At 43.5% G+C, this 144,179-nt stretch overlaps 3 protein-coding genes, 1 long non-coding RNA gene and 1 pseudogene across 5 annotated transcripts; 4 read left to right on the forward strand and 1 right to left on the reverse strand.

Annotated features, from left to right (window-relative positions):
• Nucleotides 1-15,513: 15,513 nt before the first annotated feature.
• LOC142790001 (uncharacterized) lies at nucleotides 15,514-76,212 on the reverse strand. The gene is made up of 3 exons (XR_012889350.1): nucleotides 76,109-76,212; nucleotides 75,508-75,619; nucleotides 15,514-15,766 (listed from the first exon to the last, which is right to left on the reverse strand). It is a non-coding gene; the product is annotated as an uncharacterized LOC142790001 (long non-coding RNA).
• On the forward strand, nucleotides 23,814-28,372 carry LOC142790000 (uncharacterized). Its single transcript, XM_075885029.1, has 4 exons — nucleotides 23,814-23,906; nucleotides 24,861-24,919; nucleotides 27,168-27,249; nucleotides 28,159-28,372. Exons 1-4 carry the CDS (start codon nucleotides 23,861-23,863, stop codon nucleotides 28,164-28,166), a joined length of 195 nt encoding a protein of 64 aa, XP_075741144.1. The 5' UTR covers nucleotides 23,814-23,860; the 3' UTR covers nucleotides 28,167-28,372.
• On the forward strand, nucleotides 38,384-38,511 carry LOC142790006 (U1 spliceosomal RNA; annotated as a pseudogene).
• LOC142790004 (uncharacterized) lies at nucleotides 53,460-60,027 on the forward strand. Its single transcript, XM_075885031.1, has 4 exons — nucleotides 53,460-53,624; nucleotides 54,526-54,611; nucleotides 56,919-56,976; nucleotides 59,752-60,027. The coding sequence occupies exons 1-4, from the start codon at nucleotides 53,465-53,467 to the stop codon at nucleotides 59,757-59,759; spliced, it is 312 nt and encodes a 103-aa protein (XP_075741146.1). The 5' UTR covers nucleotides 53,460-53,464; the 3' UTR covers nucleotides 59,760-60,027.
• Nucleotides 76,213-94,110: 17,898 nt separating the features above from the next.
• On the forward strand, nucleotides 94,111-100,606 carry LOC142790002 (uncharacterized). Of its 2 annotated transcripts, none has more exons than XR_012889351.1 (3): nucleotides 94,111-94,980; nucleotides 99,867-100,081; nucleotides 100,400-100,606. XR_012889351.1 is itself a non-coding variant. In XM_075885030.1 (3 exons), the coding sequence occupies exons 1-3, from the start codon at nucleotides 98,890-98,892 to the stop codon at nucleotides 100,568-100,570; spliced, it is 432 nt and encodes a 143-aa protein (XP_075741145.1). In that variant the 5' UTR covers nucleotides 98,831-98,889; the 3' UTR covers nucleotides 100,571-100,606. The 2 variants fall into 2 exon arrangements, 1 of the variants encoding a protein (XP_075741145.1); XM_075885030.1 differs by lacking the exon at nucleotides 94,111-94,980 and adding an exon at nucleotides 98,831-98,935.
• Nucleotides 100,607-144,179: the final 43,573 nt, after the last annotated feature.

Raw genomic sequence — 144,179 nt, forward strand, 5'->3', positions numbered from 1 at the left:
ACCACATTACAGCACTAAAACAAGTCATACGCAAGTAACAAGACAACGAAAAAGAAAAACAAACTAGGACACCAAATTGAATGGGATCACTACATATTAATATGCAGTTTTGCTACTACCCATAGGTCACGTCTAGCAACGATTATTAAAAGTGGTGAAGCAGTAACCTATAAGAATGTAATGTCACGTATCCGAAATGACTGGCGCATACAAGGTGGCACATTTCATTGACTTTGGCCCAAAACCATTCGTAAGTATCTCAGTACAAATCAACCTCAACTAACAATGCATACTGACCATTCGTTCGATTTACGATGCCACGTGCTTGACCACAATTAGCGGGGTGTTCTCAACAAACGACGCTCAGCAAGTGCATAATGTGTGTATTCTCGACAGCGTTCTGGAGCTACTTATTTTTGCCTTTCGAAGCTGACACGCTACTGTCCGTACGTGTAACGTAACAATGTGCCCCCGTAGTAACAAACAGATAACGATTACCAAGATGAGGCTACTTTGGTGTCATTTTCGGTAACCACAAGTCTCCATAACCCTGATAACATCCGTAACTTGTAAACAAGATGCCCAAGGGGAATAATTCTGCACTATGTACACAAGCATAATAATATAATCTGGTGTTTTATATTCAAAAACCGCGATATGATTATAAAGTACGTTGTTGTGGAGGGATCCGGAAGTTTTGACCATGTGGTGTTCTTTTGCGTGCATTAACGTAGCGTGTTACAAGGATTTCCATCAATTTGACAACTACAGGGATTGGGATCGAACCATCGATTTTCAGGTGAGCCCCATAACTACTGAACCACCGTGGTGGAGCATCCCACAAGCACGCCGGCGTCAATGTGGGGGATTGAAGTGAATCTCTATAGTGATTTTCAACATTACACATAAATAGATTCTTACTACGGAAACAGGACCTCAAGGTGAAACGAATGAGCACGAAGCAAAGGAAACACAAAACACAAGTGCCAAGTCTCAAGTGAACATTTATTGACATGTGCAGAACATCATATATGTACTTTTGCGTGGTTTGACACATATAACAAAAACCATACATAAACGTTTGACAACTGGTGTAAACATGCAATGAAAATACCCAAAAAAGAACAACAATATATCTGCCTATTCAAGTATAGGATTTCGTTATTGTGCAAGGCTACAGACGGGAAGCTGATGCATTATTGAGTTTCTTTTTGTGTATCCCAAGCCTCGATAGTCCCTCGAGTTGTCTGATTATAACGCTGCGACACCGTGCTGGTTTCACAGAACTGGGGTGTACATCCACACAGCCGATAAAACGAATGTCAGTGTGTATTTCCTATTCTTCGTGTGCATTCGTCTTACCATGAGGCGCTGTTTCAGGGGTATGAATTCATACAAACTTATCCAGTTGTCAATGCTTATAAACATAAATACATACTTTGAGGCATGACTATAGAGAGCGCTACGTAAAAACTAAAGGTACTTGAGCTAAATGTATAGGCGAAATGACCAATGCGCGTGCACGTTAGCGAGCTAAAACAAGGATTTTTGAAGTAGTAGTCCATGAAGGCTATTTCTGCATAGTGTTTTGTGCGTATGCGTGGCAAGTATCATAATACCGATAACGACTGTCAGTCTGCGTGTGTTCCATGTAACATCGCCAACGGGCGTACGGACTACGCACCTCGCGATTTAATTCCGGCTGACTACGCACGGGGGCCCGTCTTTGCCTTCCACTTATATGTGTAAGTGGGCAATCTTACCCATAAGTAGACGCACGCAGACTCACTCATAGACTGGCGCTATGAGTCTGAGTGAGTCCGAGGAGCTTGAGTCCGAGTCAGTCTAGGTATAACAAATTTAATTGAATATCTCCGTCTGAGAGCGTGCGGTTCAGTGCACTATCAGTGAGTTTGTCTCCGAGTGATCCCAAAAGACAAAATATGTTTCTTCACTGTAAGCAAAAACTATCCGAGTTTGGGGTTTTTGCGGCTCATGACCTCTGAAAACTCTCTCGCGTTTAAAATTACTACATCGTGTAGGAGTAAAAGATGGTACATGACATAGTTTTAACACCACCTCTCAGGCAAGTAGTAAAAGGATGTCAAAATCCAGTTTTACCACGTAGGGAGTTTTCTATCAAGTGATTTTTAACCTGCGTTTCAGAGTTTATTACCACGTGACTGCAAGGTGCAGCTGCTTCAGTGGCTTTTCTCCCATACCCCCCATTGTGACGCTCTCAGTGAATCCTGAAGGTACGCGAGGACCGCAGATCTTTTTTTTTTGGCATCGCCGTGCCTCATGACTGACCTCGAGTCAACGCACTTTCACTGGAACTGGGGGCAGCATAAGCACAACAAGCGAGAACAGCACTCTGTGAACGAAAAAAAAAAAACATACGGGGGGGGGGGGATCTCAAAAGAAAAAAAAAAGAAAAACTGCTGTGGAAAGTTGTCCTGCATATTTTCGCGAATTGTTGGCTTTTGCTCGGCGGTGGCCTTGGAGACAGACGGTGCAAGGAGCTCGGTATCTGTGTGTCTGGTTGGGCTGATAGATCTCACGTGTTTCCTACATCGTCGAGCGACCGTGTGCTTCCGAGTGCCTCCGAACCTGCACTTCGCGGATATCTCGCTTCCGAGCCGAATCGCGAAGATCTGCCACTGGTAACAAAATCAATCTAATGTCATCGTCCGTGCTTGCCTACTGGAGAAGCAATAAGCAAAATGTTTCACTCTGTCGTCGGCACCGAGCCGCGGCCGCCAGTGACCAGTGGGAGTGTGTCACCAAGGCAGGTGAAAGCAGCATCGCATATATTTTGTTCCACAGTAGGCGATGTCAGCATGAGTAAAGTGCTGCCCGAATTGCCCACCTCATGCTCCAACTGTTCTCAAACATGTAGCGCGAGGCCTATACGAGGCAGACGGAACCAACAAGCGGCTGCCGGTGAGCACGAAGAAGACCCAGACCGTGGTCTTTCGTTGGAAGTATGCATACACCGCCCCGTCCCCGTAAGATAGCGGCCACGTGTTCATTTGTGTCTGAAATGACGACGAAATTCGCACAGGATGTGTTCTGTGATCGCCAGCTGTGTTTCATCGCATAGCCTTGCTCCTCGAAAAGGCCTAGTACGCCGTCGGTAAGAAGCTTGTGTGCAGGCGTGCACCGCTCCTCTACGCCCGTTGTGATGAATACGTGCTGCTACTGTGTTTGTGCACCGTCGCTCAATGAAAATCATTGAGCTACCATGGTTTGTGCGAACTTAGGTATATTTTATGGACTTGTGCATCAGCAGTGCTAACACGCGTGGGGCCATGAGCCCGGTGTGCCAAGTAATTATTGGATTCACAAAAAGGTAAGGTCGGGTAGATTTATAATAAAAGCTCGGTGTGACATTTAGTGTCCTGCAGCCCATCTTAAGTTTACGCTTGCACCTTCAACCTTTGTTGTTATTCGATGCAAAAATTATCTCTCCTACCGGTACTACAGGGCCGGTCAAAAAGTCGTGCCTATATATACCAGATTGCCAAAGCGTAGTTGAGCAACGCGTGCAGTCTGTTCGAGTGGTGTATTGTTCTGCATTTGTTGTGTGTGCGTGTTTGTCTGTATATAAATCTATGTGTCACCAATTCTGCCGTTTAATAAATTCAATCAATTCTGCTATTTAATAAATTTGTTGACTCTAGACGAATGCACCCGTAAATTCTTATTTTTTTACCAGCGGAAATAACTCCCAGAAATCACCTCAAAAACCTTGTGAATGCAGTAAAAATTTACTCTCTCTATACTCGCTCAAAACCCCACTGGGGTAAATACTAAATTACTACTCTCCCTACGTTCAAAAACTCAGTTAGCACGAGAGTAAATTTTTACCTCGATAGTAGGTGATAGAAAAACCCCAGGAAAGGTAGTGCGCTAGAGGACAAATGGTTTACCCAGTTTTCGAGGTTATTTCAGGTCATTTTCGTTTAGTGTGTTGAGTGAGTCTGCGCTACACCTCCATCTTTTATTGCCGACCGATGGTCCTACCCACCTATTCATATTCAGCTTCACTATCAGCCTTCTATCGGCTTACGTTTATACTCAAGTCTATTCAGGCATACCTGAACTTACTAGCGTTCGTGCGCTGCCTGAATATTGATGAGAGGCCTAAGCTCGCACGAGGGGGAGGGCCATGAACGTTTCCCCGGAAGATCTTTCACTTAAATTTCTTTATAAATATATGTCGTGCCAGTGGCATGATTCACGAGAATGCCCTTGGTGGATTCAAACCACTGGTATGCAATCGCAAGGCGTATCGTAGAACACGCAATTTCGTAATACTGGCGTTAACTAGCGTTCACACTATGATCGAAAAAGCTCATTTTACGTTGAACACTCTGATTTAGGGAAGCCGTCAGTATAAGTGTAAGTGAGTCCATCTGAGTAACATGTCGGTGAGATTGAGTTCAGGTAAGTCCTATTTAGAAAAACGTTTCGTGAGTCTGAGTCCGAGTGAGCCCGGTTGAGGCCAATTTCGCCGAGTCTGTGTCCGAGTGAACCCTGAGCCTAAAGCATATTTTTGCAGTGAGCATGAGTGAGTCTTATCTTTTTTTCCGACCTATGCTCACATGACGCGGTATTTTCTTGTCTACCTATGCTCACATGACGCAATGGCTCGGCAGGCTGTCATATATCTGCTGCAGAGGTAAACAGTGCTGGCTGCTGGGAGTCAGGGTCATCCCACCCCTGCAGTCAGTTCTTAACCTGGTGGTTTTATCATATCCGCACTCACACTGGTCATTGGGAGCCCGGGTTCGGCTCGTGCCGACATTAGTAGCTGGCCCCCTTCATGGGACCAATCGTCCAACTTCACAGGGATGAGAGGCGCCCGAACAATAACGACCGGTTTATTTACATAGTAAGAAGGTCAGAAGTCGAGAAGCCGACAAGAAGTGAGCTAGTGAGTAAGTGACAAAAAATGATGACTGAGGCGAATGATCTGAGATAAAAAATACACGAAATTTTCAGCTTTACAGTCCCGGGCTGCCCACCTTGCGCGCATTTTTCCGCTTCTTCCCCCAATACAGTGTCCAGTGGCCTCGGTGCTCCAGCCGCGAAGAAGGGGAAAGACACCCCAAATACACATGGAGAGTGTACCGAAGAAGACGATGCTCAAATATGGTCACGAACGCATGACATCACGAATCCGCACACGGCAACAAGAATCTGCACATGGTACCAAGACTTCATTCACGGTCGAGGGACTTGGCGTGGCATCCTACTAAAATTTGGCCCGAATCTACATGTTAAAGTGTAAATGTCGTCGAAAGACGATAGTCTTGCGTCTGGACAGAGTGAATAAAACATTGATTTGATGTTCTGTGCAAGAAAATCGGTAAATGGTATTCTGAAGGCGCTGCGGTAGAGTGCCTCGAGCGTGTAGCGGAGGCGAACAAGCACATCTCGGCACGTTAGACACGAGCGCCATCTGACAGTTATCTTCGAAAACGAAGGCGTGCGCGACCGCGGAGAAATATGCGTGCCAGTCTCGAAGGTGATAGGGTGTAGAATGCGAAGCGACGGGCAGATGCCACCACCGTGTCGTCGTAGCAAAGCATTAGAAACACCTTTTTTAGCATCGCGTTGTACTGTCAGCGCACGCGATAAACGCTACAGTCCTTGTAGTTACTTGTGTGTGCGTCTTCTAGTATAAAGGCGGACATTAAAAACATCAACGAATTGTCATGGCGACTCAGATATGCGCAATATTTGCTTTTTTTAAAGACAATCGCATCGCTATGAACGCTAAAACTTGAGCAATATTGGTGGGCTTGGCGGATGGGGTTGGCCGTTTAGTACCGCTTGAGGTATCGTTAGGGCAAAGACACAGACAGATGTACAGACAGACAGACCGAAATTTTCCCGTCGTAGGTCCCCAAGAAAGACTATCGTCTTTAAAACCTTCCCAGTAAAAGGGCGAAAGCTAGAAAGAAAATGAAAGCTGGGTGAGATGTCATAAACCGAGGAAGGATGAGTGCCGAGATCACCTGGATGTTCCTACGGCTGCGCTCCAAAAGTGCAGCGGCAATCGAATTCGAGTCTCCGTCACCCTTTACCCAACAAATACCACTGCGTACCCGACGAGTAACCCATTCGATGCACGTATAACCTCTGTTTTTTCGGTTCTGCACAGAACCGGTCCGCTGACAGCTTTTTTAGAGCTTCTTGCGAGGCAATCGGCGTGTTTAAGATGCCTTCCCCACTTGGAATGCATCCACAAACAATCGCTTGTTTCGAATCTACCAGATAGTTTTCAAGGCCGGTGATGGTCATCATAACAACACAAGGAAGATTCCGCAGACGTTATTTGCTACTTATAATTGAATAAAATACCCCGAAGCGCTTCTGGATGATTAATGAATTCACGTACGTGACTGCAAAGTGTGTGCGGTCTGCACGCGTAATAAATAGAACTCGCACTGGCTTTGTCGCCAGAGGATAGCTCATAGCCACCAGCAGCGATAAACCATGAAGAGGTTGTGCGTCGTCCTTGCCGTTGTTCTGCTGTGCTCAGGTGAGTATGTGTTCACGCACAATAACGCAGAGCTTGCGTCCCCATGTCGATTTTCTCAATACACTAATATCGATTTTCTTATTTTTTTAATATGATTTTCTTTCTTATACTTAACAGCATGCGCTGTAGTACATCGCCTAGTGTTAAAACAGTCGTATTCATCATGCACGCCCTTACATGAAGTAGATTGCTTGAGCAGTGCGGAAGCTTCATACTACGGGAGCATCTTTTTACGTGCATAGATACGTCACAATTAATGACGATGCATCCACTTCTGGGCCGCCTGAGGTTTTCAACTTCATACATTAATCATGATGCGAATATATGACGCAACAATGCTCAGGACACAAGAAGGACGTCGTGTGTAAAACAGTCTCTTCAGCATAATTTTATCTGAGCATGCCACTGATAAAGGTTAAACGAGCCTCGACAATTGCGTTCAAAGGCTATGTGGTTTTGTAACTGCCATTTTATTTAGAAGAGTTTAGCTTATTTTCTGAAATGTACCCGAGGTGGTAGTTCCTACAAGAAAGAAATGAAGTGCTATTGACATTGCGTCGTTCCGAACAATACATTTCTGGCCTTGGCAGAGGTCTTGATCTAGCTTTCTGGTGATTGCACTGCAAAATTTGCACAACTCTTTATTATGAAACCTGCGCATTTGTTGCGAAATATACAAGCAGAACATATCAGAGCAAAGTTATTGTTTACGAAGGGACTTGCTTGGTATTCGAGCAGCTTTATTATACCAAAAATTAGTCTACCCACGTTATTGATTAGGCGGTACGTTAGGAGTTGTCAAGTACAGGTGAAATATACGCTTATTGGCTAGCACAGGCGTACGGCAATCTGGAGTCGCAAATAAGAATTACTTATACGACACTGTTATATACATATTTATTGTTATTACACTGTCAAAAGGAATTTCATGCATTTTCTATGCAGCTATGCTGGCGGATGCTCAGCGTGGAGGCGGAGGAGGCACTAAATGCGGTGTAAGTATATTTAGCGCATTCTGAAATTTATCAAAAATGTGAAGGTTTCATGTCGCAAGGCAGGACTTGGCTGCTAAAAATAAATACACGCGTCAGTCATGTCACGCTACACTAGCTAGCCATATTTTGTTTTGCGGTAGGGCTAGCTACCGCAAGACGATATATATATATATATATATATATATATATATATATATATATATATATATATATATATATATATATATATATATATATGTGACGCAGGAGACGTGATGGCTGTACGATGAACCATTTATTTGTCTTCGTCTTCCTCCTTCTCTACCATTCCACCACACCGTTCTCATGTGGTTCGTCACACGCTTCCCCCCTTCCCCGAGAGAGACGTAGATGCAGGAGCGGAGGATATCGTTTAAGTCTCCCGACAAGAACGATGTCAGTCTGGCGACCGAGTGGGGCCACGCTGCGGTCGATCTCGTAGTTAACTGCCGAAATCTTGCGTATGATCGTATAGGGTCCTTCCATGATTGCGCTGAGTTTGCCGCGGTTCGAGTGCCAGGGTGTTTCATATAGAACAAAGGCTCCCACTTGAAGCTCTAATGGAAGGAACTTCTTGTCATATATGATCTTTTTTTTTCTCGTGATATGCCACTGAATTAAGGACTGCGTTTGTAAGAGCTTCCTGCAGATGTCCGGTAACGCCTGAAAGAAGATAGGGATACGATGGTGTGCCATGCATAAGAAAGCAGGGTGGGTAGCCTGTGACTTCGTGAGGTGTTCTATTGTGCTCGTCGACAACGTCCAAGAGGAGACGCGGCCACGGTTTTCGGGGTTCGTCGTTGATCTTGCATCGGAGGAGAGTAACGATCGTCTGATTAGTGCGCTCGTTTAGGTCATTACACTGCGGGCGTTGTGAGCTTGTTAAAAGTTGATGAATATTGCTGTGCTTGAGGAACTGCTTAAATTTGCCGGCAGTGAATCCTGTGCCGTAGTCGGAAATGAACTTCCGCGGCTTTCCAGGAGCAAAGATACTCTTCAGGCAAGAGATGTACGCGTCGCAAGTCTCATTCTTGTGTGCGAAAGCCCAGACATAACGGGTGGCATGATCAACGGCTAAGTAAATGAATCTTTTGGATTGGCCGTAGTTGCCAAAACCTCCGATAGTGTCCATGGTCAGAAGATCAAACGGTTGTTCCGCTGGTGGAAAAGACTCCAAGGAACCAAATCGTTTGGTCTTCGGTTTCTTGCAGCGCTGGCAAGTATCGCAGTGGCGTATGTACTCGCTCACGTCGGTGATGATGTAGGTCAATAGCGTGCCACCTGGGCCTGCTCCGGCGCTTCGGCAATCTCCAGCAGGATATTGTGCACTCCCAGCTGGAGCAGGTGCTAGGTAAGCTGCGTAAACGGGGTTGCGAGGGTCCACTTGGTGATTTTTGTGAGCATGAATTCGAGCTTGTCGCGCTCGGCATGCTGTCAATTATGCATGACCGGAACATATGAAAAGGGGGCTGCGCAATAATTAGTTTCTGCACAATACCCCCTTTCTTCCTCTCGTTCATAAATATCCAATACCCAATAGGCACTGACAATACTGAGAAAAATGCGAAGATGAATTATGCAGCCACATAGTAATTTCTCGTGAGCTAGTTTTGTGAACTTAGCGCATTTAGGAGTTAATTCGCTTATTATTTGCATGCGATTATTTTTCCCCTTTCAAGTACAGAATATACAAGGACTTAAAAAATGAAATGTGCGTTGTATTTCGGTAGTGAATATCACTTTTGTTGTGAGCAGATGGCGACACCAATTTTATCTGCTTTTCAATTCGCAGGGAGAAGTCTGTGACAGTGATGAAGTGTGCGAGGAGAGATACGTTCAGTGCACCAAACCACCCTGCCGGAAGGCGCCACAATGTGAGTTCAAACTTCAGACATTTAACCAAAAATGCTTATTAGAGGAGGCCTTGCAGGGTTTCTCCTTTTTGTCACTCAGTGACGATTACACCGCGTAAAGTTCATGAGAGATTTATTGAAAATAAATTTGCCAGTGAGAAGTTAAGCTCGACAACGATGATATTAGGCACAGAAATAAATTCCAGACGACGTTACATCATGATGCATTTGTCCTCCCAAGGAATAATTCTTGTGCGAGAAATTTTCTGCATGGTAGTGTGGCTGGTATGTAAGGATCAAGTAGATTAAGAGAGAGCGGGAGGCTTTATTAGAATAAGTGAGATTTTTGCCGGCTTCTATATGCCGCTGGCATAAAATTTTTTATATGGATGGAGAAGGGGACTAAAATATATCTCATTAGGTGTGCTTTTAACGCTACAGCGTTAAAGAGCTCGTTTCACAGATACTCCGGCGTCGGTGTCGGCGCCAACGCCGTTGGTTGTGAGCGAAAAATCATCTATACGTGCATAACTGAAAAATTCAGAACGATGCTATTAATATTAATATAAGAAATCTTCGGTCATAGTGAGGATAAATTTCGGGACATCTGCGTGGCAAGCAGTAACGCTACACACAGCAACGTCGCTGTTTGTGAACGCAATGAAAATAACTTCTGCTTGAAAATGGATTGAAAGTAACTTTCATGCTTAACAAACGCATGCGCCCTGCGTACATGCTTCACGATACGCCATGATATATTGCAGTAATAATGCGTATTCAGAGCACGTGAACATCATAATGACTTCATGGCTTAAAGCCGGTCATACAAAGGCACACACGTTACAGCGCCTATTCCCTCAAGGACACGTATACAGTGGGTGCATAACAAGTTCGCAAAGATTTCGTGCAAAGAGTGTTTAAAGCACGTATACTAGGGCCAGCAAATTTTAAAGCCAAAGCTTAAGAGTCCAGCAATTTTTTTTCCGCTTACAGCTACTTTTCATGACTGATGGAAACTTGAACGATGTTTAAGTGGTGCAATTAGGTATAAAAATAAAGGTAAGCATATTTGGCAGAGACGTGGAAGGGTGTGTGAGAATATTAGAATAAAACCAACTCCAAAAGCACATTTAGTCCATGGTTTGTAATATTACAATAAAAACGAAACTGGTCCTACGTTTAGAAATGCACATGTGTTCTTATGACTGTATATAGCTGATTCTGAAGTGACTTTTCTATAGGGACAACCCCTAAGAAATGTTGCTAGCTTTGGAGCTGGCAGGACAATCACCGCTTAAGGAAGATACTCAATTAGTCTCAAAATGTACGGCCAGTTCTTGCTTTTCAAATTGAAAACTATTGATTAAAAGGGACTATGGCGTTTCAAAATATGACAGAAACTAGCTAAAACCTTTTTGAACAGAGATTTCGCAGGAGCAGACGTTTCAATAAGCCCTTTCGAAGTTGCTGCCTCGCAGAAAAGCAGACTACCTGCAGAAATAACTGGTCAAGCGATGCCACCTGTGCAAATTCATATACCTCGTTGAGCCCTCATTTTTCTCCTAAATTACTACCCTGTTTTGACACAAGGAACAAGATATTCCAGATTTTTACCCGTCCTCCCTAATCTCTGTCAAATTGGTTCGATAGATTTTCCCACATTAAGCATGTACAAAAATTAGCCCCCAAACAGCCTATTATAATGCGATTTTGAGCATTGTATTAGGCTTTATTTTGTGACGCTAGTTTTATGTATTGTTTTTTTATTCAACTTTCAGGTGTCTATAAAAGAAGAGGCTAACAAGCTGAACACATCCATTCATTCGAAACCCAGTGGTACAAGATTCCATTCGCTGGAAAGAAGAACGACCGATACGACCAGAAAGGCTTTCTTTTTACCGCACTAACCATTAAGACACAACCTTGTCCTTGTTCTGTATGTTTCTAATTAGGACGGGTCACCTGAGCTTTGGGGGCATGTATATAAAGAAAACTTGGTGATGTCAATAGACAATCAGGTAACGCTTGAGTATGAATGACCCAATAAAGCAAGGACGCCACGCTGTTTGCGCAAAATTTTACTCTCATCGGCACCAGCAGCCTTATATGATACGTTACATTCATGCTACGTGACATTAGGAGCGGAGTAAACAGCCGCGTGGACGTGCTATACGTATTGCACAAAGTTTTTTTTGGAATTATACGCACAACGACTTTTTGCATGAAGGTTCCTCACATAAAGGACGAAGTGCTGTGTTGTGTGATCTCGTGCATATGTTGTATTCTACTACTGCAATAATAATAATAATAATAATAATAATAATAATAATAATAATAATAATAATAATAATAATAATAATAATAATAATAATAATAATAATAATAATAATAATAATAATAATACAATATGTACGATTTTATGTCGAAAACCATATGATAATGACACATGCCGTAGCGGAGGGCTCCGAAGATTTGGACAATTTGGTGTTCTTTGACGTTCTTTCACATCAACCAGTATACGGGCCTCTACCATTTCAACTCCATCGAAATGCGACTTCCACAGCTGGGATCGAACCCGCGACCTTCTGGTAAGCAGCCGACACCTCTAGCCGCTGTTCCACCAAGGCGGACACTTCTGCTATAGTTGATCTAAAGAGCCTGCCACGCTACATTATAAAGTGTTCAGAATTATAGGAAAAGACGCACAAGCGTTAAAAGGTATAACAGAGGAAGCGCATGCATTCGTCTTTCGGGTAGATGATATAGGCCCCAACCATAAGTTTTTAAGAGACCCGACGTTTCGAAACCAACTTGGTTCCTTCTTCAGGGGTGACTGCGTAGGCTACGTAGCAGCAGCGTCTTCAAAGCACTCGAGGGTGGCTAATGACCCCTCTCTCTGCCTCTCTTTCTCTCTCGTTTTCGCCTTTCGTCTTTCGAACGAAAAATTGGCAGATCCCACGTATAGTGGGAATCGATAATATGCGAAGCACGAAGGAGGAAGATCAACATGTCACTTGAAAATCAGCGCAACGTTACGAGGCGGACGTAAATTATGCCGTACATGACTTGCACACTATGATTATCATGTTTGCGCATGGGATTTGTTTTCGTCCTCCATTCACGGCACGTAATGCCAATCTTGGTATATGTGAAGCCAGCAAAACGACCGTGAGCACGCTATGAGCGTAGCAAGTAGTTATGTTTTAGATGACAAGCAAGTCATGATTATGATGTTTTGACGTGTCATTCACTTTTGTCCTCTATTCACGTCACGTGATAGCAAATTTAGTATATGTGAAGCTGGTGAAACAGCCGTGACCGCGCTATGAGCATAGCATGTAGTCATGTTTTAAATGACAAGTATTTTATGATTATCATGTTTGGACGTGTCATTTACCTTTGTCGTCTATTCACGAGACGTGATACCTAATTTGGTACATGTGGAGCTAGCGAAACGGCCGCGACCCCGCTATGAGCGTAACATGTATAGCCGGGTACAACTTCAGAAGCAGCCAATTTTCTCCGCTATAAAGAAATACTTCCGCTCAAAAAATTGTGACTACATCTAAAACACGTATTTCTCGTTATAATTAAGGTTTGTGTATTGTGACGAGTGTTTTGTTAAAATTTTAATGATGGAAATGCTAAAGCACATGCCGGATCGTGAGAGAAAAATAACTCCGTGCCTTCTACAACGCTGTGTGTCGTGTGCTACGGAGCAAAATCGACAGCACCGGGCGTGTAATTGTAAAGAAGTCGCTGGTTTCATAGCATAAAATTCGTATCCACTTGTTGTGTGTTTGGACAAGCTTTTTTTTTTCAATGAGCCACGCATCTTTTTTTTTTCTGGTTGGGAACCTGCAATCTCGTGAGTTCGCGCACGTTGCCGCACGGCATTCCGTGCGAGAATTACTAAATTACACGAGTTGCGAAAATGCGTTCAAAATTTTGGGCACGCAGTTGGCCCATTTCTTGGGAATTAGCTGACGTTTGCGCCACCTGGGAGCGGCCGCACAAAACACAAATAATGTACTCACAAAACTGTTATGGTATGACATGACCGCATGGCGAACATGAGTGAAGGGTCCTCACGATGAAATCATGACATGCTTTTCATGTAAGAACATGACTACATGCCACGCTCATGATGCACTCACGGTTGTTTCGCTAGCTCCACATACAACAGCTTTGGTATTACAGGACGTCAATAAATGATGAAGGTATATGTTTGGTGAAACATATTAATCATGAAATGTGTGTCATGTCAGCACATGACAACATACTGCGCTCATAATGCACTCGACGCCATTTCGCAAGCTTCACATATACCAAATTTGTCATTACGTAATGTGAATGAACGACGAAAGTAAACGACACGTCCAAACATAATAACCATGATATGCGTGTCATGTAAAACATGACTACATGCTACGCTCATGATGTGCTCCCAGCCGTTTTGCTAGCTTCACATGTACCCAATTTAGTAATACGTGGCGTGAATGAATGACGAAGGCGAACGACAGTGCAATCATGATGATCGTGATATGCGTGTCATGTAAAACATGACTACATGCTACGCTCATAGCACACTCGCGGCCGCTTCGCTAGCTTCAAATATACCAAATTTGGTATTATGTAGCGTGAATAGACGACGATGGTAATTGAGACGCTCAAACAAGATATTTATGACGTGGCAGTCATGTACGAATACTTTATATCAACCTGTCAGCGTTGTGCTGATTTCAAAGTAAAATGTCTACCCTCCCGATTCGTGCTTCGCATATCATCTATTCTCACCGCTCGTGGGCTCTGCCAACATTTTTATGTTATGACTAGTCACTTATGCTCGTCGTACTGTCATGGTATGTCATACTAGTTTAGGTATAAGTACCATTATCGAAATGGCGAAGAGAGTTAAATGTCGTAGGCGGCTAGATAGAACAGTAGATAGACAGATACGGTCAACGTTACTGAAGTTCACTAACAAATGTTTCCAATTCAAAAGAAGCGATGCTCACATACATGTTTATCGCTTTCTGGTTAATTCTACTAACGGCGACAGCGTTAACGTGAGCACAGGTTTCATCTTTCCATCTTTCGCCGGCACAGACGCAGCCATCTAAAAAAACAATAAAATACTCTTTCCTCCTTGTTCAATGGTAGGCGAGAATGCCGAATAATATAAAACGAAAACTTCAAATGGGGACGAATCCTCAGCCATCATGAGGCTTCTGAAGAAGTTACCTTCTCCTGTGTGGGTGTCGACTGAGTTGTTTGCGTAAGGCGGCTACCAACGTGATGAATAATTATTTCGTGAAGATAGACGGTGTATGCCTGGAATTCTTTTGCAACGAAACGAATAGAAATTTCACGCCATCATAGCAAGGCTGTTAACTTCGTTGTATTCAGTAATCGGAGCACAGGCAAAGATTTCATGAGCTGCCCACGTCTAACGCGCCCTAAGAAAGTTATTTCTCGGTTGCGATATGTCACACGTGTGCTAAGTGGGTCATACTTTTCGTAAAGTTTCTTGCTCTCATGTTTTGCGATCTTATATACTCTAAAAAGGTAAAATACACATACACTCATTAGCCGCATCTACGCCATGTCTTTCTTACATTCCGCGTGTTTGACTCCTTATACAAGGAATGTACACAATCGCATCATTCGGTAAATTTGAGAATTTCTGCGTCAATATTCGTAGGGCCATCAAAAAGTAATCGAAAAACTTTGGAAGTAACTGAAAACTAAAGTGAATTCACTAACATTTTCATAAAAGACAATTACAGCAAGTGCTTCTTCAGGTCGCATCTACCCCGCCGTGGTGGTCTAGTGGCTAAGGTACTTGGCTGCTGACCCACAGGTCGCGGGATCAAATCCCGGCTGCGGCGGCTGCATTTTCGATGGAGGCGGAAATGTTGTAGGCCCGTGTGCCCAGATTTGGGTGCACGTTAAAGAACCCGAGGCGGTCAAAATTTCCGGAGCTTTCCACTATACGGTGTCCTTCATAATCAAATGGTGGTTTTGGGAGGTTAAACCCCACATATCAATCAATCTTCAGGTTGTATTCTCCGAACTAATAATAGCTTTCAAAAATTATTTTCGTCACGAAGACTATATTGCCTGTTAACATTGGAGGAAGTATGAAGACTATTTATGCGAAAAACATACAGAACCCCCTACGGCTTGCACAGTTCACAAAAGGCTCTAATTTCGCACCAAAGAAACTCATTCATCCAGTAATTTTTTGAAGGCGAATCCTCTTAGGGCCGAGCCTTGTCGTCCACGTCCATGATGCTTCGTGAAACAGGAAGCGGAACTGAACACACAGGAAAAAACGAGAGCATCTGTAAAAAAAAAACAGACTTTATATGTGTATATCAATCAAGCATATCACAGCACAATACACAATCAACTGCACCACCCATTCGTCCGTCCATGCATCCGTCTATCCTTTATACTTGTGGGATACTTCGTAGACATTATGGACCTTAGCTTCACCAACTCGTCATCATTCACTTAGTGAAGAGGAGTGTATTTACACAGCGAAAACGATATATGGCTAGGAGAAATGAAAAAAAAATGCCCTCGTGCACCTCCCCGAAGGAAATTGTGAAGAAATGCATTCGTGCGCCGAGAGTACACGGCTTAGTAATTTCAATAACGTAAATTATTGGCGATTCGAGTATTTGTATCGTAAACATTTATTCACACACTTATCAGCCAGTGAATGGTCGAGAAAGAGGCACGCACTTCACTCCATACGTACGAGCTAGCCGATGGGAAAGTGCGGCATAGAGAGGAGAGATTGCGAATGATGGGAGAGGGAGTGGCGAAGCAATCCCCCTACCCTCTCCTACACTGCCTCCACACACATTGGAGCTCCGCTTAGCTGCCGCGATGCGAGCACCCTCACTCGCCAGAGCGCGTTTCTCCTCTCTATGCACTCTCCGCTACTTCACCCGCACCACCTGCTTTGGTTGCTAGGGGCGAGGACAAGCGCATGCCCTCGATGCTGTTTCTATGGTAGAGGGAGTGAGAGTGGAGAGATAACACCTGCCGGTGCGTGGACGCCGCCGGACGCCTGACGTAGCTCGGCTAAGAAATGCATTTGCATATAAAAGCATTCGGCATTGGTGTCGCGAGTGGTCTTCATTGGCTGTGCTATCAGTTACGTCATTTTCAGCATCGTACTTAGGCACGAACGCCATTGGCTGCGTTGTGATAGACGACGTCCATCCCGTAGCTTCCATGGCGTCAAGCACAAGCGCATCACTTCCTACTGAAAACTTCCACATGGCCATTAAAATGGACCTCATCAAGTATGAGGTCCATGGGATGGCCATATGCTATTTCATAGTAGAGTACTAAGTACTCTAAATCGTTGACCACTTTTTTCTAAACACATGGTTAGGGCTCGGACAACTTGTGGACAACGGACAACTTGCGGACAACGGACAACGGAGTGCGGACAACGGAACCGTGAGAGAGCTCGCATGCACCGTGCAGATTGTGCAGTCCGGGCAAAAGAACAGGCCCGGGAGGCCGAGTGCTGGCAGGAGCTGCGTACCGATGATCCAGCAGCCTTCAAATCCGTGCTAAATCACGAACACGAATGCAAGCGCGGGTGGCGGGCGGATCGTGTGAACCACGCCGCCAAGACAGCTTGTAGTGTAAAATCTTGCATCATTGCCACGCTGAAGAAGCGGCGTTTCGGGCAGAACAGCATTAACACGATGTTTGTAGAAGCGCATTCACCGGAGCGAGCGCCTGCTTTCGGCGGCAATTTCTCCAGCGGCACTTTGGCTTTGGCTGCGACGTCTGTGACCGCCTGTGGTTCGAGAACAGCCACTGTGAATAACGCATTGCAAAACGCAATCAACCAGCCGTTACCCTCCTTCATGGCCGGAATCATGTGAGGCACAAAGCGCACTATGTGAAATGAGCACTGTGCTAAACCCAAGCAAAAAGTGTGTCTAATCTCTTTAAAAAGGGCGAACATGTGATCAATAATTGTGAAAGGCTTCAGTGCAGCGTTGGACTGATACCACTGCTAAACACCGGAGCCGTGCGTTTCATCTTTTGCTGGTTAAACATTTGTAAGGAGTGCTTAGGCTTTATTAATGTTGAAGATACTTTCATCCCACTGTGTGAGCTAGATATCGGCTAAGTGTGTCTGTGTTTTATGGAAACAGTGTTTGCACCTTATGATAACGATAGTATGACGTTGCGAAACATAAAACAGGGCCTGTTTCGCACGCTGTAGTATGCGGTAGATACATGAGAGCTTTATAATTGATTTCTCCAACATGACTTGCCGTGCTATACCACCTCGCTTCGCACACACCACCTTGTGACTCATCGGTACAACGATGCATGTCCTTGTTATTTAGAACCTTCGTACATGCTCTTCATCCTTACACATGTCTACGGGTTTTTTTCGTTTAGACAATGTGTGACAGGCACGCTAGAAAGGTCTCGTGGAAGAAGATGAATGAACGACGCTCACGAAGTGTGAAGAGTCGTGTTTACATTTCGAGCTCCCGAGGCTTCGCGCGAGTGACTTCCGAGACACGTAGAGGACGTGAGTTCCGGCTGTGTAGTGGTTCCGCATAAAAGGACCTTCTTCGGTGTCGGCGGATCGCTGTCTCAAACAGATGCAACCCAAACTATGAAGAACACTGCCGTCGTGCTTGCGGCGCTTCTGCTTTTTTCAGGTAAGCCCCCTGTAGACATGTCAGATTCTCTGATGACAAGAATTCAGTGATTTGTATGCAGTAGTGCACATGCAATGGCCACTGCACAAGCAGCAGCTGTCGTGAAAGATAAAAGAGCTCTCATGACAATTGTGCACGGTACATGCACTTGCGGGGTTAGCACCTTAACCCTGTAATATCTACGCAGACACAAAGAACCTGCACTTGTTGACAATTTGGTTAGACAGGAAGGACGAAGTTCCCAAAGTGGACACTCAAGGATAATATCAAGCCTAGCTTAATGGATAGATTAGCCATCTTGAAATACAGTGTGTATTTTGCACGCCACCCAACTGACTCTGTAGCGTTGGTAGTTAACTAGGAAGGTCGCGTTGATAACTGTTAATCCAACCTTTCCAAACCTAAACGTATAGCTTCACTTTCTCATGACCTGCCTCTATACCATTACCTGTGCACGTGATTAGCTAGGACCAACGTCACATAAGAAGTACCATTGTCCCCAGCAGTTGGCGCCTTTTTCAATTTCATATCAGGTCATTTCAAAATGTATGATGAAGCCCCGAGTTTGACTGTCACTCAGCTCGGATGTTCGGAGTTCCTTCAATGCCTTTTACGGGAAAACGGTTCTATTATGTGACGTTGCATATAGTGAGTGATAACCACGTTTGTTTTACTAGTTTATTGTTTCAGTACGTTTGAGTGCACAGAGCGCAAGCATATCGGTGTGATTGACAATGATGTAGAGAAATACGAAAATTCAGGGTTAAGTTGTGCACGTACTTTCACTTCACCCATTTTCAGCTTTACTCGAACCATTGATCAGAGTATATGTGATACGCAGCGGCTATATTCGTGGTGACATCAGACGGGTACCTCAAGACCTGATGTACTGCAGTCTTTGTGATACATAAAAGAAGATGCTAGTTTTAATCTGTTGGGACTGTACTGTTCTTTGTTAAAGATTCACAGAGTTTATTAGCAAATGCTCGGTAAAATGAGGGCAAAAATAAACTTGGTGGAAACCAACAGCGCATTCATATTTGCAAAGTGTGGATTGCTGCAAGTCCGAAAATTTGTTTTTATGGATGTTGTTACTTATCTTTCTGTAATATTATTATATCATGCAATATTTAGCAGGTGTGCTTAGTGTGTTTGTTTTCCGCTTGCAGCGATGGTGGTAAACTCCCAAAGGTTTCCGGGAGGTGGCATAGTTCACAGAGTTCGTCAACATATATGTAACGTAAGTAGTATTAACCATGCGTAAGGTGCCTTGAATAGTACAAAGTATTTCAATCTGCATGATCGCTGTGGGAAAACATGAATCTGTAATCATCCAAAAGCAGGGTGCCGTAACAGGGAAATTCTGACACCAACAAAATGATGTTTGTGTGAATTGTTACATTTAATTTCAAAGTGCATTCAGATCATATTGACGTTTTTCTTGTTTCACTTAACAGGGCCGATTTTGCCGTTATGGTGAGCGTTGCATCGAGACAAGATTTCCGTGCCGAAGGCCTCCATGCTTGAGGAGGTTTCGATGTGAGTGATCTCCGAATGTTTGTTGTGTAACTAGTTTGTAAGCATCTCAAGTCTGCTATTTTCCTATCGTGAACAGGCGTGTGTAGACAGCCCATGTGTATAAGTCGACCTAGATTACTCTTAGAAAAAAATGTTTTGATATTTATTACGTCGCCCTGACCATAGAATGTAGTTAATCGCTTTTTGTGTGATAGCAAGCGCAATATTTGAGCAGATTAAGATTTTGGATTCATAATAGAAATTCGGATGGAACAAAATCTGCATCTGCGAATAACGCATTAGCTTCACAATAATTAGGTTTTACATCATAGACTAAAACACACCATAAAGTGAGTTCTGGAGCTTCTTATTTTAAGAAGAGCTCGAATAGTTGCCCCATCGGTAAACGTTATCGCGTAAGGGATTTGTTACAATATTTTAATTAGGACTGCAATTGCTATAATTATGAGCAGTGCAGCAAGAAGGGCTCCAATATATTTTCAATGCATATACAGCACACGAAAGCAGGCTGGTTTGTTGGTTAGATCCTCAACAACTTGGCGCAACCCACCTAGGGGGAGATGGCCATGAATCGGGCGGTGCCTTGCTTTTTAAACTAATTCACTTCTTGAACGAAATGACTGAATTTATTAGGTATTACAGGTAATATTTTAAAGTTTTAGGATTTTAAAACGAAAAAAAACATTTGAAAAGGATGACATAATAAACACACAAGAAAGGTAAAAGATAAAAGAAACGTTGATGCACAAAATATTTAGACTCTCATAAAAAGCTTGTAACAGCGATGAAAACGCTCCTGTGGCTAAAATCAAATGCGATTGCGCCAAATGAAAGAATCACCGCAAGTGACAAGTTTAAGTCCAACTTTCATATGAGTTCTTCTAGTAGTCTTTTCCTGTGACTTTTGAATTTTGTCGGAGTGGCTTAATCACTATTTTTCTTGTATTACGACCAATTATTTGTAGCGTGCTTGCATATCGGAAACGTTTCTTGCTATATGATGTATTTTCCTATTCAATGTACACACACGAGTCATTGAAAGTTTACCTTTCATTATATGTGTCCTGCGGATTGAAGTGATCACGTCATTATTCAGTGTGACCTTTGTTTTTGTTTTTTAATTCTTGCAGGTATTTGAATCCAGACGGTGGCCTCTCCTGTAGTGAATGACGCTATGCCGCGCAGCCACGTCATAGAACACGGGTCGAATAAGTAAACTTCATGATGCAACGCCTCTACCATCAGCATGACCAATGTTTGAGGACGTGTGCACACGTAGCGCCATCGCTCTTCGGTGACAGCGGTAGCCGGCCGTAACTAAATGGCTAATATGCGCTAAAACTGATATCTGACCAAAAATGATAGATACAAAAGATGGTTCCCAGTTCTACAAAGGAGAGACTTGTCTGAACGGTCTAGTGAAACTACAGCTTTGCAGAAGGCAACGCATGGCTTGCCACGGCGTAGTGCTTTACAATGGGGTCCCAGGTGTTTTTAGGGATCTGTATTCAACTGTGCTGGGAAGTCACCTGTATAATTTTCAGTAGGATACATTTATATTAATAAAATGTTCCGGTGGGTTTCTTGTGTATAACCTGAAGTCGTTTTTGGAGACTAGCTTTTTTCATCAGATATGCATTTCTTTCGCCCACGGCCCATTCAGCAATGGCACGACAATGTTGCGGCCGTCGATAGATGGTGCCGCGTACAGATGTTCTTAAATATTTTAAATAAAAACGTTCTTTTCACATGAGGCAAGAATAAAGCACTATTAACACATCTACTCAGTCTGTGTCCTGACATTTCATCACTAACCCAGAAACAAAGGGGGAAATAAAGAACAAATGAAAAGAAGCAAGGGACGACAACTGAAACCAATTAAAATTTTGCGCGTGTGAACTTTTTGGCTCTCTCTCAGAAGTCTCATTTACAAATGACATTAAAAATAAATTGAAACAATCGCTTAAGTAAGTTGAATGACACGTCCAAGACAACGTACACATGTGGTAAACTTTCACCAGATTGGATGAGAGTGTCTGAATATAAATCGACATTAACTAATGATGCATAGTGATGATTTGGTTTGGTGCCGAGTCGGTTTGCTTCATCTCATTTATTTGCCTACACGGAATAAAATGTTCAGCAAACCCACTCGTTGACGAATCGATTACCTGACGTTCTTTTGATGTTGTTTGACTCCTCTCTCGCACAAGACAGGTTCTCGCACTTTAAACGCAACACTACCTGTGTGCCGACAAGGGTACGGCAGTTTTCTCATTAATTCAACTTTTTGTCATCGGTAACAGAAGTCCTGTGCGAACAATGAACATATTTTGTAAGTGGTTTCGGTGGTTAGAAAATAGAATCAGAAGGCTAACGTTTGCAAACCTGCTTCAAACGAGGGAATGGAAATTACACTTAGACAAACATTACGCATGATACAATTTTTCAGGCACAAGTTGCATCATCATTGGTATCGTATCTACAATAACCATCATTGTTTGGCCTCTTTTAGTTCATTGCATAACGGAGGTCTTCTTCCTGTGATATCACGTATAGCCTACCTTGAGCGAGCATTAATTTATTTTCAATATAAATATATATATTCGGGATAAAAATTAAGAAAAGGTAACAACAGTCTTCCCACGGGGAGAGCTCGAGTAAATGCGTCGCGGAGTTGTGGGGGTATCGTACGAATATTGCTTGATTTGGAAATGGTTTTGGAATGCTTCATCGTTATTTCGTCTTTCTCATTTTTTATTTATTGAATGAAGGAGAAGCGTTGCTTTCAACGAGTGACGTGACGCTTATGTGCGATCTAGTGCCTACATATACGGGTTGGTCTTGATTCTCAACGTCGTTTTAGTATTGCTTCATTTCGATCTCGAAGTTGACGCGTTAACGTACTCAAGTTGCACACAACATTATGCTTCTGAGAATACGAAAAGATGGCAAGTTGCCCAGTATTCCCCCTGCGTTGTCATATTTGGTCAAGTTTGGCACCAAAAAATTGAACATTACTTTTAAAACTAGCCATCAGATGTATGCAACTAACAGTAAAAACCAACTTATTTCGAGAGTACTTGTAACACTATACGGGAAGCAAGAAATGAAGTTTTTGAATCATTACACAAACATAATAATAAAACCTGGGATTTTACATCTGAAGACTCGATATGGTTATGAATTAAGCCACTGTGGAGGGCTCAGGAAGGCCCCGTCGCGGTGGTCTATTGGCTAAGGTACTCGGCTGCTGACCCGCAGGTCACGGGTTCGTATCCCGGCTTCGGCGGCAGCAATTCCGATGGAGGCGAAAATGTTGTAGGCCCGTGTGCTCAGATTTGAGTGCAAGTTAAAGAACCCCAGGTGGGCGCAATTTCCGGAGCCCTTCACCACGACGTCTCTCGTAATCATATAGTGGTTTTGGGACGTTAAGCCCCACATATCAATCAATCAGGGCTCAGGAAGTTTTGAGCATCTGTTGTGTTTTTACGAGCACTGACATCACACACTACATAGACCTTTCTAATTTCGACACTATCACAAATGACCGAGATCAAGCCCGCAATTTTCGGGTCAACAGCCTAGCACGACAACTATTACCATGTCGGACAGTTACATAAACATGCGGGTATCAATAGGTCATAATAATGGACACCTTGAGGCCTGACTACATGCGCTCTACGTAGAAATTGAAGACTATTCACGTAAATGTATCGGGGAATCGACCAATGCATGTACAAGGTAGAAAGTAAAAACAATGCATTTAGAAGAAGCCATCGGGGAAAGTTATTTGAGCATAGCAGTTTTTTAACACGTGTGGCAAGTACCGCAAAGCGCATAATGTCTTTCAGATTTTCCGCAGTGCATGCAACATCGCAACGGGCATACCACCTAAACACCTGACCATTTAACACCAGCACACCACTCACGCAAGCCTGTTCGTGCCCGTCGCCTATTTGAAGCGCGCTTTCTCGACAGATTGCCATAGCCTTGCTGCACCGGTAAACACGAGGAATACTTCCCGGACGCCATGCGTTAGGTGCATTCAATCAGAAGAGCTTCAGGACGTTCAACACTTCCGTGCACGTGACTGCATTATATCCGGCCACCACGCGGCATAAATATCACTCGCACTCGAGTCGTCCCTAGACAGTTCTTCAGATACACTAGCTGAGGTGAACCATGAAGAAGTTGTGCATCGTCCTTGCCATTGTTCTGCTGTCTTCAGGTGAGCTTTTAAAGCGCGGAGTAAAATAGAAATCACGTTTCCGCGTTTCACGGGTCAAATATTATGATATGCTAATATGGACTGCTTTAAAAGCCGATGTAATGTGCTTCGTAATTCACCGTATGATGCTAAACCAACGCTATTGATCACATAGGTGTGATCGCAATTTAATCGCTTGATTAGTGTGATTGCGTATGCTTCTTACATGGGAATCTCTCTACGTATTTGAATATGGCACTAGTGTACTAAAGACACCTTCACTTGTACAGCTGCCTGACGTTTCCCAAATTCTGTATTCACCCTATTAATTTATCAGCAAACCACAATAAACTCATCTTTATTTATTACACATGCTAATTAAATTTTCTTATACATCACTTTGTTTCAAAGCGTTGTTACGAAAGATTAAACGAGCCATGAAAGCGGTTTTCAATGGCGACATTGATTGTAAGTGACCTCTTCATTCTCGGAACCTCTTCATTCTCGGAACCTTATTCTCGGAACCTTTCGGAACAGGGTAATGTCTACAAGAAAGAACTAAAATGTCTTTGAAGCTGCATTGTGCTGGACAGTAGATTTCTGGTGATCGTCGAATAATATACTGCTCTCTGTCTTTGACAATTTCAATGTAAGATGGTGGTTGCAACGTCTAGAAGTACAACGTTTGAAAGTAATGCTACTGGTGTGGCTTTCCTTCGGGCCTAAGGACCTTAAAAAAAATCTAAGAGCCGTGTCATTGATTAGGTAGTACTTTACAAATAATGGGAAATTGAGGCAAAAGAAGTGGTTATTGCTAAGTAGAGAAGTATCATTATCTTGCAGCAGCCCCTATGACTGATTCATATACAATAATAACACTATTGCTTACACATTCACATACACAATTACACAAGCACTATTTTCTAGATATTTAGCTCTTTTATACAGCGAAGTCAAATTCAATGCCTCCTGCAGTTATGCTGTCTGATGCGCAGCGTTTTCCTGGAGGTGGCCTGGGTGGTCTTAGGTGTGGTGTGAGTATATCCCGAGCATTCAACTATTTATCATATATTTTAAGGGTTAATTCTGAAAAAGTGATACTTGGGGGCTAGAAAATGCTATACATTGGAGATGTCCCACTTCAATTGTGTCCAACAACACATTTTCAAATAAGGGTCTAATGCCTTCTTTCAGATAGTTTGTCGCTGCACTAAAGAACTATTGATATTTATATATCGCAGAATATTGAAGAATTCGTCAATAGAAGCTTACTTACAAGGATATGTCACATGGTGAAGATGTTGTCTTTCACCCTTCATACCAGTGAGTACGCAGTGAGGAAGTTGTAAAGAGGGCAAAAAGATGCACACCATCCATCGTCCGCGCACGTGGTGGACTTGAGCACATTTTTTTTTTCACTTTTTCTTCGAATACACGACTAACTTTCAATGTGGTCTCGAGCTCGTGCGCGCGAGCACGAGGCAACATACTGATAAGGAATGTAGATATGGTATGACCGCAAGAACGTTGCAGGGATACCGTATGACTGCTAGAAGGTTGCAGGGATGCTATACATTGCAAGAAGCTTGCAGGGATACCGTATCAACACAACATTTCACAAGACATCCGAAAGCTAGCCTAAAGCGTGGGTGTGTCTGCGTATTTTCTCGCCCCGAATAAACTGTCTCAATTATATGTCCGAAATAGACACGTCGGAAGACCCGTGAGCCATTGCAAAATCAGGCACCTTGAGAGGTTTGTTGAGTGTACAATGAGAGTCGTTTACTGTATACCGTTGTCTTTTGGACAAAGGTATGTTGGCCTGCTTGCGGGTGTCTTAACATGACGCTACAAGAACATTGTAAAAGTAAAAAAAAAACCGCCAGGCCTGCGCGTAAGGCGCAGCACAGTCACAGCGAAAGCTAGAAGAGCGGCCTTTCAGAGCCTTTTATAAACACTCACTGGGTAACTGCTGCAAGCCCACTTGCTTGATACCCACTACGGCTTTAATAATAAAAATTTTAGGGTAGTAGACCGGCATTTGCTAAGCTATCTTTCGTAATTTTTCTGAGAAGCGTGGGTTTTTCTAAACACTTGCAAGGAATTGTGTGCCATTTGCTCATGCAGTGACAGACGACGATGAGGAATGATGCCTGAAGTGGGTATGCGCCACAGTTATTAGCTGAACAAGAACAAGCTTTTGTAATTAATTGGGGCATTGGACGACCCACTCGTTATGTTATTCGCATTGTGCGACGACTGGTTGTTCTTTCTGTGTTTTAAAACGCTTTATATGTCGTATTAACGCGATCGCTTTTCCTACATGAAGCCTGCCTAAGGCAAGCTGGCCGACAAGTCCCAAGCACTGGCGCGGCTCAGCGGTAGAATACTAGGCTAGCATTCAGTGCACCCGGGTGGAAGCCCCACTGTGTCATTGGTGCAAGGCATTTTTTTTTCAAATTTCACGTGATGTGGTTACGGACACCGGCTGTGGCGGCAGCAGTGGCGGCGGCGGACAACAGTGCGTGACCCGAGTTGTGATCTCACTATAGCTTTCGCTGTGAAACATCAGGATGGATGTTTTTCTTTGCTTCCCATAGTACCAAATATGAATTCCAGTCCTTCATTGTTTGAACAAACGCGTTTTTGCTGCCCACCCTAATGAATGCACTGGATTCATCATCGGTACCGCTCAAAGAATTCGTGTAAATAAACCATCCAAATTTTGATCGGAAAAAGAACGGACCTATTTGGATTCTTCGGCGCGTGCACGTGGTATTTTAGGGTAGTTACTTCTGTTTTTTTGCGATTCCTTCTTCCGCTTCATTTGTTTGTTTGGTTCTCGGGTGAGCACGGGGTATTATTTTTTCTTTTGGTTATATAATTGTGTGCTTTTGTAAGAAAATTTTTGTGAAAGTTTGCGCTCGTCTTCGCCAATTCAATTTGTTTTTTTTTACTTTTTGCACTCAGTAGTTTAATAATTCAACCTGAATACACAATCCCTAGCTCTAATTCCCACTTAACAGGAGACAAATTGCTCCTAATTTTCTCATTAAACTTTGAAAAGAATAACTTTGAAATCCAGTAATGTGCTGTAAAAAAATTTTTGAAGGTAACACATTTTACAGTTATTTCACTTACTCTTGCAACTTATTGTACTTTTCTAAAGCAAAGGCCTTGCTAAGATATTCACAAGAATATATGTGTTATATCTCGCAAAATGATATCCCTTCTACTGATAGAAGAGGAGGACGCCCACTTTATCTGCTTTCTACTTTGCAGCGACAAGTCTGCCGACGTGGTCAACGCTGCATTGAAGTGCCAGTTAGATGCTTTAGAGCTCCTTGTCCCCGGTTGTTTCGATGTGAGTTCAATCTGATATACCTGTATATCTACAAAAGTTTAGCAGAGAAGGCCTTGCACATGTTAATCACAAAAGCTGAAAATTGTTAAAAGTTGTGCTTTTCGTAAAGCAGGGCTTATCGTCTTGTCGCACAATAAACTATTACACCACGTAAAGTGCCAAAAAGATTTTTACGAAAGTTAGGAAAAAAATCGCATTTTTCACGGTAATGAAACATACATTGCAGTCAAAGTTTTCTAAGTTTGTACAGATTACACAGTGAGTAGTGCACTACCACAATAACATGACTCACGAAAACAAATGAAGAACGATGCTACAGTACGATGTGTCTCTCTCGCCAAAACATATATCTTGGTCACGAAGGACCAATCCTATAAGGTGTTTAGGTATGCTATCATTCGAGCCACTAGTCCTAACGTCTTCAGGGACGTTCAGCTACAATAATGGGTGGAATTAAGCATAAAAACTTTACAGGAACAATAGGAAAAATTCTTGAAAAGAGGTGTAGCTGCAGTCAGCGTTTCAGAAAGTGCTGTTGTACTCCAAAAGGCCTTGCATTTTTGTTTGCTGCCTTGTAAAAGCCGCGGCTCCTTGCCGAAAGTCGTTTTAAGTGATATCTGATGTGGAAAGATATTAATTTCGACAAGACTGCATTTTATCCTGAACTTCTACCCCGTTTTGACAGAAGCAAGGGAAGGAAAATTTGAGATGCTCACCCATCCTGCTTCTTCCCTTGTATTTGTCAAACTATTTTACTAGATTCCCTGAACTAAATATGTTTGAAAGATTAGCCAAACATGGCTCAATAATTGAGCGATGTTGAGCCTTGTATCCAGTAGAGGCTATATATCCAACGCTTACCTTATTGACGTTGATTACATGCATTGTTCTTTCCAAATTATCTTTCAGGTGTCTGAAGAAGCGACTCACAAGCAGGTGGACCATTTGCGAGTTTTCATTTGAGCGATAGGAGAATGACAGATCCAACAAGAAATGTTCTTTTTGGGCGAAATGTCAAGTGAAGCTTAATGTACTACTGGTTCCGCAAGTTTGTACCTGAAAACGGGTCACCCGATTTTCGGCGGCATATATGCAAATAAAACATGCTGATGTCAAAATAAAATGAGTTACCAACGAGGTAGTAAGATACGTTGAGGTAGTAAGATGAACAATAAATGAAGGACGCAGCCCTACATGGAAGCACATGGTTTATCGGTTCTCGGCGTGGGTCGCTTTATATTCTTTGTAATTTCACGCTACACGACCCTGAGAACAGCGGCAATACTCGCGTGGGGATGCTAACAATATTGCACAATGTCCGCAGCGAATGTAAGAACAACGTCCTCAGCACGGAGGTCCTTGCAATGGTAGACAAAAAGTTTTGTTGAATAGCCGGACACGTATTGCAATGTGCCACTTCTGAAATATCGCTGACATAACTGTTTTTCATGCTAAATTTAACATGCCTTGATTCCTCAAAAAAGACGCAAATGTGTACAATGGTTTTCTTTAAACTTAAAGAGAGGTAGGGCATTTATATAAATTTCGAGAAATATCAAGCAATCTGCTCGTACGTTTAACATTTTCTCCGTAGAATAAACTATTCGTGACGTGAGCACATAAGCGCAGACGCCATTTTCCAACCAACCACAGACGCCCACATACGCGTATCAAACACATTTCAAATAGGGGTGTGAGAACAGTGATTCCTAGAGGCGAATGGAATGCTAATCGAATAGCCATGACACCGAATCAAGTACGAATACAGATAGAATACTGTTTGAATACTTTCTGATGATAAGATTACGATATTCGGAAGTTTAAAAGCAGCTTTTTTAATTTTCAGAACAGTTCGAAAGTTCGATGACATTTCACTTGAAACAAATGTCCGCAAGTTTTAACGAAAAAACATTTCGGTTACTTCTGACCGAGAGAAAAAAAACACACACACGATTATTCAAACTGAGAAAACATCTTATACAGCTGCCCTTAAGCCATCAAAATACTTTGTAACAGCAATATGAAGTGTTGCAGTAACTGCAGCATTCACAGTGATGCTTTGTTATCTTAAAACAAATCAATAAGCAAGCTTTGCACTAGCAATGCCAAGGTTGAAATACGTGTGAAATTGCCTGGGCTTCCTTGTTTCTCTATCTCTAACAATTTCTTCCCCCCTCTCTCTACCCTTACGTTTTCTTTTCCCTTTTGTCTTTTTATTTGCTGTTCTTTCTCCATGTATTTTTTTTCTTCTCGCTGTTCCTACCTTTCTCTCTCGTTCTTCCTTTCCTGTCATTTTCCTAGCTTCCTCCTTCGATCTCTTCCTCCCTCTTTCTGGTTCTTTCTCTTTCTTTATCGCCCTCTGTTTTTTCTATCTTTAGTATATGTTTGTTTCTTTTTCAGTCCTAGATTCATTGTAAGTTTACATTCATTGTTGAATATTTATTATGGCATTGGCCCACAAGCTCACATAATCACGGCGTCACTTTTCCTCTCACCCTATATCTTGGTCACCACTTTTTCAGCCCTTGGTCTGAATAACCTAAATGGTACAGTTCCATACTAACATCGCTAAAGGGTTTCTCTAATCCTACTGTCAAAGCGCGCTGTCGGTACAACGTTTAATCATGTGGGAATCACACAGATTTCTGAAATGCCCTCCTTAACCTTCGAGGAATTTTTCTTTTCGTTTGATTCGGCAACGAACAGACTAGGCATGCAATTCTATCTCCGTAGATATTATTACAATAGTATGGAAAGTTGGGCCGGTTGGTACGGATGCATTTTTAGTTACAGCGCTTTTCATTTCTGTCTTCATCATTATCTCGCTGTAACCTAAAATGACCTGTAGGCAAGACATTGAAATCATGGCTTCTATAGTATACTTAAAAGTGCGTGTTTGCCGCACGGCAGATTGTCAAGGGCACACTGTTGCTTGATTACCTAGTTAGGTAAAGGGAAAATAGAAGGCCATCCAAACATTCAGGGTTATTTAAGCGCTGGCCTTGTTCTGACATTTCTAAAAAAAAGGTGACAACAGCAGCCACTGTCACACGAGTGTGCGGCAGTGCGGGTGACAAAAACGCTGCACGATAGCTCAATACCCGGTTACATGAAAATGACATTCGCACAATAGAAAAACGACTTGACTGCAGCAAAAAGAACTAATTTTCACTCAACATTTACTCCACCACATATAATATTAGGCAACAAAATGAGAGAGGAAGGCAAAAAAACGTCCTAAGGACTTAACAAGCAAGGTTGGTTCTACGTTAATCAACGTAAAAGTATTTAATTGGGTGATCACGAGGATCTTATCACTTCCTCACGTACTACCCAGGATGCCACTTTGGTTGATGTCGCATTAAACAGCGGGAACTTATCATCAACTTTCAGGGGCAACAGTATCTGCTGATATTATTCTCGCCATCATATCTCGAAACTTTCCATACCAGCTAGCGCCTAAACGCACTATAACTATGCACAAGCTGAAGATATAAATATCATTATTCAGTGTGATAACGACAAACAAGATCATACAAGCATAGTTAAGGCAGCTTCGACAACATGGCAGACATTCATTGTCATCATCATTATCATCGTTCTCAGACTACGTGTGTCTACAACAGGTAAAATGGCTCTCCGAATGATATCCAGTTTACCTTAACTTGACCCAGATGATTCCAATTGATCCCTGCCAACGTATTAATTTTGTCAATCCATCTATCTATCCGCCTTCTTAGACTGCGTTTTCCAGCCCTTGGTAACCATTTGGTTGTTCTTAGTCTCCAATGGTTGTCCGTTCTACGCATGACATGGTAAACCCAGGTACGTGCCTTTCTCTTAATGTCAGCTAGCACAAGTGCTACGCCCGCTTGTTCCTTCAGTCATTCTGCCACCCTCGAGTCTCCTAATGCTACTCCCATGATTTTTATTGCATCATAGCAGGCCGCGTGGTCCTCAAGTTTTTCTACAGCTGCTGTGTTACCCTTCCAGTTTGATCCCCAAGCATGTGTTGAAACTAGCAGTATGCAGCGATCATTTACTTTTCCTTTTCATGACAGCGGCATATTTCCGGACATTCATTAGCGCTTTGCAATTTTCAGACATAATTACGATGTCGTCTAGCTTTGAGTTTTAAATCAGATTATTGGGAGAGTGTCGTATGAATATGCTTCAGTCCATCCTTATTATTACATAAATTTCCTCTTTGTGACACTATCACAACTCACGAACCTCGTCAAGAGGATCGCGAATCAACGAAACGAACTCAGAGGGTACGACACGCTACTTATAATGCAAGCTCTGTTCACCAGCCACATTACGTACGGCACGCCGTACCTGAATTTGAAAACAGCTGAAATAGAAAAAAAAAACTTAATACACTGATAAGAAAGGCCACTAAAGTAGACATGGGACTTCCGCCAATGGCCTATACCACACGCCTCCTAAAGATGGGCGTCCACAACACGTGGCAAGAGCTCGCCGCAGCGCAAAAGAACATCCAGCTGGAGAGGCTCAAGCTGACGCCCACCGGGAGGTCGGTGCTCCGGTACCTCAACTACAGCGACACGTTCATCGCCGATGCAGACCGGAAAAAAGCACATCCCGCTGTAAGTTAGAGAGTCGCTGTCCATTGCACCGATTCCACGCAACATGCATCCTACTTTCCACAAAAGTGGGCGCAAGGCTAAAGCTGACGCTCTTCAACGAAATTTCAAGCAAGACCCGGACGCCCGCTACACTGACGCGGCCAAGTATCCGCATGGAAACGCGTACGCTGTCAGCGTCGTCGATTCTCAAAACCGAGAATTAGCGTTTGCCACGGTCAACGCACTCAATTCAGACGCAGCAGAAGAATCGGCAAATGCTCTAGCAACCACCACAAGTACACACACCACGGTGATCTTCACCGACTCGCAAGCTGCTTGTAGGAATTTCGCTAAGGGCCGTATCTCAGTCAATGCAATCAATATTTTGAAACATCGAAGCACTCCACTCCCATACACTTGTATATTATGGGCGCCAGGACACGAGGCTCTGCAGGGAAATGAAGCGGCCCACGCCGCCTCCCGCGAGCACGTCAGCCTGGCTGCCCCCTGCCCACAGGACATCCGATCCCTCGTTGAAGAGACGGAAGTTGTTCAAAACACCTATTCGTCGTTACTCCAGCATTACAGGCTTGAGCGACGAGTATACCCTCCACCACACCCAAAACTGACAAAAGAGGAAAGCCTAATACTGAGACGCCTTCAAAGCAGCACATACACACATGAAGCCCTAATGCACCGTCTCTACCCAACGAGATATAGCTCTATGTGCCCGCTTTGCAACGTACCGGACACCCTGGCGCACTTGCTTCTTGCATGGCAGTGTATTGCCAGACGTAATCTGCAACAACACACGACTGATAACGAAGCAGGACGGACGAACGAAGACTTAACCGAAACGTGGGAGGCGAAGCTCACCCTCGAGGACCTGGAAGAGCAACAACAACTCGTCGCCAGGGCCAAGAGGGCAGTAAAAGCCAGAGGGTTCCTGGACTAAGGAGTCCTCCCACCTCAGGGTGACACCGGGCACTGCTCGGGCACTGTTTCGAAAATCAACGTTTACTTCTCCCTCTCCTTTTTATGATTTGGTGGTGGTGTTCGTAATCTTCCTAAGTATATTCGCTTCAGCGCCAGTTTGCTCCTTTTGTGTACGCAACTTTTTCATGGTAGTTGTTGCGAAATGAGAGAAAGATACAATTCTGATTCGAAGAACTGAAACTTCTCTATAGTAAGCATTTTGATTAGACACGAAACTTAATGTGCTGTGTATAGCTGTAACCGACCACTTTGGTGAAGGCTATGCCGTATTTGACAGTTCGTTGGATGCGCCACGTTTCAAAATCAATATTGGGAGCATAGCTTTTTTCTCTCAGGATGACTACAACAAAAATAACTAAATGTGCATACATTTGAAGGCCAAGATAACATTTTTTCAAATGTGACAGCAGAAAATAGCTGACAGTAGAATAAATATAAGATAATGACTGATAAAGACAATGGCAGAAAGTCCCATGAGAAAACACACTCCCTAATTTCCTTTTGCGGAATGTAATGAGTACCTTGCAATTACGCTGTGTAAATTTGACGCACTAGTAGGTAGCACATCATAATTCGCGCCTGAATACGATATGTATATATATATTTTCTTGTATGCACTCTGATGTATGGTTTAAAATTGTTAACTCTTTCTATTTCGCCAGCTTATTCAGCGTTATAATTGTCTTAATCATATACATGATTTCATCGTTGATAGCCTGCTATATTAAGCTTTTTTCGTGTCTAAAAGATGATTTGTCGTGAACCGTCCATTTGTGGATTGACTCTGCTAAGCGCGAAGGTTTTTCGTGCCCTTACAGACCCTTCCTTTAAAGTTTTTCTAATAATTCCTTGAACTGTCTCATCTCCTTCAGCAGAGAGTTGAGTTGTGCAAGCTAGGCTTTTTATAGACTCTTCCGGCACGTTTGGAGCCCGTCATAACATGTAATCACGAGCATCAGCACCTGAATGCTCATGATGTTTTTATGAGTGCTTTAAATTTACTCGGTTCTTATTATTCATTCCTAATCCGACGACAGTTCAATATTGTAGAAAATTAGTAACTATTGTCAGCAGCCTGCTTGATGTACCAACCGTAAAGCCGTATGTGAGTTCACCATTATATGAGCGTATAGACATTCCCTTGCCTGCCCGAGGACTCGTCGCTTGATGCGGAGCACAGCTCAGTGTCCTCACTCTCACTGGACGCGTTTCCTCGCTTCCTCGAAGCAGTCCCCGCGGTCGAACCGGACTCGGACGGTGCCCTGTGAGGTTGAACATCCATCACCACGATATATGTGGCGATAGACCCCACAACTGCGGCGAAAAATCCAGAAAAGCACAAAGACGAGCAAGGTGTGTTCCGTAAACGAATCACTTCGTCTTCCTCCCTCCAGGACGGGCTTCCAACTCGTCCTGTACCGCAAGGCTAAACGATGGATCGTCAATGCATCTTCGGCATCAAGCACGACCACCGTGAAAACTGCCCCTCAGCGATGGCCTCACTCTATCCTGTTTGTGCTGCTGAAGGCTACCGACAGTCTACGCGGGCTGAACAGGCAAGTGCTCTCTGTGTATCTTGAGAATATTACGCCAAATCAGATCAAAGAAGTACGTCTAAACGCAAGAAAGAACATCTTGGCAATCGATGTGCTGAACCCACGTGCGCTAAACGCGCTTCAGAAAGTAACGCAACTGAGCACCACTTCAACAGGAGTCATTTATGACATCGCCACTGAAATTCCAAACTCGGATTTCTCAGTGCTAATAAAACCGGCAGATGAGGATAACGTCATTGTGAATGTGAGCCGCCTTGGTAACACACATTGTGTAAGAATTACGTTCAAAGGGGACTGTCTCCCCTCCCATGTGAAGGTTGGCCACTTTCGTCACCAGGTCCGACCATTTATTCCAAAACCTATGCGATGCCATAAGTGCCAGAAGATCGGCCATGTGCAGGGAGCGTGCAGGAACTCCGAAGTGTGCCCCCAATGCTCAGAACCAGACACCGAAGAAAAATGCAGCGCAACCATACTAAAGTGCCCTAATTGTCAAGGTGCCCACAGTGCATCTTCCAAGACTGTCCACGCATAAAGAAGGAGTTTACTATTCTTAGACAAATGGTGCGAGACAGCTCTACCCACAAAGAAGCCGGGGAAAAGTCCGGCGAAGACGACGACGTCACCGTCGAAGATCTTCGCGAAAAGCACAGTCAACTACAAGAAGTAAGTCAACACATCTGGAAACGGCGCCCACTGCAGGGTACACCGCGGCGAACGCAGACGATGGAAGAGAGAAAACACGTAGATCGCTCTCTACTGAAGAGTGGCCGCCACTTACGCGCACGCAACTTGTGGAAGAACCGCATCAGAAGCCGCATTCATCAGAGCAAGCTGCGACAACAGAGGAGCAGCGGAACTTGGATAAGCAAGTGATTGCTCTTCTGCGACCCATAATTAATGCCATTCGCACGGTGTTAAACAACATGCGCACAACGTCAGCCAGAAGTGCACTTCAAGTACTGGACGCTCTGAGTCCAGTACTGGCGGCTCTTGAGTAGATAATGGCCCACCAGCCACTGTCTTTCAGGGAAGAGGTCAAAAAAGCAACAATTTTTCAGTGAAATGCACGGGGACTGAAATCACGCATTGCAGATTTCCGTCGGTTCGTTTCCACCAATATGTTTCCCATCATCGTCATCTGCGAGCCAAATTTATCGAGCGCTATCAGACTCTCCGAATACGAATCTTTTATGTCGGCTTGTTATAGTGGAAACAGCAAGGTCCTTCTGTTTATTCGACGTGACCTGACCTACATTCTTCGGCCTGTACCACCTGACAACGATAACCAATATATATGCTTAACAGAGAAGAAAAAGGGTCTTATTGTCACTGTTGTCGGAGCATACCTGTCGCCATCAAGTAGTTTTGACCACAGAAGACTAGGACACATCCTATCATCCGCTCCTGGCCCATGGGTGATCATCGGAGACTTCCATACGCTATGGGGGAGCCCAAAGATCAGCGCAAAAGGTAGAAGTCTGATAACGTTTGCTTCAGACAACGAGCTGTGTTTGTCAAATGATGGCAGCCCAACATTTTCACGTGGCCCTGGATACAGCAGTTGCCTTGACTTGGCTTTTGTTTCTCGAGGTCTCGTCAGATGTGCCGGATGGTATGCGGACATAGAAACACATGGGAGTTACCACATCCCCCCATATGTCAAGATCAGAGGATTATCACCTTGCAAGGTACGCGAAACTATCCAAAGAGTGGACTGGACCAAGTTTGAATCTCTCATGAAAGAACGCTGTCAAGAGAACACCTCACTTGACTTAGAAGAGGTGATCAAGTCCACAGTGCAAGACACAGTGTGCACCCTCACACGCTCTTCGAGAGTAACCGCATTTGATGTGGAATTAGAACGACTTCGGGCTCTCCGACGACGTGCGGAACGAAGGTACCGACGCAGGAAAGCAATCGACGATTTACGAATCGCTAGACGTCTTCAGAAGAAGATACAACGCCGCATAGACAAGCTAGAGTCACAACGTTGGGCAGCCTTCTGCGCTTCGTTAGATCCTCGCAAGCCTTTATCACATTTGTGGAGGACAATAAGAGGGCTCCGGACAGCTCCCATTCAGCGGTCTCCATTCAAGGCTCTAGCCCTCTCTCAACAGAGATCGGAGGTCAACGTGGCAGAAGAGTTCTGTGCCAACTTATCTGGTCAACTCGCAGATCCCTACATCTCCACGCTCTCACGTGGTGGCACGACATCACACGATCACCACATGGACCATTTTTTTTCTATTCATGAGCTTAAAGCAGCACTGGCTTTGTGTAGACGGACATCAGCGCCCGGGCCTGATGGAATATCATACAGAGCGCTGTGTCACCTTGGTAAGTGTGTGAGGACTGCCCTCCTCGAGATATACAACGATTCGTGACGAGAGGGCACCCTCCCAGTTAACTGGAAGACCAGCCATTTGGTTCCATTACTGAACCCTGGCAAGTCACCATTGCTGCTCACATCATACCGCCCGATTGCACTGGCTAGTTGCTTGGGCAAAGTGATGGAGAGGATGGTACTTGGACGGCTAGAATGGTTCTTTGAGCATCACAACACCTACCCGGACGCTATGACGGGATTTCGCCGTGGCCGGTCATCAATTGATAGCGTCATAGACCTGGTCAGCTACGTGCAACACGAAAAAGGCCATAAGCGTCTCTGCGCTTCTTTATTTCTTGATGTTAAAGGGGCGTACGATAACGTCACACATGAAGCTGTCCTCACCGCTCTCAAGGAGGTAGGAGTGGGTGGTCGTGAGAACCGAGGATGGTGACACTTCGCTACATTACAGCCACCGTGGTGTTCCCCAGGGTGGCATACTTAGCCCTGTACTATTCAATCTGACGCTAATAGCTCTCAATGAGCATCTGCCAAGTACTGTCAGATTGTCAATGTACGCGGACGACATCTGCGTTTGGACGTCTGCAGTAACACGTCTACAGCTGCGAGCGCGAATTCCGAGAGCTGCCACTCAAGTTGCTATTTACCTCCGTCAACGAGGTCTGGAAATTTCCTCTGAGAAATGTGCACTTGTGGCATTAACGCGCAAACCAATGCAGAACTACAGCGTTCTGATAAACAGCGAAAGGATACGTCACCTCCGATCATACAAGTTCCTAGGTGTTATAATTGACAGAGATCTTTCATGGAGCTCACATGTATCATACATGAAAAGGCGATTGACAAGCATCTGTCATTTGTTCAAGTTCTTCGCTGGAAAGAACTGGGAATGTCCACAACTGCTATGTTGCGACTATACAGGATTATTTTTCTTGAATTCCTTTGGCACAGCCTACCTGTGTTAACCAACGCAAGTAAAACAAGCATACGAATGCTTCAAAGTGTCCAGGCTCAAGCACTCCGGATATGTTTAGGCTTGCCCCAAAGTGCGTCAACAGCGGCAACTATCGCCATCACAAGGGACAAGCTCATCAAGACCCACATTAATGTGGAAGTGCTGAGGACACATATACGACACGTTGCTCGAACTCCTCGACATCACCTAGCCTCTCTCTACCAGTGGTCCGACCATGCACATCTTACTGCAAAACAGTGACCGCACATGGTGAGTCGATCCCAACTTCGTTCTCTTCTGCCGCTAGACCTGTGACTGCGCCATGGTGCCTCGCTCAACCAATGATTAATATTAACATACCTGGCATCCAGAAAAAGGCCAATTTGTCGTCACCGGCTCTTAAACAGCTCACACTACTTCTCTTGTATGAGAAATATCAAGAATCCACACATATATGCACTGACGGATCGGTTCAGCCGGACAGCTCTACAGGAGCAGTAGTGGCCACGACAATTAAATTCAAGACATCTCACGCAACAACATCCACGGCTGCAGAATTGGTAGCACTTCGTGCCGCGTTGCAGTTTGCAGTTGATCAACCCACACGCAAGTGGACTATTTTCTGCGACTCGAAGGCGGCACTGCAGTCTCTACAATCAGCCTTACGCCGTGGACCACACGAGCAGCTATACTTACCTGGTGTCGGGGTTACCGTGGTCAAGATGGCGGTGCCCCCAGGGAGAGGCGCGGGCATTGCACTGCGCTCGTGCTGACCCCTGCCACTACCCCAAACTGGGGCCCAGTCACTGCGGAATCATCGGCAATGAACGGGCCGATCAAGCTGCCCACTCAGCCCACACAGAAGATCATAAACTGCGACTACCACTTTCTAGGACAGATGCTGCACGAAAGCTCCGCAGGCTTGCTCGCCTGCAAACCACATCACAATGAAAATAGTCACACTTCAAGCATGTCCGACTGTACTCGCTTGACCCTACACTAAGTCTTCAAGTCCCGTCGAGGCTTTGCCGAGCAGACCAGACCCTGTTATGTAGGCTGTGGTTGGGCGTTGCTTTTACCAACGCCTACGCTTTCCGCATTGGGATGGCCGACACCGCAGCCTGTGGCCACTGTGGCAAAGAGGAAACAATTCAACATATTCTTTGTGAGTGCCCAGCGTATGGTAAACAACGACTATGCCTGCGCAAGGAACTCAACAAATTAGATGATCAACCTCTGTCGGAGCAGGGAATTCTGCAGTATCGTCAGGATGCGACTTCACAGAAGAGGGCCCTGAAAGCGCTACTAAACTTTTTGCGATCGACCGGCCTTACTGAACGGTTGTAGCTAGGACGCCCTTCCTGTGTGTGTTTGCGTTTTTTTTATGAGTGCGCGTGCGTTTTTTTTCTCTCTATCTACCCCCTCTTTCTTGCCCCTACTTCCCCGCCCCCAGCGCTGGGTAGCAAACTAGATGCTAATATATGGTTAACCTCCCGGCCTTTCCTTTCTCACACTCTCTCTCTCTCTCCCCTTGCCTGGACTCAGTTCAGTATGCCGTGTTATCAGTAAAGAGGTTGCCTGAACAGAGAACACGGTACAGTCGCCTTTTTTTCTCAATGTGATTGATTCTATGCATTTTGTTATGTTCACAGTGAGCATACGTCTATTTTTCGCTATTTATGAACTGCGTCGTTTTCTTAGCTGCAGGTTTATGAAACGGGGTATCTAGCCAGAAAGAACTGTCAGGATAACCGGCCGCTTCATAAATGATTAGTTTAATAGGGAACTCAAAGCTTGTTCTCACACGAAGAGTATATAATCGCCGAGTTAAAGACAAATCACTGTAAACAGACCCGGCGTTATTTTTCAGCTGTTACCGCAAGAAAACCCCCACTGCGTGCCTTTGAGAAGAATATAACTCTAAAACTGTAAGTAAATCTTTGAAAACTTTGGAAACAAGTCATGCAGAAGAAGTTTTCCGAGCTCTTTTTCAAAATTAAAAAGTGTCTTATAGTTAAAGTGTGAAACACTGAGCTCAATTGGTGACCTTCAAACAACGTGGGATCACCCACAGTCGTGTGCTTACCGGTAATATTCAGCCATTTTTGTCGGTAGTCTGCTCTCGACTTGATAATCTATATCAGATCGAGATAAAAATCACCGAAATAAATTTCAGTCATTTATTCCATCTATGCATAAGCCGTGGACTTTTCATCGTCGGAACATCACGCAATGGTGCTTGTGAGTAGTTTTTTTTGTGTGAATTCTTTTCCTCACAGTAACGAGACAAAAACAAAACCACATATGATGCGTTAATGTCTTTTGTCAGCGTGTCGGTCGGTGTTCCGTTCTCTAGCCATGCCACTGCAATTCTATGGTTCTGTCTTGCCAACGCAGCTGACGCATTGCCAGCGAAGGTGGCATTTGCAAGCAATGTGCGAAATAGAGTTCATGTAGCATTTATTTCAGTATCAAACTCTCGGTATAAAAGTCTGTATGAAAGCGCCTATATAATAATAATAATAATAATAATAATAATAATAATAATAATAATAATAATAATAATAATAATAATAATAATAATAATAATAATAATAATAATAATAATAATAATAATAATAATGACTGCAATCACGTTGTAGAACCACAACCTAATTATGAGGCACGCCCTTTAATATTGCGCTCCGTAACTCTCAACCATCCAGTGTTATTTATAGTGCACCGACATCGCCCAGCGCAGGGTCCTCTACTATTTCACCTCCGCAAAAGATGCGGCTGCTTCAGCTGGAATTGAATCCGCGACCTTGCGGTCAGAATTCAAGTACGCGGTAACCACCTCTGCGGTGAACCTCATGTCTCTGCTTTTTCTAGAAACAAAAGATTGGGCCGGTGAGATTTCTTTCGCTCCCCGGCTTTCGTTTGCAATTTCACTTCGCTACATCACTAAAGACGCCGTCGAATCCGTCACCTTTGCTAATCGAAACATAAACATGGCCTCCCATGTTCTTCAAGCCCGTTGTTCGGTAAATACCCTTGCATCAGTTAGCTATACCTCGTTTCTGTGATTTCAAACCGGAAAGTATGTTTCCTGGAGATTAGGGTTACCATTTCCTTATACGTCCGGGTTAGTGAAGGTGCTCGACCGAACACCGGATGCCTTGGTCGAACATCCGGTGACCGATATAAGGAGTCCTCGCCTGGTGTCTATAGTTTACCTGCATATACAGAGTGCGACGATGAAGAACTCGGCCATCCTTGTCGCCATGATGTTGCTGTCGTCTGGTAAGTTCTATTTAATTGTGTCTGAAAAAGACGTTAGCAGAGAAGAGCTAATAATTTCGAGCTAACTTTGACATTTACATGTAAGTTTGAATTAATGGTTCGCAAGATCACGAGAAGATCTCGACTGGGCAGCTTTAAAAAAAATGTTGCATGCTCGGCCAACTGCGGAAGCCAAACCTGCCTTCCAGAAATGGTGGAGTCCCAAACGCATAATCACGTCAAATGATATGTGATGTTTATTTTCCACTATAATATTTAGCTAATAGGTGTTGCGGGTGGTTCTTTTTTTCGGTTTGTTTGAAACACATACAAAAAAAACGCAGCTTTCTGAGTGGATCAACGTATTCATTGAATTGGTTAAGGTGATGGATCGTTAACGTATTATTGGAATTAATGTGCTTATTTGCTCTTAACAGGAAGTCCCAATACAATCTTTGACTTTGGAACCTCCTTTTGTATACTAAACACATGTAACATTTTTGTATAAGTATTAATAAAAAATCTGAAAGTCATAAAAGTTCTCCGTAACATGTTCTCGAATCATGTGCTTGTTGTGTAATAAATTTCAATTCAATTCAAAAGCAAACTCACACGTTTTGGGCCACCGCGATAGTAATGTAATTATGGCACACGTATACTGACCCGAAAGTCTCGGATTAGCCTGGCTGCAGCGATCAAATTTTTTGTGGAAACGAATGTGCTACAGGCAACAGAAAGAAAAATTGGGCTAAATAGTTGAGATGTATGATATAACTGTGGTTTTGGCGAACGAAGGGACACAAAGGAACACAAGACAGGCGCTTATTTGCAACTGAATTATTGGAAAGAGGAGAATATAATTGCGCTGTAGGCCCGTGTGCTCACATTTGGGTGCAAGTTAAAAAACCCCAGGTGGTCGAAATTCCTGGAGTCCTCCACTACGCCGCCTGTCATAATGATATGGTGGTTTTCAGACGTTAAGCCCCACATATCAGTCAAGAATATAAATGCACAAAATGAAATATGAATGCCCGCATGTGAATAAAAACAAAAATAACAATCGTGACAACACGGAGAACAGCCAGACAACCAAATCACAAATATTATCCCGAAACATTATAGAAAGCCAAACTCCTTATTGCGTAGTGGCATCGAAGGTTGACTAACGCACTGATCCGCCCTTTTTTTTGTACGAATTGCTTCCGTCACCTGTTAGAAGCCCATGTATACTGAGATTGAGGTGTACTTTAAAGAAATGCAGGTGGTCGAAATTTCTGCGCGCTTCCAACACGAAGCGCCTTATTATTACATTTTGGTTTAGGCTCACACGTTTGAAACATTTTTTTTAAAATTGAGTAATGCGAACATTCCATCACAAAAAAAGGTGCTTGACCAAGTGGTTAAGACACTCGTTGATGCTTGGGTCTAAATTCAGCTTCACCAAGAAAAGTAATTTTTTTATTTATTAACGTAATTGTGTGAACAAGAATCTCTCAGAAAGTCTGGTGTCAACGTCGGCATCGTTGTTCGGGAGGGATTGATTTGATTGATTTATGGGGTTTAACTCGCAAAACCACCATATGACGATGAGAGACGCCGTAGTGGAGGGCTCCGGAAATTCAGACCACCTGGGGTTCTTTAACGTGCACCCAAATGTGAGCACACGGGCTTACTACATTCCCGCCTCCATCGTAAATGCAGCCGCCGCTGCCGGGATTTGATCACGCAACCTGCAGGTGAGCAGCCGAGTACCTTAGTCACTAGGCCACCGCGGCAGGGCTGCTTGGGAGCGAATAGTTGGTGTCATCCGTGAGCGAAAATTCGAGACAGACGCCACAGAATAACAAAATCTCCGGTTTGAGTGAGAATCGAAGTCGAATCTCCTGCGTTATACTTGTTAGATGTCGGGTCTGTTGAGCGCCTGGCAAAGTCGTTTTGTCACCTCAGTTGATTAGTTCCATGGTAGCACAGTTTTTCTGATGATAGCTTCGCCTTGTCTGTGGCTCCCTTGACTGATCTCTGGAACTACAATACGACTAGAGCACGTTACAAAGTGGCCTTTTTTTAAATTCATGCTTTTTTGTGTACAATGTAGTTATAGGCAGAAGGAGAATAGTAGCACGGTCACGAAGTTTCAAGCGAAAAAACGCTCGAGCGTCACCGCAAGGCTCCTTCAGGGTGCCGCTATTCCGTAATAGGAAAGTTTCGGACAGTTTCGCCATCTAGGGAGTTCTCACGCAGTTGCCTAGAGAGCCCACATGACCGCCTGTAAAGTGGTCATGTAGGCTTCCTACAGCTGCCGATAGGAAGGCGCCATGAGGCGGAGGGTCTTTTCAGCATGCTTTCCAGCAATAGACGCCGCTGAGAAGTCTCGTCGGGAACGGCAATGTGATGGACAGTGGATCCAACAGCCAGAGATAAGCGAACAGGGTAACATAAGTAAAGGAATTCGCCCTTCTTGGTAAGACATTAGGTAATATTTAACGCAACGCAACATAAGGACGAGAGCGGAGGGCACAACACGTGAGCAGAGGAAGAACGACTACGTAGATTGCTCAACTATATATATACGTTAGAAAAATGGAATGCAGTAGGCAAATGTCAACAACACAAAAAAATTCAAGGTGACAGACAGGGAAACCCTAGTAAAACGCCGTTTTTGAGCCGACCTCAAGGTGTGTGCGTGCGCAGGAATGCCGAGAAAATAGAAACACACGGACAGGATGTGCATTGAACATCTCTTGCGTTCACTGAGAGTGGAGCTACACAGATTTTTTTTTGTAGCATCACGCTGCGTATATTGTAAAGACTAATTTCATTGTAATACAATTTGATGAATTTCTCGCAGTGTTTTTAGCGGAAGCTAAGGTGTTGCCAGGTGGGGGAGGACTTGTGCGACCAGGCGGAGACCGTTTGTGTGGCGTGAGTTGATTGTATTTACTGTTCTTTGTAACGTTTACGAAGTCTTCAAAGACGAAATACGTATTTACTGGTATAAACAGCACCTTGATTGCATTATCTTTGATTTATACGCTCAGATAACGCCATAAAACGGCACTGAATCTGTGTGTTTACTCATTGACTGGGCAGATATAATCAAAAAATGTATTCCGGAATACATGAATGAAAATGCACTTGCTGGAAGCCTAATATACAGCTATTGAGATACATTTGTCTTGTACATGAAGGGATGTTCCGGAAATACGGCATTTGCAAAAAAAATGTCGTCGAAAGACGATAGCCTTGTGTCTGGAGAGAGCAAACAAAACGTTTATTTGATGCTGTGCACAAGAAAGTTGGTGAATGGTATTCTAGAGGCGCCGCGTTAGAGTGCCTCGAGTCTCCAGCGCAGACAAACAGGCGCATCAAGTCCCGTCACACGTGAGACATGAGCGCTCTCTGGCAGTTATCCTGGAAAACGAAGTGCGAGGCGTACGCGCTCGTCTCTCGGGTGATAAGGTGTAGGACGCAAGGCGACGGGTAGGTGCCACCACCGTGTAGTCTTAGCAAAGCGTTAGAAACACTTGCCTTTTCATGCAAACGTTGCATGATCAGCGCAGCATGATGAACGCTATGGTCCTTAGAATGACTTATGTATGCCTTTTCTAGTAAAAAAAAACACACACACACAGAGATAATATTGACGTGTTGTTATGGTGCCTCAGACATGCGCAATATTTACTTTTTAATTGACCCTCGCACATGTATGAACGCTGAATTTTGAGCATTATTGCTGGGCTCTGTGGATGGGGTCAGCCGTTTGGGCTATCGTCTGGTGCCGTTTAGAATATTCGGTACCGTTAAGTGTGGAAAAACAGACAAATGTACATACAGACCGACAGACCAACATTTTTGCATTGAAAGTCCCCAAGAAAGATTATTGTCTTTAAAACAAAAAAATATTCTGGAAAGAATTTTCGAGAATGCCAATGCTGGAATTCTTCATTTCGAAGATGTTGTTCCGCAATGATATTTATTAGGTGTAGCATATTTTTGTGAATAATGTTGCAGCGTTGATATCAACTGGTTCACCAACGTCCGCCATTGTACTAAGTTATACGCAAAATGTGTTTTGAGGAGAAGGTAGCTGCGTTACTTGCTCCAGCAGACTCTTATATAGTATACTTGATAGATAGATTTGTGGGGTTTAACGTCCCAAAACCACCATATGATTACGAGAGACGCCGTAGTGGAGGGCTCTGGAAATTTCGACCACCTGAGGTTCTTTAACGTGCACCCAAATCTGAGTACACGGGCCTGCAACATTTCCGCCTCCATCGGAAATGCAGCCGCCGCAGCTGGGATTTGAACCCACGACCTGCGGGTCAGCAGCCGAGTACCTTAGCCACTAGACCACCGCGGCGGGGCTATATAGTATACTTGCTTCTTAACAGCGTTGATTTGAATTTAACACAAGGCTCACAAAAGAGAAAAGTGTGTCTTCCGTTGGAGATGAGCCCAATTTCACGTTGTAATGAATAAACACCAAATGCCGGGAAGCCGTGCAACCTTTCTTCTAAGTTCAGGCTGGTGCGAAAAACAAACAAACAAACATAGATGCTGCCCTGTCCCTGAAGAACAGCGACTATCATCGGCAAGGGCCGACAACACGCCCTCCTTGATAGCTGTCAACTACGTCGGTGGCTTACCACATGTGTGCCATTCTGTGCATCTGGGGAACCCTTTGCTGCCATTCTCGTTTCGTCAACTGGTGGGCCGCCTTTGCTTGGCTTACTACAAGAAATGCCACCTTCATTCAAACCACGTGAACTGATTTGCACGAAAGAAAAAAACATAACGAGATACCCACATCCTGCAAAGTATCACGATTCAATCGATACATCGTAAAGGTATGTTAAAAACGTTGTTCAAACGTATCCCAGCACAAAAATACACATACAAAAAAGTATCGCCTAAATGTTATGGCGATACTCTTTTATCGCGATTCCTACCAGTTCTGGTGCTTATTTAGATGTCTTCAACAATATCCTTCTTCTGTAAATACGTGGTCACTTATATTTACTATCACAAGGAAAATTGCGGTCTAAGCAGAATATACAGTGCTTCGATGCAGCTCTTATACGATGTTCAACAGATATTAATTGCGGGGGATGCATGGGCTCTAAACTGTCAAAAACTGACAAATGTACAAAAGGCGAATATCTGAAAGGTTGGCAACCAAAGCTTTCTTTCTAAGGGGTGTAAAATGTTCGACTAAAACAAACGTTCAGTTTAATCAGAGCAGATGGTGTCTTGTCCCATGATGTAGCTTAGCTGTATATATCTGTCAGAACTTGCTTTGTATAGAGTAGCTGATGACAATGCTCAAACAAACGAGTAGAATAACTGATTCCCTTTTCCACACATACGCTTCCCAGATGAACATACCGTGCAGCAATAATTGAAGTGTACTAGTGCATTCATTCACCGGTATTACATGTTTGCAGGGGCAGAGGAATAAATAAGTAATCTCAATACCAAACTTGTAAGTAGATGCGAACCATTTCGAGTTGTGAAGTAAGCACATTAATCATGTTTTTTGTCTTGCAGATTCCTTACAGTTACGCATAGCACTCGAATTCTGGTTATAATATACAGCCGAAACCGCTTATAACAATACTCAAGTGCCACAAAGTATTTATTGCTAAAACCAATAATTGCTGTAAATGGGCCGCACACAAAAAAAGCAATATTGTACGAGAAACTCTCTTGTGAAAACTATAAAATTGAATCGGATGTGCCAACATACCTCAGTGATAAGAATAACAATGCTGCCGATTTTTCGGACATGCTTGAAGATTCCGACGGATTGACGGGACCGCCACAAGCCTTATAGAACCAATGTATGACATCTAATATTTTGGATGCTGACAATCTTCCAAGTTTCAACTTTTTTACTTTTCTAATTCTGAACTTTTTATTCAAATTGCATGTCCGAAAGTGCATTAACAGCAGCCGCTACCCCCACGCCATAGCACATTTTGAAAGTTAGCTTTGCTGCAATAAATAACGTTGTGCAGTGAAGTTTCCGCAAGTTGGAAGGGGCAGTGGGCCTAGTTCAGGTTGTGGGTGAGGGTTCAGTACGTTGAATTTCTCTTTTTATTCTTCCTTTTCATAGACGTGTTCAATTACCTGTCGGCATGAACACTGAACGACTAAAATTAATTGTTGTAATCTAATATGTGGTTCGTGGGCATTACTGTAAGAGGGCTCTTCAACCATAGAAAACATGCAAAAGTTCATGGCGCAGCAGCTTCTCATTGTTATAACGAGATACTGTTAAAAGCGAAGTCGTTATAAGTTGGTTGGACTGCATATTTAGAATGCCCATCAGTAACAACAATGTGATGGAAACCCTTGTCTGTGCATGAACATGTAAAGAGTTGGAAAAAAGTTCCCTTCCCTGATTGAAAGTGACAGTAATTAGATAGCCTTTCCAAAGCTTCGCCCTTTGTCAATAACCCTTGTCAATAACTGCATTTCGCTCTCAAAAAAGATGGAATTGGCGTGTTGATCAACCGGGCCACTCTGGTTTTCACGTATATTCAAGGTCTCTCACGCACTCGGGAGGTAAAATTACCATGTACACTGTGAGAAATGTGTCACTTTAACTATTGCTATAACCATCATTTGCACGACTATGATTAGTTATAACACAACAAAATACTTGTTTCAATTTCAGACGCAAATCTGCCGCTTTGGACAACGCTGTGTTGACCTAGTTGTGTGCGTCAGAGCTCCCTGCCCAAGGATGTCTCAATGTGAGTGTACTAATAAGACTTGTAAAAAATTACGCACGCCGCTGGAGATTCTATAATCCCTGCAACCGTTAAAACAGTGCTGTAGATAGTCAATTTATGCCCGAAAAGTGCAATAAACGTTCAAAATATGTGAAACTGCCGAATTCTTGGTGAGGTTGGCATCGAATGACAAAGAGTTGGGTATTTAAAAAAGCAACAAAAATATTCACTTCTGGTATGTGGTTGTGGTATCTCTGTTCACACCATTTGTATGGCACGGATGCGTTCGAAAGAGAAGGAAGGAAGCGACAAAAGGGAGAGGGCAGGGAGGTTAACCAGAGATACATCTGTTTGGCTACCCTACACTGGGGAATTAGGGAAGGGGACAAGAAAGATGAAAAAGAGGGAAGAAAAAGAAAAAAAGGGGAAAAGAGAAACTAACAGTAATTTCACTGCGGCGTTTAGACATTCATCGCTAGTCAGAAGCGTTCCCGCAAACCCTACAAAAACCCTACAGAAATACCGCAGGTGGTGGGGTAAGTGGCATGCACACAAAATTCCCTTTTATTGCTTATCTCACGCCTCTGAGAACATGACAAAACACGTCAGAAACCGCTCTAAAGTATAGTTTGCTAGTAAACTGAGAAATAGAGGTATTGCTGCTGGAGTGTCGTAGAAGAGTCTATAAAGACTGGAGAACCGTATATACTCTGAATTGATCACCGGAACGAGACACGAACAAAAGAGAACTATGAAAGTGTGTTTGTTTGAGTAGGAATAATAGGAATGCCCCGAAGTTTGTCAACGCTTACGAACTCTTTGGAAGTAAAGAACACTAAATAGATTGCGTATAGCTGTATAGTTTTGTCCTTTAAGTATACTAAAGTCTGAAAAATTGTGGTACACAAACTAAATAATGTAACAAATGTACCACTTTTGAACAAGCCACTCCTTAGATCTCACTGTGTCAATATGTCGAAGCAAGCAATTTTAACCAGCTCTTTATTTAAACATTAGACAAACTATGGTTGAATATGTTTTTGAATGGTTGTTTACGCAGCCATATTTGATTTACTTCAGGCGTATGACGCGACATCGACATCAAGAAAACCCTCCTTTATAATGATTCCATTCACACACAGGCTTTTGGTTTTTAGCTTAATAAAAAAAGGAACTCAGCCATTGTCTGATGTCTTCATGTAGGAGTGAGAAATCTTGTGATCTTGAATTCGTGCAATGTTTACCCTGTACCTTTTTTATTTTTTGTCTATGAGTGCCTAATTGCACAGTGGAGTGTATTTTAAATGCGCCTTTTCTCCGAAAAACGGCATGCCCATAAAACTTGCATGATGATTCCTAGAAATAGATGTATTAATTTCTTGCTGAAAGACCAGGTTCCGAAATTCATCTTCCGGGAGAAAATATCATGCTTACTTGCCGTGTACCATGAGAGGAACAATCCGATTCTTCTTTTTCTCAGCCATAACTAGTACAGTTTTCCAGTCTCAGTTGCGGACTTCTGGGGAGAAATGTAGATATTATCTATGAATGTCCCACTGCAATCAGTAGGATAGTTCTTTAGGAAACGTATGCAAAGTTTAAAGCTTTCAAAAAATGTTATGGACCATCTCCCCGAAGAAAAACCTAATGGAATGCGAACTAGCAGCGGTATGCATGCTGTTGTACGGTTGAAACAGGCATCCACGTGGGTGCTGGAAGAACTGTTTGAAGTGAAACTCGGTGTAGCGTTTACTCGAGTGAATGTTTATTTGAAACGCAAAGACACAGGAGGCAGGTTGGCTTTCCTGCAAGTTTCAAGGCAGAAAGACTGTTAGATCGATGTGTGCTCGAACGTTGGGAGTGGTTGAGAGGGTGAAGCAACAGAGATAACACATAGCGAGTGGCAACAGGGAAGGGAGAGAGTGACGTCAACGCACGCGCACTGCGAGAGAAAGTGTGACCTACTTTGCACCGCCCCATAACTTGCGGCCAGGAGAGCGTGGTGCGGATAGAGGGACAGCATTACACAAGCTATTGAGAGCTGTTGCGCATCTAAACTAGAGAAGAGAAAAGTGCGCTTTTATGCTTGAAAACATGCGTGAAAAGTGCTCCTAACATCAACCATTGACTGCTGTACAAAAAGCAACACTAGATAGAAATCTTGCAATCAAAACTTATGAAAACAGCAGCTATAAAATAGCTGAACAGATCTAGCCATATTTATTTTAAATATGCAAAAAACAATGATGGAAACCGTATGTCCACAAACTCTCATGCGTCGGAAGGTGAATTCTCAACGTCATTCCTATATGGCTTCGAGTACTCATACACTCGCCAGAGCACAGTCTTGCTCCTCGGTGCTTGTTTTATATACTTGTAACAAAATTGTAACACAAAAGTGCTTTAGGTTAGGGGCCACGAAGTCTTCATTGAAGCATATCCATCACAGAATTGAAGTTGTAAATGTATACCAGCAGGTGACGAAGAAACCGAAACTAGGAGAAAGAGTTTTAAGATCGAACCACCGAACCCTCGCTCCTCAAAGCGAGGCGACTCTGCCACAAAATGTACGTCCTTTGGCATACTAAAGGTGAGCTATTTATCTACAATATATATTTTTGGTGGCACATTGCTCATCTGGAAGGCACTTGTTTTTGTAATGATTAGACAGCTGGTGCTAAAAGCATGAACGGCGTAGAGTTACTGTATATGCTATCTTCAGGTAGCATATAGGGTATCTTAAAGGTATCATGTACAGTAACTCTAGAAGGGCGCGCTTTAAAGGTCGTCACCCCACTCGTTGCTATGCGCGCGTGTGCTGAGCTGCACTTTGCCCTACAGACCTCGCCCGTGTGCGCCCGCTTATCTTGTGTTCGGAGCGCATTGGACGTCTCTGCGTTCATTGTTAGTTTACACTGAAGTCACAGAGTGCACAAGGGTCATTTCGCTCATTGTAGCGGTTGCGTTTGCCCTAAAGCCCTAAACGCATGCATGCAATTTTCTAGTGACCGCGACAAGTGGCAGCGACATACTTGCTCCATGGCAGCGTCACGTCGCGACAGCTGCAACCGCATGTCGGCGATAAAGCCTCATTGTCGCTTGAATCAAAACTATTGGATGCATAACCATAAATTGCAAATAGAAGTTTGAAAGTTGGTCGATGACAACATACCAAATTTGTTACTTACTGTCTTGTGTGTCATAGAGAAGCCATAAAAGCATTTCACGACCTTCTTTTTTTTGCAATTTTTCGGTTTACCTGCGACAGGCTGTCCAGAAGCGTTCGCTACGACGGCTACGACGCACTTCGCATGACAATTTTGCATGAAAATTGGGTCGCAGCAAGCTACCGAATTGTCACAGGCCACCGTCGAGACATCAAAACAAACCTCCGATAACAAGATTTACGAAAGAATATGGCCGCTGTCTCACTCTCCCCGTAAGTTGAGGATGTAATAAAAGGTAGTCTCTACCTTCCATCCCTTGAAGTACGCGCGCATAAGAAGCATCTAGAGCAAATTGCAACCGAAGCGAGAACCATGGGCGCAGCCATGTGGCCGGAAATCGCCACGCTGGCGGCTGGGCGACAGGCGATCTTCTCTTGTGTTCCAGAAATGCGTGACGCGACAAGCGGCGGTGACGACGGATGGTTCTCCGCGATGCAAATCTTGTCGCTCGTCGCTGCCGCTTGCCGCTGTCGCGAGGTAAAGGCGAGCATGCGGTAAGAGCTTAAAGAAGCACTGTTCAAACACAAAGAAGTCACAACGGGGACAGTTGTTAGTTCACGCTCGTCCTGTGTGTCCTTTCCGTGCGTCTTCTGTTCCGGAGAAGCACGCTCCGCGGTTCGGGCTGCTTGTCTTTCTTCACGTGACATTCCAATCTGAGGGCATCGCACTTAAGACGAAACATTTCACAATAAACGCCCAGCTAGCTCTGTGAAGACATTGATTGATTGATTGATATGTGGGGTTGAACGTCCCAAAACCACTATATGATTATGAGAGACGCCGTAGTGGAGGGCTCCGGAAATTTAGACTACCTGGGGTTCTTGAAGACATGGTTCAACTTATACCGATTCTATGAAAGAGGAATCACCAGTATGTTCTTGAGTAAGTAGTGAGCGAGTAATGGGGCAAACCAAACGCTTTTGATACAGCCGCGAGTGTTCTAAGTCATTTGGTACATACGTGCTGGCTTTTCTGTTCAGACACGGACAGAAACTCACACCAGTCAGGATGCTTAGGTCTTTATCATGCACAAGAAAAATTTGCACTGCTGTGATAGATGCACAACGAAAAGGAAGAAAAAAAACGACCTCTTAAGGGAAAAATAATAAGCAACGAATGTAATGACCTTATGCCGTCTAACCGAAAATTCTGAATATTGACTAAATGGTAATTACTTGAACAATACACAGGAATGACATGTTTCTTGTTGTTTCGAAGCCAGCGTTGTCGCGGAAATATTTGCATTAACAAAAAACTAGAACACCTCTGCGCCGCACTAGACATCATGCGCTTAAAATTGCCTTCAAATTATATACTTCGCGTTTTCTCTCTTACTCAACCAGCAAAGGAAGCCTAGAAAGTACCCATTTAACTAGCGTACCACACACCTTGGCAAACGTCCAAACCAGCCAAGGCGGAAAAACCTGCGCTACATGCGCAATCTGGTCAATGCACTCGTCGTCACACTTAAATGCTTGTTTCTACACATAAAGAGATGCAAAAGAAAAAAAAAATCTTGGCGCAAGAAGGATAGAAAGGGAGAAAAGCCTACATGAAAAGTTCAGCAACGCCCAGGACAAGGTCTACGTAGATGCAGCATAATACGAGAATGGCCGAAACATGGTAATCTACGAATATTCAAAAGTATTCCAAAGTCAGTGGCAGTGTGCGTACAGATAGGGCAGAAGTGGCTGAGGAGGCGGCTATAGCACTATCACTAGCCTCCACAAAAGCCGAAGTCGTGATCAGTGATTTCAAAACTGCGGTTAAAAATTATGCCAAGGGAAGCATCTCACCGGAAGCGCTAAGAATTCTGGCTAACTTTTGCCACGAGCGGGTAGTTCATATTATATGGGCACCTGCTCACTCCTCCCTCCACGGGAACGGAATCGTGCATGACTTGGTTCGAGAACTGGCCGGCCGAACAGGCGGAGCACAAACTCCGGGAACGGAGAGAGACCGCATGATTAGTTATGAAGAGATTACAAAACACTACAGGCTAGGAAGGGTCCGATTCCCCCCGGCGCATACCTCAATCAACAAGCAGCAGGCGACGGCATGGCGCCTCTTACAAACCAACACTTTCCCGAAACCGGTAACTTTTCACTACATCTACCCATAGATATACTCAGATTTGTGTAAGTTCTGTAATCAAAGGGTGGATCTCAGTCGTATAGTGTGGGCTTGCCCCTCAGTGACAGGGCAGTATAAAACATATACAGCAATGGAGAACAATGGGAGATCGCACTGCTAAGCGCCGACCCAGAAGTGCAACTCGAAGTCTTTCGACAAGCCGAGGATGCCACCACAGCGCAAGGACTCATGGCTGCCACCTATGGGAAGGAGACAATTCTTTCACATCTTGCCGTTTATTTGTTTTTCTTTAATAAAGTTTTTCCTCCTTGGCCCGAGAAGAGCTGATCAAGCACGTACCTCACTTTCATACGCAAGGTCAAATGAAGGCATGTTTTTATAAACGTGCTTGTTGGTACAGAGTCGGGAAGGATGCTAGAGGTATGCCGGGATGTTTTTTTTATCCCCATGCCTGCCGTGGTGCCGGTAATAAATACGCGTTTACCGAGTAGAGACAACGACAGAAGCGTCTGTGTACTCTTGGATCACCACTCGTCTGCGAGCACCGATCACGCAATGATGAAGAAAGTGGCTCTCGCCTTGGTCGTCGTTCTTCTCTGCACCGAAGGTAAGCTCCGAGGCTTCGACGTCTGCGGCGGCTGCCTCTAGGGTGGCGTTGTTACGTGTTTAGTTACGTGCAGTCAGTCTGAGAAAACAGTACTTCGCACGAAAAAGCATGCTTTTAATATCATTAAATATTACCAAAAACAAGGACACGTACGAAAAAGAGGAACAAAACATAGTCCATCTATTGGTTCATTCAAGAATATTTAAATAATCAGCCTTCAAAACCAGTCGCAAGAAATTTATGGTCATGAGGGTCTATATTTTTTTTTGTTTTAGCGGCTTCTTGTGGCTCAGTTCGCGAAGTTGATCGTATGGGTGATGATTATATCAGTACACACCCTAACCATACATGTTGTTCGAAGTGCCTATTTGTGAAAGCTGGACGCCTAAATATCTGGTTGACAGTAACAAAACCTAGATATGGCAGCGCAGAGAAATATTTGAGTGAAACGGAAGTGCTTAGCCCCGAAGTCGAAGCGCCTCGCTCGCATCTCGCCATGCGAGCGGCATGCACACAGAGCAACAGACTTGCGTTTGAAAATGAGGCAACGTTAAAAACCTTTACATGTCAATTCTGTTATTGCCAAATTTGAAGCTACTTAGTGAAACTCAAGATAATTAAAAAAAGTTGTGTTTAGAGTGCCTATCAAAAGGTTATAAGTGTCTGACATAATGGAGACACAGCGAAACTAAGTAAACATGAGAACGAGAGACCGCCCACGAAGCTCACGTGTGATTCTTCTAATTTTTTTAGGAAGATGCTCTTATTTTTCTGGCAAGGTATGCTTGCATCTTATACGAGCATGTTATAAAGGTTTGTTGGGTAGTTAAAGCAAATATTCACTCTCGCCCTACTGAGCAGCTGTACCCCGTTTGAGATCATCGTCAAACTTTTTTCGCAGTGATGCTGACAGAGGCGCAAATTCGTCCTCCCGGAAAGGGCACCAACCCAGCCAATCGCCGCAAACCGAAACCCGTTAAATGTGGCGTAAGTACAGTCCTACAATAAAGGCTTCGGTCGAAATTACTCAGCCTTATGGTGGCTTAAATCACTCAGCCGTCCACAGCGAATGCGTTCATTAACAAGATCGAGGGAAATCTTCGGTATGACTTTTCATCCTGTGGCGACCTCCGCTTGCACATGTGAACAGACATGCATGTACCGAGGAACGGTGGTGTAAGGTGATCACCAAGTTGACCCGATCATCAAGATGACAAAATACTCAACTTGCTTGAGATAGAGAAAGCGGACGCCAAAAACTATCCTCGTCCAAATAGTAAGCAGGAAATATCTTCGCCATATGCAATGAATGAGCTAAAACAATACCAGTGCTTCACTCAGACGAGGACCACAATGTCTTCCGACGACTATCTTCCCGTTTGGCCATACGGCAGCTTCCTTACTGAAGTTATCCACTTCTCTCGCAATTAATTTATCCCTAAAAATGTAATCATAAAACTTGCCACATCTGAAGTGATATCCATGTTCTTACAATTGAAGTCTAAAGCTAATTTTTATTTGGAGCACCCTGTGGTGTCAAGTGCGTCTCAGCGTGTCGCAAATCACGTCTGAAAACTAATTCTTTGAGCGCAGCAGACGACACAAACGAGTCCACCCAGCTCACGTCATCGATCCATCGTTCGCTTTGATTCGCTATTAGCTCACGCTAGCTGGAATGTCCGAATAGGCCTCGGTGTTACTGCAATTACGGCATCCGGCTGCTAACCAGCAAGTCCCGCCACGAATCCCGGCCATGGTGGTCGCATTTTCATAGAGGTGAAGTGTTTGATTCCCGTGTGTTGTGTGATGTCAGTACACGATAGAGAACGCAAATGGTCAAAATTTCCGCAGCTCTCCTCTACGGTATGCCTTTTATTATTATCCTAATTGTGGCTCGTAAAACAGATAGTAGAGCATATACATTTTATTAATATTATTTAATTGATCATTGAAATAATAATTTATTCATTCTGCCCAGGAACAACCACACGGTCTTTGTGCAGGTGCATGCAAAAAAAGAGCCTAAACCCAAAGACAGAAGAAAATCAGTGCAGAACAAAAATAAGAAAAGACAAGATGAGAATCATAGATTGTCAGTGAAAAATAAAGGAGAATATACACAACTATATGAAGGGCTTCCTGAAGAACAAAAAAAGGAATTATTTGTACACTTTGAGAAACTGTCTCAAGAAAGCGCAAAGCTGAAATAAAAACGTTGACAGTGGACTGTGGAAGCGGCAAGAACATTGAAGTTAACTATATATAGACTTTGTATTCTATGAGCTGTAGAGTGTTGAAAGGAGTTGGCGGCTACATGGAATGGTCGATTCTCTCTGGCTAACTTACGCAGAATCCGAAAACTTACAAAACTGAGAAGCAAAGGGCAGGATATTATACCGGGAACTAATTTGTAAAAAATAACAGGTCAGTGCGGTTTAGTTGGCAGTGAAGTGATGGCTATTTTAATAATGCGGCAGTGCTGGAACGAGATCCACAGTCATTTCTTGCAAAACCATGATTTAAATGTTCATGATTTTTTTAAACTCGCTCAGTGGCGTCACTGCCAGCTTTAGCGATGTCATTCCAAATCACAGATGCATAATCAAGTTGAGGAAGACGTAATGCGGTGTAAAATATCTGGAAGACTGTAGGAGAACTGAATTCTCGAGAGATTCTGCAAACACAGCAGACAGAATGAAGGCCTCATGCGCACAGTACGTTTGGTGTGAGAAGAAAAATTGAGCATGCTTTGAAAAACAACACCAGTATCACTGTATTCGTGAACGTTACATAACGACACGGTATTGACCGAGTATGGAAAAGACAGGATGAATTTTTTGCGAGATATACTAATGAACTTGGTCCTTGAGGTATTCAGGGAAAGGCTATTGTTGTCGCACCACTCATAGAAAGAAAACAAACCTGATTGCAGCAAGCCACAGTCGTTAACTAAATGAATTTTCTTTATTCAATTGATGTCATTGGCATAGAGCAGAAGAATCATGAATTGCAAAAGAAACGTTGTTAAAGTACATTAAAAATAAGAGTGGGCCTAACACCGACCTTTGAGGGTCCCCTCTAGTCTCTTTGTACAAGAAAGACATTTGGCTATTAACAGCAACCTAGCGTGATCTATTCTGCAGTTAGCTGTGCAGGAGATTCACAACAGACCAGTCAAGATCAAAGTTTGCAAGCTTAAACAAAAACAGTGAATGGATGATTACGTCAGAAACCTTGCTCAGGTCACAGTAGACTTCGTCAATCTGTTCTGTCTGTCATCTCTGTTGCTTGCAGGATAAGTTTTGCCAGCCACACCAGCGCTGCGAGAGCGGTTTAATACCGGTACCTACATGTGAGTACTCCGCTATTTCCTGTCGATTTGTCCTTTCACACTAGGGCCATCAGTATTACGTAACATACACAGCGCTAATCCACAATACGGCAATATTTTTTTCGTTAAGTGATCATATTAGTTACTCAAACAAGTGTGGGCACCATTGCTAGAAGGTCATTCTAAGTTGCTTGACAAGCAGTGTCAGCGCTCTGCACAAACCGCAGACAAAAAAAAAGAGGTACGAATATATTTTTTACTCGGATTTTGAAGTTTTCTTTAAGCAAACCATGCACTGCAATGAACGTTATCACAACTATCGTACACAGTTGACTAAGTTTGCCATCTATGCACCATGCACGCAGCCTAAATAACAGAAACCGCTGTCGTTGTCACTGGAGGGCAATTCGTTCAGCGTTGTTTATGTGCACCACGTGTCACTGATAGGGCTGCTGCTAGTACGCTGTTGTCAGTCTCTGTCACCCCGTGACATCAGGCTGTGCTTACAGGTCAGGACGCAACCAGAACCTCGGTATCAAAATCGAAAATTGCTTTCTAACAGTGGTACTGAATAAATGCAACGCATTCCCATGCACCACGATACTCTTTTTATCGTTCTTGGCACCAGCGTTTGTATGAAGCGCAATAATGCTAAAACGCTTCGAATACCGGTCAGCACTCTTTGTGCTGACAGGTATTCGCCTTTATTACAAAATGTGAGGTGTATTTTACTGCTTCTTGATCGATTGTACAAACGCCGCACCTCAGTTTCATTTATCGCAAAGAGGGGCTTCAACGTTTCGAACTTGTTCCTATGCAGCATATTGCTGGGATGCTTTCCTGTACTGCTGGACGATTTTTTTGTTCGCTGCATACACTAAATGTACACAACAAAGCAAATTCTTGAACGTGTTTACTGCTTTCGAAATTCATTCAAGCGCTTCGATTATTAGTTGTCAGCACCGCGTTCCCGTATGCATTACATATTCGCTAATTATTAGTTCGGCGTATCCAGATAAGAGCAAACACGTGGTTCTGGTCACTATTCTTGATTTTCATGATAGTTACTCTAAGCGCAGATTTTTAGGACCAGTACCTTGATTTTCAAGGTTGTAAGGGCCAAATAGATTTTTTCACCTAAGAAATGTCGAATTTTCGGTCGCAAAACCACTGCCCGGCAAAGACCGCGATTTCTGAAGTTCGAATGGACCGATAGCAGAAGAGCAGCGTGCATCCTAGTCGCCATACTTGTTCCCGCCAGAGAACAAGGATAATGCATTGGTATGAGCATTCTATTGTTTTAGCTGTCAAAAGACTTTTGAAGTGGGGGAAACAAACAGTGTAAATAGCACTCAATGCCTATATTTCATGAATTCCCAGCAGGAGAAATTCCATACTGATGATAATAATATCTTCAAGAACATGGGAAAAAATTTGAAGAGTAGAATGCGATAGCGTGATTGGCTCACGTGCGCAATGCCTTGAACCAAGTGGCAAGGAAAGGAATTTGTGAGCATATAACGCTGCTAGCTTCAAACTATTCTATACTGTCCCCTGTAAGTTCTGTTGCTAAGCATAAGCCCTATTTTTTTCTTTTACGAATTTGTGAGCTACCCATCGCGCATCCATAAGTTGCTACGCGCACCTGAGCAGCTGGATACTTGTAACAGGTCGGCAGTTTTAGGCCACCCACTCGTTGCGCCATTCTCACGTTTTGACGTCTGTATAATTAGACTGACTGTGGTTTAATGCCCCAAAACCACGACACGATTGTGAGAGACGCCGTAGTGGAAGACTCCGAAAACTTCGGGCACCTATATTTCTTTAACGTACTCCTAAATCTATGTAATGAACCCCGAATATTTTCTACCATCGAAAATGCGGCTGCCATGGCTCGGATTCGCTACCATAAACTGCAGGTGATCCGTCGAGTATACCATAACCTCAATACCCCGTGACGGGCTGTTTTGAGGCCTGGATCGACTGTTAAGATTTTTTACAGGCATAATTACATGCGTTAAGATGATCCCTTCAAGTACGTGACACATTTTATAAGCGTTTTGTAGAGTAAGCTACCCTGGCAGACGTTGAGCACTTTCGCATGGCATATCGAGAGCCGTGCGGCGCATGCCCAAGGAGCACTGACATCACATAGTGAATCATCTAACAGACAGACAGACAGACAGACAGACAGACAGACAGACAGACAGACAGACAGACAGACAGACAGACAGACAGACAGACAGACAGACAGACAGACAGACAGACAGACAGATTTTTTAATTCAAGTATTGAAAGAAAAAATATTGTCTTTAAAATTATCCGGCATGGAACGAGGTTTGAACGTGGGTCCTCTTCGTGGGTGCCCTTTATTTTACCACAGAGGAATTGGGGTGCTCGATGTTCCATTACTAATATTCAATTCCTGTGGTTAAGAAACCACGTCGGCATATGTAACATAACGTAGTAGAAGAAGCGGAGAACATGCAGGCGACAAACAATGCGAATTGCCTTACGAGAGGGTCGTTGAACGCTTCCAATCCTTAAAGAAATGCTGCTATAGCTCTTCATCTTCATAAGCCAAAACCAACATGACAATGAACAGGCTTTCATTGGCAGCCCTAGTTGTAACTGCACGCGGGAAACGATAACACACCACAACCAACATGCTTTTGACACCATGTACACCATATTTTTGGCGCCACCCATTCCATAACTTATGTTATGTTGGCCGTAAGCATTACGGTATTATGTACAATTGGGTAAATGTGAACTGCCTTCTGCCTTACTTTGCAGGTTACTGAAACGAGCTTTTCAGCAAGAAAGGACTCACGGGACAACCACGAACTTGATATCTTTAGCTTAATTGTGAATTGAACGTTTTTTGACGCAAGGAAAATTTATTATTCTACCGTTAAGTGAGGCTTGGTACAGAAACCACGTGAACACAAGCCTCGAGGCTCCGCTCCAGACTATCAAACGCACTCAAGAAGAGGCGACCAGGCATGGCCTGACACCCGTCTGTTCTTGTAAAACGGTTGGTGTTTCGAATAAAGTTGTTTACTACCAAGAGTTCGTACAAATGTTTATAAAAAATCATATGACAGCTTCAATAAAGTGGTGCCTGAACGAAGACTGGCACGGGGTGGCCTTGCTTGTTTGTCATCATCTTTAGTGTGAAAGCTGTATACGGTAAAGAAGAAACGAACAGCTGTTCTCCATTAGTGTTGCGAGCAGTCTCCATTGGCTGTGCTATCAGTTAAGTTCTCAGCGTCATTCCCAAACACCGTGCCATAGGCAGCGTTGTGAGCGACGTAGTCCACCCTGCCGCAGCCATGACGCCGAGCACGTGCGCATCAGTTTCAACTGAGAGCATCCACAAGGGTTAGCCACGGGCAACTCTAGAAGAGCGTTGACCATGGAAACGTGAGAGAGCTCGCATTCGCCTGCCCGATCGTGCGGTGTCCGAGCACAGAAACAGGCTCGGGAGGCCGAGTGCCGGCAGCAACTGCGTACCGATGATCCGGCAGATTTTCAAGCCGTGCTAAAGCGCGAACAGGAATGGAAGCACCGGTGGCTAGTGTAGGCTTTTCTTTGTTTGTTTGTTGCCTGTATGTACTGGCACATACTCACTCAGGGGGATTGTCCATGAAATCTTGTAGTAGCCCTTATGTGATATACCGATTGAGAGCCCATATAGCAAAATAATTGAAATAATAAAAAATAATAAAATGACAATATAATAAACTAAAAATATAAATAAAGTTGAATCATTAAGAGAAAAGCAAAGCTAAAACTATATAAGAAGGCTGAACTTTCAAGTAGACCAGACAGTTCAGTTTATCTCACCCGGTCAAAATCGAATGAATGTGCGACTTTCCTTCACATTATCACAATTATTCGTCACAAATATATTTAAGCAGGCATTATAATAACATGCGCTTAGATTATTGAAAGAAATTGCACACGGCATCGAATACGTTTCTGTGGCAATGTGCCAAGCCAGAGGCACTGAAACTAAGAACATTATCTGCAGTTAAATTTAAGCCTACTATGGAAAATGAAACAACTACAAGTCTTTTCCAAATTATGAATAGTCTCTACATACTATAAAGTAACGCTCGATTGTTTCTGTTCACTATGCCATGTTTGGTCCTTCTTCAGAGAAGCGATGTACCCACTACACACAAGAAATTTCGGGCATTTTTTTATTGCTGTGATTGACGACGCTGAAGAATTGTGCCTTGAAGGTTTTGTAATTGGTTGGAGAATTCGACGACACACTGGTCGCATTGTGTGAATTCACATTGTGTGACGTCCAGTTATTGATTCATGGTTTTAAAATGCTTTATTACTCATATTAACCCAATTCGTTTTCCGACAAGAAGCCTGCTTAGAGACAGTTTGCAGTACAGTTCCAATCACCTGCGTGGCTCAGTGGTAAAATACTAGCCTGGCAACGCATTGGATGTGTGTTGGAATCCTATTATGTTTTTGGAGTTTTTAATTTGCTGAGTTGTTTTTATTATTTCGCGCGACCATTATTAAGAACATTGGTGGTGGCGACGGACAACTATATGGCTCCAAAAATGGCCATTGTTGTGGTGTTATAACAACTTTTGCTGTAAAAGACTGTGTAGTGGAGCATACGCACTGACGCGTATGCGCCTTCCAAAGAGAACGAAAAACCCCCGGGCTCTGATTGCACGAGAACCTGGGCTGCCTTTGCCAGACTTGTTGTACGGCCATTTTTCATTGCGACCTCGTTGCGACTTCTCTGGTTGAATAAACGTCATCACAACTGTTTAAAGCAGGCGCTACAAATTAGCCAATGCAGATGCATAAAAAATAAACGTATTTTGTTGTACTTTTACATCAACATCAATATCAGATAAAATTGAAAGAAAATAATAAAATCATCAGCAGATAAGCCGGACTCAGTGGAAAACATGTACACAAATTTTATCAATGCTGGTTTCTACACAATTTAACAACTGCGAATGGTGGAATAAATAGTATTCACTAATTAGCTGAATTCACTAACTCGAGAATATGTTTGTTTTGCCAGTTTCTTGAGCACCTAATTTTGTAACAAATGCAAGATATGCATGCAAAACACGCAAAAGAGATAAATTTGATCATTTCAAACCGTTGGTTCGGGAGATATGTACGCGGTCACAAGGGCAGCGGTGGTGGCGGATTCGTTCAGCTGTGCAAAAGCGACATAGGTCAGTGCAAGCCAACTCACAGTGGCTGAACCTTCTTCTACTGATCGGCCGCTGTAATTCGAACCAGGCTCCCGAGGAATGCGTCCTTGTCGAGGCTGTCGATTTCGTCATGCCGCACGCGTGAAGTGTTATTGTGCCTATGCGAACCATTTCCCACAATATCTTGGCCGCCATGTTGATATTGTGGCCGGTTGTTTAAATGACGTAGTGTATCAGATAGAGCACCCAAACTACAACTTACCGTGAAGTGCTAAAAAGTTCGCCGCTAACATGTGCAAAACATTTGTTCTCGGACCACTTTTTATTCTTTTGTAGGGCACGTGGCCTGGTTTTTATGTCGCTTAAGCGGTGAAGCGATAGAATTTCCTCTGAGGTTTGTCATTTCCGCCTTCTTTAAAGCCAAGTGCGAAGGCACCTCAAGTTTAAGCGAAGGTGCCGAGAGGATCCAGCTGTTTGCACCGCTGAAGTAGAAACTCATCGCCTCGACAGAGACTCATATGCATGCATGTCTCTCAGAATATTTGCCTCATACATTGCAAACAGAATACTGCGTATTTGGTTTTGATACAGTGTAGAAATTATCCGTAAGCGTTGGTGAGGGTGTTGGAGAAATAGTAGAGAGAGAGAGAGAGAGAGAGAGATAAAAATGCAAGGAAAGGCAGGGAGGTTAACGAGAAATAGCGGAGAGAACGCGAAAATCTTGCGGGAATGCTGAAAATTAGTTCTCAGTGCGGAATTACTTGATAAAAAAAAGCCACTTATCGAACTTTTCGGTGGGTGGTGTTATTTTCAACATTTTCGGTAGTGTGTGCCAAGCCACTCGGCAAACGTGAGTTGGACACCATGTCGACCGGCCTTCACATTTGGGAGCACGCACGCTGTAACATAGCTGCACGTTATCCATTCATGCTGTGGTCCCACTACCAGCAAGAAGCTCACCTCTGATGACGGATACCATTCCGAGTTGGTGAGAAATAATTGTTACAATTAACAAGCTTCCTTTGCTGAGCGATGGAGATGATCATATGGCCGCTGGCTTGCCAGTCAGGCATTCCTGGCCTGAACAAAGTGCACCACGCAGTTGCAGCACTAGATAAATTATATTTATGGAGAATGTGAAATACATTGTTTGATCAACTTCGTTGAGGTAGGAAGACAGTTATTACGCTTGAATCAAAGCAACGTCTTTAATCACTTTGTGTTTACCTAAGCGATAGGCGTTCAACCGCATCGATGGGTCACTACACGCGTGGAATTTCTTAGCCTTTTTATAGCTCTGTGCATGCGGCTGCTACTACCACATCGACGCAACGGCAAAATATTTACACGTTCTAAACTTGTCTGGATTGCAATGAAACTTACTGTTCCTTAGCGCACATGTCTTGGCAATGCTCCGCGTTACTTGATGGTCCTCCATCCAGTGAAGCCGACTGGGAAGATGCCTTCCGAAGGTCATCGCTTTATACGCAACTTGAGGCAATTCAGAGCGTACAAGAAAAGGCGGAACATACCGGTATCCCAGCGCCACCTTGGATACGGCCAGTGGTTTCTGCGGGTCCTCAATAAGGGTTTATGCGAAAGCTCCTCAGGCTCTAATTAGGTTCTTTGTATGTCTGCCTCTTTCACATAGTACCATATTTGGTATTACGTGACGCGAACGGACGACGAAGGTAAATGACACGTCCAAACATGATAATCACGACATGCGTTTCATGTAAGAACATGACAAAATACTATGCTTATAATGCACTCGCGGCCGTGTCGCTAGCTTCACATATACCAAATTCGGTATTACCTCACGTGAATGGATGATGAAGGTATGTGGCCGGTGCGAGCATAATAGTAACGATATGCATTTAATGTAAAGCATGATTACAGGATACGCTCATAGCGTGCTCGGGGCCGTTTCACTAGCTTGACGTATACCAAGTTGGTATTACACGACGCGAACGGATGACGAAGGTAAATGACACGTCCAAGCATGAGAATCGTGACATACGTGTCATGTAACAACTTGACTACATGTCACACTCATGATGCGCTCGCGACCGTTTTGCTAGCTTGATATACACCGAATTTGGTATTACAGGACATGAATGGATGACGAAGATATGTGACTGGTGCAAACATATTAATCATGAGATGCGTGTCATGACTACATGCCACGCTCATGATGTGTCGCGGTCGTTACGCTAGCTTCAAGTGTATCAATTTTGGTGTCACGTGACGTCAATGAATGACGAAGGTATATGGCTGGTGCGAACATGATAATTATACAATGCGTGTCAAGTAAAACATGACTACATGCAACGCTAATAGCACGCTCGTGCCCGTGGTTGTTTTACTAGTTCCCCATATACCAAATTTGGTATCACGTGACGCGAATAGACAACGAAAGTAAGTGACACGCACAAACATAATCATAGAATGCGTGTTATGTAAAACATGAATACATGTCACTCTCATAACGTACTGACCGTCATTTTGCTAGTTCTAAATATACCAAGTTTGGTATTACGTGACGTGAATGAACAACGAAGGTAAATGACACGTTCAAACATAATAATACAGAGTTTGAAGTCATGTACGGCAGAGTTCACGTCCACCACCTAGGGTTGTGCTGAATTTAAGTGACATACAAATGCTCCTCATTCGTGCTTCGCATATCATCGATTCTCCCTGTACGTGGGAAGTGCCAACGTTTCCTTTCACATCACTGCGCACCACACCCATAGAAAATGTACATGTAAGGATGATCACAGGTTCAGCAAGCATAAAAAACATGCAGTGCTGCGCGAAATGCACGTCAAAAAGGTTAAGCAATTGTTCACAAAAAATTAAGCGCTGAAGGGCACGTCATAAAGCCATGTTGCGCAGTAGTTCGGTACAACAGTTTTGAATTTACAAAGATAACTTCAAGAATTCTAAGCACATACTTCTTTTCTTTTCTGAAACACAAGCATCTTACATTGTAATAAGTCCAGCGATTAAAACAACTGATGGCTGAACAATCCTAGATATGTACGCCGAAAAGAAATCTCGGCTAGCATCACAAACCATTGACCCTAGTGCATTTTCCTTGTGTTATACTTTCTCCCGCACATTAAATGGAGCCTTGAAAGCAGTAAGTTCGTCAGCTCACCATGCGGCACTCCGCACAGCTTTCCATCCAGGTTAAGTGACCTCCTGTGAATGAGCATTCTCTTAAATACCGTAGACTTTCGCCTTTTAGACTGAATCGAGAATGTTGTGGATGCGAAACGTCTTATGGCTGATTCCAATCTGGCGTGACCACCATTAGTGCGCATGCGTAACAGCTGGCCCAAGCACTGCTAGAATGCGCTCCCATGCTAGCGCGTTCGGGCCTGTGTAAGGGGAAGGGTAAGACATTGTGGCCTCTCCCCCTTACACTTTCTCAGATGTCACGTAATGGTGTAAGGGAACGACATTCTGCAGGCGCGCGATCAATCAACGCGTGTTCCCTCGTGGAGGGGCGATGAAACCCACGTGGCGTGGTTCAACATGAGTTCGGGACGAGTAACAGCAACAGAAACGACAGTGAATTGATGGTCGGCTCGACTTGCAAGGAGGCGTTAACATCGGGTAAGGCCCCCGTGATGAACGAAAGTTTAAGTCGACCTGTGCCCTGCTTCGCACGCTACTCACGCTTCCCTTGAGTGGGAGATTGTGTACTTTTTTGTTAATGTATTTTTTTGTCAAAGTACGTTCCCACGCTAACTGGGAAAAACAGTAGCACGATTTCGCTCTGAGAAGAGACGCTCAAGCAGATACCTGCACGTTCGTACGTAAGGTTATCGAGCAGATCTTTTATAAGCATGCTTCTTGACGCACATTTGGCAAAAATGCCAAAATCTTTAATGCTTTGTTTTTGAAAGCGTTTCTGCGTATACAGGTAGCCGTAATAAAAGCACCCTGACAAAGCACAGACCACAGCAGAAGCGCCTGTGCAGACTGGGATCACTAATGGTGTGCGAGCACTGATAACATTACGATGAAGAAAGTTGCACTCGTACTGGTCGTTGTTCTTCTATGTACCGAAGGTAAGTGCTAACATACAAGTATTTTCGGAGGTAATTTGGTGAGCGCTAGCATTTTATTTTCAGTTACAACCTGTTGTTCGGAAAAAATCCTTGCTTCACGTGAACAAGTTACGATTAACAAAGGTTACCAAAGATGGCATCAACTGAAACAAATGTTTCTTCTCTCGGTCCTATGAATGAGGCTTCAAACAAGTAATCCCCAAAACCTACGCACGGGCCGAAATTGAGAGAGAGACATTTGGCAAATGCGTCCCGCAAAGTGGAAAATGGATCTCCGCAGCCCATGTTTTCCGGGCGGTTTAGCGGCTGATTGCGTACCATTATATTCACCATCTAGGTCTTTTCCGAAACCACGGCTGTACGCAACACTCATCCGTATTGTTCGAGGTTTCCGTGAAAGCAGGAAACTTCAACATGTTCTCATCGACAGAAATCTTGCAAAGCAAATTCAATTGATATGTGGGGTTTAACGTCCCAAAACCACCATATGATTATGAGAGCCGCCGTAGTGGAGGGCTCCAGAAATTTCAACCACCTGGTGTTATTTAACGTGCACCCAAATCTGAGTACATGGGCCTACAAAATTGCCGCCTCCATCGGAAATGTAGCCACCGCATCCGGGATTCGAGCCCGCGACCTGCGGGCCAGCAGCCGAGTACCTTAGCCACTAGACCACTGCGGCGGGGCTTGCAAAGTAAATTCAGGGTGAAGACGAACTCCTGAGTGAAACGGAACTGGAAATAACACAAGTCTGCAGACTGTGCCTTGCTCAAGCTTATGCGTGACAGCTCCATCGCGCATCTGGTTCGTGTATGAGAATGATGCAACGTTATGAAAAGCTTAGGTGAATAAGTTCTTTTGTGCCAAATAAAAGCCCTCAGTGGTACTGAACTGCAAGTTAGCAGTTTTCGTTAGGTGCGTCTTATGCTAGAATATGAGTTGATGAGGTATTAGTAACACTTCTCAGCCTAATTGCATGTAATAAACAGGACACGTTCTGAAAACTTTTATGCCAATTCTGCCTTCTTCCGAAGCTTAGGTTTCTTTCTTCAAAGTTGTGTCTGGTATGAAATAATTTTTATAAAAAATATGTCATAAAAGCATGTTCGTGATTTAAAGGGCACATGCAGGGACTCGTTCTGGCGCTTTTGATACACTTGTAAGTTGATTATTATTACACACGCATCTTATACAAAGTACGCACAGACTGCCCGGCCCCATAGCCGAGCGCTATTAGAGGTCCCATTTTGAAGTATACACAACAGAAATTGTAGTAGTTCTGCAAAAATGAAAGAGAAATAAAAATAAATAATTTGTGATTGCATTACGCAAAATATTATCTTCGGCTACTAACCACAGACACTTGAATTCGAATAAATAAAACTTGCACAGTAACAAACTTTTGCGCAGTGAGGCTGACGGAAGCGAAATGGTGTCCTCCCGTGAGATCGAGTAACCCAGCCAGTCGTCGCCCAAAGCCGAAACCTAGGAAGTGTGGTGTAAGTACGCTCTTGTAGCGTGAAAATTTAGTTCGGATGAACAATTGTAGCAAGAAGCGTTACTCGATTGGGTAATGCAAGAGAAAGGACCATGTTCAGCTGGTTTTAGCGTGAGTCAATCGCGAAGTTAACTGGGCACGGTGTGAGAAATTTATGGTTGAGTTTTTGGACAGACAATTTTCAGATCTCAGCATGGGTGAGTGAAGTGGCTTTAGTACTGAACCGCCCCGCTGCGGTGGTCTAGTGGCTAAGGCACTCGGCTGCTGACCCGCAGGGCGCGGGTTCGAATCCCGGCTGCGGCGGCTGCATTTCCGATGGAGGCGGAAATGTTGTAGGCCCGTGTGCTCAGATTTGGGTGCACGTTAAAGAACCCCAGGTGGTCTAAATTTCCGGAGCCCTCTACTACGGCGTCTCTCATAATCATATAGTGGTTTTGGGACGTTAAACCCCACATATCAATCAATTAGTACTGAACTATTAACTATAGAGAGAGCGACGAAGCAGGCACAATATACAGTAAGCACCGACACCGCAGAAGTACAAAGGTTTACCGTATGAAAATGCCGCTGCTCTTTACGGCGTGTATTGATGGCTGATAATTTGTAAGCGTCATTGTCAGCGAAGAGTGCTGAAAAGCATGAGCAATTATCCGTACACGTAAGCACATCTCATAAACGTAAAAAAAACCTGAAAATAGACAAAGAAGAAACATGGCTGATCTAGCTATCACATAGGAATCAGTATAACACGAAAGTGAAACGCTTCTTCATAGAAATAGTGCTTATTGTGGAGTGATATATCATAGATATACGAGTGCCTATTGGTACTTGGAGCTATAGCACCGCTTACGTAAACAGCCACGTTGACGTACATAGTGACACGTCTTTATCGCATTTATAGTACCACTCATGGTCAAAATTTGACTGTTGTGGTAACTGAAGTGTTAAGGCGTGCACCCTTTACACCAAATTCGAACACTTGAGATGATTGTTTTGTTTGATAGTCCTGCACGCGGGGCTACCACGGACCAATTATTAGTGGTGAGCTTTGCCTAGAACATATCTTAATTTAGTTTTAAAGTAAACGCGCATGCTCCTCCAAGTATTTATGTACTTGGAGGAGCACAGATGTTTTCTGTGCCTTCACGTAGACAGGGGAACCCTTTATGACGTTGCAGAAGTCAAGAGTATTTGCGGAGCGGGCACAATACCCCGACTGGCACCCGGTGCAGACTGTAGTTCATCACCGCTCTCGCTCTGTTGTCGGGCTTCTCTCAAGGTGGTTTTGGCGGCTTACGCCAGGAATGCTTTTCTTTTTTTCTGAGGAGGACATGTTCAAAGCCCCCACATCATTTCATTTTTCACTAATCGCAGGTCCCTCTATTTGAAAAGAGCATGTTTTAGCGTCCCCGAAGCTTGACAGCACGTATAGTTTCAGGGGCTGTTCCGGTGTAGGGCGCTATTGTCTAAAGATATTTAGGCGGGCGTTTCAAACTGACGCAAAATCATTCTGAATTAACAATACAAGGATTAATTGTATGATGCGTTTGAGCATTTACGAGATAATTGCGGCAATACGAGAAGCAAAGCTACAAATTACTGCAGAAAAACCCACAGAGAAAACATTCGCTATCAGAGGTTCTTTAACATATATCTGAACTTAGCGCATCGTTAATGGCGCATGACATCAGCAAGCACGCATTAAACATTTCTACTCAATATGCGCGTCTTCTAAGATTGTAAGTTATAGAAAGAAACAGCCTGGTGTGTGCTCCTGAGATCTGAGGCAGCGCTCACACATACTGCGTTTCAGCAACGCGGCACGCACAGGTTCGTGGCTTGTGCCACCATCACGTGCCAGCCTTCCACGTCCTGCTGGCCTCGGTTTCGTTACACCGAGGCACGACATTCGCCCGTTGGCATCGTTGCCTTGCTGCAGTGCTTACTTCAGTAGTTTAATCCATTTCGCTGGTGCTACCACACTGGACGTAGCCGGCACTGAAACTTCGTTGTAAGCAACGACTTACGCAATGCTTGCCTATTCACAGCATGGCCGAGGGATCGCACGCTATTCTGTCACAGTATGGATCCTGAAACGTTGCAAGTCATTGGAAAAGTGAAGAATCATGTTTTTTTCCTTCTTCGAAGTAGGCTGTTATACAACGCGCATTCTCACCGTAAGTGTGCGCACTACAGATTCAGCAACTAGCGCAATGTAGAAGCACCTATATGGGCCAGTTCGAGAATAACGCCTCTTGGGTGTTACTGAACAAAAGTTTATAAAATATATACATGGCAATTTAAGGGTTTCACGCGAGCACGGGCACAAATTATTGACGACATAGAAGCAGACACTGAGCGCTTTAGTGTAGCAAACGGCACTGGTGAATCTTTCAGCTTACATCATTGGTGTGTTAATAGCTATCGTTCGAGCTGTACCAGACCTAGTTGTGACGTTCCACTCAACCAATATGATTATTAATCAAACAAATGAATAAACACTGCGGTTATTTTCTCCCCACAGGACTCGTACTGTGAGCGATATGAGCGCTGCGCACGACAGCTAGTACGTGTACCAACATGTAAGTACCATTGACTTCCTATAGATCATCTGTTAGTTCAACTTTGTAGCTTTAATAATACTTAATAACCACAGTGTTTGAAGTCGTGTTCCTGTCGTTTTTCGAGTGCTGACAATCCTAACCGCTTTACTTCTCTTCACTCTTAATTTTCACAAGTTTTCCTCTCCGCGAAGCTTCTAACAGCTTTTTCAGCAGTTCGTCCTCCTTCAGCTGCACTTTCACGTGCAAGCCATACCACCTGAAGTAAGGCTACGGCTATATTTTGTATCTATAGTGAAGAGATGATTAAGAGATGAAGACGAAAGGCACAGACGTTAACGTGCTACTTTACAGTAATCGATTCGCCAAGGAGCCACGCTTGTAAAACTGATACTGTCTTTCTGTGTAGTTAAACCTTACTTCGGACAAGTGTGTATTGTATTGTGACTGTTTAATAATGTGAGAGCTGGTGGTAAACGTTGGCACCATTTCCAATTCACGACAATGAGGCCATCTATTATTCTACACGTATAATGAACATAGGTTGTGTATGTGATGAAATTACAACCATGTTTCCACTTTCTGTGCAGGTGTCTCAATTTAAACTCGCAGCAACGAAAAGCATAGCCTACTGGCTGAACATAAACGACATAGACCTGCTGTTAGACTCAATAAATTTACTTGTACTAAGAAACCACCAGACCGGAACTGAAATTTCTTACGTCAGTAATCTTGGCTTGGACCAAGTTGTCCGTCGAATCTCGTGTACTTTTTTGCTTGTTGTTTTTATCGAATTGCTGCCACATTCATGAAATTGGTCTTTGTGTTTCATATTGCTTGTATTTGCATCAGTGTTATTGTTAATATCCTTATCATTGGTGAGCGGGACAGGCGAGAAAGAAGCTAAATGAGAGAAAAAGTCAGCTTCTCTTCCGCATTTTTGCGGTATTTATTTAGAGTATGGCCCAGAATATTGTTACTAATGCGAATTGCTACTGTATTCACTAGATTTTTTTACATTTATATATATATGCATATAAATAACTATTACTTTATTACTTAGCTTTTTATGTTATATCATTCTTGAATTTTACTCCCCATGTAGTGCACGTATCTCACGGATATTAGAAAGAAGTGAATAAGCAGATCTGAGGCGTCCTTTTGAGCATACTTTACAGTTTTATGCGTACTTATTTCACAGGATGACTCACCATAATCATTTGCACTCCATGGCCATCCAAAACCTCACAGTGCAGGTTTAGAGTGTTGCCAAATAGAGCACAGAACTCTAACACATGCCTGACTTTCAAGGCGTATTATAGAGAGTTTTGCACACGTCAGGTGGTTAAATATGTAACTTTAACCCTATAGCATCCAAAAAAGGTATACGTACAACTTTCAACAGCCTGGTGTGGACCAAAACCTCTTGCTCGAGATTGTCGCAGCGATGCTGCTGCTCACGTTTATCAATACTGCACAGTTATTCAATTGCCTGTCGAAGCTGCCATCCTTTAAGCCCCTCAACTAGGTTCGAACTTGCTGTCCACACACACACACACACAATTACCAGAGGAAAATTTTGTTTCTAAAAATCACAAAAATGTTACGAAACAAGCAAAATTAACTTGATGTTTCCGTAAGCACTTTAAAAAGGTTTAGTACGTGCGAGAAAACATCGTCTTCCAGATCATGCTCGCGATCCGTGGAAAATGTTAACATAGAAGGATGCTCGCACGTTGAAAATGAAAAGGAAAACATGCAGTGTTGCGCAGAATTAACGGCCAGAGTTAAAAAAAAGCTTTTCGCAATTAATAAACAATTAATTTTGCGGGCTGGCACGACTTTACTCAATATTCCAGTACAAAAATTTTCACTCAGTAACAATCTGCTGAATAATTCCAGGCGAATACCTTTTCCCTTGCTTTAAGCACAAGCATCTTACATTATATAAAATTAGCCAAGTGACAATAAGCAACTGATAGCTGCGCAGTCATAGATCTGCGCCCGCCTTCCTCCTACTCTCCCCCCCCCCAAAAAAAAGAAAAGGACTGTGTTGGCGTCGCAAATGACTGCATAAATTGCGCTTTCCGCGCGTTCTCACTTTTCTCAACCAGTGATTTAGGTCTACAGCGTACCACGCATCCCCTTGTGCAACTTGCCACGCTGGTTAAGACAGGGTACCCTGTCAAGCCGGTGTAGCACATGCATCGGTTGCGAAAGCGTTGATTCGGTAGACGGAGCTAGAGAGTTCGCCTTTAATATGTGGACATCGAAATATCGGACTGTGAAACTACGTTGAGAGGTGGCCGCGCGATCGGGCTAACCCTGAAGTTAGTGTAGAAATGTTGGCTTGCGCATTAGCAGCTTACGTAACTTCGAAGGCCCGCAGATAAAGCACTCAAGCTATCATGTGCTGTTGATTAAAATTCAGAATTACGCCTCAAACATCCGAAGATACTTCACCACTCTAAAACCTTTGAAATGTTTTCGGTGCCTTAGGTATATTACACTGCCCTATGCATATTTAGTTGATATTTCTGCGGACAAATGAATCGGCAATCAACGCACTTCTGATTGCACTTCTTGGCAAAACGAAAACACAATACATGGATATGAACTAATTGGAGAATTACGTTTGTTAGATTTAAGGCAAATAATAATAACAATGGAAAAATACTGACGGCCTTAGAAGCCCACCATGCAAGCGCGCTACCACAACGTGATCTTACGATTGAAAACATAGATGCATGTATTGCCCTAATGAATGTAGTAGAAAACACAGGCGATTCATCCTAGCTGACGTTACTGATTTGTCATTCGTTATGCATGACTAGCTGACACGCAGCCAATGATAACTGTTGAGGCAAGGGATCTGTATTTCCAATTTTGCGGGTATACAGATCTAGGCAACGGAATAGGTGAATTTGCATCCACCCTAATTTCTTTGAATTTGGGAAAAAACAATTCTAGTAAAAATAAGGAAGCAATGTATCCTCGTCTTTGTGTAAATATTTGTCTGTTTCTTTCGCCAGTTATATTTAACAAGAAGCTGTTGAACTTGTTGTGCCAATTTACGAGCTTTGAAGGTCTGAAGTGCACGTCACATGTAATATTGAAAAGGTGATTCGAGTTCGTTCGTTTGACATGCATATCGATATAATTGAGGACCACCCATTGTCCACGAAGTCACATTACCGAACATACGCGAAGCAAGTGCGATCGCAAAGCCATCGCGATCTCTTTTCGTTTGATACCCATGTCAGCATAGTTGACAATTACTCATGGTGGTTGAAAAACTTGCACATAGTCACGTTACGCGCGTTTCGTTCATGAATGACGTGTGCGACTCACATACTATCGAATAGGTGCTTCGAAGACCGTCCATTTGATATCCATGTCGATATGGTTGGGGACCATCCACGGATTGATGTTAAATGCAAGAAATCACGTGACTTAATCACATGACCCGACATTCGCTAAACACGTGCCATCTCAAAGAAATGGCGATTTCTTTCGTTTGATACTCATGTCGGCATGGTTGGGTATAACTCATTCAGGTGGAGAAAGACGCGCGTATCACTTGATAGCAGCATTTATAATAGCAATCTATATTGCTCACCTTCCATAAACTAACCTAAACCACCATTCACTCTTTAATCCACCCTATCCTTACCTGTATTTAGTACTCCAAACGTTAATACACGTCGAGCCCCTCTGACTCTAAATAATATTGATGTTAGCATCGCACCTCTCTGGGAGGATGTTGAACCAAGAGCTACCACAGTGTGGCTTCACCGCATGCTCTTTACGAGAGATCGCTTTAACTCAAAAACGAACAAACGAACGCAGTCAGTTTCTGCGCATGTTATTCATGGAAAACCCTCTAAATTTGAGGTTACTTGAGACTTCCTGAAACTCGGCTGTAATATTGAGATATAGTAATTTTAAAACACCTCCCTTCATGACGATAGTTATGCGCTAGAACTGAACGACGACATAAAGACAAGAAGGACACGACACAAGGTCAGGCTTTTGTGTCTGTGTCGTCACGCTGTTCTCGCGCTATAACTATCGTCATGTCATACCAACTAGCCCAAGCTGCTACACTTCTAACCTTCCTTCAGTTAAGCTGGTGTACTGCGGTCAAGCTCTAAAAAAGCCGAAGGGGCATGTTCAAGGTTTCTGAGTATGAAACGAACAAAATTAAAAAAAGAGAAATCGGCAGATACCACGTACCTTGCGAATCGATGTTTTTCGAAACATGTGGAGAGAAGGACACCATGATGTATATTTCTGATTGAGGGACACGTCATGAAATCACGCTAAAGCTATGTATAAATACTGCATGCATAGAGATATGTTGAACAGTTACAGATATTTATATAAAACTTCGTTCACACTTGTGCTACGATGCCAACAGCAACATGAAATTAGAAACGCCAGAAGCGATAAGGTGATATAAATTGCTGGTGCTCGCGAGGGTGGTAGCCCTGGACATACATCAAATTCAGCCCATGGCACCTAACTAGAATTGACGTTAACAAGACGTGACGGCTATATCATAGGAGTACATATGTAATGTTTACAATAGTCAGCACTGCTATCACAATTGACGTTTCACAAACATTAGGGTCTCTTCCGAGAACTGGTGTGGCGCTGTAGTAGAATGCGTGAATACCACGCCGATTGTTTGGGTTTGATTCCTGTTCGGGCCCTGACATAAATTATTTGTATTCACCGGCTCAATGCTGCCGATGTGAAGTTTTTTAAATTTTCATGCGGTAAAACTGCCAGTGTGTGTTCTCGTCGTTACTGGATAGGTACGAAGTGCCAAACATACCCGCCTACCAGTGACACATACCCGCCCGTAGGTATGTGCTATGGTTTGGTGGGAAGTGTTTGACAACGTACGTGATTGCACTTCACGCATGCAGATCGGCCGCTGATACCATTGTGGTGCCTACACCCACTCAAAGCCCTTATTACAACTCCTGGCATACAAAATAAGAAAAAATCGTCGCATCTACCCCTGAAACAGGCCAAATTACCCTTCCTGCCAGAGAAGCACAATGGATGCCTTCTCATTTACACGGATGGCTCGGTGTCTTCAGTAAGCTCTGCAGGGGGGTGGTTATTCCCGCGAGGCACATCACAATTAAATTCGTGACATCGCATTTGACGTCGTCGACAACTACAGAACTCACCGCCATACGTGCAGCTCTGGAGTTTATAGTTGAAGAACCTTCGCGAACTTGATCTATCTTCTCGGACTGGAAGGCAGCTCTTCAATGTCTTATGTCCCCATTCGCCATGGACCTAATGAACAGTTAGTAGCTGAAATAAGGCTTCTTAATCACCAAGTAATCGAGAAACAGCACAGCATAGTGTATCAGTGGATACCAGGTCATTGCGGTATATATGACAATGACCACGCAGATGAGGCCGCTAGATCTGCACACAATGGTACAAATACACAGCCATCCCGTTCTCAAAAACCGACGCAGCTACAAGACTTCGTTCGCTTGCACGTGACCTCACACTGGTACAGTGGAACTCAACAGACTTCACAAACGCACGCCTAAATAACTTGGATCCCGATCTGCAGCTTCGTCTTCCCCCAAGGATATCTCGCGCTGAGGAGACTATTCTATGCCACCTGTGGCTTGGAGTGGCCTTCACGAACGCATACTCTTATCTCATTGGAATGGCCAGCTCTTCTACATGCACTTACTGCAGCTGCGAAGAAACGATCGCGCACTTTCTGTGTGAGTGCACCCATTTCAACGCGCAAAGACAAGAACTCACTGCAGCTCTGGATAGACTGGACGATCGGCCTTTGTCGAACAAAGAATTCTGGGTCACTGGTTGAGCCCATCCTCAGCCCAGAAGGCTTTGAACGCTTTGCTGCGCTTTTTACGGACAACTGGCCTCAGAGACAGACCTCAGTGTCTTATACTCTTTGATGTTGCTTTCCTATGTCGCAATTGTATTTGTAATTTCTCCCTTCGCAACATTTCTTTTTTATCATCTTTTTTCCCCTCACCCCTTTCCCCAGCACGGTGTAGCCAGCTGGTCTAAGAACTGGCTAACCTCCCTGTCTTTCCGCTTAAACTTTCTTCCTCCTCTTCCTAGATTGTGACATTGTTGATGTCTCGACCGGGTGATATTCGTCAAACCACCTTAACCTCTCATACTAATTTTGGTATGTTAAGGGGTTGATCACGGAAGCACCTAAACGTAAGCGGCTTGATAGATAGATACGCAGCTAGAAGCCAAAAGTGCTTGCGCAATGCAAAAAAATGCTTCGAATTTAAAATACTGGATTGGAATAAATTTAAAACAGGCATTAAAACGCACTTCGCTCACTCACATGCATTCCGTCGTTCGCTCGGCTCGGCACACTCTTATCGCACATCTCGTTCTCAGAGCCAACTTTCTCTCGTCCTTTCTTCGTTGTCGCGCTCTCTCTCTGCCTCCCACCCACCCCAACATCCGAAGCACATCACAGCGCATCAGTGAAGGCTGTGTGCGGTGTAGGCTAGTGTGGTGTAGGCTATAGTGTGGTGTAGCCTACACGGCAACAACTGAATTTCGTAGGCCCATCTTCGCACAGCGGTCACATTGGTTAAGGCGCTCTTGTACTCCGACGAAGATCGTTAGGCACTTATATGCTCCGAGTGCAACCCATCAGTTAGGGCGCTGATTACTCCCCTATGCGTTCAGCGGCGCGACACGATTTTGCTTTACTGCGCATGTGCAACTCAAGCTCACATCGGAACCACTTTCACAATGCGGCACCCCGACTTGGGCATGACACAGCATCCCCGACTTTTTGACACGTCACGTAACTGTCGGACCACGTCGAGAACGTCATTGTATGACAACAGGGCCTCCAGAGAGGGTTGGTGCGTAATGTCGAGCAATCCAAAAGGGCTGACTGTTGAGCGAGTAGGTGCTTTGACGTAGAAACCATCGTGAGCGCGCACATAAACGCAACACACGAGAAGAAACAGACGAGGACAGGCGCGAACTGCAAACCGCTTGGTAGTTTGCGCCTGTCCTCGTTAGTTTCTTTTTGCGTGTTGTGTTTAGTTGCACCCTCATTATGGTTTTGGTGTTTGAGCAATCCACTCAGCTACGTTCGCAAGATACAATAAAAAAAGCAGAGGGAATAGTGCGAATGCTGGCACACGAATATCTGCGCAAAAATACATGTCACGTAGACACTCTTTTCCTTTTAGGTAACATTGAGCCGAAGATATTGCGTAGATGTAGACGTGCTCATCAAGATGCCGATATGCTTTAAATGCAAGAAAACGTCTACCTTTATACGCAGTAGTCGCAGCGAGAAACACGAAAGTTTCGCAATGACCGTCTGACGCTATCTCATAGATCCCCGTATGCATACTTTTAAGTCATTCCCAATTATTGGCAAAACAAGTAACTAAACGTTTAGACTGACTTTCATAGCTTACAACTTAACACCATCAAAAAGCGAAAAGAAAGGCGCATGTTTTATGGGAGTATAGAATTACCCAACAGACTGCTGCTCACCACACAATCTATTTATATAATTGCCCTTTCCTGGTTGTTGCCCTTCTATGACAATCAGACACTCGTATTACATCTTTGTTGGCATCGCCCTGGGCTCACATTAACTAGCTTTCCCTCAGGGGTAATCGATTCCACTCTCGTGATAATTACATTAGTAGACGCTACATTTGTCGTTCAAGGAAGTTATCGTATCAAGCTTGCGTGTTTACAACCTCACAAGAAGCAGAAAAAAAATTTATCTCGCAACGCACGTGGGCGCAGAACGCGCAGTTGACTTTGGCACAGAAGCTTAGACGAGCTCATTTCTAGTTATTATGGCATAATAATTCGCCTTTCAAGTCACGAAGAGTTACGCAAGGTATTTGTTGTTACCTAAGGTGTACAACACGTACAACCTACAGCTCTCACAACGGGCCCCTATAAATACGGCTGCACAGAGCCCAAATTCTACAGACGTGAGTCCGTTCGCCTGGATAGCCTCTCACCTGCAATCGCCGACAAAACCATGATGAAAATGCTCGCGCTCGTTCTGGTCGTGCTCTTTCTCTGCGAAGGTAAGTTCTAGAGAGCGAAGACTGTTGTGGATACTGTCGTAAAGCGGTGACAGGTTTTCAGTTACCTTTCGTCAGCCTAAAAGGGGAAAGAATCATAGCTGCCATGTGCAAACACTATGAAATATCATTCAGGACTTCACTCAATATAGGAAAATAACACGGTAATAAAAAACAGAGAAGAAATTAGGTTCCTCAAATGACTTATGGAGATTTGTTATGCGGCAGTCATGACATGCGCAGTCGAGTTAGCCCACTCGAACCTGGATGGTGAATCCTAAAAGCAATACAGGCGCTCTCGCACCTGTTTGGCTAGAATATTGTTATTATATATCACAAAAATTATTCCATTAGCACCACAAGGTATCTGTGCACCATGTATAGAGATTACCCGAGAATAAACCCAGTAACGAAAAGAACATAATGCTTACATTGCTACGATAAGGCCACGTGATATCAATACGGAATAATAAAAAAAGTAGCAGCTACGTAAACATATGAGAAGTACACTCACGAACAAGAAGGTAAGAATGCACGAACACCTTAGCAATCAGTGTAGCTGGTCGCTTATATAGTGACACGTCATTGGGATATCAAACGAGTGAAGATAGAGAACTAAAGTCGTGGGCGACCTCCATCCTTGTGGCTGGATGTTTCCGGCATATACCTAAATGGAGACACGGTGGTGTACCAGCAGACAATGAGCTGAAGTACTGAAGGCTACACAAAATTACACTCCTGATACGGATATTAAACATGGTTACTACAATATCACTGTGACGACTCGTAATTGGGAGCAAATCAAAGGGCAGATTGGAAGCTTAGATAAATAGGAACCTAGTAAGACTGCATGGAAGCATGGACAATTTAGATGGATAAAATAGTCCCATAAATTTAAAACAAATTGACAGGTAAACGTTTTAAGAACGTCTAAAACATCAATATCTGAATCAACAGTGCCTTCGCAATCAAGAGAGTTCAATGTAAGGCACGACTGACAACAACTGTAGATTAGTACAATATGCAAGCTGCATGACGTAGTAGGGGACCTGAGGACAATAAATGACAAGTATTCATACTTTGAATCACTATTCCAGTGCATGACGAGATGTAATAAAAGGAAACTAGTGCATTTTGTGCTGTTTTTAAAGAAAAAGAAACAATCCCTTTTGTTATGGTGTATAGTGACCGTTTTTGAAGGGCTATAACCAGTTGAATAATTTCCTGTGCCGCATCATCAGCTGCCGCGCAGTAATCAAATTGGTGTCGCGGTACTGTTTCGCCATAGGTACGTTTTCGGAGGTAGTATGTTTGAAATTTTGAAATGTTGAAGTACGAAGGTATGCGAACAATCACAACTACTTCAAGTGCTTTCAAACGGCTCATTCCCTGGCTTTCATTGGCATAAATCAAACAATACCAAGCGACACGAGGTTTCTGGAATCCAGGTTCAGATATTCATACTGATATATTGTTTGCTATCAGTATTTGTTTATCAGGTGACCCTTTTGATGTCCCGTTGTGCTTCGTAGACCAAGGCAGAACTAAAACTTGTCATGCCGGCCACAAACGTACATTCTGAGTTCAGGCACTCACGAATACTTCAATACATGCACATCCGCCTGGTTGAAAGGAACAAGTTATAGACGAAAAAAAACACGGAAAATAAAAATAATTTACTTGCTTTGCAGTATCGCACATGCATACGCAATATTTCAATATTTTGAAATAACCCAAATGCTCAGCAATGCTGTCCGAACCAGGAATTCATGGCGTTGAAGCTACGCTCACTGCGTCTACCCACTTCTAGCAGTGTTGACCTTCTTCCACCATTGGTCTGTTCATGTGGCTTTTCTGCTTGACTGGCTGAGTGACTCCACCTTCGACTGGAGTCGCTTCTATCAGTGTCATCGGTGGTTCGAAAGCTTTCAACGTGTCCCCCTCTTCCCGGTCACAAGGGAAGCCAGACATGAATGTAGAACCTTTTAGCATCTTCACAAAATGTGGGTTGTATAATTGCCCCTGGAGTGCTGGTAGTAGTGTAGCTTCTAGAATATACTCATGTGAACGCAGTCAGTGACCCTTTCTCACCCCAACATATGATCATCCTCATCTGCGTCTACTTCGCGCCCCCATCGCTTATGAAGAACGGCTTTACTCAGCCCCGCTCAAGACATTACACACTGATAATGCTATGTGAAGGTAACACAGATTAGCCGACTACGCTCATGCTCCGTATTTTTTCATCCTCGTGTTGTAAAAAGAAAATCTGTCTAAGTCTATGGTGATACTTCGCGACCGACATAAGTGAATGGGCACTTCTTCGCTGAAGCGTTGGTGTGAAATTTGATTAACGGGACTTCCTTGACACTGGGCTACCGATCGTACTGTACTAAAACAGCTCATTCTTTGTGAATTATCAGAGCATAGCAGTGATTTTCAGATAAGAGTAGAGTATATCATCGGCTCCGTCATGTGATCAGGCGGGGGCGCGCTTTATCGCGTTTTGCAGGACAACTGAACGAAATGAACGTTTACTCACTCACTCGCTCACTCACTCGCTCGCTCACTCACTCACTCACTCACTCACTCACTCGCTCACTCATTCACTCACTCAATCACATGTCGTTGACACCCAATTTTTGTATTTTTAACGCTGTGTTCGCATTTCATGCGGGTTTCTTTTGCGGTAGAGCTGTTCTTATAACAATGCGTCAGAAAAGCGTGCTTGGAGGAAAACTATATACGCCCACCTTTACTATACGATATATAGTGAGAGTAAATTCAGTGCAAACTTTTCTAACGACGATAGTCTTCCTTGGGGACCTTCGGAACAAAAATTTTGGTCAGTCAGTCTGTCTCTACATTTGTCTGTTTGTCAACTCTTAACGCACCGGATACTTGAAACGGTCGACCCCATCCGCAGCGCCCATCAATGTTGCTCAAGCTTCAGCGTTCATACTTGTGATATTGTCAATTAAAAAGCAATTATTGCGCATGTCTAGAGCACCATTACAACACGTATATACTATGCATGTGCGTCTTTTACTATAGAAGGCATACATAAGTAATTTTCAGGACCATAGAGCTTATCACGCTGCCCTGATCATGCAGCGCTTGCACGAAAAGGCGAGTGTTTTTAACGCTTTGCTAAGACAAGACGGTGGTGCCACTTTCCCGTCGCCTTACGTTCTACACCTTATCCCCTCTGAGATGGGCGCGCCCACCCGTCTCAGAGCCACGCGCTTCGTTTTCCAAAAAAGCTGTCAGATGGCGCTCATGTCTCACGTGTGACGTGACCTGGTGCGCTCGTTCGCCTCCGCTGCACGCTCGAAGCACTCTAACGCAGCACCTCCTGAATACAATTCACCAATTTTCTTGCACAGAACTTCAAATAAATATTTAGTTATCTCTCTCAACACGCAAGACTATCGCCTTTCGACGACATTTGCAGATTAACATGCAGATACGGGGCCATTTTTTTTTCGCAGTGATGTCCACGGAAGCAGCACGTGGTAAACCAGCAGGAGCTCGCAATCAAAAGCGAGTGAGGTGTGGTGTAAGTATATGTTTTCGCAACAGTATCACTCAGAATAATGCGAAACGGAACCTCGAATTATTATGGCTTCTAAAAAGCTTCTGTAATGTATAAATACCGATGAGGTTTTGTTTTTATATATATATATATATATATATATATAGTCTAGTAGATCCTCCGTGAGCGGTCACAACGTGGTTTATTTCGACGTTTCGGCCTAGAGTCTGGCCTTCATCAGGAAATATATATATATATATATATATATATATATATATATATATATATATATATATATATATATATATATATATATATATATATATATATATATATATATATATATATATATATATATAGATAGATAGATAGATAGATAGATAGATAGATGAAAATGCTCAAAGTACCTGCAGTACGCTAAGAAAAACTTGCGATTTAAAAATCCCTTAAAAACCACAAGATAATCGGGACAGCTTCGAATAAAGTGTACTGGGGAAAGTGCTTATAAGTTGTGCTTGTACGAGTTACAAAAGCGTGCGCACTTCATTCAGTTATGAGGAAGTACGATTCGAGCCCATCTCACAAACTGTGCTAGGTAAAAGAGGCTCTCAGCAGGTCGCTTATGTTGAGAAACCCAATTTTTCTACAGGTTGTCGGCATTGCTTAACACTGAATAATGCTGGCTAGCGACAAACAAATGAGTGGTATAGGAGACTGTGGGCGGCGAAACCATGAAAAAGGTGTTTATTCTAGGTCATTAAGCCTTGCTCTCGAGCTGCGGATATGAATTTGTTCTTTTCTTGTTTACTCCGCACAAATATGCGCTGCGATGACAGCACTAGAGTGTGCGTCCACATGTACTCGCGAGGTTCGTCACAGCTTTAAAGCGCATTCGTATCTGTACGTTCTATGCCCAGTCAATATGTAAAGTGGCTGAGAATTACCCACGAGAAGGTGATAAACATTTTAAAGTTTATAAACCTATAGCATTTCGTTCTTCACCTCGTGCAGGGAAAGCTGTGTGCACCGGGTGAGTTCTGTGGTGACTTCATCGACCCTCCTCAGTGTGAGTACCTTGCGTCTGTACAGTCAGTCTAGACTTTTCTAGTCTGGTAGCAATGATGAAATGTGGTGCGTTCACCCTGATCGTCCTCATCATCGTCACCATGTTCGTGTCTCCACTGAAGGACAAGAACCTTTAGCCATCATTTTTTACCAATCCTGTTTCGCCCCGTATTGTCTCATTATACGCCTTCAAATAACTTGTTTTTCTCAACTCACAGGTATTTCCATATTAGAACGTGCTCTACACACCTTTTTGCTCGTTTTCTCACTTTGAGCAGCAATAATGACATACATTGCATTGTTCCAGCAGCCAGTGCAAACTGTCAGCACAAGGGTGAGCTTGTGGGTACTGGCGCACGCACTATGTCATCAAAATCAATAGGCGGCTCGTATATGCATTAACAAAATCCACAAATTCAAATGCACCACATCATTTTTTTAGTCCGACGACACATGGGCGTCGACAGGTGGGTTAAAAAGGGGCACTTGCCCTCACCCAAGCTACAACCACTGATATCAGTGTCAACACCTGGGCACTACCCATCTCCCAGCCACAATGAAACTGGTTCGCACCCCCCCAATGACGACCATTCGACGACACCTATACACAGAGGATGCAGTTAATTATGACATTTCGCGACTATTCTGGTCTCTTAAACATAATGATAGATTTGATCTTCGCGTTTGAATTGAAACTATACAAATATAATTTCAAATGACGACATTTAAAACAAGACAACATAGGTTTCTAAGCCCTAAATTGTCCCATTAGAATACGTGATGAATATACGTGCTGTGCGCTTCTCTTTTGCATTGATTTAGAACAGCACGAAAACCGCTTAGTTCACTGGAGCGGCCGTATAGGATAGTATGAGAAATTCAAGTTACCTATTTGCTGATCAGGTTTTGAATAAAATCTTATTTTCTTTTTTAGGTGCTCGGACTGACCCGGAACTTGTTGGATAAAAAATAAATTTCCTGCCCCTCAAGAAAAGTCGGGCGCGACAGATATCTGCACCGGAAAAAATCACACTGGAGGAAGATGGACGGCACTGACCTGTTGACCGACTGAATAAAGTTGTACTTGCAAACAACTGAAAACCAATTGCCACTTCTTACCTCAATAAACACCGTGTTCAAATTGAGGTATAATCCGAACAAAGTGTTGACTTACCGCTTTAAAAATATTCAACAATGGACCCTTTCGTTCAACAGCTCGCTGTTCCAACTGTGGTTAAAGCTGTTCAAGCTGTGGTTCCAACCCTTGAGAAATTTCGGAGGTGGGTATTCTTTTTTCTTTCTCTCTCTCGTTGTTTCTTCCACTGCTTATTTGTTTTTGCCGTTCCAAGTTTCTTTCTTTTTATCCCTATTTCTTTCTTTTTTTGCCCGAGTTTTTCCCCTTTTTCTTTGTCTCTGTTACTATATTTCAGTTTTTATATGTAGTTCTGCATGTGTTCTGCCAAGCCACGAAAGCCTAAGAGAGCCTGCTACAATCCGGCCGCACTTGAAAGACAGCAGGAGAGACATGTGAAGCAATCACAGACTGACGATGATTGCTGATGAGGGTGAATAGCCGTGAGCTTCTCAAAAGCTATTCACTGCTCAAGAATCTGCTCTAATTCAAATTAGGCATGGTGGGCGCGATGCTTGGATAGTGTTCAATAGCTTCTCCCGCAACATAGCCGAACTCTATAGCAATAGCACATGAACACGTCTGTAGAAATAGCACTAACAAACACCAATTTTTAGGTGTAATGGCTCCAAAACACGATAAGATTATGAGAATGTCACAGTAGAGGGCTCGGAAAGTTTTCACCAGCTCGGATTTTGTAATGTACATGTGATACTAAGTGCACGAGCATCGAGCATTTTCGCCACCATTAAAAGTGCAGCCGCGTGGCAGGGAATCTATCCCATGACGTTCAGCAGCCGAGCTCCATATCTACTAGACCAACGCGGTGTAATTTATCAGTGTGCGTTGTGTGACACGTGTGTCACCAATGAAACATGAGTCTCTGGAAGGACACCGAATAAATAACCGCGCCACATCGTCTATGGAACGGCTTATATAGCATGTGATTATCTGGAGGACTGCGTACAGAGCTCTTATTCTGGAAATGTTGCTGAACAGTCATTTCACTGGTGCTGCTGACCAAACTGAATCCATTAGCCAGTAAACCTAGAAAAGGTGGGGTAACGACTTTTGGTTTATCAAAAGAATTGCACCCTTAGAGGGAAATGTTTTCTTCACATCTGTACAGGGTGGGTTCAAATAAGATCGAGCCTGAAGTACTGGCCACTGTTCCAGACCTTTTTTTTATGAAACTCACCGTGAACCAAGACAAAAAGATGGTTTCAAACATTGCTTTGAAAAATAAAAAAAATGGTCCCTGAAAAAATATAACTTGAAAGAAAGTTTTTCTGGCAAGTCCGTCATTTTTTAAAATTTTAACGCCCCTAAGTAATGAACGCTGCGCCTCTGAATAACAGTATTTATTCCCTTTAAATAATAAAATAATAATATATACCATTTTGCGTCCTACAACCATGATATGACTATGAGAGACACCATAGTTCCAGACCATCTGGTGTTCTTTAACACGCACTTAATCTAGCATTTCGCCTCTGTCGAAGACCACCGGGATTGAACCCGTGACCATAGGGTCAGACGCTAAGCCTCCTAACCACTACATCATCGCGACGGACTACCACCGTAAATAAAGAGTGATGTTATGAGACCATTCTCTTTTTATTACTTGCTCCAAAAATCGAGACGAAAATATACACAAACATGGCTAACCGCACATAATACCCGATTTCAGTATTTTATAGCTACAAACAGCTTAAAGAGAGGGTAATAAAACTCGGTACATAAGGTATCACTGCAATACTCTGCTTGATAGGCTATTTGCACCGAGAACAGCAATCTCTTGCCTTACAATTAGTTTATGCGTTCGTCAAAGTCTACTATAAAACCTTGTTTCTTGCGTCTTGCATATGTTTGGGTCATAACAACAGTGCTATACCGTGTCCACGACAGAAGACAAGGCTAAGCCTTAAAGAGCTTTGTCCCTGAAAAGTGAAACTGGAACAGGGTTACCACGTTAGTGGTACTATGATTCGTTGTCTGCTACGTTTCGCTGTTTAGGAGTTGCGCGTGGCTACGCCAATGTGGTGCGGAGGTAGAATATCGCTTTCCCACTTAGAAGGTAGGGCTTCGAGTCGCAGCTGTATATCGACGGTGTGTTTATTTTTAATTGTAGAGTCACTACTTATAACTGTACATTGGTTTTCTTTGCTTTTTGAAAACTAGCTTAAAACTAGTATTGCCACAAAACATGGAATGTGAAGTGAAATAGAAGAAATATTATTCTGAGCTACTTAACCTGCAACGCCACCAGACAGCATTTTATGTAAGGTGCGGCCTTCGGTATTTTCTTCAAAAGGAGACTCGAAACGAGACTTGACGTTTTGCGTTGCTTTTTTTTTTAATATTTAGCATTCCAAGATTTTTTAAGAAAAAAAAAGAAAACCTCTGTTGGACCTTGTTCTTCGCACAATATCTGGATTAGTTCGCAGGATATTATTTTTTATGTGAGATGAAATTGACCATATACAACCTTCATTAGGACAGTACTAGAATATTCATTCGTTGTTTGGTGTCCTCTTCAATTACTTTTACGAAGAAGCTAGAAAGAATACAGAGACTAGCAGCGTGCTTTATTTGTTCAACGAACTGAAGGAAAGAATCAGTCACACTGATGTTACGGAGATGCAACCTAGATATTATTGAGCTACGTAGAAATAAATGTAGGCTGAAAGTATTGTTCCAAATAATGCACAATTAAGTGAAGATAAATAAGCTCAAATAGTTACATTGTCAGGGCAAAAAAAAAAAACCCGAACTAACGACAATTGCGTCATGAAGCTATACCGTACAAATACTGACACGTTTCGATATTCTTTTTTTTCAAGATGTCATGAAAATCTGGAAAAAATTGCCTAAATTGTTGTTTTAAAATATGTCACTGCCTTCGAAAATGCTATAGAAGCGCATTTACGTGATTGCTAAATTATTTTTTTTTTCAGTATTGCTAAATTATTTTTTTTTCAGTACCAAGTGATGTAAGCGACTTCATGTTCATAGCAACTATTTTGAAAAATGACTGTGAATTTTGAATTATTCTTGAATTGTTCTGAGAATGTTGAGTTGTTAATTAAGAGAATGCCAGTTTTCATTGTGAGTTGTCAAGGTATTTAGAAACTTTATGAGCATTGTACATTCTTTATGTATGTCCTCTCTCTTAGGACCCCCCCCACCCACACGAGGGTTATCAGTATTACCAAATAAATAAATAAATAATGAATGAATGCATGCACGTACGCTCATAACATTGCCAATTTATTCAGCAAGCCGGAAAACGTGTCCAGTATGACGCGGAATACAGAGGAATGAAAAAAGTTTTCTCAAAAACTTCATTTTAACGCCATTGTCTGGTGTTATCTTATCCAAGTGGATATTTATCAATGAGAAATAATCAATAAATCCAAAGGAACCAATACGCGTATGGACCACTACGGCAAGCGACATAAACAACGCATGGGTGTGCAATCTGACATGGGCTGAACAAAATGAGTCACAGATGGTTGCAAGGATTGCGTTTTCTTCGTATGATCACTTTTCCTTTAAAACAAAAAAGCAAAACATTGATACAACTGGCTTGAATGAGTCACAGATGATTGCAAGGATTGTGTTTTCTTCGTATGACCACTTTTACTTTAAAACAGCCAAGCAAAACATAGATACAACTGGCTTGAAGCCATGGTGGGTCACCTCAGATAACTTCTCGACAAGGATCAGCGAAATAGGCTCCTCAACGTGGATATACATTGATATCTTGAAGGACACACTTTTAGTGAGATAACGAGGTTTTCATCTTGAAAGGGGGTCTTTATTACACATACTATTGGAAGCAATATCAAGGTTACGTTGGCACTAGACCAAGATGCCGAAGAAATAGCTAGATTTGGCTCGCAAGGTTCACTCAGGTCATATCTTCCTGAAAACGTACTTTCAAACATTACGAAATGCCCTACGAGTGACGCAAAGGTTTTGTTGTTCTTTAATATATATCGACATCCACGAGGTAGCGGCCGCAATAAACAAACAGTGAGATAATAAAGACTACGGCAGACGTGTTTCTGTAGTCCTGGAACACTGCCCTCCTGCAAGCGTCGAGAAATGCATGATCAAGGAACTGGTGCTCGTACGGGTCACACACAGGGTAGCACCAGAGTGATAATGTCTTCTTCAAATTTCTATAGGTAAGCGACAACGCCGTTTGTCAATCTTTGGTTTCGTCAAATATAAAAAAAAATTGCAATACATTGCACACATCAATATTATTAGACATCATAGTAACGGAATGGAACACATTCCCTTAATCGGTGGCATCTTATAAAAACACTGGAACATGGCCACGCTGGTATTAGTACAAGGCATGAAGACCGCTAATAAACCACAGAGACAAACGAAAGATGAATGATGACATGATCAAAGTTGTCCGTCAAGTTTCCTGAATCTACTATGATAGTAACAATAATATATGGGGTTTAACGTTGCAAAACCAGCATACAAGTATGATTATAAAACACGCTATATTGGAGGGCTCCGGAAATTTCGAACACCTGGAAATAATTAACACGCATAAAAATCGAAGAACACGGGCCTCAAACATTTCAGCATCCATCGAAAATGCGGGTGCACCGGCCGGGGTTCAATCCCGCGACCTCCGTGAATGCACTCCTGAGCATGTGCACTAGAAAAGGAGAGGGGAAGTTAATCGTCTATGATTCGAAGAGCTTCAGTGCAAGGGGGTTGAAAAGACCGGGGGAGGGGGAATTCGCCCTCCCTCCACCGGCCCCTATTGACCTATTCAATAACACCGCGCACACACACAATTGCACTCACAACAACAACAACAACAACAACAACAACAACAACAACAACAACAACAACAACAACAACAACAACAACAACAACAACAACAACAACAACAACAACAACAACAACAACTGCAATATTTTTGTTGGGGCTATATAACGTGGAACCTCGGTGATACAAATCTCGCGGGGTCACTAAAAACATTCGTATCATATCAGATTCGCATCGCCAGAAAGTAAGGCTACTTAGCATCCGATAAAATAAAGCTCACGTACGTATTCATTTATTGTTTCTTAGGCTAGCAGCGGAGTCACGAACAGCTCTGGGTGATTGCCAGGGACTGTTTAAGACGTGAACAACATTTGCTCTGGTAAAATTAAAAGCCGGTCCGTGTGTGCGTAATTGATGAATTAGATTGGCTGTGGCCGACGACAGCTGGCAGCCCCTTTCAAATTATTGTATGCTTTTTTGCTCGATATAGGGGCTTAACGTCCCAAAACCACCATATGATTATTAGAGATGCCGTAGTGGAGAGGTCCGGAAATTTCGACCTCGCGGGGTTCTTTAACGTGCACTCAAATCTGAGCACATGGGCCTACAACATTTCCGCCTCCATTGTGAATGCAGCTGCCGCAGCCAGGATTCGATCCCGTGACCTGCGAGTCAGCAGCCGTGTACCTTAGCCCCTATAACACCGCGGCGGGACTGTATGCTTTTTTGCATTTAATTTTTGTACTGCGGAGACCTTTATTTCACCGCTATTTTTTGTAACGTCGCAGTATTACGGTGAAAGACATTTAGCCCTCTGATGCCCGAAATTTTCTTTAATTGAACAACACCAACAAATCTGCGGTACGCATAAAGAAATTATAAAATATGCGAAGCACATTTTCATTAAAACAAAGTATAAGTGATGAGTTGCTGCTGAGCAACACTGAGCCTCTATGGTTTTACTCCACATGGAATGCCTCCCAGCAGTGGCGGCCTGGAATAAGGTGTAGATGCACATTTCACCATATGAGATTGAGATTTAAATGTATACGTCTTAATATTTTAGTATACACCTACCCTGTGCACTGGGTTTGAGTCTGGTAGTCTCGCGTAGCCTTGAAGAAGCATTTCACAGCTAGAAAAGAGAAAATATATTTTGGGTTTAAAAAATGAAAACGATATTTTTAGATTTTTATCATGTAAATAAAAATGGGCACTGTACACGATGCGGACAATTTAAAATAACGTTTCTTCCTTTTCCTTTGCTGGACTGATCGGTGCGCTTGTTCTGGGAGTGACGCAGACGACGATGTGAGGATTATCATCATGATCATCATCATCATCATCATCATCATCATCATCATCATCATCATCATCATCATCGGTTCTCTAAGATGATAGTTTTGTTTCTCTCCCACACTAAAGACATCAAATTTAACTGCTCTTCACACTGTAAATTATTACAATCGCAACTTCCCCTTTCTGCTTGTATTCCCATTAGGGTCCAATGTTGCTCCAGAGCAACTCACTTGGTATCAAGATTTCTGTAATGCAACTTGCGGCCAGACTAATAAGCGTGCCCATAAATGTTTTACAACGCCTTCTAAGTCATTTTTGGTATAACAGAGGTCGCAGTAGCATCCTGTTCCGCTGTAGTCGAATAAATTTCCTTCCATGTGTGGAGCTTTTTTTGCCACCTGTAAGGCGTTGGAACAAAACATTACGAGAACGTGATGCACTTATATTTACGCATTTTTTAAAGCTCAATACGCTCGGTAGTGTTTGTCTCTTACCATATATAGCGCCAGAAGGGTAACCTAGCCGGGTGTGTTTGCTAAATAAATATTTATGGTGTTGTTGCCCCAGAGCAACAGCCGACATCAATGGTTAAGGAGTACTTTGACGCAATAAATGAAGGCAAAAAAAATTCAGAGCCGTGGTTCTACGTTATTTTCTTATCGCGGTGTTGTTGGAGATGTTTTTGGGGAGATAGACAGCCGTGCACGCACAAGTGCGAGCCCCACAGTCGAGTGTGGCGTTCCGAGACCTTCTTGGCCAAGACCACCGTCGTCTTTTATTAGTCTTCGTCCACCTTTCGAAAGAAGTATGATCCACAACTACATGGCCTGCCCTAATCTGGCAGGTACGTGTAAATACAGTGCAGCGACAACAGCATGCGTGACAAAGGTTGATCCCACGTACAGTGTGAATTGATGATATGCGAAGCACGATGATGATAGATATGTCGGGTTTAACGTCCCAGAACCAGCATATGAGTATGAGAGATGCTGTAGTGGAGGGCTCCGGAAATGTCATTCACCTGGGGCTCTTTAACGTGCGCCCAAATCGGAGCGCACGGGCCTACAACATTTCCGTCTCCATCGATAATGCAGCCGCCGAAGCCGGGATTGAATCCCGCAGCCTGCGGGTCAGGACGCGAAGCACGAATGAAGAAGGTTCAATTGTCTCATTAAAATCAGCAGAATAGTACGAGGCGGGCGTAAATTGTGCCGTACATGACTTCCATGTAATGATTATCATGTTTGCACCAGTGATGTACCTTGATCATCCACTCACGTCACGTAACGCCAAATTTGGTATATAAGAAGCTAGCGAAAGGACCGCGAGCGCACTATGAGCGTAGTATGTAGTCATCTTTTGCGTGACACGCATGTCATGATTATCATGTTTGGACGTTTCATTTACTTTAGTCGCGCATTCGCGTCACGTGATACCGAACTTGGTATATTTGAAGCTAGCCAAGCAACCACGAGCGCATCATGAGCGTGGCATGCAGTCATGTCCTTAAATGACACGCATGTATGTCATGATTATCATGTTCGCACCAGCCATATACCTTTATCATCTATTCGCGTCCCGTAATACTAAGTTTCGCCTATGTGAAGCTAGCGAAACCACCGTGAGTGCATCATGCGCGTGACACGTAGTCGTGAGCATGACATGTTGTCCTGTTCATAGGTCACACACATAGCATGATTTCCACGTGAGGGCCTGTCACTTAAGTTCACTATGTCGTACCATATCATGTCATACCATATCAGTTCTGAGATATGTCATGTGAACGAAACCACCACAGGAGCAGCAAGACCTTCACATGTAAATCATGACATTCATGACATGCATATCATGATTTTTTATTACGACTAGTTACTGATGCTCTTTGTACCGTCATATTATGCCATACCCATTTTGGTATAGATCACATCAACAGGATCACAACGACCAGGAGTGCTAAATGTCGTAGGTGGCTATGTAGATAGATAGACAGATACGGTCAAACTCGCTGAAGTTTGCTAATATTTCGCATTAAAAGCAAGAAAAACAAAGAAGCTCTACGCCAGCGCCATCTATAATCTTAACACAAAGACACATGGATGCACACTAGGGCCTCCAAGATTTGTGCACACAATCTCGGATGCCACGAAGCTTATTTGAAGATTTATCGTGGCCACTGTGTAAAAAGCGTATTGGATTACACTGTGATTCTGACGAACTTGTGACGTGGTGCAGGTGCCCGCACTTGCGTTCCCGCGTGCGCTCGTGTTCAGCGACACAGCGCAAAGGACCTGTTCGTACGTGAGCGGTAGCATACCTTCGTGTCAAACGTAAATGTTGGCTCGAATCATTATACTGCCGGCGAATAGGTTTTGGTTGAGAGCAAGGTAAATTCTTGTCACCCGAAAATTCGTATGAGCCTTGGTCGTAGCCCCGAGGTTTCACTGTACTGCAAGTCTAGTTTAAGAAAGAAAAATTGTGCAGGCATCAATACACATATACTACGATGCTTCTGAGTAAGTAATTTCCAAGGCAGGAGCCTCCTAGTTAAGTGCAAATGTTTTTTTATTTTTGTTGTCAATGATCGACTTGCAATGTATTTGACTTTGGTCATGTGTCTGCTTAGCCTGTGGCCATATGGCATCGGCATACCGTGTTTTACTGAGGCGTTTTACGCATAAGTGAAGTTCTACGAATATAGCAGAATCCATCTACAGATACAAAGATGATATAACAGTTAGCATGTTTGCATGTGCACTTTTCTATTTATTGAACATATATACCTATTTTAGTTCTGCGTGTAAACTTCACTAGAGGTTAGTTTTTATGCATCGAAAGTGAATATATTGAACTCAGAAAAGGTGGGAATGAGTTTTATTGGTTGCACTTTTAAAATCAGTAAACTTTCCTCACTGATTTTGGTGCGCAAGGTTGCTTCACAGTACAGCCCCGTGACAACTTATGGAAGACAACTTCAAGGCACTTTGGCCGCTTTTTATTGTTTTTATGTTTTATTTCCTTCTTTTCAGTAATTTGTAGTTAACAATTCAGGGTCATCTTTAGATACAGGTAATATATGAGAAAAAAAAAAACTTATACCACCTCTCCGAAGTGATGTGACGGGATGCGTAGCATTGACGTTGCGCACGGGTGGCGTCTCGGTTTGAACGGCGCTAACGTGGGTGCTGTGGTGAGCGCTGGAAGATTCAATCGATGTGATGGCTGGCGTAGGTCTTTTAGGTGACACCTACATACATGTTCCAGCACACTCGGTTTTGCAAATGCATGCAAGAGAGGCTATTTCTTTGAGGAAAAGCTAGATGTTTACGAGAGAAAGTCATCTTCTTCGGGCATTTCGCAATGACCGATATTCGCTATATCTTGTATTCCGGCTATCTTATGACCAATTTAACCGTAGTTTCCTGTAAAGCATTGATGTAATAAAAATACTTTCACGTAAGAATGGTTCAGTTTACCCTAATTTGATATACTCGAGTTCGACTGCAAAATAGCGTTACATAATTGAGAAAATTGTGTTGGCAACTTAGCGCCTACCAACGGTGCTTCAGCGCCTTACATCAACGCCTTACAGTGCTGCTTCTTGCACCTGCGCGTTCTTCTGCCAGTTTCGCAGATTATTGCTGTTTTACAGAGGTGACAGTGTGTGTGGTCGACCCTCGAGCGATGTAGTTCAAAATGATGAAGGTTGTACAGTGTGCAGACGCTTTCAAACAAGATTGGCACACCTTTGAGTAAGTAGACTATCGTGAAGGCATGACTCATGATTTCTAAAAAAAGCTTTTACAGAATACCAAATAGTATATAAAAGTACAATTTAGATCAAAAAGAGCACTCATGGAGCGCACGCAATATCCCACGGCACCATCTTGGTCTCCATGTCTGTATATTTGCTGGGGCCCTGTTCATCGCATACAAATCTGTATCTGATCACAAGCTCCACCTTTCAAACAATCGCTGCCCGTCAGGACAGAACTATACTCGCGAACAATGTTTCTTAATAGTGAAAGGAAGAATAAGGGGCCAAACTGGGAGTGCATGTTTTTCGCATGAAACTCATGGAAAACAACAACGCTAATTTCAACCAAATGCTGTTTATGAAGAGACTCAGTGTGCAGAAATGTTGTATTCCTATTTGTTTCAATTTATGGAGTCTCATTTCACGTTTTTGCTCTTGTGAAAAGGTCGCACGTTTCACCTGCTCACCTCACAACCAAAATTGCGTTTTCGCCTTCAGGTGAGCGCTCAGTGCCCGCCATCTATTTCGACAACTCGTTGAAGAAACTTGTGAGGAATTTCACTCATTAATGGCTGCCAAACAAAACGAATAAAAAAGAATGCAGTCTTAATATTCGAATGCGCCTGCCATTCATTCGAAGCGCGAGCCGAACCAGACTACTTCGCGGAGGAGTACATGTGTCTTCCATTACATGTGTAGTGGCTCCGCCCATTTAGCTTTCCCTTCATTTTCATACGTGACTACAGCATTCACCGCTGTAGGATACATGTGTCTGACATAAAATAGCGCCACTCGTGCATTTTTGTATACGTATATGTGTGACAAAAGTAATTTTCTGATCGCTGCCCGCTTTTCTCTGGCGCGCTGCCACTTCTCCTCTAGCGTGAAGACCATGGACTTCCTGCGCCGCTGTGTGGAGAAGCAGACAGTCACGCCTTGTTCTGGCTACGCAACCTCGGCGCGATTATAACAGCTGGAGCCAGGGTGAGCTTAGAATCACAGAGGCCGGGGCGTCCACTGCCTTGTACCAATGCTTCTCGAAAGATGGCGTGACACACCGTAATTGTGTAGGGAGCGTTCATGTGCGCACCGCCTTCCACACACACAAAGGCTTCCTATATTTGTGCTTTTTGCTCCAATTTAAAATAATGTTAGGAAGCACAGATTCCCACTTATTTCTGACCGACATAGCGAACAGTAATCCTTTAAATAAACGTGAAACTGAAAACTGTATTGTGTATCTAAGAACTGATGCCATTCTGCTTTGGTCTCATATGAGACTGGCAGTATCGAAATTAAAATAAATCAGTCATTCGGTACTTTTACAATGCAATTCATACCTACCACACGCTCTTGGTGATTTACTTTCTCAAAACCGAAACGCTACATTCCCTATGAAGGTGATAGAGGCCTATAGGCGCCTACATCGCGCCATTATAACCATTTGGTAGAATAGGACACTTCTATAAAATCATAGAGTCAGCCATTATTAGAGTAAATACACAGTATACCATTCTGACGGGCCACTTCAAAGCCAAAGTAGGCAAGAAGCAGGCCGGAGACCATGCAGTGGGGGAACGTGGCAACGGCTATAGAAATGCTAGCGGGGAGTTATTAGTAGAGTACGCAGAACGTAATATTTATGGATCTCGAATACCTTCTTCATAAAACGGGCTAATCATACGTAGACGGGGGGAAGCCTATTGAAGTATGTCTGTCTATGAAGCTTATTTCATTTTAAGTTTCGCGAATAATGGCGAAACTAAAAGTGAAATAGACTTCATTCTGCCTGCACACTGCACACCCAGGTGTCGTACAGGATGTAGAAGTAGTTGGCAAGATCAGATGTAGTGACCTTAGAATGGTAAGAGCTCGTTTTCACCACGATATAAAATTCAAACCCAAAAAATGATACCCAAAAAGCAAATTGATGAACTGGCGGTGAGAGAGAAAGTACAGAAATTCAGAGATTCGATTCAGAATAGATTTGAGGCACTAAACAATATAAGCAACCTTAGCGTTGACACAATAAACGACATTCTTACTAGTATCATTGAGGAGTGTGCAAAGGAAGTTGGTGGTACAGGCACAAGACAGGTCCCTGGGAAACTATTTCAGGAGACAAAAATCTTATTAAGAGACGACAAACCATCAAAGCCTCAAATGTAACCGACAAAATAGAGGAAGTGGAGCTTTCAAAGTTAATAAATAGGCGTAAGGTAACCTACATCGAGAAGTATACCATGGAAAGAATTGAACAGCCTGTAAAGAGTGGCAGACGCCTAAAAGATGCAAAGACAGACTTGAGCATAGGCGAAAGTTGGACGTATGCGTTGAAAAACAAGGAAAGCAATGTCATCATAACCGATATGGATAGGATAGTCGAGGTGGTGGATGAGATCTGCAGAGAGCTGCTGTACAGACACCAAAACAATCAGGATGATATCGTGAGAAACAATAATAGTCTAGAGGAATTCGCCATCCTGCCAGTAACGACAGGGGAAGTACGGAAAGCCCTAGAACGATTGCAAAGAGGCAAAACCACTGGTGAGGATAAGGTAATAGCGGAACTCCTTAAAGATGGCGGATAAATTGTATTTAAAAAGTTAGCCGTTATATACGAAGCGTCTCTTGACAGTAAGTGTACAAAAATCTTGCAAGAACACCCACATCATCTTAATCCATAAGAAAGGAGACGTCAAGGACTTGAAAAATTACAGACTGATCAGCTCACTGTCCGTTCTCAACAAATATTGAAAAATATATAGCTAATAGAATATAGGTGACATTGAAATTCAATCAACCAAAGGACCATGCAATATGTTATATTGGCAACTCCACAATAGACCATATTTATGGTATCATTGGAAATGCGCGGAATACAACCATCCCTATAAAAATCTTTCATAGATTACGAGAAGGCGTTTGACTCACTTGATACATCAGCAGTAATGCATGCACTACGGAGTCAAGGCATCGAGGAAGCCTACATAGCCATACTGAAAAAAAATATTCAGTGGACCCACAGTCATCATGGTCCTCCATAACAAAAGCGTCAGAATCCCAATAAAAAGGGCTGCAAGGCAGGGAGACACGATTCCTCCACTGCTATTCACCGCGCGTTTTAAGGACCCTAGATTGGGAAGAGTTAGCGTCAAGAGTTAATGGAGAGTATCAAAGTAATATGCGATTCGCTGATGACATTGACTTGATGAGTAACTCAGGGGTCGAATGAGTCGAATTACAGCTCATGATTACTGAACTAAACACAGGAATCAGAAAAGTAGGCCTGAAATCAATATGCACAAAACTAAAGTTATGTGCAACAGTCTTGGCAGAAAACAGCTTTTTGCGATGATGGAGGGATGCTAGAAGTTGTAAAAAAATATGTCTATTTAGGACAGGTGGTAATCGCGGAGATGAGCCAAGAGAGTGAAATAACTAGAAGAATACGGATGGGGTGGATCCCACCCAGAAAGCATTCTCAAATTATTATTGGTAATCTGCCTATAAAAGTCACGAGGATGGTAATAACAGCTGCATCTTGCGAGTACTTAACAACGGAGCAGAAACCTGGAGTTTACAAGTTTACAAAAATGATTCAGCTTAAATTGAGGACGACGCATTGAGCGATGGAAAGTAAAGTGATAGGGGTAACCTGAAGAGAAAAGAAAAGAGCAGAGTAGATCAGGGAACAAACCGGGGTTTAGGATATCATAGTTGAAATCAAGAAGAAGAAATGGACATGGCCCGGGTACGTAGCATGTAGGCAAGACGACCGCTGGTCATTATACGGTTAACAGACTGGATTTACAGAGAAGGCAAACGCACGAAGGGGACACAAAGTGAGGTGGGCCGATAAGATTGAAAAGTTCGCTGGTATAACGTGGCAACGAAAAGCACAACCCCGCAGGTTGATTTGCGGTTTATGCGAGAAGGCGTTGCCCTCTAGTGGGCGTATCAGGCTGTTGATGATGATGAAGATGATGATGATTACATTTCCAATGCATTAGGCCATAACATTTTATTAATTTCACACAAAGCATCCAACTTACTTTTTTCTTCAAGGACTGCCCTTGCCACATAGTGTTAGCTTCATGGCTATAACATTCAAGATCTAGCCCATCATGGTCTACTCTGTGTCGATTACAGTGCCATACCCTATGCCTACTCCTAGCATACATCATGGCCTTCAGGCCCTGGTTATTGCCCGGACAGACTGCCACTCCCACCCCTGACAGAAGTTGGAAAGCGCCAAGAGGCCCTGACATAGGAAATAGCTTCTCTCCAAAAGAGCCTCCCTGCAGTTCTGTGCACTGTTGATTTCTGGCCGGGTATACCTCGCTGATGCGACTTCGCGGCGATAATACAAACATATACCCCAACACTAAGACTTAAGGTCGCTGACTTACCCTTGCCCTGACATTGAACTAGATATTACTATTGAGTAATATCAATCGAGCAGACTAATCACTAGAGCATTTCGTGTCCTCCTGTTTAGCATTTGCGCATCAGCAGCTCCAGTGGCCGAATGCAGGCCAAGGCTGTGTATACGTTTTTAGTCCACACGCACCACGATATACGCTGGTTGCATCGTAAATGAATGGTTCAATGTCGCTCCATTCGTTCGTGCATGCATCGTGTCTCCGAAAATATTCGTTTAGGCAGCACACGGTGCTCACGATAGCGTAGATCCGTACAAGGTTAATTATGCGACGAACTGATCTCGAGATGCCACTTATCGTACATTCGAGAGAGCACCCCGGAGTGGGGCGAGCCATCGTACAACTTCCGGCGGCCGTGATAAAAGCGTCTTGGCCGTAGAATCAACCAACACACGTTTGCCGTTCAGTCGTCGATCGCCACTGGCCAGCAAACATCGAGAACGCAACTATGAGGATAATTACGTTCACACTGGCCGGATTTCTTCTTTCGGCAGGTATGTCTCGCAGCTGAAGGCGCGTTGCGTGTCCCCCGTTATTTCTAAACCAGATGTGAATGACTAAGAAACAGCAGTAACGTAACGTTCGCCAACCAATCGTGATTGCTCTAAAATATTGAACAGACCATCATTGCTCTAGATTGCTATTCTTGTTTCTAACATGCCATTTGATGAACGCCCAGTGAAAAATACCCTGCGATGCAGGTCGTGTTTTAGCTAGAGGTCCCCATAAGACCAGACACTACAAAAATTCAAGCTTCAACAATGAATATTTTCACACGAGAAACTACGGAACGGAAATGAACGCGTACTTGCCAATAACTAAAAGATGGCGTTCACTAAACATAAAGTGACCTTAGTGAGTAAGCTTTGTAAGAAATTTTCTCAATGCTACGCTTTCTTGTGTCGGCAGCTCCGACTGGCAGCAACTATATATGTTCCAGTGTGTCTTAAAGTACACGAATTACAAAGGAATTGCAGCTCCCTAAATAGCAGCTGTAAAATAGACTGGAACCGATAGTGCCATTGTAAAATACACGAAAGAAAACTTTACAGACTAGTTGGCGTCGACGCGTACATTATGCATCCTCGAAAGGAGCACGGTTGAAAACAGAAAAAAAAGCTTCCTAGCTGCGGTTCCAGTGCCTGTATCTTCATCGTCTCTACATATTTTCTTGTCCTGCTTGTCCAGCTTATAGTGTATAACAACTAGTCTCCCATGACAAATTGTATTACTGAGGTGTTCGTTTGTCCACAGATTTCACCCGTAAGGTAATCGAATAGACATACTGTGGTGCCAACTATCACAACACTTAAGCAGATGGCAATTTTAGTGACCCTAAATGGACAATTGTTTTGCAGATTTGACATCATATATTGGTATCTTCTAATAATAACGAGTGCAGTGACTATCGACACACCTCTTCAGTGACTCTGACGGAAGCCCAGCGTCGTCCCTTTGGACCAGTACCTCCTCAGCCTAGAAGACCACCGAAACCTTCTCCTCCTGGTAGGCCAAGTACGATTCCGCAGTTTCCTGTCCCGAGTAGACCGGGTGAACAAGACTTTCCTGTTGAGCCGGGCCCCCGATCTGAAGGAGGCGGCAGATTTCCGCGCCCTGGTGGTGGCGGCCATAACTGTGGTGTAAGTGCCCATGTCTGTCTAAATGAATAAGTAAATATGTAACACTAAGCTACCTCTACGCATTCTAGCGTTAACTTTCACCGAAAATATTCCACGAATGCTTTTAGTTTGTAGAATAGTACAAAAAGTTACTTGAGTTATATACTTGTTTCATGTTCCCCGCATAGTTTCCGAACATAGCGTCATAACATTGCAGTATTATTAACGTCGCAGTTCAGAACAACCCTTGTTGATGAATGCACGTCTGAATGCACAAGTTTGTATCACGATACACAATCCGTTTTTATTACTGAGTTTTTCTTCTTCTCTTTCACGCAGGGTCGCGTCTGCCGTGTTGGGCAGCGTTGCGTTCCCCAAGAAGTACATTGTGTCAGAGCTCCGTGCCCGCCGATCTATCGATGCGAGCACAAAAAGAAGCCAAGTCCCCAGCCGTTTTTGTCTTTTTTAGAGGCGACCTTCCTTAAGCCGCGGGACATGCGTCTTCGATAAATGTAGTAAGCAGCCATCTCTCAATTAGTTCTTGAAATGTCCACTAGATGACTGTACCTGTTTATAGTAAATATATTATGAAAAAAAATGTGAGATGGTGGTACTTGAAGTGTTCACTAGATGGACGGATGGACAGATGGACAGATGAATGGACATACATACATACATACATACATACATACATACATACATACATACATACATACATACATACATACATACATACATACATACATACATACATACATACATACATACATACATACATACATACATACACTACATACATACATACAGACATACATACATACATATATACATACATACATACATACATACAGATGCTTGGTAGGGCAGACGAACATATGGACACAGGAATATACGGACGGACGAATGGACGAATGGACAGACAGACAGACAGACAGACAGACGATTCACGGTTTAACAATAAAACCCTCCGAAGCTTCACCCCACTCATGATCATTCACTACGCAGATATGCTGTCACTTTTTTATTCTAACAGGAAATTCTTAATTCTTTCCATGCGTACTGATAGTCACCATGCTAATTTACGAAACTAAGCTCCTGCTAAAAGGGCTAAAATGTGCGCCGCTCTAAAATTTCTGATCCCGTAGAAGATTATTTGCATTTACCACAAATGGAAGCTTAATTCTTGTGCTATCATGGTGAGATGCAAAATACATCAACACTTTCTCCCTCACTCACCCTCTCACTCACTCACTCACTCACTCACTCACTCACTCACTTACTCAGGCTTACGCCCACGACTAAGCCACATACGCCGGTTGTCTCATGCCTATGACCATAGGCATGTGCAGGAGGTGCCCACCACCTCCCCCATGTTATCTAAAGGGCGGGGGGTGCAAGGACAGTCCCATCCAATCACATAATAAGGAGGGGTCGCTGCAACGAACCTTCGCCCCCACCCCCGCTTCAGGCCTTAAAATGATTGTGTCATACAGACAGATTAGAGGTTCCACCTACAAAAAACACCATGGTTCACAATTTGTTTAAGAAATATATTTGCCTAGTGTGCAGGAAACGTTTCAGGAAGAGGACAAATAAGACAGAGGATTTTCATTTCGAGGTTGAAATACGATGGTCTGGTGCATGCGCCATCGTTTGTTCCTTTTTTCTGTGTGTCATCTCTTTGTCCTCTTCACTGTGTATATATATTCCGCTATATGTGCAACAAAATAGGTTGTAAGTGTGCGCTCAGTCCTATCCGTATTTTTTTCTATCTGTCCTGCCTGTCCTATCAGAAGTGTCAACTACAATTCGAAAGCATTGATTCGTTTGCACGCAAAACACAAGCTTGAGATACTGCAAAGATTTTTCTTTGAAAATGAAGAACGCCGCCGCATTGAACGACTTCGTGAGCATAAAGGTTGAAGTAAGTGTGGCGGCTACAACAAATGTGTAATTACTGCTTCCCCATTTTAGTGATTTCATACAAACAAAACTTTTCAAGCGCGCTTTAGCGTAAACATTAGAAGGCGCATCTATCTATCTATCTATTGTCACGTACCAAGAGCCGTAGAGAAGGGACAGGAACAGCGGGGCAGAAAGACACGAGCGTGTATCTTCGAAACGAGGCGCTAACCACACTTCTTCTTCGTTTTCCTTGCCCTTTTCGGCTCGCTAGGGCTTGCCGGCTCACAACTCTAGGTGGCATTATTCCCCCTCCCATTAGAGCATCGACCCGATGCTCATACACAAGGGGGCAGCAGGGTCGGTAAGGGGAAAAAAAAGAGAAATGGTAGCTATAGTGCACAGGGCATATGCAGGTGCAAAAAAAATTGTCTGAGGTTGGTCATAAGAGAAAAAAAAAACCATTAACAGAGTTCACAGTTCGTTCGAGACCCAACGGGCAATGTAAAAAAAAACGAAAATGTTTGCTGCCCGGGCATAATAAGACGAGTATCACCGCGTAATATAAGGTTTTAGGCGGACGACATGCACAATCTCTGTTCGTGGTGAGTGGCGCTGTGTCGTTGCCGAGCCTCCGTCTGGAATAACTTCATAGTTGACCTCGTTCAACCGCCGTAATACTTTGTAGGGTCCAAAGTATTTGCTCAGGAGTTTTTCGCTCAGACCTCGCCGTCTAACAGGAGTCCAAACCCACACTTGGTCGCCAGGTTGGTAGGAGACTTGTCGGTGGTGGATATTGTACCTTCGGGCGTCTTTACATTGCTGCGATCTTATGCGCACGCGAGCTAATTGACGTGCTTCCTCTGCACGCTGAATGTAATCGTCGACATCGGGAGTTAGTAGCTCGTGCTGGTCGATGTCACAAGGAATCATAGCGTCTAGTATGGTTTGCACGTCTCTACCGTAAACGAGGCGGAAGGGTGCGAACCTTGTCGTTTCCTGGGTTGCGGTGTTGTACGCAAACGTTACGTATGGCAGGATTTCGCCCCACGTTTTATGCTGCACATCCACGTACATAGAAATCATGTCCGCCAGCGTTTTGTTCAACCTTTCTGTTAAGCCGTTACTCTGGGGGTGGTATGCGGTTGTCTTGCGGTGGTTCGTGTAACTGAGCTTGAAGATGTCGTCCAACAGTTTTGCCGTAAACGCTGTCCCTCGGTCAGTGATGATGAATGACGGGGCACCGTGACGAAGCACAATGTGGTGCATGAAAAACTGGGCGACTTCAGATGCTGTACCGCGTGGCAATGGCTTCGTTTCAGCATAACGCGTCAAGTAATCAGTGGCGACGATGATCCACTTGTTTCCGGAGTGAGACATAGGAAACGGTCCAAGAAGGTCCATCCCAACTTGGTCAAAAGGCGTACGCGGTGGATCGATGGGTTGTAAGAGGCCTGCAGGCTTCACATTTGGTGACTTGCGACGCTGACATTCGCGGCATCCTTTCACGTAGCGTTTGACACAAGCTGCGAGTTTTGGCCAGAAATATAGCTTTCGAACCCGGTCGAGTGTCCGTGAGTATCCTAAGTGGCCGGATGTCGGCTCATCGTGGCAGGCTAATAGGATGTCATCACGAAGGTCATGAGGGACGACTAGAAGATAAGATCTGCTGCCAACACCAGTGTTTTTCTTGCATAATATGTCGTGTCGTAAGCAAAATGACGGCAACGTACGGGAAAGGGGACGAGGAACAGACGCGGTGCTGCCTTCTAAATGATCGATGATGGGTCTTAACTCGCGGTCCGCTCGTTGCTTACTGAGGAGGTCCGCCCCACTGAGAGTCCCCAGGAAGGTGCTGTCGTCTTCTACAGCTGTATGGTCGGACTCCAGAGGTGCTCGTGATAGCGTGTCGGCATCTTCATGCTTTCTACCCGACTTGTATACAATGGTGATATCGAACTCCTGAAGTCGCAGACTCCATCGTGCTAATCGCCCAGAGGGGTCTCGGAGGTTAGCCAACCAACATAAAGCGTGGTGATCACTCACAACTTTGAATGGGCGCCCATATAGATAAGGCCTGAACTTTGTAATCACCCATATTACCGCGAGACATTCCTTCTCTGACGTTGAATAGTTGGTTTCGGCACGTGATAGAGTGCGGCTACCACGAGGCGCTAACGAGGCGCTAACCGAGGCGCTAATAACTCACCACCACCGAACCTGGGTGGTGGTGAGTTCGTCGAAAGTCCGCGTAGTCCAAGTTGCCGGTAAGAACAGTGTCGGTAAAGATGCCCAGCTTCGCCACAGTAAAAGCAGAGAGGACGTCGATCAGGCGCACGCCAGACGTCTGATTTTCGTGGGATCGGGCGAGGTGCGCTGTAATATGGCGCCGCTTGGACCGTCTGCAGCATGGCTGGGGCCACGGTGGGATGCGGGATTGCGGGTGTTACAGGTTGCTGCAAAGCTTGAGCATACAACATGCGGGGGAAGTCACCGGGTGGTTGATAATGCCGCATGCAAGATGGTTCTCTTAAAGCTTGCGGAACTTCGTCTCGGACAACGCTGGAGAACGAAGAGGTAGGGGGCTGCGAGGGCACTGACAGCTTCTGGAGTTCTTCGCGGATGACTGAACGTATGAGCTCTCGGAAAAAATCCATTTGGCCACCGAAAGCTCCAAAGTAGTCCGTAGTTGAAGCATTGACGTGCCGCTCGTATGACGGGGCCCGGTGCCTAAGGGTGCTTTCGATGGTGACAGCTTCCGTGAGACTGACACAGTCTTGGGTGGACTGCGTACAAGCCCACCGAAAAGTTGCTCTTTCACCCCGCGCATGAGGTACCGTACCTTCTTTTCTTCTGGCATGCCGGGGTCAGCTCGGTAGAAGAGGCACGTCATTTCCTCGACATACATCGCAACCCCTTCATTTGGTAGTTGTATGCGGGACTGCAGATCGCGCTCAGCTCTCTCCCGACGGTCAGGGCTTGCATATCTCGCAAGAAGTCGGCGTTTGAAGTCTTCCCATGATGTAAGAATACCTGCCCGGTTCTCGTACCAGACACGTGCGCCGTCCAAAAGACTGAAATAGACGTACCGCAGTTTGTCTGCGTCGTCCCACTGGTTGTGCACGGCAACGAACTCGTAATGAACAAGCCAATCTTCCACATCCTCAAGTGCAGTGCCATGAAAAGGATTTGGCGTTCGCGGTGTGAGTAATGCTATGTTCACACTACGGTCGTAACGTGCGTAACAGCTCGTTCGGCGTATCGAACGCAACGGCTATAAAAAAGCGTTACCGCAGTTATGCCGATACCTTTGTTCACATTTACAGCTACGTACATTACGATTTTTACGATAGGCCAATCATATTTGTCGCTGTAGAATCGACGTCACTAGCGGTCCAATATGGCTCCCATCAACACGCGAGCGCTGGCCGAGTTGGAAGAAATTCACGCTCAAAATGAGCATATAGTCGTGTATGCAATCACGCGAAGACGGCGAAGGCGACAGAGAAGAGTTTGGGTGCGCCAAGTATTCCTCGACAGGGCCGTGGATGGCGACTTTCACAACCTTCTCGTCAAGCTCCGACTTGGAGACGCTGCGATGTTTCATAATTTCATGTGCATGTCGCCCCAGCAGTTCGAATTCCTTGAGAAATTAGTGAGACCACTCATCGAACAACTTTTTACACACGTTGCGAGCAAACAAAGCCAACCCAATCGTCACCGCGGAATGGCGAAGTAGCACTTCCCGCGCCGGCAGCTACCGCCATCGCCTCCGCGATGCTGCTGCAGCCGGGAGGACGGAAGTCCCGTCAGGTCTCGTGACCGGTTGTTGAAAACCGAAAGCTGATTGGTCATTGGCTGTGTCGTAACGGTCGTAGTATCGCAGTCGTAAAAGTTGCCTAGCCTTTAACACTCTCACCCACGATTTATGCGTTCGTTGCGAACGTTGGTACCTTTACGTTCACAGTCTGAACTAGACGCATACGCTTGTTGTGCTTCCGCTTACGCGTGTTATGAAAAATCGACGCCTTACGACCGTAGTGTGAACGTAGCTTAAGGTGCAATGGAGCGGCGTTGTGCCGTTCTTACCGGTTGGGTTGGTGTCGGCATGGCTGGTCGGAGCTGCCATGTTGTTTGCGAGCAGTCCAAACTCAGGGGATTGCCCTCGGATCCTTCTGCTGGCGCGGTGCACAGGAGTGACCACCGGTACGACGCTTGTGTTCCTGGTATGTGGAGGAGTAGGGTGCATAGATCACCCAGCACTTCCACCACTTTATCACGTACCAAGAGCCGTAGAGAAGGGACAGGAACAGCGGGGCAGAAAGACACGAGCGTGTATCTTCGAAACGAGGCGCTAACCACACTTCTTCTTCGTTCTCCTTGCCCTTTTCGGCTCGCTAGGGCTTGCCGGCTCACAACTCTAGGTGGCACTATCTATCTATCTATCTATCTATCTATCTATCTATCTATCTATCTATCTATCTATCTATCTATCTATCTATCTATCTATCTATCTATCTATCTATCTATCTATCTATCTATCTATCTATCTATCTATCTAACTATCTATCTATCTATCTGTCTGTCTGTCTGTCTGTCTGTCTGTCTGTCTGTCTGTCTATCTATCTATCTATCTATCTATCTATCTATCTATCTATCTATCTATCTATCTATCTATCTATCTATCTATCTATCTATCTATCTATCTATCTATCTATCTATCTATCTATCTATCTATCTATCTATCTATCTATCTATCTATCTATCTATCTATCTATCTAGCCATCTACGACTTTTAGCTCTCCTGGCCGTTTCAATATTGGTATCAATACCATACTTTGTATGGCATAACATGAGTGTATGGCGAGAATAGATGACTAGTCAAACCATAAAAGTCATCACATGCGTGTCATGAATGTTAAAATTCGCGGTCTTATTTCTTTTGCAGTGGTTTCGTTTAGATGACATATTGGAAACCTGGTTTTTATTTTATAATTGATACGTGGGGTTTAATGTCCCAAAACCACCATATATTTATGAAAGACGCCGTTTTGGAGGGCTCCGAAAATTTTGACCACATTGGGCTTTTTAACGGGCACCAAAATCTGAGCACACGAGCCTACAGTATTTTCGCCTCCATCGAAAATGCAGCCGCCGCAGCCGGCATTCGATCCCGCAACCTGCAGGTCAGCAGCCGAGTACCTTAGCCACTAGACCACCACGGCGCGGCTATCGAAAGCCTGGTATAGAATGACATGCCTTAGGCGCGAACACAAGCGACAGACCATAACGTGGAAACCATGACAAGACTGTCATGTAAGTGGTAACTATACACGCTACGCTCATGGTGCGTTCGCGGTCGTTTCGCTAGTGTCACATATACCAAATTTAGTGTTACTTGACGTCAATGGATGACGAAGGTATATGACTGGTGCAAACAAGTTAATTATGGCATGCGTGTCATGTAAAACACGACATGCTACGCTCATAGCGCGCTCGCGGCTGTTTCGCTAGCTTTCCATGTATCAAATTTGATATTGCGTGAGGTGAGTGAACGATGAAGGTAAACAACACGTCCAAACATGATGATCATAATATGCGCGTCATGTAAAATACGACTACATGCTACGCTCATAGTGCGCTCGCAGCAGTTTCGCTAGCTCCACATATACGGAATTTGGTGTTACATGACGTCAATGAATGACAAAATATATGACTGGTGCAAGCATGATAATCCTGACACGCGTGTCATGTAAGAACATGACAACATACCACGCTCATAGCGCGCTCACGGTCGTTTCGCTAGCTACACATGTACTAAATTTGGTATCACTTGACGTGAATAGACGACGAAGGTAAATGACAAGTCGAAAGTTGATAATAATGACACGGAAGTCATGTAGGGCATAATTTACGCCCCCCTCGTAACGTTTTGCTAACTTTAAAGCCATATATCAGCCTTCCTTACTTGTGCTTCGCATATTTCGGGTTTCAACTGTAAGTGTGACCTGCTATCCTTTTTAACGCGACAGCGTTAGAGAGCTCGTGTTGCAGAAATTCTGCCGTCGGCGTCAGCACCGTTGGTTGTAAGCAAAAATCATCCGTGAGTGAAATATTGAGAGAGGAGCAAATAAAATATGGAATAAAATTTTCGGTCCCATTGAAGATCGAAACCGGGCCGTTCCCGTGGCAAGCAGGTGTCCTACCACAAGGCCACGATGTTACTTGCAGCTGATTCGAGAAAACACACTACATAAATGCCATGTAGTGGAAGGAGTCTCCTTAGCGCATTTTGTTTGACAGGTTTCACGATGAAAATGAGCCCATTCGGTGATTTGTAGGTGCATTTGGGAGGCCATCAAGCTACGTCATAAAGGCCGGGTTAGTGCAGCCATCACTGCTAAAAACAAACAGGAAGTTTCAAACAGTTCTAAAACGGAGAACTATATACGTCCATCTAGCAGAAAACATATTGTGACGCACCAAGAGCCGTGAAGACAAGACAGGAACAGCGGGGGCAGAAAGACACGAGCGTGTATCTTTAAACGAAGCGGTAACACACACTTCTTCTTTGTTCTCTTTTATCTTTTTGGCTCGCTAGGGCTTGCCGGCTCACAACTTTAGGTGGCATTATTCCCCCTCCCATTAGAGCATCGACTCGATGCTCATACACAAGGTGGCAGCAGGGCCCACAAGGGAATAAAAAGAAAGGGAGAACCGATACTTATAGTGCACAGGGCATATGCAGGTGCAAAAAAAAAGAAAAATGTCTTTGGTTGGTCATAAGAAAAAAAAAACATTAATACAGTTCAAAGTTCGTTCGAGACCCTATGGACAACAACAACAACAAAAAAAGAAGAAAATGTTTGCTGCCCTGACAGAATAAGTGGAGTGGGCGCTGATCGGTGGAAGATCTTGCTGTACAGCTCATCGGCCACTTGCTCGCTTGCTTACTCTGGGGGTTTGGCTGAAATCTGAGTAGCCACTACTGAATTTCTTCTTGGATAGGCGTATCTAAAGCCTTAGCATTGATTAGCTAGTACCCTTCTGGCTAGTCAATCCAGACAGATGCCGCTTTCTTCGCCTGGACCAGGGACTTATCTCTGGTCTGCTTCTCTTTCACCGCAGGAGCTACCAGTGGACCAGTTCCTACGCAATGGCGTCGCTTCCGTTCCTGTGGCCCTAGTCCCAAGCAACGACGGAGTCATTAAGATGAAAAACCCTAAGTTGATCCAGTCGGAACTCAAAGCAGCGACAACTCACTATCACACCATCACAGAGGTCCGGCAGTTTGGCAAGGGAGGCATTGTCTGCTTTTCTCCTGACCAGCTCTGTGTCAAAGACTTACTTAAATGCTCGATGTTTGCTACCAATCCGGTGAGCGCCTTCATTCCTCCTCACCTAGCATGCGTCAGAGGTATTGTCCGAGGCGTAGACATTAACATGACTCCAGCTGAGGTCCTAGAGATGTTCTCTGAGGCAGGTGCAATTGCAGTTTATAGATGCTCACGAGTTGTAGAACAGACAAAGATCCCTACTGAGTCTGTAATTGCCACATTTGCCGGGTCGATTCGCCCCACTGAAATCAAGGCGTGGCCTTTAATATTCAGAGTCGAACAGCTGTCACCTCGTCCCCTCCAGTGTCAGAAATGTTGGCGCTATGGACACACTTTAAAAGGATGTAGGTCAGCTCCCAGATGCCGAAAATGTGGTGAGGCACATACTGCAAATGAATGCAATTGTACTGAAGAAAAGTGTTGTCTTTGTCATGAGCAGCACTGCGCAGATAACGCTAATTGCTCAGCCAAAGCGCGGGAGACTCAAATTCTGGAAATTGTTGATCGCAGACGCTGTTCACGAAAAGACGCCATCGCTGAAATTCAGGCAAGAACCCAGGGATATGCTGGTGTTGCAGCCCGACATAATGCAACTTTAGAAGCTTCTCTTTCAGTGTCCATTGCAGACATGATTGAAAAAGCGATGGAGAAAGCTATAGATCGCCTGGCCACCACCCTTTGTGACTCCTTATCTCATATTGTAGCCACTCAGTTGACGCAAATATATGGGCCACAAAGAGATATGAAGGATACTTCCCAAGACAACGTAACTCTCCCACCAAGTGAAGCAGACGCAGAGTCATCTCCTTCAGAAGTACAGGCTGCAGGGCCCTCTTGTACAGACAACCAGAGGATAAGTGAAGACATACTAGAGGATGGTCAGGATTCTGAAGATATGGACATGGACATCAAATCCCTAAAGCGCACTCGATCACCTGTCTCCAAAAACACTGGCTCTTCAAAACATTCAAAAAACAAAAAATACCAGAAGGAGAACCTATCGAAGAGCGATTTTCTTAAAGACAGCATTTTAGATAAGGTAGTTGCCGAAACAATTCTGTCAAAATGATAGGTTCTATCAAAATTCTTCATTGGAACTGCCGATCTATTCATTCAGCTAGTACAGATTTATTGTATTTATCTTGTAAATTCAATCCAGACATTATTGCACTGCAAGAAACGTGGCTGTCAGCACATAATTCGTTTTACCTACCTAATTTCCGGTCTTTTCGCCTGGATCGCCCATCCAAAGGTGGAGGTTTAGCGTTCTTTGTCAATAATAAAATTAGTTCAAAGATCAAAACTTCGTACAAACGTATATCCCCCGAATGTGAAATTTTCGCCTTAGACATCACCTTGCCTGGATGCTCTCCCTTCTCTCTAGTAAATCTTTACTTTCCTCTGGGTGTACAAGACACGCGATGTTTAGACATGGCTGTTAATTCGTGGTGCACAGAAAAAATTATGGTTGGAGATTTTAATTCTCACCACACTAGTTGGGGTTTTAGGACTGATCAATGTGGACAACGCTTGTGGGACTGGTCTATAGACCATAATTTATCATGCCTCAACGCTAGAACTCCCACATTTATCCGAGACCGATCCCGCTCTGCCTTAGATTTGAGTTTTATAAGCTCGGGTATTTCTAGCGTATCTTGGACTACTCTAGACTGCGCCACCAACAGTGACCATTTACCAGTACTGTTTGAAATTTCTTGCCCCATTATTCCATCTTGCTCCCAAGCTCGAACCTTTATCAATTATTCCAAATTTAAAAATGACCTAGAAGTTGCTTTGACTACTCCCACTGAAGACAACGATGAAAATAAAGCCATGAAATTAAGTGCGGTAATTAAAAGAACGTTCAAAAAAGCAGAATTTTCTATTGAGTCTGATACGAGAAAGCCTTGTAGCCAGTGGTGGAATTCTGAGTGCTCTCGTGATCATAGACGACGACAAGCAGCTTGGAAGCAGCTAATTCATAATCAGTCCCCCCAAAATTGGGCAGATTACAAGTTTATTGCTGCTACATTTAAGCGCACCGTGGCTAAAGCTAAAGAAGACTATGACAAAAAACATTTCGACTTTCTTTCCAAACCTAGAAATAAGAAAGCGTTATTCCGATATATGAGATCGCGCAAAATTCTGCCGTCTCTAGCTAACTCTGATTATGACAGGTTATCGACGGAAGAAATGACTAATTCGTTGGAGACAATCGGAAGAGGTCTAGCTAACAGATTTTCGTCGACTTTGACAATCAACTGGCAAAAGTCCTCTATAAAGACTGACTACGAAAAAGTGACATTGTCCGAAATGTCAAGCGTAATTAGAAACTTACCCTCTTCGGCTCCTGGTCCTGACGGTATAACAGTTCCTATGATTAAAATTTTATTCCAGATATCACCCGGCGACGTCCTCAACCTTATAAACTATTCCTTAAGCAATGCCTGGATACCACATGACTGGAAAATAGCTAGAGTGATTCCCATATTAAAAAAACAAGGGTCAGGTTTTAACATTGACAACATCAGACCAATCTCTCTAACATCTCACCTGATCAAAATTATAGAGAGAGTTCTCAATAATAGAATAAAAGTTTGGATGGCTAACAAGCTAATATTGAAACCATTTCAAATAGGTTTTCGTAGCGAATGCTCAATTTGGTGTGCTCATGCCGACTTAGAGAGCCGAATACAGCTTGCCCGAAAAAGACGACAATACGCGGTACTAGTAACACTAGACATAGCTAAAGCTTATGATAGCGTTGAGCACTCAATTTTATTGAACTCGTTACACGAATGTGACTTTCCGCGATATATTGTTGATTGGGTAGCAGAGTTTCTAAAATCGAGAGAATTTTATTGTGCAAAGGATGGATGCCACTCATCTAAATTCAAACAGCAACGTGGAGTACCTCAAGGGGCGGTCCTATCTCCGCTGTTATTCAATGTGTTGATGAGCTCAATTCCCATTGAACGAGATATCACTGTCTACATTTATGCAGACGACATTGCATTTTTCGTTGCAGACAGTGACATTTATTCTTTGCATCAAAAATTGCAAAAGTACATGTATTCTCTTGAAATTTGGCTGCATTCAATTTCATTGTCTCTAAACATCAGTAAAAGTGCGCTCCTGGTGTTCCCTATAGCAGATTCTATTCAAATTTCAGTACTTTATAATCAGGAACCGATTCCACAAGTAGAGTCTATCAAATATTTGGGCATTATTTATAACGAGAAACTTAACTGGAGCCCTCACATAGACTATATCGTGGCAAAGGCACAACGAGCATCAGGCTTATTGCGAAGGTTGAGCAACAGAAAATATGGGTTACGTAGACACACCTTATTAATGATATATAAAATGTACATGCGCCCAATACTAGAATTTGGGTGTATATTATTTTCGGGTGGCCCTACGTACAAAATTAAACCGTTAGTTCTATTAGAGCGAGAAGCGTTACGTTTGTGTTTGCGACTCCCCAGGTATGTCGCTATTAATGTACTATATCAGGAAGCTCGCATACCAACTATTCTTTGCCGATTCCGTATCCTAACTGTACAAACATACTTGAAATTTTACGGCTTATCAGCGAGACGGTCTGCATATGCCTTTATTAGTGAACCCGACGCCTTCTTCCTCGCTCACTGGCCACGCTTTCGTACTCCCCAGATTATTTTTGTACAAAAGAAACTGGAAAGCATAAAGGTGGATATCAGATCGGTAATTGGAACCAAAGCATTAAATCACAATATTACGATAGAATGTGATGAAATTTTTCCCCCACTATCTAAGTTTCAATCTTCGAGTTACTTAAATGACAGGTTAGAAGATTACATAGCTCATGCGGAAATAAAGAACATAATAGCCACAGACGCTTCTGTGAATAAAGAAAAGGCAGCAGTAGGAATCGTCTCAGATTACCTCGGTTGGTCATTCTCGGTAAGACTACCAGACTTCACTCCGGTTTTCGAAGCTGAGCTCTTGGCTATTATTTTAGCGCTACGAAAACTTCCTTCAAACGAAGAGAGTGCAATGATAATTACTGATTCTCTTTCGCTGTGTACTACTCTCACAGCTTCAGAACAATCAAGAGCTCTAGCGACATTACAAACATTAGTTCCACCTCATGTGAAGTTCCTGAAGTTAGTCTGGGTCCCGGGACACTGTGGCATACGGTTGAATGAAATGGCCGATTCACTATCTCGAGCCACACTTGATGGCCCTGTGATCTCGGTACTACCAGAATCGGAACACATAGTGTCGATCAGATATAGAAAATTGGCTATTTATACGGATATGATGGAAAATATTACTAAATATACGGACTATCAGCACCTTACATATCCCTGGAAACCTCAGTGGAGTCAATCTAAAAAGTTAGAAGTTATTTTAACCAAATTTCGATGTCGTGTCCCTCCATTAAACTTTTACTTGCACAGAGCTGGTCTGGCGATATCCCCCCTGTGTCCATTTTGTGAAGAAACGGAAACAATAGAGCATTACTTTATAACATGTAAAAACTATTCATTAATTAGGAAAAGACTTTTAATTGTTCCGTTTCACGCAGTAGGATTAAATTTAACTGCAGATAATGTTCTAAGTTTCGGTGCCTTTAGCTTGGGACATTGCCACAGGAGCGTATTCGATGCTGTATGCAATTTCATTCGAGAATCAAAGCGCATGTCATAATGATGCCTGCTTAAATATATTTCTGACGACACTTGTCTAATTTTGAATGAAATTTGCATATTCATTTGATTGTGACCGGGTGAGATAAGCTCGATTGTCTGGTCTACTCAAAATTTCTGTCTTACACTGTAGTATTACCTCACCTTTACTCTTCTTGATTCAATCTTCAATTATTTGTTTAGTTTAATATTCTTTTTCTAGTTAATTATTCTTTTCTATTATATCATTAGTTTTTCATTTAGGATAAACCTTTTAGTAGATCTCATATAGGCTACTTCTAGATTTCATGGCCAATCCCCCATAGTGGGTATGTGCCAGTGCGAAGGGGCAACAACAACAACAACAACAACAACAACGACAGAATAAGGCAAGTATTACCGCATAAAATAAGGTTTTATGCGGACGACATGCACAATCTCTGTCTGACGGATTCTCGATGAACGTGCAAAACAGGCGTGGAATTCTATCAACAGGTCGTTAAGCCTTCGTTTCTTTTCACCAGAAAGCGTTGGATTTACGTCGACACACTGGAGAGGTGCTTCGAAATTATCGGTCGCCTCGGAAGCAAAACCCTCAGTTACATTGGTTACTGGGTAGGCATAGGCGATGACAGTACCAGTGAAAAGGTGTCGGCGCTCGTAGCTGAAGTTTGTAACAAGAACCTCGCAGTGGCTAGCCTGGAGATCTATTAGGCTTCGTGCTACGCAGACACCTTTGGAAAAGAGCAGGGATCGATTGCTTTCTGCCACCATTTCACCGTGTGCTGATTCGTTACACGCCACTTGAACCATAACACTTGAGCGCGGTGGTATCGTCACATCATCGTCAATTACACGCAGACATACTCGATCGTGACTGGGATTATGCTCTGGGGTGGCGCTTTTTGTTGAAAACGTGAGGAGGCGTTGTCGAATGTCGATGATAGCACCATGCTCCCCCAGGAAGTCCATGCCAATGATCAGGTCTCGAGAACACTGACAGAGAACGCTCTAGCTGACAACAAAGGTAAAACCAAGAATATGTATTCGTGCTGTGCAAACGCCGAGTGGCATGACGATGTGCCCACCAGCAGTACGAATTGGCCTGAGGTTCCAAGGCATCGTGACTTTCTCCAGGAGAGCAGCCTGTTTTTCACCTATTATTGAAAAATTAGCACCCGTGTCAACTAAATCACTGACTTTGCGACCGTCGAGCAGCAGTGGAATGTCTAATGAAAGCTTTGCGGAACCAGCTGGTGTCGTCGTTGTCGGGTTATCGTCAGTTTGCGGAAGCGTCGGTAGGAGGCCTTGAGCTTGTCCAGTATGAGCGGCCTCGTCCTCGAAGGTCGCTGTGGTTAGTTTTCCCGGCGTGGACTGGGTGACCGACCCTGCGCCACGCTCGAATAGGTACGGCGATTAGGATAAAATCACCGTGGTGACGGGGAGCGTGACTGGTGCAAGGACGACGAAGTTCCGCGCTGCTGAGCCACATACTCTTCAATTTCAGGGGGCCGCTGACCGACCCTGGGTGGGGGTGAGTTCGTCGAGAATCCGCGTAGTCCAAGTTGTCGGTAAGAACAGTGTCGGTACAGATTCCCAGATTCGCCACAGTGGAAGCAGAGAGGACGTCTATCTGGCGCACGCCAGACGTCTGACTTCCGCGAAATCAGGCGAGGTACGCTGTACTATGGCGCCGCTTGGACCGTCTGCAGCATGGCTGGGGCCACGGTGGTATGCGGGATTGCGGGTGTAACAGGTTGCCGCAAAGCTTGAGCATACGACATGCCGGGGAAGTCACTGGGTGGTTGATTATCCCGCATGAATAGAGGCTCTCTTAAGGCATGCTGGACTTCATCTCAGACTACGCTGGACAACGAGAAGATAGTGGGCTGCGAGGGCACTGACAGCTTCTGGAGTTCTTCGCGGATGACTGAACGTATGGGCTCTCGGAAGAAATCCATTTGGCCACCGAAAGCTCCCAAGTAGTCCGTAGTTGAAGCGTTGACGTGCCGTTCGTATGACGGGGCCCGGTGCCTAAGAGTGCTTTCGATGTTGACGGCTTCTCTGAGAAATTCGGACACAGTCTTCGGAGGACTGTGGACAAGCCCACCGAAAAGCTGTTCTTTCAGCCCGCGCATGAGGTACCGTACGTTCTTTTCTTCTGACATACTGGGGTCAGCTCGGTGGAAAAGACGCGTCATGTCCTCGACATACATCGCAACCCCTTCATTCGGCAGTTGTATGCGGGACTGAAGATCGCACTCAGCTCTCTCCCGCCGGTCAGGGCTGGCACATGTCCCAAGAAGTCGGCGTTTGAAGTCTTCCCACGATGTAAGAATACCTGCCCGGTTCTCATACCATACACGTGCGCCGTCCAAAAGACTGAAATAGACGTGCCACAGTTTGTCTGCGTCGTCCCACTGGTTGTGCACGGCAACGAACTCGTAAAGAACGAGCCAATCTTCGACATCCTCAAGTGCAGTGCCATGAAAGGAATTTGCCGTTCATGGTGTGAGTAAGGTGCAATGAAGCGGCGGTGTACCGTTCGTACTGTTTGGGTTGGTGTCAGTAGGGCTGGTCGGAACTGCCATGTTGTTTACGAGCAGTCCAAACTCAGGGGATTGCCTTCGGATTCTTCTGCTGGCGCGGTGCACAGGAGTGACCACCGGTACGACGCCTGAGTTCTTGCTATATGGAGGGGTACGGTGCATAGATTACCCAGCACGTCCACCAGTTTGTCACGCACCAAGAGCCGCGAAGACAAGACAGGAACAGCGGGGGCAGAGAGACACGAGCGTGTATCTTTAAACGAAGTGCTAACACGCACTTCTTTGTTCTCTTTTTCCTTTTCGGCTCGCTAGGGCTTGCCGGCTCACAACTGTAGGTGGCAATATCATGCCTTTTCGGAGGCGTTGATCAAGCAAACGCTAGATAATGGGCTGCCATCTGTGAGGCATTGTGAGACTCTTTATGGCCTCCGAGAGGGCAAGCGCGCAGCGTGTATCTTTGATGCCATGCGACTCTTGCTTTAGATTAAAAAAAACCTGTATGTACAACAGCGCACGCTTGCATGTGTGTGTAGAGTAACTGTATAATATACAGTTACTCTACGTGTGTGTGTGTCCGTGTGCCATCTGTAAGACATTGTAAAAAACGTGTCTTGTCCACAGCAGAGCGCCGTTCTAGCCGAGGGAAGTGGCCACACTGCACAGTCACTGTATTACCATAGATACGTTGTGCTTGCGCGCGTGCGTGTGTGTGCGTGTGTGTGTGCGTGTGTGTGTATGTGAGTGTATGCGTGTGTATGTGTGGTATGTGCGTGTGCGCGCGCGCGTGTGTGTGTGCGTGTGCGTGCGTGCGTGTGCATGTGTGTGTGTGCGTGTGCGTGCGTGTGTGTGCGTGTGTTCGTGCGTGCGTGTGTGTGTGCATGTTTGTGCGTGTGTGCTCGTATATGTGTGTGCGTGTGTGTGTATATGTGTGTGTGTGTGTGTGTGTGTGTGCGCGTGGGTGCGCGCGCCCGTGTGTGTGTGCAACAAAAACATAGTACGCTTTGCATGGCTTTTAACCACCAGTTTTTCATCATGTAGAATCTGCTTAAGCTCCCAATTTCGTGGTCATCTGCGGCACACGTGCGTTCATGTGATATAGTGATGAAGTTGCCACCTTTGTACGGACCGGACGACAGAAGTTGCGATGAACTTTTTTACAATTTCACTGTGTCTGATTGACTCTTCTTCGAGTTTCCAGCCACATCAACGTCGCCAACACCTCCCGTGGTCCATTTAAGCACATGGCGCATCAACTTGCCTTTCAGTGGGCACGGAAACAGTGTGCTTTGCATGGCTTCTAACCACCGGTTTTTCATCATGCAGGTGTGTACAAAGTTTTCTCTATACGCTGAAAAATTACACGACCCGTTTTTGCTACTGTTTCCGTGCCCAAAAATGCTGTGTGAAATCGTATGCGTCTGTTTTCTACGCTTTTCTTGCTCCTACGATCTGGAGATGTTAAAAGTAACCCGGGACCTAACAAACGCTCTGAAGACCTCCTCGGTATTCATTCGTTACCAGAAAATCACGCCGAGCAGATGAAAGCAATGTTTAAACTACTCAAAGATATACACAGCCGTTCACTATCAAATTCGAAAGCGCAAACCGAACTAGCTGCTGATGTTAAAGCAATTAAAAACGGGCAAAAAAGCATAGCAACAAAAATAAGCGGCACACAAAAAGTACTACACGAACTCAAAGAAAAATCGAAGGACTTTGATCAACTTGACAAACATTAATCAGAAACACACACGTAGATATCTGGTCTAATGCACCAAAGTAATAACTATCAAACACGCCTTCATGTGATTGAGAACAGATCTAGGCGTGACAACCTAATCTTTCATGGTATAGCTGACGCTAAAAAACCTGGAACGAAACTGAAGCTAAGCTAGCAGCAGAGATAAATGAAGTGCTTGAATCTTTCTGCACAGAGTCAATTGATCCCGCACATCGACTTGGCACGTTTGCACCTGCCATATGCCGTCCCATAATAGCCAAATTTTGTAACTACAAACCAGAGAAAAAGTTGTGTCACTTCGTCACCAGCTGAAACAAAAGAACATGTGTGATGGAAGATTTTTGTCAACGTACCTGCACTTCTCGCCAAAAACTAATCGAATTTGCAAATAGCTATCCTGGGCACCCGAAGTCTAAGCTGCGCTATAACAAATCGCTCTTGAATAATAAATGTTTCTACTACAACTTTGAACTTGATCGCGTTGAAGAAATACACTCGCGTGGCAACCAATCAAGTCGCGGAGACTCCACTGGGTGAAATGCATCACGGTAGCGTGAAAGGAGGGGTAGTGGCATATCATCATATCGTCAATCGCATCCGGTATCTGTAATCTTTGCTAACGCCAGAAGCGTTCTCAATAAACGTTGTGCCCTCTCATCCATTATAAGTACATGCGATGCGAAAATAGTAGCTTTAACTGAAACGTGGCTTTCCGCGCAAACAACAGACTCGGAAATATTTCATGAGGCCAACAACTTTATGGTTTATTGCTGCGACCACACCGAGCATATATAGAGGAGGAGGCGTAGTACTTGCGGTCTCGAAGGACATGCCATCATCACCAATCCAAGTGAACAGTCCAAGTGAACCTGGGCTTTACTAACTTTGGGTAACTGTAAGCTGGTTTCAGGTACCCTTTACAGATCACCTTCTTCACCATCCACATTTGTTAACAAACTGCATGACTCCATAAACATAGTAATCTCTTCTCTCTTCTTTACGTATGTTTTACTCGGAGATTTTAACTTTCCGAACATAAAGTGGAACACACTGCCGATACGTATTTACCCCTTTTCACAGCAGAGTGAAGATTTTCTGAATACATGCTATGTTTATTGCTTGAATCAGTTAGTAACTCAAGCCACCAGAATTACAAGTAATGCAGAAAGCACTCTCGAACAAATACTGGCAACGAATTCTGACCTTATCTCCAACATTACATACTTACCAGGAGTGAGCGACCACGTCTGGCTAAGCTTCGTCATCAATATTAGCCCTAGTAAAAAGACTAAACAGCAGAAAACCATACGATACTACCGGAAAGCTAACTTCGAAGCAATAAATAATGAGCTAACTCACTTTTACGATGATTTTGTTAGATATTTGGAATCTCGTTCCGTTCAATCTAACTGGCACCTGTTCGCATGCACAGTCCATAAATTGATCGAGAAGTACATCCCTAATCGCACACTCATTTTCAATCCCCAAGCGCCGTGGTATTCCAGTAATCTAAAACGCCTATCTAATAGAAAAAAGCGTTTCTTTCATTTAGCTTAAAACTCGCCTTCACTTTCACGCTGGACAACTTAAAAATCTGCTGCAAACACATGTTTAGGAGCTGTAAAAACTGCAAAAAACAATTACCTATATAGAACTCTACTTGAAACACTAAAGAATCACCCTAGAAAGTTTTGGCGAATAATTAACCGAGCCACTAACAACACTATATCACTAGAAGATTGATCTAGAAATAATATCCCCGATAACATGTGCGCATCAGCTATTAATGATCCATTTTCAAGCCAGTACGCTAAATCCGGCAACATCATACTCCCTTATGCGCACAATATAATTACATTCCCATGGATCGAGTAATTATAGGTACCTGGAATATTGAAACTAATAGATAAGTTACGATTCCACTCCGCTCCTGGCTATGATGGCATTAATAGCAAATTATTTTAAAGCACTAGCCTAGTATGTTCTATGATACTAAGTAAAATATTTGGACAATCATTGAGTATTTGTCAACTTCCAAAGGAATGGAAAATAGCGAAGGTGGTTCCAATCTATAAATCTGGCCCCAGAAACTCACCTCTTAATTACCAACCCATATCAATAACAAGTAATTGTTGCAAATTATTAGAACATGTTCTCTTCTCGAATTTCGCTAACTTTCTAGAGTCTAACTCATACTTTGCTAAAGCGCAACATGGTTTTAGAAAACTGTACTTCTGCGAGACACAGCTGGTTTCGTTTACTCGTCATCTGCATGAAATTCTGGATCGATCATCTTGCGCTGACAGTATTTTTTTATTTTAGTAAAGAATTTGACAAGGTTTGCCATAAATTAGTGCTCCTAAAACTAAGCTTGCTAAATATCGACATTAACCTTCTTAAATGGAAAGAACATTGTCTCTCTATAATCACTTCCAATTTGTAACTGCTAACAGCCATCATTCACCACTCACTGAAGTACAATCAGGTGTGCCTCAAAGTTCAGTGTTGGGACCTTTATTATTTATTGTATATATGAATGATCTAACTTCTTCATTAACTTTTCACATGCATCTGTTCGCAGATGACTGTGTTATTTACCGCGAAATTACCAATGTTGATAATGCTACAACACCTCAAACTGATCTAAATAATATAGCTAATTGGTGCAATATCTGGTAATGGAACCTAATATTAAGAAATGTAAGATAATTCACGTATCAAGAACTCACTCGAATCATAACACCTACCATCTAAACAACATTCCCTTAGATTCCGTCTTGTCTGATAAATATCTTGGCGTGCACATCACAAACAACTTAAGTTAAACAACTCATGTAGAGTACGTAATTAACAATGATAATCGAATGCTCGGCTACTTACGACGTAACTTCTCCAAAGCACCCTCTTCCTTAAACCTAATACTCTATAAGTCTCTCATATGCCATAAACTCGAGTATGCATCTGCCATATGGGATCTCAGTCATGCTAATCTCATCACCTCTCTTGAACTAGTACAAAATAACTCTGCTAAGTTTATCCTCCCTAACTACAACCACACTGCAAGTATGACTTCACTGAAAAATAACTTATCACTGATTCCATTGGCTCAACGATGAAATATCGCCCGTATTTCACTGTTTCATAAAATTTTCTATCACCCAACACTTCGTAATGACCTGATACTTTGAGCTCTGTACATCTCAAACCGTGTTGATTATCGCAATAAGGTAGGAATCGCATCATGTCACACTAAGTGTTTCTTTCAGTCGTTTATTTTCCGCACATCTCATGATTGGAACCACCTTCCCTCGAATATTGCAACCATCACTGACTTCAAACTTTTCCACGAAGCATTAGCTAACATTGTGTAACCAAAAAAATCTGTTGCCTATGCTTATTGTTTCTAACTTTTTATATTTTAGAAATAACTATTTTTGTAAATTCTGCAGAAACGTTGATATTATCTAAGTCTTTTCTTATAATGTTTTATTTGTATTTATTGCACTGTTCTATCTGTATGTTTATGTATTTACCCACTCCCCTATTTAATGCTTTTTTGGCCCTGAAAGTATTATAAATAAATAAATAAATAAATAAATATGAATAAGTTTGCGCTTAGCGCACTAGGGGCTGAATTTCGTTATCACATACAACTCTTGAAGGCAATGCTTAAGGCTCCCCAATTTCTTTGTCTTCTCCAATCTTATATATATTTTGTTATCCTTATCCCGTCCCTGTGCCGACCTGTTGAAGTTCCCTCGTAGGGCTATAGAGTTACGAGTCGGCACTTTTCTCTTATTTTTTCCGATATAATCACTTAGAAAAGGCTATTGTGCCTCCTTGCGTGATTTAAAAGCAGTACGACTATACTTTGTGATTGAACCCTAATTCACGAAGAATCTAAGCGTTCTTCCGAAAAAAATATTGGACAACATTATTCATCTGACAGATTTCCCCACCTAATGAATGCGCCCCTTGGAGTGTGCGTTATAACATTGTGGTTCGTGCTCCCAACGGCGCTGGCTGAGTTAGTTGAACTATACATTAGCGCCACAAATCTCGCAATATTTTGATTTAAACCTGGCATAAGTTTTCAGATTTCGCACACTGGCGGCTTTTCTGTGTTAATGGCAGCAGGCGTGTTAATGCATGGGATGGTACTGGACGCATGACGAAAGCACGTATATATTTAGGACTGCAAATTTTGTTAACGTGTTATAAATGGCTTCCATATTTGACGGATCCAAATATGTAAATCAGAATTACGATGCCGCACGGAAGCTGACCAATTATACCAGCGTGATGAATATGTGTAAAGGCAAGAGTATAGGAGAACGGGACATCACGCAGTAAAACACTAACATTAACACAAACCCCGTCACCCCCTCTACGTTCATTATCACCACTTGACCGCTTGAAAGACGTTGCGAACTGTGCAGGTGAGAATAAGAACAAGAAATACGACACCGAGTGGACAATGTTCTTTTATTCCGCTGGTATATATTAATAATCATTTACCACTTATGCATTTCATGACAAAAAACAACAACAAAAAATTGTCTTGCAAAATATTGCATTTACAGGTAGACTCAACTTAAGACTATAATACTTAAGTATGACTTCTGGTAAACTGCACTGTAGGTTCATAAACACCCAAGAATAATTATACGTCTGCAAAGCAAAATAAAAATATTAGCCTCAATGTATTGCTACGCCTTATAAGAAACGCGCATGTATTTGCGTGACCAGTGGGCGTACATTTGACCTCATGGGATATGTATCAAATAAACTTTATTTTAAAGAACACCGAAAAAAGTTCTTGACGATCGCATAAATTCATTGTTCAAGTGCAGTAGATAAACTTGAGCTGGCAAACTATGCAAAATAGTCCGCTCGATACAACCACGAAAAGTGAGTACATATTACGCGCACATTGGAGTGCACTTAATACATGCCACATACCGTTAGGGACTTTTGTAGCGTTAGCTACACTGACCTCGCTGAGCCAATTTCGCGTGGCACTGGTCTGCGCATGCGCAATGATACTCCGCCGCCGCCGCGCGCGGCTCGCCGCCGGTGTGCGCGCAATTCGATGCGCTGCGCAGACGATCAGTGGTGTCACGCACCGGAGCCGGCACCTCCCTCCAACACGGCCGCGGCCGCGCGCGACTCGCCGCTGCCGGTGTGCGCTTTCCAGAGGAGTGCCGTCATAGCTTTGGTAGACATATGGACGCCGACGCGCGTGCCTTCCCTGTGCAGTCGCCATCTGACACTGCGCTGGAGCTGCTTGATAGCGCCTCTGACTGGCGTTTGCCACTGTGGTATAGCCATAGAGAAGGAGAGTGCAAATGCTGCTCAACGGTGCAGTAGAGCGGAGAAGCTTAACTCATCGAATCCCGAAGTAGTTGCCTGGCGAAATAAATATACATGTGCCACATAATACGTATACCGTGTGTGTGTCATTGGAACCGCTGTAAGCATGATATCTGGAAAGCTAAGAATAATCAGCTGAACCTTTGCTAACGCTACGTATGTCGTGGCAAAGCTGAGCTAAACCACTGCCATATTTTATAATGCCATTAGTGACCTTTTCAAAAAATTTGCCGGGTTCCTAAAAGTGTAAATACATTCACCAAAGAAAAGACAAAAAAAAACTCCAGGCCTATGCGAATGACGCAGCACAGTCCCAGTGAAAGCTAGAAGAGCGGGCTTTCAGAGCCTTTTCGAAACACTCATTGGGTAACTACTGCCAGCACACTATCTTGATACCCACAAGGGCATCAATAATAAGCTTTTGGGTAGTAGGCCAGCATTTGCTACGCTATTTTTCGTCATTCTTATGAGGAACGTCGTATTCCCTAAACACTTGCAAGGAATTTCGTTCCTATTGTTCATGCAATGACTGACGACGATGAGGAATTATGGCTGAAATGGGTATGCGCCACAGTTATTAGAGGAAGAAGAACAAGCATTTGTAATAGGTTGGAGCATCGGACGGCTCACTTGTTACGCTATTCGCATTGTGCGACGACTAGTTGTTCTTTCGCTTTATTAAAATGCTTTAAAGGTCGTAATAACGTGAATGCTTTCCCGCCATCAAGACGGCCCAGAGCAAGTTTGCCAACAAGTCACAAGCACCAGCCTAGCTCAGTGGTACTATACTAGAATGGCACCCAGTGGAACTGGGATCGAACCCCGCTGTGTTTTCGGTGCTAGTTTTGCCAACAAGTCAAAAGCACCGGCGTAGTTAAGTGGGAGAATACTGGACTGGCACCCAGCAGACCCGGGTTTCGAGACCCACTGCGTCTTCGGTGCTAAGATTTTTTTTTCTAATCTCGCGCGATGTGGTTACGGACACCGGCGGCGGCAGACAACTGCGCGTTGCCCGAGTTCTGACCTCATAACAGCTTTCGCTGTAATAATCTTCACATCAACTTCAACTTGTCGAGTACCTTTTGTTTCGTGGGTAAAAGGGTAAACGTTTTTTATATAAAATATCTGGTAGCGGCAAAAAACCAGCAAAAGAAAGTCATCCAGTAGAGGATAGAGCCATAGGCTTGCGCAGGCGGAACAAAAAGGCAGGAAGGGCGCCACAGTGGCCACACCCCCCTCTAGCCACAAAAGAGGGGAGGAGGGTACAATAGCTACCCCATACTTTACCTAAGAAGGGGGGTGGAGAGACGGCGCTATGAGGAACAAACATCCCCCTCTTCAATGAAGGGAAATGCTGCCAATGCTTGTGGATAGAAGAAAAAAGGCAGTGCCGGTCACCCTCCCAGTGTGTCCCTATCTAGTTTTCCCTCTCCCTCCCGGTAGTCAAGCGCTATAAATGATGGCTTGCACTTAGCGGAGACAAATAGAAAATCTGAAGCCGAGGGACGTGCTATTTCTGGCAGGCGTTTTAGCAAGAATTACAAGACTATATATCGTGTTGATATACTCGCGCCAAATAAATAAATAACTACCTAAATAAATAAACAGTCGATGCACATAGTGCAGGACGTACCTGATTGCCCCACGAAGGGGCAATGCCTACATGAAGACTGCAATGTTTTGTCTAACTGGTGTTTTATTCCTACATTTGCCGCTGTTTCCGTATGTGCCGGGTTCAATGTCACGTCGTGCATTTACGCCGGTTTCATCTTAGCGCGTGCGCTCAACTCCATAAACACAAAAGTACCGTAAATGTTGCTTCTCGAGCGCCCCTTCTGTTTTCCTTCTTTCCAGCGCAGAATGGAGAAAAAAAAACAACCTTGTCCCGGCGCTGTCCTGAATGCGGGCCTGTTTTGAGAGACGAAGACACACTGAGAATCGCTGAGCAGTCATTCGATCCGGCCTTCGAACCTACGATACGTCGAGTATAAACTGCACTCTCCGGTCGTTGCATCGTCAGTCTCCTGGACGGCACAAGCAACGCCATGAAGAACTTGTTCCTGTTGGTAGCTGTGTTGCTGCTGTCGGCGGGTGAGTTGTACTTAAATATTTCAGGTTTTCTGTCGTCTGCGCTCCATGCTGTATGCTCATGATTTCCGTGGTGGCGTCGACATGGCACCAGGGTGCTCTGTGAAAACGGTAAATTTTGACAGAGTCTGATGATTCGGAGCGCCGGTCATAGAGCGGGGTATTGAAACAAATGGCCCGCGGGCCACCCCCCGACTCTTCGCAGCGACCCGTGGCAGGCAAAGCACACTCATCTTCAGTTTAGTTTTTAAATGACCTCACGCCTGTTTGTGGCATTGCTGAACGGTGCTTGCATCATTTTTTCCCGCCTGAAGTGACGAACAATGCTCTGTTCAGGTTCGCTGCACAGACGTGACTGGTATAACACCCTTAAAAAGTGCTACATACTGTTCACGGTTACACTCGCACCAACCCTGGCTGCAAACTTTCTTGCAACCAGTGGCCGTGAGCACTTTCTCGTTTTCTCATATCTCTAAATCTTTATTTTTTCACAGCGAAAGCTATTATGAGATAATAACAAGGGCCGCGTGTGCCATCGTTGTCTACAGCCACCGCCAGCATCCGTCACCACTATCACGTGAAATAGGGAAAAAAATACGAAGCGAATTAAGAACACTAAGGAAGCAATGAGATTTTCAACCCGGGTTCCCTACGTTAAAGCTGAGCACTGTACCACTCAGCTACGCCGGTGCTTAGAACACCGCTGCAAACTGACCATAGGCAGGCTTCATGTCGAGAAAGGAGAGGGTAATTGTGTTTATAAAGCGCTTCAAAACAGCTAAGGAGCAGCAAGTGATCACAAAATGTGAATTGCGAAAAAAGCATGTCGTTGAATAGTGCAGCCCTACAATAGTGCCAGGCATAATTCTTCATTTTCATCAGCCACAGCATGAAAAAATTGCACAAAATTTCTTGCAAGTGTGTAGCAGGTAAGACGCTTCTCCGAAGAATGAAGAAGGATGGCATAGTGAATACCTCCATAATAATGATAATTCCTGGCGTAGTGGGTACGACTATAGTTATAGCGCGAGAAAAAAACGACGACACAGAGACAAGAAGGACACGAAAGACACGAGCGCTACCCAGGCTGCCACACTTCTAGCCCAGGCTGCCACACTTCTGAATGTAGTGGGTACCTTGCAAGAGTACGTGTAGCAGTTACCCAAGTAATGCTTATAAAGGCTCTGAAAGGCTTCTGTTCTAACTTTCGCTGCGATTGTGCTGCGCGTTCAATGAAGGCCTGGCGGTTTTTCTTGTGTTGCAACGATAGAGAAGGTTGACCTTTACAAAGTGCGGTGTTCTTGGTCACTGTGCAGAATCGCCAAGCCAGGAAGATGAAATCGCATTCGCACTACTGACAATTTGAGTAGCAATGAGACTGCTCCATTCGATGAATTTCGATGCTCTTAGAGGCACGTGTTGACACATCAACCAGTCTGGCCGATGCATATATGTGAACACACGAACGAGAAGTTCCGTTGGGAAATCCTATACACAACGATCTAAATAAAAATTCAAATGCCTTTAATAGTATTTTTCTCTGCCCACTGCAGACCACTGCGACATTTTGTGCCCTACGGAACTAATGGGATTAACCTACGCAAAACATGATCCTCACTCTGTATCGCTTCCCAACCTTCTTTAGGACGGTGCGATTTACGTATATGTATATATATATATATATATATATATATATATATATATATATATATATATATATATATATATATATATATATAGAACAACTGCAATATTCCTAGTTCTTCACAGATGGAAGACATACGCACTTTTTTTTTTCGCAAGCCAACAACAATATTATGCGCAGGATACCACGCTCCTTTAAAGTGTGATGAATTTCCAGTTGGAAACTATAGCTCAGATAATGTGTGTGTATTTTTTTTCTTCTTATGACGAATGCACGGTGTTGCCGAGAGTAGGCACGGCATCATCATTCCTCATTGAAGAGTATTCAAATGCCACGACACCAAGTTCACTGGTTTCACAGAACAGAACATACTGCCAGCCGAATCGCTCCGCAACGCACAAGTTATCACATCAGGGTATCTCGCAAGTGAGTTCTAGTTCCACCGCTTCGCCATTGAACGCGTTTAGAATGTGTTCCCTTATTTTTCAGGATGTGAATCGTCAACAAAATAAAATATTCCCTAACACTTCTTAGCAATTTTGCATTAACGGCCCAATCGAACCGTGATGTGAACAGTTAATCATCGAATAAATATAATCTCAGTGTTCGTCCTCATGTTACGCACGAAAGCACGTTTTGATTACGCGTGTCGGTGCGAAAGAACCCGCACGCAATTTAGCTGATACGTTAGCTGATACCTTCACCTGGAACCCTGCACTGACTGTGCTATTATTTCCTCATTTCAGGCGTAGATATACGTGCAGATGCTTTCGAACGTGTCTTGTGCTATGAATTTATTGATATTCAACAAGCGGTGACACGTGCTTTTGGTTTCGTGCTTGCGCGGCGCCCTCCAACGCGAGTGGCAGAACAGCCGGTTACGTTGGAGTACGCTTCTCCCATATTGTACCATGCGCTCGTGGAGCGTTCTGGCATTGCTTGAAAAAGGCCCGTTGAGACCTACACCACGTTTAGGAAGTGATCACGTGAACAGCGAGACGTACGCTGCCATAGATAGATAGATAGATAGATAGATAGATAGATACATACATAGATAGATAGATAGATAGATAGATAGATAGATAGATAGATAGATAGATAGATAGATAAGAAAATATGACACAATTGGTCATGTTTTCTTTGAGAGCGAGAGGAACAAGGAAAGATACAGAAAGGAAGAAGGCAGGGAGGTCAGTCATGAAGCATTTGCTCGGTGGTATTACGTGAAGAGACGATGATAATAAAATTAAAAAAAACGGCAACAGAAAGTTGAGCGAACGAGAGAGGAAGCAATGGAAGAAGGAAATGAGCAGTGAACACGCTACCCCTGCTATAAACAGCACACTTAAGCGCATTACCAGAAATCTTGAAACGTTTCCGCTGAACACGCGTCCGGAACCGTGATTCTTGCTTTTAATTGTCATTTTCTCCACTATATATTTCCTGACAGCCTTGTTCACGGAAGCTCAACGATTTCCAGGAGGAGGAGAAGGTGGTGGATTTCCACGCCCTGGCGGTGGCCGCAGATGTGGAGTAAGACCGCGTTTTTTTAAATTTTCTTTGTGGTACTTTTGTTTCCACGTATATAGAGTGTAACCTTGTACACATATACAAGCCATCAACACTGCTAAAGCCTACCAACGCTGACCTATATCTTAGACCAGCATCAATTCAAAGAGATTCGAGCAGCCTTAGCGGCACCACTATACGTGAAAGTCACTACAAAGCTAAGAATTCAGGAAATGTTTTTTATGCATGAATTGGAAATATTACACATACCTGCGGCTATGCTTTCGCACGATGTAATGGGTTTATTTCAGAATTTGGAGATAATTTGCGGATGTTTGCTATTACAATAAAACCGTCGGACAGGTAATATAAGAATAGACAAGAAAAAACGGTATACCAATGAGACATTAATTTTCTCAAGTGTAGCATGTGTCAGTAATTGGAATAAAAAACTCCGGTTTATATGCGCCTGTTTACTGGCCATGCTTCAACGTTCCACAAACTTTTGAAATTATGAGATGAGTTTCATCACTTATTTTCAAGAGCGTCCTTCAGACTCAATTCTTTTATTGAAGAGTCGCACACATTATGTCATAATTTGTGAATATAATGTTTCTTGAAAGTCGCAATAGCGACTTCAGGGCCCGCTTCTTTAGAAGCATACGATGGTTGTAATTTCGAAGAGAGCTTTCAGCTAATCTTTACTTTGGTCATAACCTTACTCTGCTCACAAATCGTTAGTACAAATGAGAAGTATTGTAAGTACGGTCTTAGTTCTGAACATGGCTGGTAAGTGCAATCTTTCTAAGCTTAGCAACGCCACCAAAACGGGAGGATTTTCCATGGTATAGCCTTAAAATTTTAATTAACATCATTTGTGTGCGAGGGCCAACAGCCATCGGCCCAAACACATTCACCGCTTCAATGAAACATCAGGATGTAACATTAAAACTATGCTCTCACAGACATCAATGCAGCATGCATCAAGATTCAAAACGCGAGAAAACAACATTAAGTCCTTGGTTTCAATGCATGCATGCCACTAGAGTAATACTCAGATAATAATCAAACTGATAAAACCTTCTTGAAAAGATAGTCATTCGCAAACATCGGTATTCTGTTGTAGTTTTCTTATTTAAGTGCTCCACAAACGGCCGGCATTCTGGCAACCTCTTAACGAAAGTGGGAAACTAAGAAATCAAATTCGACGGTAATATGTGACTTGTGTTATGCTGTGAAATATGTATATACCTTTGTCTCGAATGCAGAATCTAGTGTGCCGTCCTAGACAACGCTGCGTTCCACAACAAGTGCAGTGCATTAGAGCCCCCTGTCCGACCCTCTACCGATGTGAGTATAAAATAGATATAGCCGAATACATGCGTGCTTTATACTTTGATTGGGCTTTTGTGCTTGCTCAAAGTAATAAATTTAGAAGTAGCCAGTCCTGTACATAAAGTTGTGCGCTATTAAAATTTCGCAATGAACAACTTCTTTGCCCTCATCATTCTTTTAAATGTCCTTCAAGTCATCCTCACCTACTTTTTTCTAAATTATAATGGCCATAATGTTTCATTTAAGAACAGCAGTTCTAAAGACATTGATGATGATTGTCAATGTAGCACAATTGCTGAACAGCGTTTCAAAATAACTTTTTTTATTTTTACTTGTGCTATGCACTTCAAGGCATTTGTTTAAGTGAGAGTGGCATTCTTTGTTTAATTGGTAGATGGTGTGCAAAACACTTACTCAAATCTCAATGCTTAAAACTGTGTATGCTTTGAGTATGTTGTTTCAAACAATCGTCACCATGAAAGTGTCATTTTTTTACAGAACGAAAAAAAAAGAAGTTATGGTCAGCTTATGTGACAATAAGAGGATTTTCTATGCTTTTGTTGGGTCTATATGTACGAGTGGCAAACTGGAAGGCGGCTGCCCCACTGTTGCAGTGTAGGAACAAGAAATATTGTTTCGAGTGGTTCGTCATAACCCAGAAGTTCTAAAACAATGGTAGAGCAAGGATGAAGTAATAAACATGAATCCGCAGAACGCCACCTCAAAAAAAAAAAGAATCCATTGATTAAGGTGTACGGCGGAGAGTAGTAGAGGGTTTCTTATCTAGATCAGCTATAACACTGGTAATTTTCTTCACATAGCTACTGCTGTAGGCTTTGTCTAGTTTTAGGTTTAAACTTGAAATTATACAGAGACAAATTTCACAGAACGTTATTAAACCTTCAATCAAACAGTTCTTGGTAACAGCAGAGTCATTCAAGTTTCATCTTCAGCTAAGGTAACAGAGCACGGATCTTATTCAGCGAAGAGAATAAAGTGAAGTAAGTATTATTCGGTATGTAGACATATAGATGGATGTCATTAACCTGCAAAACGATTTAACTCCCTTCCTCGGTCATCTGTTACCTTTGATGTGCGGCACTTCGCCACAGCTGTAGTTGATCCTTTCACATGCAAGCTAATCTAAGAAAGTCTTCCCGAAGCTATGGCGTGAGGCTGGAGACTATGACGAGATCGAAGCAGAGCAGCACTGACACAGGCCGAACAAAGAACAGGAAACACGTGTTCTGTTGTTCGTTTCACTGCCATTGTTATTTTCCGCGTACTTTCGTCCCGTCATGATTTCAATTTACCCATGTTAGTACGATACTTGACGGTTGGGAAAAGACCATGCGGTATGCAGAGTGGTTGAACTGTGACTAGTGTCAAACTAGTGCTGTGAACACAAGCAAATCTGTAAAGTTTACGACTAATTACTCTATCCGTGGGGATGGATCAAGTGAGCCGAAAACGTATCATAACAAAGCGGTGTCCCGGAAATGGCCTCTTCGGTCCATTCACAACACTTCGGTGGCAGGCGAGAGCGTACGTTATGCTTGTATTCAAACAAGAGCTCATCTTTTCTTCTTTTTCATGTGCAGGCGTCTGAAGTGGATTTCAAAACACAGAAAAATCGCACTGGAAGTACAGCAGCTTGAAAAACACGTTGTTCATTCAATAAATCTTTGAATTCGATGGACTGCAGAACCTGGACATTTCTTTTTAGGTTTTCGAACATTGCAATATTTGTTCTTACTATTGCTGCAATAAAACATCTAGTAATAAAGCATTTCGAAACGGCTTGTTGCTGCCACTCTAGTGCTCAGAAACATCGCAAACGAATCATGCAATAGCTCTTGCTAAATTCATATATTTAATTAGCTTCAGAGGCTGAGCTTGCTAGTTAGGTGGCATGCCCTGTTATGCAATGCAAAACAAGTTTGATAGCACGTCTGTCTGTCTCCTGTCAATGGCTCTGCGTTTCGTGCTTTAGACACATGGGTACTGTCTTATATTGTAAATTACCTGTGGATAAAAAAAAAAGCCGCTTTAAAATACTGAGACGAAGGGGCACAGCTGGAGATACACACTAGCTGTTTCGGCCTTTGATGTGTAGGGGTCACTATGATGCCGTGCATTTAAAAAATGCATTTTTCTATATTACTCATTATTACCCAAAAATAAGGCATCTTGTGTCTGCCGTACAGCTGAAAAAAATTAGGCAGATCCAACTTACCTGAGAATCAACGTTATGCGAAGCATGCGGTGGGAAGGTGACCATGTTGTAATTCTATTTATTGAGCGAGACGTCATGAATTGACGCTAATTATATGTACAAATGTTGCACGCATAGACATATGCTGAAGAGTTGCAGATGTTTACACAACCAGTTGTTTGCACTTGCTCAACGATGTCAACTAAAAGAAGTGTATTAGCAAATACAGAAGCTGAAATGAAGCGTTGATGCTCGCGAAGATGCTGGCCCTGGACACTGATACATAAACCAACTTCAGCGCATGGCATCCAACCACAATTGACGTTAACCCGACGTGAAGGCTGTATCAAAGGAGTGCATATGCAATGTTTATAAAGTTGGGTAGGAAGCACTGCAATCACTATTGACGTTTCACAAAGATTGTTGTCTATTTGATAAGTAGTTCTAAGACCTGGCGTAGCTCAATATACGTACCCCGGACAGTGAATTGTAGACTCTGCAACCAACCAGAGACTATAGAGCATTGTTTTATTCATTGTCGTGATGCTTTTTATTTTTGGGACATTCTAAAAAGAACGTTAAGAAAAGAACTTCCAATCACAGCCAGCACGGTATTAGTTTCCTTCCGTTCAAAAAGAGTCTGACTGATAGTACTCCTTACGACTTTTTATGTTGTTGGGACTTTCTTCATTATGGAAAAGTCGCATGATCGATAGACACGCCGAGCCACCACGGTCGACGAGATCTGTCTTCCGAGAAGCAGCTGCTCAAGTGCGCAGTGTTGTCGAGACTTTTGACCCCGTTCCGGAGTGGCTTCCCGTTCTTGACGCTTGTGTGTGTTTGTCTGAATTCTGATGAAGTATGTTCTGTGTACTTTACTGGTGATAATGTCATTCATTAAAGAAAAAAAAACCTGGCGTAGCTCTGTGGTAAAATGCTTCATTGCCACGCAGAATACTTGGGTTCGATTCCAGCTGGGACCGTGACGTCTATTTTTTTTTGCATTCGTTGGGTCGACGCTACCAATGTCGTGTTTTTCTTAACGTTCGCACAGTAAAATTGCCCATGTGTGTTCTCGTCGTTCCTGGGTAGTGTCAATCACCTGTGGGGCATACCCGCATACCAGCGGCACATACCCGCCCGTGGGTATGTGTCAATGTCTGGCAAGAAGTGTTCGACGACGTACGCGACGGGATTGTGACATTATTCATGTCTTGACCAGCGCGTCATATTCGTCAAGCCATCCTACCCTCCCATACTAATTTTGGTTCACGCCAAGGTAAGGGGGTGACCACGAGATCACCCAAACGTAATCGGATCGATAGATAAATAGACACGCTCAAAGTCATCGAAGTTCGCTAAGGAATCCTTGGCATTTAAGAAAAAAAGTACAACATGAAGGTTTTTGTAGCTCACTCCGCCATATTATAATGTGCTATTTCTGTGTACACCAGGTGGCTAAGCTCACGACAAAGTTTTATTAACACCTTTTCCCTCCATGAACGCGGTTAAGCACGCTCTAGAAATAAGAAATCTTTAGGCCTAAAAATAATGGTAAACTACACTTTGGAACTGTAAACCTCTATAATGGCATAACTTGAACCTATATATATATATATATATATATATCCAAAAAATTACTTCCTGCAAGAAAGAAATAATAAATAGAATAAGACCATTCGAAACTGTTCAGATGATAACTGCGCACAGCGAAGCATTGAAGTTGGATGTTTGAAGTTTTTCAGCACAGTAGCGATACATAAAATGAAGGAGACGTAGTAAAAGCTATAGGGTGCTTCAGTGCGAAGAATATAGTTCATGAACGATGAGCCTATACTCGGCGAAAACTTTCTGTGGCCGCACAGCCAAAGCTACGTAAGCGGAGCTTTTCTGCACATGTGTTACTACACCAAGTCTAGTCCGTTTTCGAGCGATTTCGTTTTCACAAGCGTATCCCACATGAATATTTTCGCATAAGCACCATACAATAAATGTAACATTGATTTGGAAGGAAATCAATAGAATAATACGTTTTAAGTAAAAGAACAGGAACCTTCGTTAAAGCGTTCAGATTTATTTTAAAACAAAGGCACAATCTAGCAGGAACTGGGCGATTGAAAAAACAACGAGAATAGAACAAATTCTTAAATTTCAGTGCATACTTAGTCGGCATCGTTCTTTTCCTTCTTTCAGAGAAGCAACATCTTTCTGGAGACGCTCACGTTATTTCTTTAGGGGACGTGAAAGTAACGATGGGGAGCAGATGTCTTGGTACCAATCAGTCATGTGCGGGCGTCTGACGCTCGTAAATCCAAGTGGGTGAAACGCAATATTTCCTCGGCCACAAAGGCTGTTTTTGCATAGTAGACAGGCGAAGGGTTACACTGGTAATTTCATTCGCCTAATTCGCTGTCATCGCAAAGCGCAAACAATCACTCCCTCCTTAAATGCCGACAGGTCAGGTGTTACAATACGCGATCTTCAGCAATAACGTATATATCAAGAATATTAGGCAGCCGCAATACCGACCACGTAGGCAATGCAATTTAGGAAAAGTCAATCGTACTTTTCTTTCCAAGCAGCTGGTGTTGCTGAAGACTGGCAGGTCGCCGGTGTCACTTTCAAGGCAGCTATAGAGATGAGAGTCCCTCTTTCGTTAATGGTATCATTCGCACACAGCTTCTAGGTGATTGCAAGTGCGGGAAACAAAATATTTTATGACGCACCACTGTCTTGATGAATACGCATCATACAATTAACAAGCGCACATGCTCGCTTACAAGTATAGATGTGAACTTGCTGCAACCGAGTTACGCCATCATTGTTTACCGGGGTAGGAAAAAGGTGGAATGGCACTGGAAAAGTATAATACCAGGAACAGCAAAGAACAAAAAACCTGAATAGGCCAATCTTCCTAATATTAGTGCAAATAATCATGAACCTAATATTCATTTCTTTTCTTTATATACTTCCTATTATGCTACGCAGCGTACAAAAGTTAGCGTTCGTAGACTAGATGCAGAAACGTAGCAAAAAAAGGTTGTACTTAGGCTTCGTAGCCTTGTCTCAGCTGCCACAGAAAGCTGTCGCAGGGTATGAAAAATACATCTTAGGTCTAAAAACTACAAGTAAGCCTCCATCAGCAGACTACAGAAAATAATATTGCATAATATGAAGCATTCAAGGAGAGTTCATCACAGAAGCACAACCACGGGACTCTTTCACTTATGCTCGCAATAACCTGTTCGGTTTCCGGTGAGATAACAATACTGATAGAGCGAATAAACACGCCGCATTAACCGGGAAATTGTGACAGGACGTGCGAGAAAGGCGCGTAAACAAGGCGAAGAACAAACAACGACGCGCTACAGCACTGTACGGTACGTGCATAAACAGCACCGGATGTATACCGCGATAGCTGACGCTACGAGCATCGTTCCCGACGCGACGACTGTAAACATCGACTCAACTCTTGCCGTTTATTTCATCGCTACACGTTCCGGAGGAATTTGTTGCAATTGCCGCGTAGGGTTCAATGTCACGTTGCTTCTCTACTCCGACATCAGTACACGTGCGCGTATCCTTCTGCGCAGACGTTGCCATTGAGGTTGCTTCTAAAGAAGAGGACTAGTTCCTTTTCCTTGAAGGGAGAAATGAAAAAAAAATAGTCAGCCCTCTAGAAACGTTGAGCAGCTATTCGTGCGAGCCTGTTTTGAACCAATGACGCCCTACAGGATTTCCCCGCCTGGTCACTTGACAAACCGCTTGAACGTGGGATAGGTGTAATAAAAACTGCACGCTTCAATTCCCTGTCCATCATTGTTTCAGCTGGTATACGAGAGTCGCAATGAAGTCTTTGGTCTTGCTGTTCGCGTTAACGCTGCTGTCCGCAGGTGAGTTTTACCTAAGAGTTCGTTTTCTGGGATTTTTCTTTACAAGGGGAAATGAATTTGTTGTTTGCATCTCGTAACCTGGGAGAGTTTTATGAGTGCTTGTTCTTCAATCGGCACTTTTCGTAGTTCGCAAGTGCACTTCTATGCACTGCTCATTTGCCCAATTAGTCGTGTGCCCATCATGCTTCAAGCGGACACCGTCCTGGCTGAATGTGCGGGGCTTTTCTACTTTGAGCGTTTATACCAAGAGAGCCGACTCCACATTTTTCATGTCATTACGTAAGCGATTCGCGCTTCAACAGGCTGCTTGCAGTTAGTGACGAGTCGCCATTAGTTGTTCAAACTGCATAGCTGTAAACGTAACTGTTCCATTTTTAAAAGGGTGTATTTGAGCTGGTGACCTTAGGAATGCCCTTAGAGCTTTCAATATCAGGAACGATCACACACGGTCACCTGTTTAGGAGGGTTCCATCAAAGATAATCATTAAGCTATAAATTGAAGCAGGTAAACTTGTGTCGCGTATTGGAAATTTTCGGGATATAGATGCTCCATCTAGAACATCACCGGAGTTGTGGAACGGCAAAAATACATAGGCAATTATGGGATTTCGAAACGGCAGTCGTTTAAGTTGTCCCGCTCGTTTCAGCCCTGTTAACGGAAGCGCAACGATTCCCGGGAGGTGGAGGATTTCCAAGGCCTGGCGGCGGCCGTAGATGTGGAGTAAGTGTTCCGTCATTTGATCGTATAGTTGGCAAGAAGTTTCTCGAGCTAACGGCTCTTTTGTATGTCATTGTACGGATCAGTTTTGTGTAACGAGACTAGCGTACAGTTATGAAATGTAAATATTTTACTTCTACTCTTCGTTGTAGCATTTGTTTCTTTTTCTCTCTGAATTTTGTTTTGTGTGCTTCGTTATACTTCACAACCAATTTCAATAATCTGGCCATTTTGCTCTTATTACTTGGATTCCAACCATAGGCTTTCATTCATAAGTCCTATTATAACGAGATATTATGTGCTGTTTAAAAATCACAATGCTTCGAAATGAATTGAAATCATAGTAATCATTATTTTATGCAAATGCATATCTTTAAACATCGTTGTTTACAGGAAGCTAACTTTTACGTTATCATTAGGCGCGTAATATTTCCATGAATATGCCACCTTTAAATTTGCGTGCTCTGGTGTTTAGCCTTTACGTGCGCCGCGGAGTATTAATGGACAACTTATATGTGATGTATTAACAGATAATGCACATTCACACGAGGTTATTGTTGTTTTGAGACGTAGTTATGACACGTTGTTTTAGTGCCACCTTGATTAAACATAACAGTCAACCCAGTAAAAGTTGTTTAGTCCAATAGCTATACTTATAAGGAATAGGCCGACATCTAAGGTGCTACATAATACAAGTAGTTACAACGGTGGCAAAAATTGATAAAAACGTAAAGACGCATTGAAAACACGATTAAATTCCACAGACGAGAACAACGAACAAAATATCCGCTGTGAACGTTACTCTCTTTAAGTGATTATGACAAGGAAAAAAAAAAATGTATCACCCATACCTGTCTATAACTTGGATGACACCTCAACAGGTCGGCACAGGGAATGGGGTAATGGGAATGAAAGTAGATAGGTAAGAAAAAAGCACAACAAGGAGGAAGAGAGTGAACAAAAAGCGCTACTTACCTATCCATGAATTCTATAAAGGATGGCGAGGGTTCTGACCTGCACAACTAGGTCAGGTATGCTCTGACTATGAAGGCTATAGCCGAAGGAAAACGACAAACTACGCAGTTGTCAGAAAGTAAATTTATCGGTGCGCTGGGAGGTACGTTAAACACAATATTTGCTGCGTATATGCTCATTTTTATGCTTTTTGACTGCATTCTTTCTTCCTTACAGAACGTCTTCTGTCGCCCAGGACAGCGCTGCGTCTATGAAAGAGTCGTGTGCATACGAGCACCATGTCCGCCAATTCCTCAATGTGAGTGAGCCGTGTGACGCAGAGACCCCTTATACTGCTGTCTTGAGTTCAGACTTCCATTGTGCTTAAAATTCGAATAGCGATGATCCATGAGATAACGCCAGGAGAAGAGTTGCCTTGTAATAATTTGAAAACGAACTTTGACGTACTATATATAAGAGACGTACTTATAATAAAAACAATAATATGATGCCGAAACAATCAACTACGTCAATTATGCCTATCTGGGAATATTTAGCATGTAGTTAAATTTAAGTGCTCGTTTGTTTACTCTTTCCGCTCGCATAGAAAGGCGTCCACTGCATGCTGTCGCGAATCGAACATGCTACGGCAGTAGCTCAGTAGTAGCCCGCCAAAATCACTAAGCTGCCATGATAATTGATAGCGAGAGAACATATGCTTTTCATAAATGGTATGGGAAGAATTTTCTATTTTTCTTTGCCTGGTGTCTGTGTTACGGTATGAACACGTTATATCGTCCAATTGGGATGCCGCGCTTCGCAGCATATGGACTTGAGGGCGCAGCTATGGGCAAACTAACGGGCGTACGACGTGGTGGACAAGTTAGGTCTATCTGTCCTAACGTCGAAACGGCCCACTAGGTGCTAGTTCACGCTCCAACGGGCCTAAATAAAGTTTTTCCGTATCATACAGTTAACAGTAAATGAACGCATTGTGAGAAAAGAGCGACATTTGAGTTATGTGTGTGTGTATGCCTTTGAGCGATGTACTAACGTTTAGTTTCCATTTTTTTGCAGGTGTGTGAGGTGACAGTTTCGACTGTTAGCAGCCTGCTGTCCACCATCCATGCTGCTGTCATTCAAAGATCATGTTCATCTCCAATAAAAAGTGCACTCAAGTGATAATGAAAAACACATTTCGATCTCACTGAACTATGGCAGAGTGTACGCCTCCCTCTCTTTCTGCGCACCTGTGTTTCTGTGTTTTCCACGCACGTTTGCCTTCTCACTTTATTTTAAGAGGTGGCAAATGAGCAAGGGGGTGACCGAAAGTAGGTAGGGGGCCCCGCCGTGGTAGTCTAGTGGCTAAGGTACTCGGCTGCTGACCCGCAGGTCGCGGGCTCGAGTCCCGGCGGGGGCGGCTGCATTTCCGATGGAGGCGAATATGTAGGCCCGTGTGCTCAGATTTGGGTGCACGTTAAAGAACCCCAGGTGGTCGAAATGTCCGGAGCCCTTCACTACGGCGTCTCTCATAATCATATGGTGGTTTTGGTATGTTAAACCCAACATATCAATCAAATCAAAGTAGGTAGGGTAGATGAGACTCGAAAGTTTCCGTGGTAGAAGCACGCTCAGGACCAGGGTCTACTGAAGAGAAGAAAGAGTTGCCTTTGCTTTGCAGGGGGCGTAATCAGGCTCATGATTAGGATGACGACGATTACGATTACATGTCTGGTGTGACAACAACAGTGTTTTCCTTGCGGGAGGTGAAAAAACAAGTCGGGGTTGTTTTCTCGCCGAGCAAACTCTCAGTTTCCGTGAAGAGCTGCACACGCCTTCGAGCGTTGAATGTTGCTGGATAACAGTGGCAAGGCATCAAGAAATAAAAAAAGGAACAAACAAACCCAACGACAAGGAATGGCCCGAACAAGTGAAGACACACAGATCATGATATTCCCGTGTCAGTTGAATTTCCTGAAGCTTGAGTGAAAGGTACATGCAAGTGAGAATGAACAAATTATCTCAGTCGGAGAGCACCACTTACTTTTCAGGTAAAGAACTAAGTATTCTCAGCTTCCTGGTGTACCATTAATCGGCACAGCCCTAAGAATAACAAATATCTACTATTGATGCGACTGTAAATGTCCTTATATGCGTTTGTACGGACGCATGGAGGTATATAGTAACACAGGCGAGTCAAAAGGCTGTTTCGCATCTAAAAGTGTGCACATCTCTAAACACACATTGTACTCCACGCTGTTAATATGGGCTACAAACTTTACGAAGATTTCCGACAGATTCACACATTGTAGTTAAAAGGGCAGCGCTAATGGATACGGACTAAAGGAAGGCACACTTGCACACGGACAAATACCCAGTCAAGCGTCTGTATTACTGTGCGCCTTTCTTTAGTCTCTATCAAAGAGCGCTACCATTTTAAGTATGAATTGTGAATGCGCCAAGAAACAAGATTTGATATGTGGGGTTTAACTTCACGAAACCACAATCTGATTATTAGAGAGGAAGGCTCCAGAAATATGGACCACATTGGGTTATTTAACGTGCACCCATATCTGAGCACATGGGCCTACAGCTTTTTCGCCTCCATCAAAAATGCAGACACCGCAGCCTGGATTCCATAGCGCGACCTGCGGGTCAGCTTCCGAGTATACCTTATCCACTAGACCACCGCGGTGGGGCTCGTCCAAGAAACAGCACTCTTAGGGCATTTCGGAGTTTGCTCACGCAGTAAATGTAACTATAGCAACATTGAAGTTACCACCGCAAAGCAAACTTCTTCGTTTGAAGTTGCTGAACGTTTTCTAAGCCTCCGCAGCTGCAAAACAGGGAGCAACGATCGTTTTGCGTTGCCATTGTAACGCACTGACCTTTTCCGCAGACTACTTCAAGCTACGTGATGAGAAGGAAATTGGAACAAACCGCGCCCAGTGCCTGCATTGGCGCTATGAAGTCTGGGGTGATAGCGCCCCTAAATGAGCGCATGAGGCCTACAGCACCTGCACTTTCGCCAGTGCTCGTATGTCATTACGTTCACGTTGCCGCTGAACGAAGGCACCACCAATCAGATATTGCACCACGCAGGATACCTACAGCTTACTCCATCTTTGTTATCTTGTACAAAAACGCTAGCGAATGCTCCCCTCTAGCGATAAAGGAGAAAATTGCCCAATTACGCCCGTGATAACACACATGGGGTGACGACCTGCGTTTGACTATAGTGTCCTATTTGAGCAGCTGCCGGGATGACGGCAGACACCTGCAATGTTTACTGCATGATTCAGTATGTCTGAAAGTCCACGGGCAAGCCGCATGGCGATGTGATGACTGAATATACCTTTCAAAGGCAAAACGAAAATGCCACATTACTCACCTCGCTAAAAGCATTCATTTCGAAAGTTTGAGGAACTCACCTCCCCTTTCCAAAACCTTTTAGGGAAAGGAAAGGGATATGCTGTTCTGCCGAAAACGAATAGAGGGACGTCATGTGAGCAGGAAAAATAATAGATTTCGTGACGATAACATACTCAAGTATATTTATCGCGCCACTATATGGGCTAAAAAAAGGTGAAAAAAAAACAGAAATGATTGACTAAGTCGAAAAATTTTGTACAAGTAGTAATTCAAAAATTGTGTATACCACAATCGCACTCTATTTTTAGCAATAAACAAATATTAGCTTTCCGTCGGCTTCTCAACAATTTTCGTGCATACTTCCATGAAGTGAGCGTAAAATGTCGCAAAAAAATTGTCCCTAATGTGTGTACACTTTGATGTGGTTACTATTCATTATGATTAAAATTATTATTATCATTACGTTCTGCAAGTGACTGTGATAATTTTAATAATAATAATTGTTCGCATTGAACGTCTCACAAGCTCGATGTGAGTGTGATAGACGCAGGCCTTCGTAAATTTTGACCATCGAATGATTTTTAACGTGCCTCTACCGAAATTCAGGCCGCCGTGGACAGGATTCGATCCAGCGACCTTCTGGTTATAGCAACCACAGTAGCGTATATTTGTGAAAACTACCATTATGAGTTAATTTCAAACGACTATGTAAGGCGTGCAGTGGTATACAGATGCAACTGCAAGAGTATCTTTGAGTTTCTATGATATCCAGATGTGATGGACGCGACCACCATGAACCAGTTACAATAGGTTAATTGATGCAAAGGCCCATGGAGGTACACAAAAATTGCATTGGAGCTTCTATTGAAGCCGATACGTGAGTAATCCGACAGATCGTTACAGCCATCGTCGTATAAGCGTCGTGGGAAAAACTGACAGCAAGCAAAAAGATAAAAAATGGCGTCACAGCTGGAAGGGATAACGAGGTGGCTATTTCGCGCAACGCGATGCGAAGTTAATGCAATGTTTTTATTGTATTGCTATTCACTCAATTGCTTTTCAGTGATACGGTAATTTCTCAATGTTTTTCTAAAGCTTACTAATTGCCGTATGCGAGAAAACAGGAAGAGGAAGAAAATTTTCGTAAGCAGTTTATATACAGGATATATAGCAACATTAAGCCCATCTGATACATACACAAAAAATAGACAATAATGCGGTAATACAATAGTTTATAAGTCTAATGGTACAATAATTCACAAACTCTCATCCCCGTACCAACGAGAAATCTCCGCATCAATATATAAGCCGTGAAAAGATCCAGTTCGCTGCCGTAGCTAGCGCAGCTGTTTCTCTAGTACAGCGTGTTAAATTCATCGTCGCGAATGGTGACAGCATGTGGGCCGTACGCTAGTGGAAGCAGTCTGTAGGGTAAGCGAACGGTTATCTACCGCTGCCATGCACTAACTTACTTTTCATGTTAGCTTAGCTGCTGTGAAACTTTACGTCAGTAAACAAAACATATGCGAGAGAAGAGCATGCGGAAAGTACGGGCGAAACCACCTCGCAAGAGCAAGGTGGGCCTTCTTGACCGGGCAATGCCACGAAGATGCGATTGACTAAATACAAATCTCCATAAGCAGAAGCCTGAATACGTCTCCATATTCTGGCAATTGACTAAGAAACGAGGCGCTGAACTATTCATCTAATTTATCTAACTGCTACTTTATTTTCTCAAGAATAAAAAGAATGTTACAGAAAGAATTCCGTTGCCTTTTAGCACATCCTAGTTGTGAGCACCTCACAGAGCAAGGACTAAAAAAAAAGAAATGGGCCGATCCCATGTACAGTCCGAGTCGATGGTATGCGAAGCACGAATGAGAAAATAGGTCACTCGAAAATGAGCACAACATTACGAGGCGGATAGAAAAATGGCGTAAATGGCTTCTTTGTCGTGATTATCATGTTTGGACGTGTCATTTACCTTCGTCTTCTATCCACGTGACGTGATGCGAAATTTGGTATATGTGGAGCTAGCGCAACGGCCGCGATCGCGCTATGAGCGCAGCAAGTAGCCATAGTTTACATGACACACATGTCCTGATTATGATGTTTGGACGTGTCATTTACCTTTGTCATCCGTTCGCGTCACGCGACACCCCATTTGGTATATGTGAGGCTAGCGAAACAGCTGCGAGCGCATCATGAGCATGGTATGTTGTCATGTTCTTATATCTGATGCATGGAATTATCATGTTTGCACTTGTAATATGCCTTTGTCATCTATTGACGTGACGTAATACCAAATTTGGTATAAGTGCAGCTAGCGAAACCAGCGCGAGCGCATCATAAGCGTAGAATGTAGTCATATTGTTAGGTGGCATGCACCTGATGATTATCATGTCTGCACCAGCCACATATCTTCGTCATCCAATGGCGTCCCATAATACCAAATTTTGTACATGTGAAGCTAACGAAATAGCCGCGAGCACATCATGGGCGTAGCATGTAGTTATGTTTTTACATGACACGCATCTCCTGATAATCATGTTTGCACCAGTCATATACCTTCGTTATGCATTCACGTCCCGTAATGCCAAATTTCGTATATACAAAGCTAGTAAAACGAGCGCAAGCGCACCATGAGCCTGGCGTGTTGTCATGACGCATTACTTACATGACATGCATATCATGATTCTCACGGTAGGGTCTGTCACTTGTGTTCGCCATGCAGTAATGTCCTACCATATTAGTTTTCTAACATGCCATGTGAACAAATCCAGAGCAGCAATATCATGAAATGTAAATCATGACA

Source organism: Rhipicephalus microplus, unplaced genomic scaffold, assembly GCF_043290135.1.
Source record: "Rhipicephalus microplus isolate Deutch F79 unplaced genomic scaffold, USDA_Rmic scaffold_63, whole genome shotgun sequence".
NCBI lineage: Eukaryota > Metazoa > Arthropoda > Arachnida > Ixodida > Ixodidae > Rhipicephalus > Rhipicephalus microplus.

Excerpts from the sequence above, each read along its gene's own strand:
- LOC142790002 (XM_075885030.1), top strand. The coding sequence starts at position 98,890 with ATGAGGATAATTACGTTCACACTGGCCGGATTTCTTCTTTCGGCAG. Across the intron at positions 98,936-99,866 it reads CGGATTTCTTCTTTCGGCAG|TGACTCTGACGGAAGCCCAG; the intron begins GTATGTCTCGCA and ends ACACCTCTTCAG. Across the intron at positions 100,082-100,399 it reads GTGGCGGCCATAACTGTGGT|GGTCGCGTCTGCCGTGTTGG; the intron begins GTAAGTGCCCAT and ends TCTTTCACGCAG.
- LOC142790004 (XM_075885031.1), top strand. The coding sequence starts at position 53,465 with ATGCCTGCCGTGGTGCCGGTAATAAATACGCGTTTACCGAGTAGAGAC. Across the intron at positions 53,625-54,525 it reads CGTTCTTCTCTGCACCGAAG|TGATGCTGACAGAGGCGCAA; the intron begins GTAAGCTCCGAG and ends CTTTTTTCGCAG. Across the intron at positions 54,612-56,918 it reads CGAAACCCGTTAAATGTGGC|GATAAGTTTTGCCAGCCACA; the intron begins GTAAGTACAGTC and ends TGTTGCTTGCAG.
- LOC142790000 (XM_075885029.1), top strand. The coding sequence starts at position 23,861 with ATGAAGAAGTTGTGCATCGTCCTTGCCATTGTTCTGCTGTCTTCAG. Across the intron at positions 23,907-24,860 it reads CATTGTTCTGCTGTCTTCAG|TTATGCTGTCTGATGCGCAG; the intron begins GTGAGCTTTTAA and ends TGCCTCCTGCAG. Across the intron at positions 24,920-27,167 it reads TGGGTGGTCTTAGGTGTGGT|CGACAAGTCTGCCGACGTGG; the intron begins GTGAGTATATCC and ends TCTACTTTGCAG.